This window comes from Dasypus novemcinctus, chromosome 2 (assembly GCF_030445035.2).
Source record: "Dasypus novemcinctus isolate mDasNov1 chromosome 2, mDasNov1.1.hap2, whole genome shotgun sequence".
NCBI lineage: Eukaryota > Metazoa > Chordata > Mammalia > Cingulata > Dasypodidae > Dasypus > Dasypus novemcinctus.
Window position 1 is genome coordinate 70,896,167 of NC_080674.1, and position 144,179 is coordinate 71,040,345.

The following is a 144,179-nucleotide window of genomic DNA, read 5'->3' on the forward strand; positions in this document are numbered from 1 at the left end:
ATGCGCACAAGGAGTGCCCTGCCACGCAGGGGTGTCCCCCACGTAGGGGAGCCCCACGCGCAAGGAGTGCGCCCCATAAGGAGAGCCGCCCAGCGTGAAAGAAAGTGCAGCCTGCCCAGGAATGGCGCCACACACCCGGAGAGCTGACACAACAAGATGATGCAACAAAAAGAAACACAAATTCCCGTGCTGCTGACAACAAAAGAAGCGGACAAAGAAGACACAGCAAATAGACACAGAGAACAGACAACTGGGGAGGGGGGGGAGAGGGGAAATAAATAAATAAATAAATCTCTTTTTTTTAATTCATGCATTTTAATACAGATGTGGTTTGCATCACACCAGGATGAGAGAGAAGTTTCTAAAACTGAAAGCCCCAGAGTTTCTAATTCAATATATCTTTTATAGGATCCAATGATTTGCACCTCTAACAAATTCTCAGGTGAAGCTGACACTTCTAGTCTGGGGACCATACTTTGAAAACCACTGCTATAGCCTATAGACCAAGGGTTCTTAACCATTTTTGTTCCACAAACCCCTTTGCCAGTCAAGCGAAAACAACAGATCCCTTCAAAGTATTGGTGAGAGTAAGCGATTTTTCAAGATATGCAACAATTGTAATGTGATATCAAATGACTATTACTGTTTATTTATTGCATACATTCTTAAGTGAAGGAAACGTTAGATTTCAGTTAGAGGTCAGAGAAAATAAAGACAATAAGTTGATTGTTTTTCAATTCAAGCTCACGGATCCCCTGAAACCTTTCCACAGACCCCTTGGAGGTCTGTGGACCCCTGGTTAAGAACCCTGCTATAGGTTGATGATCCTTGGATAAGATACAGATAAACTATAGGCAGGGGAATAAGTTGTTTGATTTACTTGGTTTAGAATAAAGGAATTCTAAGTGCCATCCCTCAGCAAGAGGCTCTGGACATAACACTTTTAATGTGGCCTGTGAACAGGCAAACAACACACTGACATTTGCCCTGTCCATGAGAATACTTTTACTGAATAAAATCTTATTTTAATGAGTTTCAATAAGCACTCATTGAGTGCCTACTAAGTGCCAAGGCTTCATTGTACTAAGCCCTAGAGATTACAAGGCTAAGTCATTTTAATTATATACTAATTGATGGCACGGCTAAATAATTTTTAATAATTTGTGAAAAGCTAATGTTTTGGTTTCCTTTTGAATATAAGGACATATCAAAAGAAAATTACAGAAATTTTCAAAAATCTCCACTCAGATCATATGGAAAGAGAAGTGTGAGTTTGTACAGGAGCAAGAAGGCACACTGAACCAGGGTTAGGACACAAATACACCTTTTGGGGAAGAGAGGGGACACAATTCAACCCATAACAGCTGTGAACTACTCAGAATTTGTAATATACCAAAGTATATTATGATGAAAACAAACAGGGCTCTATGCTCTTAAAATCCAGCTGCACACAAAGGAGTAAAGTAAAGAAAGCATATCCAAAAGAGAAAAGGTATTCAGCAGATCTGCCAGAAGCAGGAAATGAGCCAAGTATATATTACTGGTTTTAGAAAAGGACTCATATAACCAGCCTCTGAAATGATAGCTGTGAAGAATAGTAAGCGCTACTTTTCCTTGAAAGCAGGACTGCCAAAAAGAAGGCTAAAAACTTGCTTCCTTCCCCAGTCATTTCAGGTTAAAATGCCCTTCCTCCCCTTCTCTGAGTTTTTGCAGCATACATCACCTAAATTCATGGTGGATTGTGTGTTGCATTACATCGTCCTCTAGTGGTTTCAAAAATGTATTTCCCTTATTTCATGGCAGTGCTTATCACAGGGCTTTGCAAACACTTGGTGCTTAACAAATGTCTGTTAAATGTACTAAAATGAGTAGCCCAGATCCTACACAATGATGGAGACTAATATCATGGCCTACCTTAGCTTTCCTAGGAGAGTCAGCATCCCAGTGTTTTAGGCTCAGATTACTTTCACCATTAATTATTTACCTTTGAAGTAGATAATGCAGCTTAATTTGCCATACAGTTTCAAGGAATTTCAAATATAGGGGAGGAGAGCCAAGGAACATAAAAATCCCAAAAATAGCCACAAGTTCTCTATTAATAAGAACAAATGAAGAATTGAAGTGTTTTTAAAAACTGGTCACTACTCTAGAATATTGTGATTTTGAGGCATTTCAGAGTGGGTCTTCACATCTCAGTTGTGCTCAAATATAAACACTTCGTTTACTGGAAAGAGGAAACTATGTAACATTTTGGTTCATAATCTTTCTTTTGTCTTAGCCTGATGTATTGTGGATTTTTGTTTTGGTTTTGTTTTTTATTCTTTGCATATTATCTCAACAAGCATTTTTGCTTCTGCTATGTGCAAGTCACTTGAAGATCAGTTTGGGAGGAAAAGAGGGTACAAATAGAACATTCTTGCCCTCCAGACACCAAGAGCTTACAGCACAGTGGAGAAACCAGATGTGCACACAAATTCTACACAAGCGGTATTTCAAGTGCCCCCAAGAGAGGCATAGAAAGGGAGCTTTGGGAATTCAAAAAAAGAGGAGGTCACCTCTGAAATAGTTCTCTTTGAATGTATGGCATCTTTCTTTTATTCCTGAATGAAGACTATTTAACAGCAAACAAACCACAGCAAATCAACAGTGACTAAGAGCTGATATTGTCTGTTTATATTGAAACTCTGACCAAGATTAAAGCAACCTACTCCTGTTCTTCAGGTAACAAAATGCTACTGGATTTCAAGCCAAGGAAAAATATTCACTCAGTAATTTCTGTCTTTAAGATAAGTTACCATGCAGAAAGAAAAATAACTAAGATATGGACCCTGACCTGAAGGAATGTATAATACAAGAGGGAATAGTTATTTAGGATTAACAATCAAATGTATCAGAACTGAAATCTTAAGAATGAACCTCCAATTAAGCTCAGCTACTTTTTTAAGTTTTATTAAAATAAATTATAACATATCCATGTATTAGTATTGGGGTTGGGGGTGTTGTGCTGTTTTTTGCTGGAAGAAAATATTTGCAAAACATTTGTTGACAAAGGAATGCTAAACATGACATAAAGAACTCCTACAACAAAATAATAAAAAGACAAACCACCTAATCAAAAGTTGGGCAAAATACTAAGACATTTTATAAAAGGAGACATAGAAATGGCCCAAATGACATGAAAAAATGCCTAACTGGACTAGTCATCAGGAAAATGCACATTAAATGAGATACCCACCTATCAGAACTGCTAAAATTAAAAAGATGGATATAATCAAATGTTGGTGAGGATGTGGGGCATCCAGAGCTCTCAAACACTTTTGATAGACATGTAAAATGGCACAACTACTTTGGAAAATGGTCTGGCAGTTTCTTATAACTGCATGATTTACCTAACCTCTGTGGGTTACGTCTGGGAGAAAGTGGTCCCAGGCAATTAACTGATCCTGTGCAACACACCTAAGGGAGGGGGACAGTAGGAAGTGCTTGGTAGGCTTCCAAGAGCTTATTTAGGGTTCTCAGCAAGGTGTGGATGCTCTCTCTCAAAGAGACTGTGAGTCATTTTTTTCTTTGGTTCACCAGAGTCCATTTGAATTTCGGAGGGGAGCTCACACTGGGCTTCCTGCTGCCCTGGGAGAGAGAGAAGTGAGAAAGGGAGGAAGGAGGAGGGGCAGATTCCCAATCAGTTTATTCAATTGCAAAGAATCTATCCTGCCCCTGGTAGGGGACTTTTCTTGAGGAGCAGGTTGACCCTGAAGGAGGGTTTGTTTCAGTGGAGGAGTTTCAGCCTTGACTGTGCAAGATCTCTGGTTCAGTTCATAGCTCCTCTTAAAGTAGTGATCCACTGTGATATTTGCAGATGCTTTAAGACAGGGAAAACATAGATAATATCCTTGTATTAGCTTCCCTTGGGTGTCTTATTTTCCCTAAATAAGAACTTAAGATAGAAGTCTGGTTTTTTTATTGTTTGGTTGACTCCTTGATTGAGGGCTTGTGTTGTTTTGGTTTTTTGGGTTTTTTTTTCTTGTTGTCTTTCCTTCCTCTTTATCTCCCCACCCTTTTTTTTCTTTCTTTCTTTCTTTCTTTTTTTTTCTTTTTTTTTTTTTCTTCCTTTTATCAGTTAGGTGCTGCTGGCTTGTTTATTGTTTGCTGTACTTCCTCATCCTCAGCCTCCTCTTTTCTGTGTGTACTGATTTCGGCTACCAATGCTATATTGTTGCTGATCTTACATTAACTCCCTTTGTTTAGCCCCCAATTTTTCTGGCTCTTTATTTCTAACACTTCTATTCTGTTTTCTATCATTTATAAACTCTTTATCTTATTGCCTTTTATTTCTCTTTCCCTCTCTCCTGATTATGCTAGCCTTTTAATTCATACTATATTCTTCTTCATATTCAGTTTCCCATTTCATTGTAGGTACTCCAGTTTCTTATTCCTATAACTATAGACTGCTTACATGAGTTTAATATTTATTCTCCTAGATCTTATATGGTTCTTCCGCTAACATTTACTACCAATACTACTATTATACTTTTTCTTTCCTTACCTCTTTTGCTTTCCCTGGACCTAATCTTTTTCCTTCAAGGTAACTTAGACAACAACAAAGTAATAGAACAAGAGGAACAAAGTATCAAAGAGAAAAACTAACACACACACAAAAACAGCATTAAAAAAAAACAGAGACTAGAGAGAGAAGCTAATCAACTGAATGAACCCATGAAGATAAAATGATGACCAGACAGCAACAAAAAAGTACAAACCAAATCAATAACTAGGAAGACATAGCCCAGTCCAATGAACAAATTAAAAACCAGGAAGAGGAGCAGAACATCAGACAACTTAATCAAAGCTCTCCAATCAAATATCACAGACCAACTTAATGAAGTGAAGGAAGAGATTAAGGATATTAAGAAAACACTTGGAGAGCATACTGAAGAAATTGTAAGCATATGCAAAAAGGTAATGGATATGATGGTGATGAATGGCATCATTCAAGAAATCAAAAATACACTCTCAGCAAATAACAGCAGATTTGAAGAAGCAGAGGACAGAATTAGTGATGTGGAAGACAATACAACTGAAATCAAACAGACAGTAGAATTGATAGATAAAAAAGATAGAAAAAATCCAGCAGGAACTTAGGGATTTGAATGACAACATAAAACACACATACATATGCATTATAGGCATCCCAGAAGGAGAAGAGAAGGGAAAGGGGACAGAAGGGGTGTTGGAGGAAATAATGACTGAAAACTTCCCAAACCTATTGAAGGAGATAGATGTACATGTCCAGGAAGTGCAGGGCACCCCAAACAGTATAAATCCCAACAGGCCTACCCCAAGACATATACTTATCAAGTTATCCAAAGCTCAAGAAAAATAGAAAATACTGAAGGCAGCAAAAGAGAACCATCACATACAAGGGAAGTTCAATAAGATTAAGTGCTGATTTCTCATCTGAAATCATGGAGGCAAGAAGGAGTTGGCATGACATAGTCAAGGTGCTAAAAGAAAAAAATTTTCTAGCCAATAATACTCTAACCAGAACAGCTGGCATTCAAAAATGATGGCAAGTTCAAAATATTCACAGATAAACAGAAACTAAGAAAGGATGCCAATAAGAAACCTGCCCTTCAAGAAATAGTAAAGGGAGTTCTGCAGGAGGAAAGAAAAAACAGGAGAGATAGAGTTGGAAGAAGTATAAGAACAACCAAAAAGACAAAAAGAGAAATAAAAACAACATATGACATACTCAAATCCAAAGAAAATATGGCTAATGTAAGTAAGTCCTTGAGAGTAATAACACTGAATGTTACTGGATTAAACGCACCTGGCAAGAGACACAGATTGGCAGAATGGATAAGGAAATACGACCTATCTATATGCTGTCTACAAGAAACCCACCTTAGACCCAGAGATTCAAGGAGATTGAAAGTGAATTAGGGGGGTGGGGGGGTGGGGTTGAATGGGACCTCACATATATATTTTTAATGTAATATTATTACAAAGTCAATAAAAATAAAAAAATAAAAAAAATAAAATAAAATAACCAATAAAATATGGAAAAAAAAAAGAAAGTGAATGGCTTGAAAATAATCTTACAAACAATAACCAAAAAAGGGCATGAGTTGCTACACTAACATCAGACAAAACAGACTTTAAATGCAAAACTATTGTGAGAGACAAAGATGGACACTACAAATCAGTAAAAGGGGTAATCTTTCAAGAAGAAAGAACAATCATAAACATTTATGCACATAATCAGGGCATCTCAAAATACATGAGGCAAACACTGGAAAAACTAAGTGGAGGAATAGATGCCTCTACAATTATAGTGGAGGACTTTAATATACCATTATCACCATTAGACAGAACATCTCAAAAGAGAATCAATAAAGAAACAAAGACTTTGAATACTATAATTGAGGATCTGGACCTAATAGACATATACAGAACACTACAGCAGGATATACATTCTTCTCAAATGCACATGGATCATTCTCCAAGATAGACCACATGCTAAGCCTCAAAGAAAGCTTCAATGAATTCAGAAAGATTTAAATCATACAAATTAATTTCTCCGATTGGAATGAAGCTGGAAATCTGCAAGGGCCAGAGATCCAGATTAGGCACCAAGATATGGAAGTTAAGCAACACACTCTTAGACAAACAGTGGGTCAAAGAGGAAATCTCAAAAGAAATCAGTAACTGCCTTGAAACTAATGAAAATGACAATATATCAAAACGTATGGGATGCAGCAAAAGCGGTACTGAGAAGGAAATTCATAGCCATAAATTCATACATCAAAAAAGAAGAAAGAGTTAAAATCAAAGACCTAACTGCACATTTGGAGGAATTAGTAAAAAAAAAAAAAACAACAAACTAACCCTAAAGGAAGAAGAAAGAAATAACAAAGACCAGAGAGAAGTAAATGAAATAGAAAATAAGAAAGCACTAGAAAAAATAAACAAAACAAAGAGCTGGTTCTTTGAGAAGATCAATAAAATTTGCAAACCCTTAGCCAGACTGACAAAGAAAAAAGGAGAGAAGATACAAATACATAAAATAAGAAATTAGAAAGGGGATATCACCACTGACCCTACAGAAATAAAGACTATCATAAGAGAATACTTTGAAAAATGATATGCCAACAAGAACAATTTAAATGAAATGGACAAATTCCTTAAAAAAATAAGCAGCCTACATTGACCAAAGAAGAAATTGATGATATCAACAAACCAATCACAAGAAAAGCGATAGAAACAGTCATTAAAAACCTTCCAACTAAGAAGAACCCTGGGCCAGATGGATTCACAGGTGAATTCCACAAAACATTCCGGAAAGAACACCAATCTTTCTTAAATTCTTCAAAAAAATCAAAACAGAAGGAACATTGCCTAACTCATTCTATGATGCCAACATTACCCTAGTACCAAAGCCAAACAAAGACAACACAAGAAAGGAAAATTATAGACCAATCTCCCTAATGAATGTAGATGCAAAAATCCTCAACAAAATACTTGCTAATCATATTCAACAACACATCAAATGAATTATACACAATGACCAAGTGGATTTCATCCCAGGTATGCAAGGATGGTTCAACATAAGAAAATCAATCCATGCAAAACACCACATAAACATATCAAAAGAAAAAAAATCACATAATCATATCTATAGATGCAGATAAAGCATTTGACAAAATACAGCCCCCTTTCCTGATAAAAACACTGCAGAAGATAGGAACTGAAGGAAACTTTCTGAACATGATCAAGAGCATATATGAAAAACTCACAGCTAACATCATATACAATGGTGAAATTCTAAAATCCTTCCCTCTAAGATGAGGAACAAGACAAGGATGCCCACTCTCACCTCTTCTATTTAACATTGTGTTAGAAGTACTTGCTCAAGCACTGAGGCAAGAAACAGATATAAAAAGCATCCAAATTGGAAAGGAAGAAGTCAAAATTTCACTATTTTCAGATGACATGATCTTGTACATAGAAGGCCCTGAGAAATCTACAACAAGGCTTCTAAAACTTATGAGTTCAGTTAAGTCACAGGTTATAAAATAAATGTGCAAAAATCAGTAGCATTTCTGTACACTAATAATGAGCAATCCAAGGAGGAAATCAGGAAAAAAATACCATTTACAATAGTAAATTAAAAATTAAATACTTAGGGATAAATTTAACTAAAGATGTAAAAGACTTATACACAGAAAGCTACACAAACTGTTAAAGGAAGTTAAAGAAGACTTAAATAAATGGAAGAATAGTCCCTGTTCATGGATAGGAAGACTAAATATCATTAAGATGTCTATCCTATCAAAACTGATCTACAAATTCAATGCAATTCCAATAAAAATCAACACAGCATTTTTTACTGAACTGGAAAAACTAACTATGAAATTTATTTGGAAGGGAAAGAGGCCCTGAATAGCCAAAGACATATTGAAAAAGAAAAATAAAATTGGAGGAATCACACTACCTGACTTTAAAACATACTACAAAGCTATAGTGGTCAAAATGGCATGGTATTGGCACAAGGATAGACACACTGACCAATGGAACTGAAGTGAGAGTTTGGATATAGATCCTTGCACATACAGTCATCTGATATTTGACAAGGCCACAAAGTCCCCCTCAGCTGGGAGAGAATGGCCTCTTCAACAAATGGTGCTTGAAGAACTGGATATCCATGTGCAAAAGAATGAGAGAGGATTACCATCTCATACCTTATACAAAAATCAGCTCAAGATGGATCAAAGATCTAAATATAAGAGCCAAGACCATGAAGACCTTGGGAGGCAATATAGGAAAGCATCTACAGGACGTTGTAATAGGAAATGACTTCATGAACTTCACACCAAAAGCACCAGCAGTGAAAGAAAAAATAGATAAATGGGACCTCCTCAAAATTAAAGCCTTTTGCGCCTCAAAGGAGTTTATCAAGAAAGTGAAAAGAGAGCCTACACAATAGGAGAAAATATCTGGTAACCATATATCTGATAGGAGCCTAATATCCAACATATATAAAGAAATCCTATATCTCAAAAATAAAAAGACAAACAACCCATTCAAATAATGGGCAAGAGATTTGAAGAGATGTTTCTCCAAAGAAGAACTACAAATAGCTAAAAAGCACATGAAAAGATGCTCACCATCACTAGCTATTAGGGAAATGCAAATCAAAACTACAATGAGATACCATCTCACACCCATTAAACTGGTGGCTATTAAAAAAAAAAACAGAGGACTACAAGTGTTGGAGAGGATGTGGAGGAATGGGAACCCTCATCCACTGCTGATGGGAAACTGGAAGGATCCAGCCATTCTGGAGGACAGTTTGGCAGTTCCTCAAAAAACTAGCTATAGATTTGCCATATAACCCAGCAATTCCACTGCTGGGTATATATCCAGAGAACTGAAAACAAGGACACAAACTGATATATGCATATCAATGTTCATAGCAGCATTATTTACTATTGCCAAAAGATGGAATCAACCCAAATGCCCATCAACAGATGAATGGATAAACAAAATGTGGTATATACTGACAATGGAATACTATTCAGCTATAATACAGAATAAAGTAGTAACACACAGGATAACATGGATGAATCTTCAGAATCTTATGTTGAGTGAAGCAAGCCAGGCATTGAAGGACAAATACTACATGACTCTCTGATATGAATTAAGCAAGCCAAGCTGTCTCAGACAGCTAGAGACTGGATGATGGGCTTACAGGAAATAGCGAGGGAGGAAGGTTATGAACTGATGCCTACATGGGCGAAATCTATGATAAAGTAGAGACAATAAAAAAAAAAAAGATTTTTTTAAAAACTGCATATGTAAGGAAGCAGATGTGGTTCAAGCATTTGGGCATCTGCCTACCACATAGGAGGTCCTGGGTTTGGTTCCCAGAGCCACCCAGAGAAGACAAGCAAGAAAGCAAGCTGACCCGATGGGCTGACACGGCAAGCTGATGCAACAAGACAATGCAACAAGGAGGCACAAGGAGGAAACACAGTGAGAAACACAGCAAAGCAGGCAGCAGAGGCGCCTTAAGTGATTGAGTGCCTCTTTCCCACATGGGTGCTCTGGGGTTTGGTTCCTGGTGCATCCTAAAAGAGAAGATGAGCAGACACAGAGCACACACAACGAATGGACAGAGAGCAGACAGCGAACACAAACAAAGCGGGGGGGGCGGGGGAGAGAAATAAATCTTTAAAAAACTGAGAAAAAAACAAACAAACAACAAGCAAATAAGAGAAAAAAAAACAGCTCAGGGGAGCCTATGTGGCTCAGTGGTTGAGCACTGGCTTCCTACACACAAGGTCCCCGGTTCAATCCCAGGCCCCAGTACCTCAAAAAATAAAAAATAAAAATCTGTCATTATTTTACACTATTCAATATTTCTCTGCTGCCTTAATATTTATCCTTTTAAATAACTTCATAGTAATACACCAAAATCACTGTCAAAATCCACTTAACCAGTTCACTATGGTAGGCATTCACAATAGAAGAGGCAGTAAGGAAAGTCCTAGAAAGAAGGCCAGGCAACCTGAGTTCCAATCCTCCTGGTCCTGTCTCTGTCAGTTACTTCCTGTATGTGCCTAGTGGATAGGTTACTATCACTTGTCCTCAATCTTCTCATATGTTAACCGAGGTACTAGGACTAAAAGGACTCTGCATCTCCTGCCGGCTCTAAAATCAGTGCTTTTGGGGAGTGGATATAGTTCAGAGGTTTGAGTGCCTCCTTCCCATGTTCAATCCCCAGTACCTCCTAAAAAATTAAAAAATTAAAAAATCAGTGCTTTTGATAAAGATAGTTTTCTGTGTTTGCTCAATTATAAATAAAACCATTATGAACATAATTTTAGAGTATTATTTTAAAGCAGTTTTATTGAGATATATTCACATACTATACATTTCATCCAAAGTGTACAATCATTGGCTTTCAGTATAATCACAATATTGTGCATTCATTACACAAAAAAATTTTAGAATAATTTCATTACTCCAAAAAGAGAACCTCCACACCCCTTAGCAGTCACCTCTCAATCCTTCTATCCTCCACCAGTCCTACATAACCTTCTTTATAAGTTGATTTATATTTACATTTTCTATAAATGGAATCATACAATACGTAGTACTTTATGTCTCATTTCTTTCACTTAGGTAATGTGTTTTTTTTGCCTGATATTAACATCTTATAACATAGACATATATAACATCTGTTAAGTTTCAAAGAAAAACACTGTCTTATATATGTAATATTACCCATATTCATATTTCACATGAGGTCCTACTATGCTGTACATTTTAGTAATGATACATTTTAGTAATATACATGATTTAGCTTTCTTTTTAGTAATATACTTGACCTTAGACTTTTCCTTTCAACCACTGACATACCCATATAATAGCACTACTAGTTACAAACATGTTGTGCTTTCACCTTTTATATTCATTTCCAAAGACTAACACACAACTGTTTTACCAGTTCTGCACAAGTTAACCTCAACTTTCTATTCTTTAGCCTCATTCAATTTCCTGATGACCCATATCTAATTATTAACTCCAAGAGTTTACACAATATATTTAGTTCATAATAGCAGCATCATACAGTATTTTTTTTAAGATTTTTTTTCTCTTCTCTTTCCCTATCCTCCCATCCCCCATTGTCTGCTCTCTGTGTCCATTCCTTGTGTGTTCTTCTGTGTCTGCTTGTATTCTTGTCAGTGGCACCAGGAATCTGTGTCTCTTTTTTGTTGCATCATCTTGCTGCGTCTGCTTTCTATATGTGCGGCATCACTCCTGGGCAGGCTGGGCTTTTCGTGTGCAGGGGGGCTCTCCTTATGGGGCACACTCCTTGCACATGGGGCTCCCCTATGCAGGGGACACACAAGTGGTCCAGCACTCCTTGCACACATCAGCACTGCGCATGGCCCAGCTCACCACACGGGTCAGGAGGCCCTGGGTTTGATCCCTGGACCTCCCATGTGGTAGGCAGATGCTCTTATCAGTTGAGCCAGAATATTCAGCTGTAAGAAAAAATGAAGCATATGACAACATGGATTAACCTGGAGGACCTTAAGTTGAGTGAAGCAAGCTAGATACAAGATTGTTGTCATATGCTTCACAACTTCATTTCTTCTTACAGCTGAATATTCCATTGTGTATATACACCACAGTTTATTATCCAGTCATTGGCTGATGGACACCTTTTGGCAATCACAAATAACACTGCCGTGAACATCAGTGTGCAGATGTCTATTTGAGTGACTGCTATCAGTTCTTCTGGGTATATATACCTAGTCGTGGTATTGCCAGGTCACATGGCAAATCTATATTCAACTTCTTTAGGAACTGCCAAACAGTCCTCTACTAACAGTGAATAAGTGTTCCTATCTCTCCACATCCTCTCCAACATTTGTAGTTTTCTGCCTTTTTAATAGTGGCCATTCTAGTAGGTGTGAAATGATATCACATTGTAGTTTTGATTTGCATTTCCATAAATGCTAGTGATGCTGAAATTTTTTTGCCATTTGTATTTCCTCTTTGGACAAATGTCTATTCAAGTCTTTTGTCCATTTTTTAATTGGGTCATTTGTCTTTTTATTGTTGAGTTGTAGTTTATCTTCATATATCATTGATATTAAACCCATATCGGATATGTGATTTCCAAATGTTTTTTACCATTGAGTCAGCTGCATTTATACCCTTTTGACAAAGTCCTTTGGGTTGCAAAGTGTTTAATTTGAGGGAGTCCCCTTTATACAGTTTTTTTTCTTTCATTGCTCATGCTTTGGATGTAAGATCCAAGAAACCACCACCTACCACAAGATCTGGAAAATGTTGCCCTACATTTTCTTCTAGTAGTTTTATGGTCCTGGAATTTATATTTAGGTCTTTGATCCATTTTGAGTTGATTCTTGTATAGGGAGTGAGATAGGTAGGGGTTCTCGTTTTCATTGTTTTCTCCTATCACCGTATGATGAAGATACTGTTTTGTCCCATTAACATGGACTTGGTAGGTTTGTCAAAAGTCAGTTGGCCATAAAGGTGAGGGTTATTTCTGGACCCTAAATTCTATTCCACTGATCCATGTGTATACTTTTATGCCATACCATGCTGTTTTGAATAGTGTACCTTTGTAATATGTTTCAATGTCAGGCAGTGAAAGTCCTCCCATATTGCTCTTCTTTTTTAGGATGCTTTTGACTATTTAGGTGCACTTTCCCCTCCAAACAAATGGTAATTACTTCTTCTATTTCTGTAAAGTAGGCTGTTGTCATTTTGATTGGCATTATACTGAAATCTATAAGTCAGTCTGGGTAGGACTGACATCTTCACAATATTTAATCTTCCAATCCATAAACATGGAATGTCTTTCCATTTGTTTAGGTCTTCTTTGATTTCTTTAGCATTGTTTTGTAGGTTTTTTAATACAGGTCCTGTACATCTTTGGTTAAATTGATTTGTAAGTATTTAAGTCTTTTTGTTGCTATTGTAAATGGAATTTTTTTCTTGATTTCTTCCTCAGATTATTCGATACTATTTTACAGAAACATTACTAATTTTCGCCAGTTGCTCTTGTATCCTGCCACTTCGCTGAACTCATTATTAGCTCAAGCAGCTTTGTTGTAGACATTTCAGAATTTTCTAAATATCAGATCATGTCATCTACATATAGTGAAAGGTTTACTTCCTCTTTTCCTACTTGGATGCCTTTTACTTTTTTTCTGGCCTAATTACACTAGCTAGAACTTATAACACAATGTTGAGTAACAGTGGTGACAATGAACATCTTTATCTTGTTCCTGGTCTTCGAGTAAAAACTTTCAACCTTTCCCTATTTAATACAATGTTGGCTGTGGGTTTTCCATATATGCCCGTAATCATATTGAGGGACTTTCCCTCTATTCCTATCTTTTGAAGTATTTTTATCAGGAAAGGATGCTGAATTTGTGTGAATACCTTTTCAGCATCAATTGAGATGATCATGTGGGTTTTTTTCCCTACAATTTGTTAATGTGATGATTTACGTTAATTTATTTTCTTTTGAACCACCCTTTCATACCAGAAATAAATCCTTCTTGGTCATGGTGTATAATTCTTTTGATATACAGTTGGATTCTATTTGCAAGTATTTCATTGAGAATTTTTGCATTTATGCTAATTAGAGCCTCCTGTGTAATTTTTTTTTTCCTGTAGTTCTTATTGGGCTTTGGTATTAGAGTAAAGTTAGCTTCATAAAATATGTTGAGTAATTTTCTCTCCTCTTCAAGTTTTCGGAAGAGTTTAAACAAGATTGGTGTTAGTTCTTCTCAAAATGCTTGGTAGAATTCACCTGTAAAGCCATCTGGTCCTTGACTCTTCTTTGTTGGGAGATACTTGATGACTCTTTCAATCTCTTTAAATGTGATTCATTTGTTGAGTTCTTGTATTTCTTATTGCATCAGTGTAGGTTGTTTGTGCATTTCCAGAAATTTGTCCATTTCATCTAAGTTGTCTAGTTTGTTGGCATACAGTTTCTCATAATATCCTCTTACTATCCTTTTCATTTCTGTGGGATTAGTCGTAACATCCCCCCTTTCATTTCCAATTTCATTTGCATCTTCTCTCATTTTTTCTTTGTTATTCTAGCTAAAGGTTTGTTGATTTTATTGATTTCTCAAAGAACGAGCTTTTGGTTTTGTTGATATTCTCTCTTTTTTTGGTCTCAATTTCATTTATTTCTGCTGTATCTTTATTATTTCTTTCCTGCTTGCTTTGGGATTGGTTTCCTATTCTTTTTCTAGTTTCTACAGTTGTTCAGCTAGGTTTTTATTCTTAGCTCTTTCTTCTTTTATAATATAGGGGGAGTTTAGGGCTTTACATTTCCCTCTCATCACTGCTTTCACTGTATTCCATAAGTTTTTTAATTTTAAGCTTTTTATTTTGAAATACTTTCGAACTCACAGGACAGTTACAAAAATAAAGCATACTGCATACACAAAAAAGCAACATACCCCTTTCCCCCAGAAACCCAGAGCCATCAATTTTAACATTTTGCCACATTTGCCATATCACTCCATCTATCTATCCATCAACATATCAGTCCATCAATTTATCTATCCATTCTATTTATCAGTATATTTTCTGAAATCTTGAGTGTAGGTTGAATACATCATATTCCTTGTACACTTAATACTGCCATGTACATTTCCTAGGAACAAGGATATTCACTTATGTATACACCTTAAATGCAGCTATCAAGTTCAATAAATTTAACATTGATGTAAAGCTTACAGTCTATATTCTGTTTTCCATATGTCCTAATAATATCCCTTTCTCTCCTCCCTTGTTAGATCCCATCCAGGATCATGTATTGCATTTAATTGTCATTGACTCTTTAGTTCCTTCGTTTTTTTATTTGGGAACATACATATAACATAAACTTTCCCATCTTAACCACTCCCAAACATCATTCAGTAAGATCAATCATAGTTATTATGTTGCAGTATCTTCGCTGCCTTTACTAAACTTTCCCATCTTACCATCAAGAAACATTATACTCATTTTGTATTAGCATCCTATTCCCCTTGCCCCATGCCCCTGACAAACTATATTCTTATTTCTGTCTCTATGAACTTGCATAATATCTGATACTTTCTTTGTAGTTGGGCCTTAAATTGAACATTCTAAATCTATAAAAATCTCCTTTGCTTTAATACCAACTTAACTTCAATAGTTATACACAAACCATGTTCTTGCACCTCTCCTTCCTTCCACCTTTGGTAGTTCTTATCACAGCCCACTAATTTATCATTACATTTTATGTATTTGCCTTTTAGATCCTGTAGGAAAAACTGGAGTTACAAACCAAAAAAATACAGAGTATTGGCATTTATAATTACCCCTGTCATTACCCTTACCAGAGATCTTTATTTCTTCATGTGGCTTCAGTATATCATCTATTGTTCTTTTCTTTCAACTGGCAGAACTCACTTAAGCATCTCTTATAAGGCCAGTTTAGTAGTGACAAACTTCCTCAACTTTTGTTTATCTAGGAATGTCTTAAACTCACCCTCATTTTTGAAAGACAGTTTTGCCAGCTATAGAATTCTTGGTTGACAGTTTTTTCCTTTCACTACTTTTAATCTCATTGAGGCTTCCTTGTATGTAGCATGTTGTTTCTCTCTTGCAGCTTTCAGAATTCTCTCTTTATCTCTGGCATTTGACAGTTTGATTATAACATGCTGCAGCTTGGGTATTTTTTGGTGTATCCTGTCTGGAGTATGCTGAATGTCTTGGGTGTGTATATTCATGTCTTTCATTAAATTTGGGATTTTCAGCCATTTTTTTTAAAATATTCTCTCTGCCCCTTTTTCTTCTACTTCTGGGATTCTCACAATGTGTATAGGTATGTGTGATGGTCTCCCACAGGTTTTGCAGGCTCTGTTTACTTTCCTTCATTCTTTTCCTTCTCCCCAGACTAGATGATTTCAATTGTTTTATCTTCAAGTTCACTGATTCTTCCAGCTCCAATCTATTGAAGCCCTCTAGGGAATACATAATTTCTGTTACTGTGGTCTTTAGCTCTGTTTGTTTCCTTTTTGTAATCTCTATCTCTCTATTGATATTCACTTTGTTTTCATCTAGTGTTTTACTGATATCCTTTAGTTCTTTGTCCATGTTTTGCTTTTAGCTCTTTGAGCTTATTTAAGGCCATTTTTTAAAAGTCCTTGTCTGGTTGTTTCAAGTCTGGTCTTTCTCATTGCTGGTTCCTAATGCTTTAATTTTGTCTTTTGCCTGAGCCATCACTTCCTAATTGTGTGTTTTGTAGTTTTTTGTTTAAACCTGGATATTTTGATAATGGAATGATGTTTTGTTGCTGGAATTTAGACTAGGAGGCTTCTGTTCTTTAAGCTGGTATTCAGCTAGTGTTATGAAAAAGAACACACCTCTCCTTGTCTTTGTAAATTGACCTGGGTAAGTGTTCTTCAGAGCTTATTCATACAATGAGCTGAGAGCCTAGCTCACAGGAATCTCCCTGATCCATTCTGTGCCTGCATCGTGTCTTGGGCATGTTCATGTGGCCCTAAGAATTCCCTTGTTTACATAGTTCCGTATGTCTCCTCTTCTGTAGGAAAGTTTCCTCACAGTCCCAGGCATTGCACTCTGTTCTACAGTCAGCAATCCCTCATCCCCATTAGCATGACTTGACTGCTGTCTCAGTGTTCTGTAAGAGCATTCTGTGAACTGTCTTCTACATGCAGGGCAAGTTCCTCAAGCCACCAGCAGACAGACTGGATTACACATACATACATGCTCTGAATATGTGCACAAGGGTTACTTTGCTCTCTCCAAAACAGGACCATATCTCTGCACTAGGAGCATGAACTAGTTCCATGCTGAGCCAGTAAGTGGTGGGGAGGGCCATGCAGGGTACCACAACATCCTACCACTTTTTTTAAGAGGTACCAGGGATTGTCAACCCAGGACCTCATACATAGGAAGCACTGCTCAAACACTGAGCTACATCCATTCTTCTGCCACTTTTAAGTAGCCTTTTTCTTAATTTGAAATTCATCCTGTTACTGTAGTCCTTTAACGGTTTTTTCAAACTTTGAGAAAGATATTTCTGCCAGTTCTTGCTGGTTGTTCAAAGCTTCGAGGGGGGCGGGGGGAAGGCCCTAAAGCATCTCATTCCACCATCTTCATCAGGACAGGGCTGCATGGCTACAATTTGATGGTTGTTGTAGGTGGTGAGTGGATACATGGGTTCATTATACTATTTTCTCTATATTTATAAATGTTCAAAAACTTCCATAATAGTAAGTGAAAAAATTTTAAGTTCTCACAGAAAAAAATGCAGCAAAGAGGTTCATACCATTATGATTTTAGGATGGTTCATATATTTTACAAGTAGTTCATGTTACCTTATAATAATACTGCAATGTATTAAAGAGAAAATACAAATAGATGAATTCTAAAACTTTACACTCATCCACTGGTAGGTTGAATTTTTCAAGTTCAATACACTATTCCCAAGATAGGTTAAAAGGCAAATAGTTTAAACTCATGGTCTTAGAGATATAAATACATTACACTAGGGATCACCTGCAAGTTTAAGAATTAAATGGAAGTAAAACTAACCTTTTATAGCAAGTTTTCTGCTTCCTCAAAGTTCATAATTCTTTGAATCAATACCTTTCCCAGATACCTTTCTATGAGGTCATTATTCATACATATAAATTCCACAAATATTGAGTACCTATATTAAATGCTAGGCCCTGTGTATATAATGATAAAAAGACACAAACCTTGCCCTCAGGAAGCTTATGCTTGTAAGCAGGACATTACAACATAATGTCCTAAGATTCTCTCTAAGTGTATGGGTAAAAACTTCTATTTTCAAGAAAATTTTAAGAGTTGGAGGTCACCATGAGATAGCAGATTACATTTGATTTGAAGCAATTTCTTACATGCTTTCCTCTCAGTTCTGAATGCCTGAATTGTTATATCTCAAAGAATCTGGTTCAAATGTTAAATTTCATGCTAAGAGGATAAAGAAATACTGGAATTGATATGAGGTGCTATGATTACATTTTAAAGCTGTTTTATGAAATGTAAACCTGAAAGCTTCTTCCCATCCCAACCTAAAGTCTCCTGTTTTACCATTAATAAACCACTTCTGAAACAGCAATGAAGTTCATTACCCTGTATGGTGGAAAACATCCTCTGGAAAGTATCTTCATGCCCCTAAATGATTCCCTAAGTCTGGCCATTCCAAAATGTATTTCTTTTGGTTGACTTCCTAAAAACCTTCCTGCCAACTACAGTACCTTCAGCACAGCACACGCCTTCAGCACAGGTTCATTCTATATTCAAAATGTTCAATTATAGTGCTCATGCTGTCATTTTTGTTAGGATAATAATAACAGGTATGAATGGTTCTCTTTCTGTAGTCTAAAACCAAGTAAAGAAAAAGTAGACACAGATGTACCAAAATATTTCATGCTTAAAGCCAAATGTATTCAGTTCCTTTCCATGCAACCTATAACAAGGTATCTATGTGCTTGTTATTTCTTTTTCCAAATCAACAGTTTGGAAAAAAACTTTGAGGATTCATTCATCCTCCATGGTGAGCCATCTTGTAATACGTTCTGGTAAGTATCATATGTAGGGAGGAAAGAAGCATTCTTGCTGACTGACAGATTAGCCTACTTGGCTAATCTGTCTATTATCTTCTCCAACAACATCAAGCTCAAATTAGGGTCATAATAGTTAACCTGTGCCAAAAGACACCTACAGAAAACTATTCAGCTTTTCCACTGGGGGGAAGAAGGTATGAGAGAAGAGGAGGAGGAGAAACTCAGTGTTCTATGATGGAGTGCAGAGGCTGCTGGCTGGAAAAACACAACTGACACTTGATGAATGATAGAAGAAAAAGAAACAGACAGAAATAATGTAAATGAAGTTGTCCTCCTTAGGATGCCATGCCAAGCAGAAAGCCTCTCAAAAAATCTCCTTGTCACAAGAACATTCTTCTTTACAAATGATACCATCTCCTCAGCTTTGCTTTTGACTTCCGTAGGTATTTGGCTGCTCTTACAGATATCCTTCTGTAAGGATACATATCCTTCTCTACTCACTGCCAGTCAGCTTTAATGTACCCAGATGGTCTGCAAGCTGGAGGAGAAAAAAACCCACCTCCCACAGCTGTTGCAGTCAAATTTCCAACCTTCTGGAATATGAAACTCGTGCACTATCCTGTGACACTGCAATTAACAGCTGGGTCGCCAAGTTATACTTTTCAGCAGAGGGTCCAGATTCCTGCTTGAACAGCTTGAACCACAATGGCTGCTTTTTAGCCAATTCTGCAAGGTCCAGTGACTTAAAATTTCCTTCAGAGTTTCCTTTACTGGACACAGCCATTTTGGTGAGCTCGTGTCATGAGGACACCCTCAGAGGCTCTGTGTGGAGATATGGAGCAGATGTTTCTATTCCCACTGCCAAGGAGGAAAAGTCCTGTAAGTTTTGATAAGTTGGTTCTTGTTTTCATTCATCTCAATATATTTACTAATTTCATTTACAATTTCTTCTTTGACCCACTGATTGTATAGGAGTGTGTTGTTCAGCCTCCACACATCTGCAAATTTTCCTCTTTCCCATCTATTACTGATTTCCAGTTTCATTCCATTATGATCTGAGAAGGGCACTTTGGGTAATTTCAATCTTTTTAATTTATTTACACCTGTCTTGTGACCCAACATGTGGTCCATCCTGGAGAAGGATCCATAAGCACTTGAGAAGAATGTATAACCCACTGATGTGAGATGCAATGTCCTGTATATGTCTGTTAGGTCTAGCTCCTTTATCATATTGTTTAAGTTCTCTGTTTCCTTAACGATCTTCTGTCTAGTTGTTGTATCTAATGATGTGAGGATGTGAGTGGTGTGTTGAAGTATCCAACTATTATTGTAGAGATGTCTGTTTCTCCCTTCAGTTTTGCCAGTTTGCCTCATGTATTTTGAGGCACCCTGGTTAAGATGCATAGGTATTTATGATTGTTATTTCTTCCTGGTGGATTGTCCCTTATATTATCATATAATGGCCTTCTGTATCTCTTATAACTTTTGTCCATTTTAAGTATAACTACCCCTGCTCTTTTTTGGTTACTCTTTGCATGGAGTATCCTTTTCCAACCTTTCACTTTCAGCCAATTTGTTTCCCTGGGTCTAAGGTGAGTCTCTTGTAGGCAGCATATGGATGGCTCATGTTTTACTTTTATCTATTCTGTCAGCCCATATCTTTTGTTTGGGGGGTTGAATCCATTCACATTCAATGATCACTGCAAATGTATTATTTACTCCCACCATTTTATACTTTGGTTTTCATATGTCATATCTTATTTTCACCTTCTTTATACTCTTGTTTATCCTTTCTGCTATTCCAGCCTTCTACACTCTCCTCCAAGTCTCTCTCTCCTGTCTTCTTCTTTGGGGCTGTAAGGCTCCCTTTAATACTTCCTGCAATGGTAGATTGTTTTTTGTGAACTCTCTTAGTTTCTGTTTATTCATGAAAATTTAAACTCACCTTCATACTTGAAGGACAATTTTGCCAGATAAAGAATTCACAGCTCACAATTTTTCTTTTTCAGTATCCTAATTGTATCATACCACTATCTTCTCAACTCCATGGTTTCTGCATGAGAAATCTGCATTAAGTATGTGATGGTTTGCTTCTCCCTTTGCTGCTCACATTTTCTCTTTATCTTTTACATTTGACATTTTGAGTAGTGTGTCTTGGAGTAGGCCTACTAGGATTTATTCTGAGTGCAATACACTGTACTTCTTAGACATGTAAATTCATTTCTTTCACCAGGGTTGGGAAATTTTCATCCATTACTTCCTCAAATACTGTTTCTGCCCCTTTACCCTTCTCTTCTCTTTCTGGAACCCCCATGATAATGTATGTTGTTGCACTTGGTGTTATCATTCAACTCCCTGAGCCCCTGTTCAATGTTTTCCATTCTTTTCTCTCTTCAATTTCACTTCTTCTGTCTTCTGTATCACAACTCTTTCCTCTATCATTTCAAGTCTTCTGTTGTATGCCTCTAATGTGTTGGTTTTTCTCCCCCCTGAGATGGCTCCCTTGTCTGTTCATTATTGTTTTTGCTCATTGTCTGCTAGTTGTCTGCTCATTGTCTGTTTGTTTTTTCTTTAGGAGGCACTGGAAACCAAACCCAGGTCTTCCCATGTGGGAGGCAGGCATTCAACTGCTTGAGCTACATTTGCTCCCAGTTTGCCTTGTTTTTTTTCCATTGTCTTGATCATTGTTTTACCTATTGTTTTTGTTCAATGTCCACTCATTGTTTTTTCTCATTGTCTGCTCATCGTTTTGGCTCAATGTCTGCTTGTTGTCTCCTCATTGTCTTCTTTAGGAGGAATGGGGAACCAAACCCAGGACCTCCCATGTAGGAGGTGGACACTCTACTGCTTGAGCCACATCTGCTCCCTCTAATGTGTTTTTTATCTCACCTACTGTCTTTCATTCCCATAAGCTCTGTTATATTTTTTTCAGGTTTTCAAATTCTTCCTGGTGCTTGCCCAGTGTCCAGTGTCTTCTTGATGTCCTTTATCTCTTTAGCCATATTGTCTTTCAACTCATTGATTTAATTTTTGAGATTTGGATGAACCTCATTGATTAGTTGTCACAAATCCTGTGTCTCTTATGGGAATTTGATATATTCCTTTACTTGGGCCATATCTTCCATTTTCTTAGACTGGCTTGTAATGTTATGCTGATGTTTAGGCATCAGTTTACTCTGATGCTCAATTTCTCTCTCTCTCAGCCTCTGCCTTCTCCTCCTGGCCTCGTTGCTTTCAACTTTGGCCTGAGATCTCTCTCTCTTTCATCTCGCTGATTTCAACTTCTGGAGGCTTCTCTCTGTCTCTGCAGCTTTATTCTGTGTCTGTGGCTTTTTAGTCCTCTGTTTAAAAAGGACTCCAGTAAGAGGATTAAGACCCACCCTGGGCTATGCCCTACTGGAGCAATCTAATCAAAAGGCCCTTAACTGATCTAATCTCATTAAAGTTTCACAATAGGTTCAATTTAAGAAAATAATTTTCTGGGATCCACAAAAGACTCAAACACAGTGTCTAAATACCATTCTCCACAAAGGGAACCAGAGGTCCTTGGATAAATGGCTAATTCTAGGGCTAAGGTAGTGAAAGTATAAGATGAACCTGGAATATCTTGTACCAGAAAGTATGGAAATTCTCAAAGAATGATGAGAACATGTCAAAAGGACACAGAATCCAGTGAGGGGTTCCCAGTGGCTAAATCTGGGACAATCTGAGCATCAAAATAAGGATAGCAATTAATTATAATGCACTGAGTAAAATACAGAACCATGAGCCCATATCAGTATAAATAAAAAAAGAACTGGTGGGGAAAAAAGGCTCTTCCTTTCAGTAGAATGTCATCTAATAATGTAGAAGGAATGAAGGAAAGGATGGTTATCATTAGGCTACTTTTATAATAATTATTTCAATCAAGAAGAAAAACTGGATTCTATTACAAATGGGTAAATGTTTGATCAGGAACAGAATCTTTACATAGTCTCAAAGTATCTCTAGATAAAACACTTATTCAGTAACTTTACATTGGAAAAGCTAGCAGACATCATCTTACCAAATGATAAAATTTAACTTCACCAGTAATGGGACAAAGGGACATCATGTGCGTTCTGATATGATGCAATGAGAACACTCTGGTATTTCTTCCGAAAATGCATCCAATCATGAAAAACATCAGACAAACCAGCTGATAGACATTCTGCAAAGTAATTTGCCTATCCTTTTCAAATGTGTCAAAGTCATGAAAGCAAAGAAAGACTAGGAACTGTTCCAGATAGAAGTAAACTAAGCAGACAAGACAATTAAATGCAACACATGATCCTGGCCTGGATCCTGGACCTATAAAGGACTTTGACACAATATTTGAATAATTCATGGATTAAAAGGTGCTGTGGTGTCCATGTTAATTTCTTGTTTTGATAGGTATATTATGATTATGTGGAAGAGCATCCTTGTTTTTAGGTAATAGACACTAAAGTTTTAGGGGCAATGTAGCATCCTTACTTACTCTCAGATGGTTCAGAAAAAAATAACATGCATCAATTTATAGAGAAAGAGAATGATAAGGCAAACATGGTAAAATGTTTAAAAATTGGTGAATCAGATTAAGGAATACAGGAAACCTTTGTACTGTTCTTGCAACTGTTTTGAAGTTTAAAAGGATTTACATTTTATTAATAGTTGTGAAATATTCTACTAACTCTATTTTGTTTTTTGTTTTTTGTTTTTTAATTGATTTTGTAAAAATATTACATTAAAAAAATATGAGGTCCCATTCAACCCTACCACCCCCACCCCACCACTCTCCCCCCAGCAACCCTCACTCCCATCATCATGACACATCCATTGCACCTGGTAAGTACATCTCTGGGTATCTCTGCACCCCATGGTCAATGGTCCACATCATGGCCCACACTCTCCCCCATTCCATCCAGTGGGCCCTGGGAGGATTTACAATGTCCGGTGATTGCCCCTGAAGCACCATCCAGGGCAACTCTAAGTCCCAAAAGCGCCTCCACCTCTCATCTCTTCCTGCCATTCCCCATACCCATCAGCCACCATGTCCACTTTTCCCACTCCAATGCCACCTTTTCTCTGTGGACCTTGGATTGGTTGTGTCCGTTGCACCTCTATTTCAAGAGGAGGCTCAGATTCCACATGGATACTGGATGCAATCCTCTTGCTTTCAGTTGTAGGCCCTCTAGACTCCATGGTGTGGTGGTTGTCCTTCTTCAACTCGAAATTAGCTGAGTGAGGTGAGTCCAATAAATCAGATTGTAGGAGCTGAAGTCTGTTGGGGCTCAGGGCCTGGCTATCATATTGTCAGTCCAGAGATTCAAATCCCCTAAATATATCTTAAACCCCAACACCAACTACAATTCCAGTAAAGTAGCAAGAAAATCTTGTGCAAAGAGATCCCATCTGAGTCCAGCTCCATCACGCAGAAACACCAGCTCCAAAGAAGGGCCATCTGATATGGCAGTAAACCCCATCTGCCATGACCATAGAACCCATGGATCTCTTTAGCCCTCAAAGGAACCAATACCTGGGGGTTGTATCTACTTTATCTGTCTCTTAGACTCTGCTCAGTTGTGCATAAGGGCAATCCTTCTGACAGCCTCCAGACTCTTTTTTTTTTAGAGACTCGTAGCCATATAAACTCATTTCTCCTTTCCATTTCCCCCTTACATTAGGTCAAACAGCATTTTAAAGTCATGTTATTTTATGTAGACAGGGATATTCTGCTGATCCACATTGAACCTTCCTTTCCAGGTCATTTTCCAGTTGTATCATCAGTTGGTAGTTGATAGTGATCCCTCGGTGCCAGGGAGGCTCATCCCCGGGTGTCATGTCCCACGCTGGGGGGAAGGCATTGCATTTACATGCTGAGTTTGGCTTCGAGACTGGCCACATTTGAGTAACATGAAGGCTGTCAGGAGGAAATTCCCAGGTACAGTGCTGCTCTAGGCCTTGTTCTTATTTCAGGCATATAGGCTCACAAGCATAGTCATTAGTATCATGCTCTCACTGTTGGACCCTCATTCCTTCCTGGTCCTTACCGTTGCACCTGGGGGACTGCTGCTGCTCCCCTAGGGGCCACGACAGAGCACCCCCAGCCAGGAACCCAGTACCCCCCCAGCTTTAGTTTTTAATTGTTGCCACTATGAGTATATCCAAACATTACCATGCACCCTGGACATATGCCCTGTATAGCTCCCTGTCAGCCCTATATCACCTGTCAATAGTGTCCTATACCAGTATTCCTCCGCCGCCACTGCCGAACCACTCTGTGATCCAAAACCTCCTGAAAATTGAAGCCCAATATAATGTCAGGATCCCTTACTAGCAAAATGGGATAAGGCGATGTGTTTAAAGGTCAGATACAGAATACGTGTTGACTTGGAAAAACTAACTCTATTTTGTAACATTCCCTGTGGTGATCTAATTCCAAGGCAGTATAAAATGAAAGTTTAAAGCTAATAAGAAATAAATCATGCAAGAACAGAGTAAAAGAATCTATAAAGATAAATAAAAGTTACTCATTAAATATATGAGACCTATGAACCTTGGACCCAATTTGCTACATACTAAAGTTTAGTATTAGAGATCCAGGGGGCTGAAAAAGCATAGCTTTTCAATTATTTTTATATTGGGATAAAACAAAAAGGTACAAAAGGATCATCAAAAAGGATTATTTGTCAGAGAGAATTTTTGGAGTTAATTCATATAAGCTTTCTGTTTTATTATAAAACAAGTCAAGAAAACAGTGTAGACAATATACTATGTAATATAATGAACACCCACCCAGCCTAAAAATAAAACATTTCCAAACACAACAGATTCTGTTTTTCTCCACACCACATTCCTAACACAATATTCTATGTCGTTTTGTGTTTCTGTTTTTTGGTTTTTTTGTGGGGTTTTTCTTTGCTTGTTTTGTTTTGCAGTTACTGGACCTGAAATTTGCAGCTTTTCAAAAGCATGTATTGTACATCTTTCTCTTTGTTTTCAAGAAAACGCAAGTGCCTGTAACTCAACATTTTCTTTTTTTCACTTTATTGTGGCAAAATATACATAGATAACATAAAATTTGTTAATTTAACCAACTTTAAGTGTACAATTCAGTGACATTAAAATTACATTCACAATGTTGTCTAACCCTATCTAGTTCCAAGTCCTTCTTCATCCCAAACAGAAACTTTACCCATTAAGCAGTCTCCCTAGCTCCCCTCCCATGTCTGAGTAACCTTTAATCTACTTTTTTCTTCATGAATTTGACTATTCTAGATATTTCATAAAAGTGGAATCATGCAATAACTGTTCTGTTATGTCTGGCTTCTTTCATTTGGCATGGTATTTTTAGGCTTCATCTATGTTTTAGCATGTATCAGAACTTCATTCCTTATTGTGGATGAATAATATTCCAGTGTGTTTATACTGCATTTTGCTTATCCACTCAGTTGTTGATGACACTTGGGTTGTTTCCACCCTTTGGGTATTGTAAATAATGCTGCTATGAACACTGGAGTACAAGGATCTGTTGGAGTCCCTGTTTTCAATTTTGGGGAGTATACCTAGCAGTGAAATTGCTCGGTCATATGGTAATTCTATATTTAACTTCTGAAATAACATTCTTACTTTAGTATTTATCATTCTTTTTTATGTATTTATATTTTTATTACATATATGTTTATTCCTAAACAAAATACTATTTGGCATGATAGTTATTTTATAGAAATTGTATCATACTGTATATATCCTTCTGAACTTGCTTTTCTCACTCAAGTTTTTTAGATTTATTTAGTTTGATACCCATAACTCTAATTCATTCATTTTAACTATGTAGTGTTCAATAGCATGAATATATATATATAATTTTTTATTCTGCATCATATTAATGGGTCCTTAGATTGTTACTCTCCCCAATCATAAATGATGCTACAATGAACACTAAATCTGACTCCTTGTATGGATATGCAAGTATTTCTCTATGCCAGTGGTTTCCAAACTTTAGAATGCAGCAGAAGCACCTGAGAACTTTTTTAAAATACTAATTTCAGAATCCTAGCCCCCAGAGTTTCTGATTAAGTAGGACTGGGTTAGAGGCCAAGAATTTGCATTTTCTAATAAGTTCTCAAGTGATATTGATGATGCTAGTTTAAAGACCACAATTTTTGAAACACTGTTCTAAGACATGCATTTAGGAATAAACTCGCTGGGTCAAATAACTGTGCATCTTCAACTTTATTAAATAGTGCCAAATTCCTCTTCAAAGGGATTTTACCAATGTGCTCTCCCACCAGCAGTGATTCTCTTTCTCTACATCCTCAGCATACTTGATGTCATGAGACTTTCAAAGAACCAAAGAATATGTAATTCTATTTCATTCTTTTAATTTGCATATAATTTACATTTTCCAAATTGCTAATGAGAGTATCTTTTTACATGTTTGTGGCCATTCAAGATGGGTTTTCTCTTATATGCCTTACTCATTTTAGTTTCCTTGGTTGCTCAAACAAATACACGCAGAAGAATGGCTGAAACAATGGGAATTTAATAGTTCTCAGTTTCGAGGCTGAGAAAATGTCCAAATCAAGGCATCAGCAAAGCAATGCTTTCTCCCCAAAAACTGTGCTCTTCTTGGGCTGGCTGCTATCACATGCAGTGCATCTACAAGCTTCTTCTTTCCTCTCCATTCTTTTCTGGGTTCAGTTGAATTTCAGCTCCTTGCTTCCTATGACTTTCACTCTTCATGTCTGAATTTGATTCCACTCATAAAAGACTCCAGTAATAGGATTAAGACCCATCCTACCTGAGGTGGGCCACACCTCAACTGACGTACCTTCATCAAAAGGTCCTACTTACAATGGGTTCACGCCTACAGGAATAGATTAAGAACATGTTTTTCTGGGGTACATACAGCTTCAAACCACATAATTCCTATCATTTGCCTGTTTTACTATTAGGCTGACTGATTTTAGAGTAATATTTGTCGACCAAGAAATTTTAGACTGAGCTGCAAGGAAACAAAAGAGTTTATTTGGGGTCTTAGAACTGCAATACAGGGAGCACAGATTCAGGTAGCCACCCAAACTGAGTCCCCTCTTGGGGTTTCCAAGCAAGGGTTTTTAAAGAAAAAGAAGATTATATAAACTGTTTGTAAAGAATTATGATTGGTGGATATTTGGGGCTTTCTAAATGTCCTTCAGGTTTGACAGTTTAGTGATTTCCTTATCTTGTTGGTTAGTGGAGCCTAGATGACCTCAGAAACATTGTTACTTTTGGTTAGATATACCTTAGCAGTTTATATCTGGCTGAGACATGTATAATAGTAATTTCCAGAATGGCCTTTCCACTCCATTTTAAGTCTCTTAGTGATAGTAACTCCATTTTGTTTTATTTCTTTTCTTATTTCCCTCTTTTGACCAAGATCATTCTCCAAACGCATCACTGGTCAACATTTGGTATTAATCCCTTGGCCAGGGAGGCACATCCCTGGTAGTCATGCCCCACGAAGGGAATAAGGTTGAAGGTTTACTTGAAGAGTTCAGCTTAGAGAAGGGACACATTTGAGAAACAAGGAGGTTCTTAGGATGTGACTCTTAGATATTAGTTATAGTTAAGCTTAGCTTTGTTATAAGTTTCATAAATACAAGCTATAAGATTAACAGTCTGGCATATTAGCATAAAAAGATACTGCACCTGTGGAGGCCTGCTGGGAACTGGACTTCTAAAAGGGCAAATATATCAAGAAGGCTGTGGTCCAAAGCCATTTTTGCTGACTCTAAGCAGGGTCTCCAGAACCAGAGGGAGCACACAACCTTCCTTAAAAATGAAGGCATTTATGCCTGAGAGGAAACAATTTGTGCTTATGTATACAAAGTAAAAAACAAAACAACCTAACAAACCAGTGTAATCTGGGGAAATGTAACTCATACCCATAGAAACAGTGTCACGGTCTGTGTCCAATTCTGAAGCAATCTTCCTGCTAAGGCCATTGGACACTAAATCTATGTAATGCTGTACCCCTCAAAGATTTAAACTTATTGAAAAGTAAATTAATAAAATAGTGGATTTGAAAAAAAAGAGAGACACCGTCATAATTATAATAAGAAAAAAGATTTGTAAGGTTTGGAATATGCTACGAATCTAGTTACCCTACGATTCAAGACTCAGCCAGCATTATTATCAATTATAACATTCTAGTTAAAACTTTGATTCTATAATCAGCATCTCCAGATATGCCCTGTTAACAAGGAGGGCACTTTCTACTGAACTTATGCAAATAATTATATTTTCATGAAAACAGGAATATTTATAAGAGTTTCTGAATTCTCGGTGATCAGACAAGAAGAAAAAGATAAACATTTTATGAGTTATAGATAGTTAAAGGGAAAAACAAAAGGGGATTCCTTGTATTTAAATATATATATTAAAGCATCATCAATATTTTAAGCAAAACCCATAATCATTTTTTATCAATTCATTCAGTACTAAGTAATTAATTTTTGTTCCACTCTATCTCATGTTAGCAATTTCATGAACCCATTAGCTTGCCATTAGATTTTTGGAAACCTTGAGTCAGTCCCATGGTATGGTTTTAAAGTTCTTTAAGCAATGTTATTAAAAGCTGGTGCCCCTGAGTACCTGGCATAGTTCTTTTCACAGGTCTCTGAGCCTGTACTTTTTTTTTTTCCCCAAATATTTATTTATTTAATTCCCCCCACCCCCCACCCCCGGTTGTCTGTTCTCTGTGTCTATTTGCTGTGTCTTGTTTCTTTGTCCGCTTCTGTTGTCGTCAGTGGCTCAGGACGTGTGGGAGGCATCATTCCTGGGCAGACTGCACTTTCTTTCGCGCTGGGCGGCTCTCCTTACGGGGTGGACTCCTTGCGCGTGGGTCTCCCCTATGCGGGGGACACCCCTGCGGGTGCAGCACTCCTTGCGCGCATCAGCACTGCACATGGGCCAGCTCCACACAGGTCAAGGAGGCCCAGGGTTTGAACTGTGGACCTCCTATGTGGTAGACGGACGCCCTAACCACTGGGCCATGTACTTTTTTTTATTGAAGACAAAGCACTTTGGACATGTGATTGCAAGTGTTTAGGAAAACATTAGAATAAAATAAAAAATTACCTGTGGATTACAAATACTTAAAATACAAAAGACAAAGAATGTCTATGGTTAACATTACTGTTTTATAGAAGTGAAGGATGTAATATTATGCATGTTTGTTTCCTAAGTTCACAGCTGTTACTATACACTTATTGTTTATATATGTTCATATATGAATAATAAACAAAGCTAAAAAAAACAAATGAAAGGAAGTGGCTGTGGCTCAACCGGTTGGGCTCCCATCTACCATATGGGAGGCCCTGGGTTCATGTTCCAGGGCCTCTTCATGAAGGCAGGCTTGCCCGCACACCACAGAGAGCCACCAGCCAGCAAGTGCCGTGAAAAGACGACTCAGCAAGGTGACGCAACAAAAAAGGGACACAAGTAAAAAAAGAAAAAAAACACAGAAGAGCGCTCAGCGAACGGACACAGAGAGAAGACAACAAGCAAGCCACAAGGAGGGGGGGGGAATAAAATAAAAATAAGTACAGACACACAGAAGAATGCACAACGAATGGACACAGAGGAACGGACAGCAAGCAAGCCATGGGGGGTCTTAAGAGTTTATTATAAAATAATGTACTTTTTGTGGCATGTAACATATCTTTAAGAATAACTTAAATTATGTCTGATGACATTACAGTACTGTTTAATATGAAGCAGATTAGTACCGGGATATCTTATAGACAGTGAGGACATTGACAAATCTTAGGAACTTTATATAATTTCTGGAATATATATATATACACACACACAAATATTTTATTTATATAATTTCAACTAATAGAAAATTAGGAAATCCCTTTAATTTGACAACACCTCCTACACATTTTATAATACATTAAATAAACCTATTTCTAGCACCTCTCTTTCTACAAGGTGGAGAAGTAGATTCTTTGTGATTTTCCAGGGGTCCTCTAGAAAATCATCAAGATAGTTTGAAATTTTTAAAAAGAGATATCATTTAGCATTTGATTTGAGAGGGCAAAATATTAAAAGTTGTCAGGTGCTGGGGAGTGGATAAGGCTCAAATGGTTGAGTACCTACTTCCCAAATGGGAGGTCCCAGGTTTGGTCCCAGTGCCTCCTAAAAAAAACAAAAAAAAACAAGCAAACAAAGGGAAAACCAACTCAGGGGAGCCAATGTGGCTAGGTGGTTGAGCGTCAGCTCCCAACATACAAGGTCTGGGGTTGAACATTTAGTTAAATAGGATCACAGGTCACTGTGAATGTGAAACAATATTTGGCTCTTTAATTAAAGTGGCAATAAAAGATTTTAAAAGTAAACATAGGTGATAACATGGTTATGTTTTTGGTTTTTTCTACTCTATTTTTTTTTAAATGTTACATTCAAAAAATATAAGAGGTCCCCATATACCCCCCACCCCCATCATTCCACTCCTCCCACATCAACAACCTCTTTCATCATCATGGCACAATCATTGCATTCGTGAATACATTTTGGAGTACTGCTGCACCACATGGATAATGGTTTAATTGTAGTCTACACTCTTCCCCAGTCCACCCAGTAGGCCATGGCAGTACATACAATGTCCAGCATCTGTCCCTGCAGTACCATCCAGGATAACTCCAAGTCCTAAAAATGACCCCACATCATATCTCTTCTTCCCTCTCCCTACCCTCAGCAGCTACCATGGCCACTTTCTCCACATCAATGCTACAATTTCTTCCATTACTAATCACAATAGTTCCATAGTAGAATATCAGTAAGTCCACTCTAATCCATATTCTATTCCTTCATCCTGTGGACCCTGGGATAGTGATGTCCACTTCACCTCAATATCGATAGGGGGCTTAGATTCCACATGGATGATGGATGCAATTCTGCTTGCAGTTGTAGGCACTCTTGGCTTCCTGGTGTGGTGGTTGATCTTCTTCACCTCCCTGTTAGCTGGCCAGGGTAAGTCCAATAAACCAGAGTGTAGGAGCTACAAGTCTGCTGAGGCTCAGGGCCTCCTGTCACATGGAAAGTCCAGAGACTCACGTCTCCTGAGTATACACTAACCCCAGCGCCAACTGCAGGTCCAGTAAAAGTGACAGAAGAGGCATGTGTAGAAAGGTCACATCTGAGTCCAACTCCATCACACTCAGGAACACAAACTCCAAAGTAGGGCCAGCTGACATGGCACTGAACTGCAGAGCCATCTGCCATGACCATAGAACCTGTGGGTCTCTGTAGCCCTCAGGAGAACCAGTACCTGAGGTTTTATCTACTTTGGCTGTCTTTGGGACCCTGCTGAGGCGTGCGTAAGCACGACCCCTATGATGACCTCCCAACTCCTTATTGGAGATTCAGAGCCATATAAACTCATTTGTCCTTTCCATTTCTCCCTTTTATTCAAGGTTATATCAAACAGATAGTAGAATTAATTGATAAAAAGATAGAAAAAATCCAGCAGGGACTTAGGGACCTGAATGACAATGCAGAACACACAAACATACGCATTATAGGCATCCCAGAAGGAGAAGAGAAGGGAACGGGGACAGAAGGGGTGTTGGAGGAAATAATGGCTGAACACTTCCCAAACCTACTGAGGGAGATGCATGTACATGTCCAGGAAGCAAAATGCACCCCAAATAGCATAAATCCCAATAGGCCTACCCCAAGACATACACTTGTCAAATTATCCAATGCACAAGACAAAGAGAAAATACTAAAAGCAGCAAGAGAAAAGAGAACTATAACATACAAGGGAGGCTCCATACGATTAAGTGCTGATCTCTCATCTGAAACCATGGAGGCAAGAAGGCAGTGGTATGACATAGTCAAGGTACTAAAAGAAAAGAATTTCCAACCAAGAATACTCCATCCAGCAAAGCTAGCATTCAAAAATGATGGAGAGTTCAAAATACTCACAGATAAACAGAAACTAAGAGAGTATGCCAATAAGAAACCTTCAAGAAATACTAAAGGGAGTTCTGCAGGAGGAAAGAAAAAAACAGGAGAGACAGAGTTGGAGGAGAGTGTAAGACTAACAAACTACAAAAAGAGAAAAAAAAATCAAACAACATAAGACAAACACAAATCCAAAGAAAATATAGCTAATATAAGTAATTCCTTGAAAATAATAACACTAAATGTCAATGGATTAAACTCACCTGTTAAGAGATGCAGATTGGAAGATTGGATAAGAAATATGACCCATCTATATGTTGTCTACAAGAAACTCATCTTGACCCAGGGATTCAAGGAGGTTGAAAGTGAATGGCTGGAAAACAATCTTACAAGCAAACAATAACCAAAAAAGGGCAGGAATAGCTATATTAATATCAGACAAAATAGACTTTAATGCAAAACAATCATGAGAGACAAAGATGGACATTCTGTATTAGTGAAAGGGATAATCTTTCAAGAAGAATGTACAATCATAAACAATTATGCTCCTAACAAGGGTGCCTCCAAATACGTGAGGCAAACACTGGAAAAACTAAGAGAAAGAATAGATGCCTCTACAATTATAGTGGGGGACTTTAATACACCACTATCAACTTTGGACAGAACATCTCAAAAGAGAATCAATAAAGAAACAAAAACTTTGAACAGTATATTAGAGGAGCTGGACCTAATAGACATACACAGAACATTACACCTGAATACAGCAGGATATACATTTTTCTCAAGTGCACATGGGTCATTCTCCAAGATAGACCATATGCTAGGCCACAAAGAAAGTCTCAATGAATTCAGAAAGATCAAAATCATACAAAATAATTTCTCTGACAACAGTGGAGTGAATCCGGAAATCTGCAAGGGCCAGAGGCCCAGATTTTGCAACAAGATATGGAAATCAAACAGCACACTCTTAGAAAAAACAGTGGTCAAGAAGGGAATCTCAAAATAAATTAATTACTACTTTGAAACTAATGAAAATGATAATGCAACATATCAAAACTTATGGGATGCAGCAAAAGCTGTACTGAGAGGGAAATTCATAGCCATAAAATTCATACATAAAAAAAGAAGAAAGGGCTAAAATTGAAGAACTAACTGCACACTTGGAGGAATTAGTAAAAAAAAACAACAAAGTAACCCCAAAGGAAAAAGAAAGAAATAATAAAGATAAGAGCAGAACTAAATGAAACAGAAAATAAGAAAGCACTTGAAAAGATAAAACCAAGAGCTGCTTCTTTGAGAAGATCTATAAAATTGACAAACTCTTAGCTAGACTAACAAAGAGAAAAAGAGAGAAGATGCAAACACACATGTTGGCCTCCGCTGCGGCACTGCAGGCGGGTCACTGCAGGCGAGTCACTGCCAGGGATCGGGCCTACGCCACGGCCTGACCGGGGCGGCAGCGGGCGGCTCAAGGCTTGGGGGACGCGCGGTTCGATGGAGGAAAAACCACAGAGACGAGGTCTATGCGCAGGTCTGATTTTATTCGGGAAGTACATGGGGTTTTATAGTGTCATGGAGGCGGGGAGGTTGTGGGAGGGGCATGTCCGCGGGGCAGCTGAGGATTGGCTGCAGAGGCAAGGGCGGACCTGCGGTTTATGACGTAAGCCATTGATGGCAGAGGGGGTTGTTTCCGAGGTTGTGCCGGGGCGGATACGGGATGAGGGCGGTTGAAATGAGGCGGGGAGAACAGCGATCGGCTGGGAGGGGGAAGATAACAGTGGCTGGGAGGAGGGGCGGAGGGAGGCAGCAGCACAAACTGCTGCTGAGAAGGACCATAATACAGGGAGGTTACGAGGAACAGGCGGGCAAAGTATAAGGAAGCGAAAGGCAGGGTGGGAGCAGGGGACAATTGCTCCCTCTTTCAAAAATAAGAACCATTGGCGGCTTTGAAGAAAGCGCAGATTTTGCAGGATTGACATTTTGTAGGGAGGAAAGATGAGGGGGGTGAGAGGAGGGGAAATAGGAGAGAAATGAACGAGGAGGGGCTACCAGCAGGGGGCGTGGGGGCACGAGGGGGGCGTGAGCAGAGGGGAGGGCGGCTGAAATGCCCGATTCCCCATGCGGAGGGCAGAGAACCCGTACCCGCAGCTCGAGGTGGCCACGATGGGCCCTATCGATGGCCGCCTCCTGCCACCTCCGTGAGCCACACCTGGGCGTGCCGGGCCTCCTCGGGAAGGGGATGGCTTTGGGAGAGGACTAGGACAGCTGTGGCCAAGAGCCTTTGCCGCTCTCGGTGCTGGCGAACGGACTTGCGGATACAGCAGGCGAGGCCTAGGAGGAGGAGGAGAAGGAGGAAAAGGAAGGCGTAGAGGAGGAGGCTGGAGGGTTGGAAAAGGGAGAGGAATTTTTGGAGCACGTCTCTAAGGAGGGAAGCTGAGAGGGTTGGGGGCTTGATGGATTCGAGGGTGAGGATGTGTTGCTGGAGGGAGTGGGTGTAGTTGAGGAAGGAGGTGTTGTAAGAGGAAAACATCCATTGGCGTAGTGCAAGGCGGGCGGTCACCGACGAGTTGACGGGGTGGGGGGTTAAGCAGAAGCTAGAGAGGGGCCAACGGGCATCACAGGTGGTGGTGGCTATGTCGTAGAGGGCAGCAACGTCAGCGGCGAGCAGGTCGATTTGCTGCTGTAGGTTGAATAAGGCTTGGTGGTGAAGGTAGTTGATGTTGCTTTGGTCGCCGAGGGCAAGGGCTGCTGCTGTGGATGCGTTGATGACGGCGGAGGCGGCGCCAGAAGAGACGGCAAGGGCCGCCGCCGCGGTGGTGGCGGCTGCGAGGGATGCGAGGACGGCAGCAGTAATGGCGGCTGTGATGCCAAAATCTCAGGGGTGGCGAGAAAGGGGGAGATCTACCAGCTGGGGGGCAACCCAGTCGGGGGAGTCAACGGGGAGCCACACAACGCAGGGCTGCATCACCAGAAAGGCGGAAGGGAAGGAAGAGTTCCAGTGGTTTGCGAGGCTGCAGTTGGTGAGGGTGGATTCGGAAGGAGGGGGGCATAAAAGGAAATAGTAAGGGTGTCGAACGAACGGGGTGGAGGTGAAGGTGACGTTGGGGGGAGGGGTTGTAGGCGAGGAGACAGTATGGGTGATAACCGAGACGTTGGCGTGGGAGACAAGGCAATTGGGGTGGCAGGTAAGGGCGCGGAGATCGAAGCAGGTGTGGGGGTTGCACAGGGACATGACGCTAAACGTGCGGGGGACCAGGGGGGAAACTTGGAAGGGGTTTGCATAGCAGGGGGTAAGGTTGTGGGGGTCGGAGATGTTGCAGGGGGCTCCGTGGAAGAGGCCACCAATGCGAGGCGTGGGGTAGAGGCAGGGGGTCCAAGGGAAAGTGGGAAGGCGGGCCGGCAGGGTGTCGGCGTGGCAGGGCTGGACGAGGGGCCGCATGAAGGGGTGGGAACTGGGCATGGGGGCGGAGTTGGTGGGGAAAAGCCAGGGACCTGTGACATTGAGAGCGGAGGCGTTGAAGGAGGAGTTGACGTTGAGGGGGGAGGTGGGGGAGAGGTCAAGAAGAGTGGCGTTGGTGAGAAAAAGGCAGGAGTTATTGCGGGGGTTTACGCACAGGGAAAGGTTGGTGACGAACTGCAAGGCGTCGAGGGAAATAGGGATGGAGACATTTGGCAACGACGAGGAGACAGGAAGGGCGAGGGGGTCGCAGCTTTCTGGGAGGAAGTCGCAGTTGGGGGAGTACATGGTGGGGAAGGTGGGGGAGTGAGGGGAGAGAAAGAGGAAACCAGGCGGTTGAAGAAGGGCGGCCCAAAGGGGCGTGGCCTGGGCTGAGGAGGCTAAGGAGAGCATAATGATGAGAAGGTGTAGGGGGGGGTGGTAGGAGGGCGCGGGGCAGAGGAGGCGCGAGCACGACGGAGAAGCTGGAGAATTTGCTGCTCGATGGAGGCATCTTCGAGGGAGAGACGGCTCAAGCGGCGGACAAGAAGACGACGTCGACGTCGCTCGCGGCGGGAGAGAGCTGGCGTGGTCCCTGCGGGTGATGGCGCAGGAGGGGCAGACTCAGGCGGGCTCGACTGGGCGACTGGAGGCGTCATCTGCAATGACAAGAGGAGAAGAACCTCATGGGGGGGGGTGAGGTGCGGAGAGGGGCCATCATTATGGCAGGGGGGAATCATCAGGGGGAAGGGGGTCGGGAGGTGGAAGGTCGGCAGGGCCGTGTGGAGTGAAGGGCTTAACAAGACGAGCAGGGATCCAGAAAGGCTGGGGTGCAGATTCCGGGAAGACTCAGGCAAATCCTCGCCCTTGGGTGAGAAGGGGCGCTGGTCCGGTCCACTTGCTAGTGAGCGGGTCGCGCCAGAGGACAAGAGGGGCCGGAGTGGGCCGGTAAGAGGGCCCCCAGTGCTTGTGGACGGGCGAAAGCCCCTCAGAGCCAAAGGTCATCAGGTTGTGCTGGATGAGCACCTGCGTGACTGTTTCACGTGGGGTGAGGCGGAGTTGAGTCTCTCTAGTCTTCTGGACGAGGATCTTGAGGGTTTGGTGAATTCTTTCAACAAGTCCTTGGCCTTGCGGGTTGTATGCGATGCCGAAGTGGTGGGTGATTTTGTAGAGCTTCACAAACTCGGCAAAGGCGGCGCTGCGGTAGGCGGGGCCATTATCTGTCTTTATGTCCCAAGGGACTCCCATGAAGAGGATGGCTTCCTGGAGCGCTTGAGCGGCATACTTGGCAGACTCTCCCGGGAGGGCGACGGCGTAGCAGAGGTGCGAAAACGTATCGATGGCAACATGAAGGAACTTCCATCGGCCAAAGGAAGCGACATGTGTGACATCTAATTGCCATCTAGAGTTGGGCCGCAATCCGCGCGGGTTGACACCCTGGGGCTGGAGTGGCCCCAGGGGCAGCAAAGGTGCGCAGGAGCAGCACGCACGCACCAGATGTTTGCATGTCTCAATGGGAAGTTCTGGGAGGAGTCGATGGAGGGCGGGCGCACCAAGATGGAAGCGCGCATGCAAGGTCTTTGCCTGGTTGATAATGTCTCCTATGGCAGCTGCGGGGCTGAGGGCATTGATGGAAGCACCTTGGGCGGCCTGGTCAGCGAGATGGTTGCCGTGAGCCAAGGGGCCTGGGAGGCCTGAGTGGCTCCTAACATGGGCAATGAACCAGGGTTGTCGCCGCCTCTCTAAGAGGAGTTGAAGGTCAGCTAAGGCCAGGTTGATGTCCCGGTTGCCGATGCTAGCAGGCGGCAGGAAGGCCGCAAAGGCAAGGATACGAGAGACCTGCAGGCAGTAGAGACTGTCCGTGAAGATATTTACTGGCTGGTCCTGGAGGTATTGGAGAGCCAGAGTGACGGCTTTCAATTCGGCCACTTGGACAGAGCTGCTATGTTGGCGGGCGTGGCAGAAGGGTTGTGTGGAGTTTGGCTTGTAGAGGACTATAGCAAGGCAGTGCTTGGAGGCGTCAGTGAAGGCGATGGCGGCGTTGGGGAGTGGCTTGGAGGACGGGAACGGGAAATGGTCAGGAGCTGCGACGGGGAGCGTGCTGAGGCCTTGTATGAGGCGGTGCTGGGGGAAGTGATTATCGAATGGGCCGGAGAATAGGAGGAACAGTGCCTGCATATCTATGGAGTCCTTTAGCAAGTGAGTGACCTGCTGAGTTGTAAGGGGCCAAATGATGACATCTGGATGACACCCGTAATGGTGGGTGGAGCGCTCAACAAGGGCGATGGCGAGCTGCGCGAACAGGACGGATTGGGGGGTGATTTTGCGAAGCTTGCTTTTGGCTAAATGGACCCACAGGAGTGGACCGTCCTGCCAGATGAGGCCAGTGGGGGTCCCACGGGTGGGAAGGACAAGTCCTGCAAATGGCTTGTCTGGGTCTATTCGCTGGAGCAAGCAGTCCATTAGGGCAGAGTTGACACAGCTCAGGGCGCACTCTGCTTCATACGACAGGGTGACCCTCTTTGTGGGTGCCTGTGATGGTGGGCCAGTGGTCTGAAGGAGCTGGAACAGAGGCTGCAGCTGATGTGTGGTGACTGGCAGCGACGGGCGCAGCCAGTTGAGCTGGCCACAAAGCTGTTGGAGATCATGGAGCATCATGGTTTTGGGGACGTTTATAAGCGGCGCCATGGGCGTGACCGTTTCCGAGATTTCAAAGCCCAAGAATTGAAACGGTGGGTGGAAAACGGCTTTCTCTATGTTGATCTGAAGACCGATATCTTTCAGATTGGAGAGAAGACTGGCAACTATAGCTTGTAGTTTTGGCTCGCTCGGATGGGCTACAAGGATGTCATCCATGTAATGCACGATAGTGGCCTCGGAGGTTAAGGGCTCAATAGCAGTAGCCACAACAGCTGGCAGATGGCAGGGCTGTTCTTCATGCCCTGGGGGAGGACTTTCCACTGATACCGTTTGGCAGGCCGGTGGTGGTTGGGCTGGGGAACAGTAAAGGCGAACCGTGGGCGGTCATCCGGATGCAGGGGGATAGAGAAGAAGCAGTCCTTGATGTCGAGGACTGCCACATACCAATCTCGCGGAAAGGCTGACGGGTGAGGCATGCCGGGCTGAGGAGAGCCCATGGGTTTGATGTGCTTGTTAACCTCTCGCAGGTTGTGGAGGAGGCGTGGCTTGCCAGATTTTTTGATGATGAAAAAAATGGGAGTATTGTATGGACTGGTGGAGGGCTCAACATGGCCAGCACGGAGCTGCTCTTCCACGAGGTCCTGAAGAATAGCTAGTTTCGGGGCAGTCATAGGCCATTGCTCCACCCAAATGGGTTCCTCTGTGTCCCATTGCAGAGGAACGGGTGCTGGAGGTCGAACGCGAGCAACGGCCAAAACTATTGGGGGGGCAGCGATGGCTGCGAAGTAAAAAGAACGGCGCCTGACTGGTGAAGAATGTCGCGCCCCCAAAGGACTTGCTTGATATCCCTGAGAACCAGGGGACGGAAGAACCCTGACCGTCCATCGGTGTCATGCCAGGCAAGATCTTCAGCCGCCTGTTGCGAGGAGGACTGGCCTGTGGCGCCTACGATGACGGGTCCGGCTGTGAGTGGGAAGTCACGAGCTTGGGAGAGTGGGATGCAGGAGATTTCGGCGCCGGTGTCAAGAAGGCCGTCCATCCACTTTCCATTGACCTTGATGGTGAGGCGCGGCTGCGAAGCGGGCGACATGGGAACGGACCAGTGGATGCCTACGGGTGGGGCTGGCGCGGGGCGATTGGAGCCTCTTGGTGGCGGGGCTGAGGCTTGCCCCGCTGCCCGTTTAAAGGCTGTCTCAGAACACGGCAATCGCGAGCCCAATGATACCCTTTTCCACAGCGCGGGCAGGGGGTGGAGGGCGGCCGGGCGGCAGGAACAGGGCGCGGTGGTGGCACCATAGGCTGGACTACGGGTTGCGGCGGAGCCGGAAGGTTGGGGCACTCCCGAGCGAAGTGGCCCAATTCGCCGCAGCGGAAGCAGGTGTTGGTTGTTTGGACTGCCGCGACAATAGCCGCTGCAAGCGCAGATGCTTGCCCAGAAACTCCGGAGCATGCGAGGACCCAGTCTTGGAGCGGCTTGTCACGAAGGGGACGAATGATGGCTTTGCAAGCTGGGTTAGCCCCCTCCTGCAGGATGTCCTTAACGAAGGACTCGCGGGCTGCATTGCCGACGACTCGCCTCTCTGCAGCGGCCTGCACACGAGCTACGAACTCATTAAACGGCTCCTCGGGTTTTTGGAAAAGCTTCACGAGGGGCTCTGGGGCGGCCGCGGTGCACGAACGGAAGGCTCGAAAAACACAGTCACGGAGCTGGATGAAAAACCCAGGCGGGGTGGCAGTGTAGGCGCTGGGATCGCCGTAAGGGCCGAACCCGAGAAATGCGTTTGCAGGGTAATGCACACCCTGACGAGCATTGTCGGCAATCTGATTGTCGATCAGGACACCGAGATGGGCTCGCCAGTCAATGAATTGCCCAGGGGAGAGAACCGCTCGGGCTAGAGAGATCCAATCGTAAGGGATGCAGCGAGGGATGGTCATACGCTCGAGAAGGTCTTGGGCATGAGGGCTGGCAAGGCCATCCTCTTTTATCGCGTTGCGGAGCATTTGGATGTCTTTGGGAGAGAAGGGGACCCACGCTTGTGGGCTCTGCGGAGTGCGAGCGGGATTGAGGGGGAACATCTGAGCCAGAGGCGGAGTGGGGGAGGTGAGAAAGGCGGTGTCGTAGGCTGGTGGAGGAGGATTCCCGATGCTCCCGCTATTGCTGGGGCAGGCGGGAGGTGAAGCGGGCCATGGAGGTGAGGCATGGGCGGTGCCACCGGGCGCCGGCCAGGAGGGCGCGGCGGCAACTGCGTTTCTGATTGGCCAAGATGGCAGCACGGTGACGTCACGCCTGACATCACTTCTGGCCTCGGGCCAAGATGGAGGAGTGGCCACGTCATTTCCAGGTACAGGCCAAGATGGCACCGGAGGCTCTGCCTGTTTAGCCGAAAATGGCGATCGGCAGGCATCCGGGACGGGACCGGATGGCGACGAGACAGGAAGAGGTGGGTAAAGGCGGGAAGAGGGCGCCGAGGAAGAAGAAGGAGGAGGTGCGCCATGTTGGCATTGTTTGCAGGACGCGGTGGGGGGGGAGAAGGCGGGGGGTCGCCATGTTGGTTGGGGTCCGGATCGGAGGCTGTGGGGGGATCCAGTTCGAGCGCGGCCTCTAGCTGGGCGGACAGAGAACGAGCATCGTCGTCTCCATCAGGATCGCAGGTGAGAGGGTGGCTAGGCTCACAGGCGAGAGCGGAGGCAGGGGAGGGCACACCTTGGAGACAGGCGCGGATAGCGACGAGGGTCGGGATAAGGCCGGGGGGAAACTGCTTGCGATCGTGCTCCATAGCGGACGTTACCCGCTGAATTAAACGTTCGTAGGTCTCTGGGCTCCAGAGAGCACAGGTGACGAGCCAAGGGTTAAAGGGTAGGAGAAGGTCCCAATACCGCTGTAGCTGACGGAGAGAGACCTTCACGTGGTGAGTCTCTAAGAGGGCAGCGAGCAGGCGGACTTGAGGAACCTGACGGGATGAGAGGGAGGCCCCCATCGCGGCAGAGGGCTCAGGAGGGGGGTGAAGGGAGCAACGCCGGAGAGTCCCTACCTTGAGCGGCGGCACGGGAGGACGGCAATGGGTCCCGTGCGAGGGGTCAGCAGCGGGCTGGCCAGACAAGGGGCCGTAGCTGGGGTCCCTGTTCGGGCGCCACCTGTTGGCCTCCGCTGCGGCACTGCAGGCGGGTCACTGCAGGCGAGTCGCTGCCGGGGATTGGGCCTACGCCACGGCCTGACCGGGGCGGCAGCGGGCGGCTCAAGGCTTGGGGGACGCGCGGTTCGATGGAGGAAAAACCACGGAGACGAGGTCTATGCGCAGGTCTGATTTTATTCGGGAAGTACATGGGGTTTTATAGTGTCATGGAGGCGGGGAGGTTGTGGGAGGGGCATGTCCGCGGGGCAGCTGAGGATTGGCTGCAGAGGCAAGGGCGGACCTGCGGTTTATGACGTAAGCCATTGATGGCAGAGGGGGTTGTTTCCGAGGTTGTGCCGGGGCGGATACGGGATGAGGGCAGTTGAAATGAGGCGGGGAGAACAGCGATCGGCTGGGAGGGGGAAGATAACAGTGGCTGGGAGGAGGGGCAGAGGGAGGCAGCAGCACAAACTGCTGCTGAGAAGGGCCATAATACAGGGAGGTTACGAGGAACAGGCGGGCAAAGTATAAGGAAGCGAAAGGCAGGGTGGGAGCAGGGGACACACACAAAATAAGAAATGAGAAAGGAGATATCACCACTAACCCCACAGAAATAAAGACTATCATAAGAGGATACTTTGAAAAACTGTATTCCAACAAGAAGGACAATTTAGAGGAAATGGACAAATTCCTAGAAACACATAAGCAGCCTCTATTGATGAAAGAAGAAATTGACGAAATCAACAAACCAATCACAAGAAAAGAGATAGACTCAGTCATTAAAAATCTTCCAACTAAGAAGAGCCCTGGGCCAGATGGCTGCACAGGTGAATTCTACAAAACATTCCAGAAAGAACTAACGCCAATCTTGCTGAAACTCTTTCAAAAAATTGAAACAGAAGGAACATTGCCTGACTCATTCTATGATGCCAATATTACCCTAGTACCAAAGCCAAACAAAGACAACACAAGAAAGGAAAATTACAGACCAATTTCCCTAATGAACCTACATGCAAAAATCCTCAACAAAATACTTGCTAATCATATTCAACAACACATTAAATGAATTATACACCATGACCAAGTGGGATTCATTCCAGGTATGCAAGGATGGTTCAACATAAGAAAACTGATCAATGTATTACACCATATAAACAGATTGAAGGGGAAAAAATCACATGATCATATTTATAGGTGCAGAAAAAGCATTTGACAAAATACAGCACCCTTTCTTGATAAGAACACTGCAAAAGATCGGAATACAAGGAAATTTTCTGAACATGATAAAGAGAATATATGAAAAACCCACACCCAACATCATTTACAATGGTGAAATCCTAAAATCTTTCCCTCTAAGATCAGGAACAAGACAAGGATGCCCGCTATCACCCCTTCTATTTAACATTGTCTTAGAAGTACTTGCTCGAGCACTGAGGCAAGAACCAGATATAAAAGGCATCCAAACTGGAAAGGATGAAGTCAAAATTTCATTATTTACAGATGACATAATCCTATACATAGAAAACCCTGAGAAGTCTACAAGAAAGATTCTAGAACTCAGAAATGAGTTCAATACAGTCACAGGTTATAAGATCAATGCACAAAAATCAGTAGCATTTCTGTACAGCAATAATGAGCAATCTCAGGAGGAAATCAAGAAACAAACACCATTTACAATAGCAAATAAAAAAATCAAATACCTAGGAATAAATTTAACTAAAGATGTAAAAAACTTATACACATAGAACTACACAACACTGTTTAAGGAAATCAAAAAAGACTTAAATAAATGGAAGAATATTCCCTGTTCATGGCTAGGAAGACAAAATATTATTAAGATGTCTATCTTACCAAAACCGATCTACACATTCAATGCACTCCCAATAAAAATCAGCACAACATTCTTTAATGAACCAGAAAAACTAGCTATGAAATTTATCTGGAAAGGAAAGAGGCCCCGAATAGCCAAAGACATACTGAAAAAGAAAAATGAAATTGAAGGAATCACACTACCTGACTTCAAAACATACTACAAAGCTACAGTAGTGAAAACAGCATGGTATTGGCACAAGGAGAGGCACACTGACCAATGGAACCTAATTGAGAGTTCTGATATAGATCCTCATGTATACAGTCATATAATATTTGATAAGGCCACCAAACCCTCTCAAATGGGAGAGAATGGCCTCTTCAACAAATGGTACCTGGTGAACTGGATATCCATACGTAAAAGAATGAAAGAGGATTACCAACTCACACCTTATATAAAAAATAACTCAAGATGGATCAAATACCTGAATATAAGCACTAAGACCATAAAGACTTTGGAAAGCAATGTTGGGAACCATCTACAGGACCTTGTAATAGGAAATGGCTTCATGAAATTCACACCCAAAGCATGAGCAGCAAAAGAACAAATAGATAAATGGGGCTTCCTCAAAATTAAAGCCTTCTGCACCTCAAAGGAGTTGGTCAGGAAAGTGAAAAGAGAGCCTACACAACGGGAGTAAATATTTGGTAACCATATATCTGATAGAAGACTTAAAACCTGCATATATAAAGAACTCCTATATCTTGAAAATAAAAAGACAAACAACCCATTTAAAAACTGGGAAAAAGATTTTAAACAGACACTTCTCCAAAGAAGAAATGAAATGGCTAAAAACCACATGAAAAAATGCTCCAAATCTCTAGCTATTAGGGAAATGCAAATCAAAACTACAATGAGATGCCATCTTACTCCCATAACATAGGCAGTTATGAAAAAAACAGAAGACTACAAATGCTGGAGAGGATGTGGAGGAATGGGAACACTCATCCACTGCTGGTGGGAATGCAGAAGGATCCAGCCATTCTGGAAGACAGTTTGGCTGTCAAAAAACTAGCTATAGATTTGCCATATGACCCAGCAATTCCACTGCTGGTTATATACCCAGTAGAACTGAAAACACGGACACAAACAAATATATGCACACCAGTGTTCATAGCAGCATTGTTCACTATTGCCAAAAGTTGGAATCAACCCAAATGCCCATCAAAAGATGAATGGATAAATAAAATGTGGTATATACATACAATGGAATACTACTCAGCTTTAAGAATGAATACACTACAAACACATGTGATAACATGGATGAATCTTGACAACCTCATGTTGAGTGAAGCAACCCAGGCATTGAAGGACAAATACTACATGACCTCAATGATATGAAATAAGTAAACCAAGCTGCCTCAGAGACCTAGAGACCAGATGATAGGTTTAAAGGAATTTGGGGTGTAGAGAAAGGTTGCGAACTGACACCTACCTGGGTGAAATCTATGATAAGCTGGAGGTAAGTATCTGTACAGGGAAGGGATAAAATGGAGGCACAGGGATACCTTTGGGTGGGGCTTTGTGGGCTCTAGGGGGGCTAGGGATGGGAGAATGGGTAATATTGCCCAAGAAATTCGGGGTAGGGAGGGGGAACATATGAACATAAGAGATTGTCAGGTATATGGTTGAGAGTATATTGTTGAGAAAACTTTTTCAAAAATATAATAAGGGAGGTTATTTGTTTAAGATGCTCAAAGGGGAGAATCTGACACAGGACAGGCTTCTAGGGAGTGTGTGAGTGCTCATTTTGTCATAGTGTGTTATATCATTAGATGGAGACCCATACAATGAGAGTGAAGGTATCCCCACATTCTGGGGAGGACTGATGTTCTCAAATAGAGGGAATTCTATCTCTCGAGAGAAATGGTGGCTCCCAATGCATTAGGGCAGTCAAGCATGTCAAGCCCTCAACATTGTTGCAAGTATCTCTGAACATGGCCCTTCAAGCAATGAAGAGTGATCATCAATGTGGGCCCTGAGGGGAGGGGGAAAAAGGTATTGAATAGGTGGAATCAGTGTAATTGTGGGGCAATGGAAGCATCCACAAGATTATGCAAGGATGGATATAGGACATGTTAAATTACACCAAAAATGTATAGGGGCCTATAGGCTAAAATGTAAATCATGATGTAAAACATAAGATAACTAAAAATTTAGAAAATTGTATAGTCTAAAATATAAACCACAATGTAAACCCAAGTGTAACCTTGTTTGAAAGCTACTGTCTCAATATCTGTACATAAGTTGCAGTAAATGTAGTATGAACATGTAAAAAGATTATTGCTGGGGAAGGGACAAAGTGTCTGATGTTGAATATGTGGGAGTACTGTATATTGTATACATGAATTACTGTGATCTAAAACTTTTGTGAAGATAAGCTTAATAATTAGAAAAGAAAAAAGAAAAAAAAAGGACATAGACACTGAGGAAGAGATAGAAGAAGTTGCCTTGCCAATGTGCATACAGGGCAACACTTATTGCAGTGATGGAAGTCAAAATGCCAAAAACAAAGCTTTCTCGTTTTTTAATTTTTTGATACCCTGACTTATTTTTAATTTTTCTAAATTAGTATGTATCCTATATCTAACCTCTAAACCCATCGCTACATTTCATTTTACTATTAATGGAACCTGGCAATATATTGGGCTTCATTTTCGGGGAGGTTTTGGACCACAGAGGGGTTTGATGGTGGTGGGGGAGGAATATTGGTGTGGGGTGTTATGGTGGGGGGCGCATCGTTGGGAGGGAGTTCTCCAGGGCATATGTGTGGGCTGCATAAAAGTGTTTGGATATTTTCATAGTGGTTACAGATGGGAACGACGGCTGGGGGAGTGGTGAGTTCCTGGCCGGGGAAGCTCTGTTCCATTCCCTAATGGAACAGCAACAATCCCCAGAGTGCAATGGCTAAGATGAGTAAGGAAGGATGGTCCAACAATGAGCCCTTGATGCTAATGACTATGCTTGTGAGCCTGTGTGCCTGAAATAAGAACTAGGCCCAGAGCTGCAGGGTGCCTAAGATTTACCTCTTGGGAGCCTCCATATTGCTCAAATGTGGCCAGTCTTGAAGCCAAACTCAGCATGTAAATGCATGCCCCCCAGCATGGGACATGACTCCTGGGAATGAGCCTCCCTGGCACCGAGGGATTACTACCAGTACCAGCTGATGATGTGGCTGGAGAATGACCTTGAATAAAAGGGTCAACTCAGACCAGCAGAATATCACAGCCTACATGTAATATCAGGAGTTTAAAATGCTTTTTGACCTTGAATAAAAGGGGGAAATGGAAAGGACAAATGGGTTTATATGGCTATGAGTCTCCAAAAAAGAGCCGGAAGTCATCTGAGGGGTTGCCCTTACACACACCTCAGCAGAGTCCCAGAGACAGCTAAAGGAGATACAACCCAAGGTATTGGTTCTTCTGAGGGTTACAGAGACCCACAGGTTCTATGGTCATGGCAGATGGAGTTCAGTTGGTCCTACTTTGGAGTTTGTATTCCTGAGTGTGATGGAGTTGGACTCAGGTGTGATCTTTGTTCACAAGCCTCTCCTGTCACTTTTACCAGACCTGCAGTTGGTGCTGGGGTTTAGTGTATACTCAGGGGACCTGAATCTCTGGACCGCCCATGTGATAGCCAGGCCCTGAGCCTCAACAGACTTGCAACTCCTACCTTCTGGTTTATTGGACTTACCCCAGCCAGCTAACAGGGAGATGAAGAAGGTCAACCACCCCACCAGGGAGCCAAGAGTGCCTACAACTGCAAACAGGAGAATAACATCCATGATCCAAGTGGAATCTTAGCACCCTCTCAATACAGAGGTGGAGCGGACATAACCATCCCAGGGTCCACAGAGTGGAGGAATAGAATATGGATTAGAGTGGATTTACTGATATTCTATTCTGGAACTAATGTGATTAGTAATGGAAGTAAATGTAGCATTGAGATGGAGAAAGTGGCCATTGTAGCTGCTGATGGTGAGAAGTGGGAAGAAGAGGTGATGTGGGGGCATTTTCAGGACTTGGAGTTGTCCTGGGTGGTACTGCAGGGACAGTTATTGGGCATTGTATGTCTTCCCATGGCCCGCTGGGTGGACTGGAGGAGAGTGTAAACTATAATGTGGACCATTGACCATATGGTGCAGCAGTGTTCAGAGATGTATTCACCAAGTGCAATGAATGCCCCATGATGTTGGAGGAGGTTGTTGTTATGGGAGGAGTGGGGTGAGGGGGGAGGGGGGTATACGGGAACCACATATTTTTTTAATGTAACATTAAAAAAGAATTAAATAAAGACAAAGAAATTTTTAAAAAAAAGATGTTTGGTAGCCTCAACTTGGTGGTGATGGAAATGGAAAATATTTAAATGACTCAAGAAATCATTAGAAAGTAAAAGTGACAAGACTCGATGACAGTTTGGGGGAGAGGTTAGATGCCACCTACCTTTTATAGTTTGTAAAACTGGATAAATGATGTCTCCAATAAGATGAGGAAATATCAGAGAAGGATCAAGTTTGGGGTAAAGCTAATGAGTTTACTTTTGGACATTAAGAATTGAGCTTCCTTTGAGACAATCAAATGTGAGGTCATAGAAGACAACAGAAGAGAATGTTTCCAGATAGAGTGAGAGATCAACTACTTTAAAGTTGAAGACTAAAAAATATACATGGGAGAGCAGCTTCAGGGGAGTGATCAATATAGTGATGAATATAGAAGCCAGTTTGGAATGGGTTGAGAAATGAACAGGAAGAAAAAAGAGGCAATTTTCCTTCCACTTTAAAAAAAAATAATAGTAGGAAATGTACTTAAGTCAACCTCAAAGAAAAGTGTTGTATTCTAATCAATTCAATTGAGCAAAGCAAATATCCACTGAGAGGCCCACACTGGAACCATGTTTCACAACCAATATGACAATGATGCACTATGATAGGACAGACCTCGTCTTGTGTCTCATCTTGTACCTCTAATTGGAAACAAGACCGAGTTACCACCACAGTGATATGGCTGGGATTACATGGTATGGGGCTTCTCATTACTGGTTATGATGATATGGGCCCTCACATTTTCCAAACCTGTACAATACTAACTATTTAGACTGCAGAGTTACGTCCATTAGAGCCCTTTCTCAGTCAGCTCAACCTACTTGAACAGACATGTCTGAATTTATGGATTACAACTTAAACGAACTGGTTAAACATGGTCTATGTATCATAAAAGAGACACTCTCTGCAGAGCAGGACCTAATAACAAAAAAAGTTTCCACCGAATCATTGATAGAACTGGAGTTTATGATCTATAATGATGATGTGTCTCCATTCCTGGAAGGTCTTAAAGCAACACCAGAGAAAGGCACAGCATCCTGATGAAACTGCAGAAAAGCTGATAAACAATGGAACTTTAAGTGTTAAATCAGCTGTAGCAGTTTGGTATGGATCGGGAATTCCAGAAATAGATATTGGATTATGTTTGTAAACTGGTCTATAACTGGGAATGATTAAATTATGATTAGGGCTCTGATTGGGCTACGTCATTTGGGTGTTGAGTCCCCTCCCCTTGTTGGGTGGGGACTCACAGATAGAAGACATGGCAAAGGACAGAGCTGGAGTTTTGATGTTGGAGTTTTGATGCTGGAGTTTTGAGCTGGAGCCCAGGAAGTGAACACACAGGAGAAGAACACAGAGGAATAGAGAGGGCTTCTTAGACACAGCAGAAGCCCCAGGGAGAGAGAGAGAGCCATTTGGCTGATAGTCTACAGGTGGCCTTGTGGAAAGAGCACAGCAGCTGAGCCCAGAGAGAAACCCCAGGAAGAGAGGAACCCAAGAAGCCTGAACTCTTGGCAGATGTCAGCAGCCATCTTGCTCCAACATGTGGCAGTAGCCTGGTGAGGGAAGTAACTTATGTTTTATGGCCAGGTAACTTTAAGCTTCTACCCCAAATAAATACCCTTTATAAAAGCCAACAGGCTTCTGGTATTTTGCATCAGCACCCCTTTGACTGACTAATATATCAGTCTACATAAATATTATCAAATATGTAACAATGCAGAAGCATGTATCTGAATGACAATAATCTACACTTTGAACAAAAAGATGCAGAATTGTGGAATGGTATGTTTTAGGAATCAGTCCAGATGTGGTTTCTTCCAAAGCAACCTAACTGAAACCATGTAACAGGGTGCATTTTTCTTTGGGAGGGTCTTCATAATCATTTTCTAGAAAGTATAGCATATCTGCACCACCATTTTTATATGAAAAATATAATATCTTTGTGGTTTTAAAGACAACTGTGAAATCAAATGTTTTCACTTGCAAAAAGAACCTATATATGTATCAACTGAATGCAAGCTCCAATTGAAATGAAAGTTAATATAAGTTTATGAATGTCAATTTACCAAATTGTCTAAGCTCCAAAAGAATGGAAATAGCTGTAGAAAAACACAAGTTAGCTGTTATTACTGACATTCTGACTAGAAAATCACAATTTTACAAATTACTACCAAAAAAAAATATGCTGCAAAAAATTAAAGTGAAGCATGAATGTCACTTTTTGATGGGCCTTACATGGCCCACCACATTCTAAACCAATGATTATCATCAGATGTGGGCAAAAAAAATGGGTATTTTTGCACAAATTCTATAAATAAACATGTTATGAAACATCTTTGGTTTAAAACCCTAGTATAGTTGATGGAGTATGGTGTCTTTGCTCCCTTATTAAGAGAACCTGCATCTTTAGCTTTTAACGAGCATACCCTCTTCTGTGTTCAGCACATAGAATGTTCCTTCCTACAATGCCCTTCTCTTTACATCCCAAACTTTAACCAAGTTCAAGGTCCAGATTCTATCTACCAGTAAGTTTTTTTCTGGTTGTACCCATATCGCACCTTATTTGGGAAATCTTAGCATTTGTGCCTTTCATGTGTAATGTTTCCAACCAGGCCTTGCTCTCAAATTGTTAAACATTTCCCACAACAGATTATAAAACCAACCAGGCCTTGCTCTCAAATTGTTAAATATGTCCCACAACAGATTATAAAGTCTCAGCAGGAATTTACTATGATTCTTCATTCTTTTATATGTTACAAAGGCTTTTATGTATATTCAAATTAAGTAGAGTTCTGTAAACTAATTATAATTTATATCATTTTCAACTCCAAATCTCCTAACCCCAAATTTCCCTATGAATAATAATAATAGGTTACATTTACTGAGTGCTTACTATACGCAATTCACTGTTTTAGACACTATTAAAATAAGTAATCTTCCCAACAACGCTATGAAGTAAATATCATTATTCCTATTTTATCGGTAAGAAACTGATACACAAAAAGTCCAAGTAATTGGCCCAAAGTGACAAATTAATAAGTGATGGAGTTGGGCTTCAAACCAAGTAGATGCCAGAGTCCACATCTTTGTAACAACAGAAAAATAATGCTTTATTAGACCTGGTCCTATCTGGTCTGGTTTTAGAGATGTGCAGATCTTAGATAGCACTGTTTCACAGAAGTAATTTAAAAGGAATTATATTCTTTACTTCTCAAAAAGGGGATGAAAATACATAGCTCATAGCAACACCCAAATCCCCTTTCTTCTCCAACGTACTGCCCTCCCTTCAGCAATTCCCAGACCTCTAACAAATACCCCTGTACCCCAGCCCCCAAACAAATTCTTTAAATCCAAAAGCAGTTGCCCCTGTGCATTCTTTTATTAAGTAAATCACCCTCAGCCTCCATACTGCAAAGAATACTTCCTTTAGTGCAGGGGTTCTTAACTTTTTTTGTCCCACAGATCCTTCTGCCAGTCAGGTGAAAACCATGGACCCCTTCTCAAAATGTAGCAGTAGATAGTCTTGACACTCAACTAGCGTCAGTTCTAACAACTACAGTAATTTTGAAGTATGGATGAGCGTAAGCAATTTTTCGAGATAGGCAACAACTGTAACATGATATGAAGTGAATGTTTCATACATTCAAAGTGAAGGAAATGCTAGATTTCAGCTAGAGGTCAGAGAAAATTAAGATAATAAATTGATTTTTTTCAAATCAAGCTCCGTGAATTGAACCCTGGGTAAGAACACTGTAGAGGGCTCCATAAATTTCCTTTGGCTAGGATGGGAAAGAAGTCTCCTATAAAATTGCACTGAGATGGGCTGAAACACGCTGGTTTGCAGTGACAGGAAATTTTGCCAAAATACCAGCTTCTCCTTTCCAAAGTCCATCAAAGGAGGTGTTCAAAAGGATAGGCTTATACAGTCTTCACATGACTCAAAAATTATATAGGTAACTATTTGGGGGAACACTTTTAAGACTTTGGTGAAAACTCTTGGCCGTATCACCAGAAAAATGTTCATACACACACAAATTTCGACGTAGGGAGTGTGTCCCAGACGCCAGATTAAGAATCCCTACCGCAGAGGTACTAGTTAGTTACCTCAGTTCAGTCACACTTTGATTTTCTCTTTCCCCTCCTTCTCCGTTACAGGAACTCGCTGTACTCCTGTCAGCCCATAGGTGGCGCTGCATGACCGTGTAAGTGCGCAGCCGCAACCGTGGGAGAGACAGACGCGGGGGTGGCAAAACGATCTGTCACCCCTCAGTAGGAGGGGCCAAAGAGGGAGCAAAGGAAGGCGAGTATTGTGTGGTGCGCAAGCGCAGAGCTGAGCACTACCCGGGCAGTGAGGCCTGCTGGGCCGGATGACGTGGCTTGGCAGCGTCCGAGCGTGTGCGGCCTCCTGGGAACCTGGCGCTGCCGGAACTGCTCGCGGCCTATCCCCGACGCGCGTGTTACTGTGAGCAGAAGTCCTGGGACAGCGACGGCAGCTACCCGGACCTGTAGAGACTCGGCTGGGCCGCTGCCATGGGGGAGTGACGCTCCTGCGCCTGCTGTTCGTGGCTGAGGCTTAGACATGCCGAGACCCCGCAGCGGAGATAGCGGCGGCGGCTCCTGACCCGGGGCATGGAGGAGAAATACTGCGGGGACGTGCTAGCCGGCCCCGGCGGCGGCGGTGGCGGCGGCCTCGGGCCGGTGGACGTGCCCAGCGCTCGGTAAGGGACCGACCCGGCTCCCGCCTTCGGGGCTACCCTCTCCCAGCGCTGGCGCTCGCTGGCTCGCGGACGGCAGCTGCCAGCCCGGCCGTTCCCCGGGATTCTACCCTGGCGCGCGCGAGACCAGCCTCTCCCCTCCCCACTGACCTAGGTTCAGCACTGCCCCCGATAGCTTTCCGTCCTCTTTCGCTCTGCCCTGTGGCCGCCTCTCGATCTCATTGGCTCCTCTGTTGCCCGCTGCTGAATAAACGCTCTAGAATGCAGGAAGCTTCTGGTTTTCAGGGTAGACCGTTAACAGATCTGCTTTCTAGTACGAGTGAAAGGTTTCTCTGATCTATGGGAAACATTTCTGTTGACAGTTTTTCCGTGAAATAGTAATTTAATGACTCCTTAACCTGACGTCTCCCTGCGTGAGTTGGGGGAAGGGGGCGGGGAGGGTCGGTTGCAGAGATCTCTTCAGATGAAGAAACCAAAATACAAACACATCAACTTGACGGTTTAGTTTAACCGAGCACATCGGGAATCCAGTCCCGTAGTCTAGTTTTTCTAGTTTTGTTTTTTTTTTTATTTCGTTACTAAAGTATGTGCTCGTTGTTTAAAAATTCAAAGAGTACAAAAATACATAGACTAAAAAGTGGAAATCCCCTTCTGTGCTCCCTCCCAATCCTCTCACCATCCCCCGAGAGGTAAGTACTGTGACCACTTTCAAGTGTGTCCTTCCTGACCTGTCCTAAGCTTTGTGGTGGTGTCAGAGATGCATGAAGTATGGCCCAACAGTTTGCCTAGAACTTGAATTCTTTGCCTTTATTTTTTAAAATTTTGTAAGTATTTTTTTTTAAGATTTATTTTTATTTTATTTAATTCCTCCCCTCCCCCGGTTGTCTGTTCTCTGTGTCTATTTGCTGCGTCTCGTTTCTTTTGTCCACTTCTGTAAGTATTTTTAATTGCAGTAAAGTATGCGAAACATGAAAATCATTTTAACCATTTTAAGTGGACAATTCTTTGAAATTAAGTACCTTGACAATACTGTGTAACTTTCACCATTATCTAGTTCCAGGCTATTTTCATCTTCCCAAATCAAAACTCATACTCATTTAGCAATAGCTCCCCCATTTTCTCCTCTCCCCACCCTTGATAATCATTTTTCTAGTTTCTGTCTCTAAGAATTTTCTTATTTTGAGCATTTCCTATAAGAGAAATTATAGAATATTTGTCCTTTTGTGTCTGGCTTATTTCACTCAATATGATGTCTTCAAGGTTCATCCATGTTCTATTATGTATCAACACATCACTTCTTTTTGTGGCTGAATAATACTCCACTGTATGAATATATCACATTTTGTTAGTCCATTCATTTGGTGGGGGTCATTTGAGTTGTTCCACCTTTTGGCAGTCACCACTATTTTGAATAATGATGCAATGCTTAGAATTCTTTTGTCTATATACCTAGGATCATAGAGTAATTCTATGTTTAACTTTCTGAGGAACCGCCAAATTGTTTTCTGCAGGTGGGGGTCATTTGAGTTGTTCCACCTTTTGGCAGTCACCACTATTTTGAATAATGATGCAATGCTTAGAATTCTTTTGTCTGTATACCTAGGATCATAGAGTAATTCTATGTTTAACTTTCTGAGGAACCGCCAAATTGTTTTCTGCACTGGCTGTACTATTTTACATTCTCACCAACAATATATGGTGGTTACTATTTCTCTGCATCCCCACCAACACATTATTTTCAATTTTTTTATCAGTAACCATCCTAGTGGGTATGAAGTAGTATCTCATTGTGGTATTAATTTGCATTTCTTTAAAGGCCACTGATGTTGAGCATCTTTTCATCTACTCATTAAACATTTGAATATGTTCTTTCAAGAAGTGTCTATTCAAATCCTTGTCCCATTTTTCAGTTGGGTTGTTTGTCTTTGTTGTTGAGTTGTAGGAGTTCTTTATATAATCTGGATACTGAGCCCTTATCAGATATATGGTTTGAAACTGTTTGCTCCCATTCTTTCGTTTGTCTTCTCAATTTGAAAGGATTTACTTCTGCCATTTAGCTATTTGTTTTGTGTGTCTAGTATGTTTTTTATTATTTAATTACTCTATTACTACCTTTTTTGTATGTGTTTAGTTGCCTTCTTAGCGTACCTTTCCAATTCCCTTCTTTCCTTTTCTGTATTTTTTAAGTTATTTTCTTAGTGATTACCTTTGTAATTACAATTAATATCTTAAACTAATAACTCTAGGTTGACTAGTACCAACCTAGTTATCAGTATTATATAAATTCTTAATTCCTAGGTATTTCTGTCCTTCCACTTTTATATTGATTATTGCTTCAGATTACATCTATATGCATTGCACACCTCTTAACATGGAATTTAAATGTTATTTTATACATTTGCCTGGGGGTGGGAGCAGTTACAAACCAAAATTACAATAATAAGTGATTTTATATTTATGTAGTTACCTTTACTAGTGTTCTTCATTTCTTAGGGCTTCGAGTTACTCTCTAGTATCCTTTTATTTCAGCCTGAAGTATTCCCTTTATCGTTTCTTCTAAGTCAAGTCTCTGGTAATGAGACTCTTATCAGTTTTTGTCTGTAAAGGTCTGAATATCTCCTTCATTTTGAATGACAGTTTGGCTGGATGTAGAATTCTTGGTGGAGACTTCTAGAAATACAGATGATTAGAGTGGCAGAGGACTCACTCCTCTCCCAGAAAAATAGCTAGAGAAGCAGCAGAAACAGGAAAATGCTTGTTCTAGGACATAGAACAGCAGTGGAAAGCTAGACATCACACAGAAGAGAGAGAGGTAAAGAAAAGGAGTCTAGGCTGAAAAAATTCCATAAGTAAAGCTCCAGCAGGAGGTCTTGGTCCCCATTCCCCCCCCACTACCCAGCCTTCAGAGCAAACAGCCCTGGGTTCTCCAGACCCAGTAGGCGGCTGCAGGGGCCCTCTTCCCCAAGAAAGGAGAGAGGAAGGAAAATTTTAGATTTTTGCCAGCAAACTTGATTTGTTGTGTTGGAGGAGTCACACATTTCCAGGCTAGGTGGTATTGCAACATTGTGTTTGCCCTGATAGCCAGAAGGGAGCTAAACATAATTTGCCTTCTCAAACATCCTTCTACTGTCCTGGGCTGTTTGCTGAGGACTCAGGGAGGGCAAGTGTGACCAGCCAAGGCAAGAGTACGCAGTTTGATATTATTTATGAATCCCAAAAAAGGGAAAGATTATGTTTCTCTGTTCCTTTGGGTATGTACACTGTATTAAATTCAAAGGTTTTAAGTTTACTTGATAAAATCAATTTAGAGCTTTTGATTCAACCACATCAGTAAGGCATGACTCAGGGTGAGTCCCTATCCCCTTGGTGGGCTGATATAAACAGACTGTCACTCAAGAAGGCACGTGGAAGAGGAGAGAACTTAGTCATTTCAGTCCTGCCATGTGACAGAAAGGAGAAGGCTAAAACAGCTAAAGCCCCAGGACAAGAGACAAGACATTTCCCTGGTAGTTTTCAGCCAAAGAGAACTAGAGAAACTGAGCAGCTAAGAAGGGCTGAGAGACCAGGAAGAGATCACCTACCATCTTGCTTCAACACATGGCAACTGACTTTGGTGAGAAACAGCCTTGAATTGGATTCTTTAGGGCCTGTTAACTGTAAGCTTTTACCCCAAATAAATACCCTTTATAAAAGCCAACAGATTTCTGGTACTTTGCGTCAGTACCCCTTTGGCAGACTAATACAGAATTTGGTACCAGGAGTGGGATCCAGTCTGATGCAATTACTAAAAATGCTGGAATGTTTCATAAATGGGTAAGGGGTATTTTTTGGAAGAATTGTGAGATGCTTGCTAGGAAAGGCCTAGATTGCTTTGAGGAGACTCTTAGCAGAAATATGGATGCCAAAAAGACTTTTGATAAGACCTCAGAAGGAAGTGATGAGACTCTTTTTGGAAACGGGTGGGAAGGCAATCTGTGTTTTAAGGTTGCAGAGAACTTAGAAAGATTGACTCCTGATGTTATATGGGAAGGCAGAATTTGAAAATTACGAGTGTGGACATTTATTTCCAAACTAAATGTGGAAAATGCAACTTGGCTCTTCCTTGCAACTTATAGCAAAATGTTAGAGGAAAGAGGTAAGTTGATAACTGAATTGTTAGGCACAAAGTAACCAGAAATGGATTCCAGAAATTCCACACCTCTGGAAATCAAGCCCCCAGATGATAGTGCCCCGTTTGAGGAATTAACTAAACTTGGAACTTGTAAGTCAGAATTGAAAATTAAGTTATCGAGAAAGACTTATGGAAAACCTTACTGTCTGATGGCTTGGACCATTCCTCTCTGCAAGCTAAACCAAAAAGCTTTTTGTGAGATCTTTATGAACAAAACCACTGACAGCCTGTACTAAAAGGGACATGGAGGGGAGAGATGGAAGGGAAAGCGGTTTTAAGAGGAAAACCACAGAAGCTGAGATCTGGAATTAAGACATCTCCTTGGGCCAAGAGAAGGACCCAACCCATGTATATGAAGAAGTTAAGTTTGTCCCTGCATTTGAAGAAGTTGGATGTTCCAGCCCACTGTTCAGGGAGAATTTTTGCCACTCCAGTCTACAGAGAGGGTGGAGCACATTTCCCAAGGGTTGGGAGGAGTGATCACCACCCTAGTGTTTTGAGAGGGGTGGGCTTGTTTCCCATAGGTTGGGGAGAGTGAAATTGACACCCCATTACTCTTGAGAGGTATAGGCCTGTTCCACATAGATTAGGGAAGGCTGAGTACCTCCTCACTGTTCTGAGAAAGTTGGGCCTATATGCCAGAGATTAGGAAGAATGTTGCTGCTACCTCACTGTACTAAGGGGGTTGAGACTGTACCCCAGAGATTGGGGAAAGAGTGGCCATAACCCCAGTGTTCTTGGAGGGTGAGGTCTGGGACTTGGTCAACACACAGAAGCTTGGTGAGGGTGGAACCAAGAAAATGGCCTTTGGGCAAGTCAATGGAAAGGATGGACCCCCATGAGGCCCCAAGGAGAAGAAACCATCATCAAAGAATGACTTGCAGACTTTGAAATCTAATAGAGTATGCCCTGCAGGTTTTCAGAACTGTTGGGGACCAGTGGCTCATGTTTCCCTGCCAAATTCTCCTTACAGTAATGCAAATGTTCATCCTATGTTTGTTCCTTTGTATATTGGAAGCAGATAAATTGTTTGTAAATTTCACAGGTCTACAGCCAGTGGAGACTTTGTCCAAAGACAAACTGCATTTTTATAAACTGATGGTCATGTGATGTACTAGCATTGCTACTGAAATAAGATTTTTTGGATTATCGTAATGTCTTTTTGGGATTCAGAGAGTGGAGTGTGACAGTTTGATATTATTTATGAATCCCAAAAAAGAGAAGATTATGTTTATAAACTGGTCTGTTCCTCTGGGTGTGATACCCTTTGATTGTATTAAATTCAGAGATTTTAAGTTTACTTGATAAAATGAATTTATGGCTTTTGATTTGACCATGTCAGTAAGGCATGACTTGGGTTGAGTCCCCACCCCTTTGGTGGGCTGATATAAACGGACTCTCACTCAAGAAAATATATGGAACATAAAAAGAAAAGAAAGTGAAAAAAAGACGCATGGAGGAGGAGAGAACTTGGTTGTTTCAGTCCTGCCATGTGACAAAACAACTAAAGCCCTGGAAAGAGATGAGTCATTTTCCTGCTAGTTTGCAGCCAAAGAGAACAGAGCATCTGAGAAGCAGATCACCTGCCATCTTGCTTCAACACATGGCAGCTGAAAAAAAGAAAAACACATGGCAGCTGACTTTGGTGAGAAAGCAGCCTTGAGTTGGATTCTTTAGGGCCTTTTAACTGTAAGCTTTTACCCCAAATAGATACCCTTTATATAAGCCAACAGATTTTGATACTTTGCATCAGTACCCCTTTGGCAGACTAATACAAGCACCTTCAAAGGAAGTTTGTTTGAAGGCTTAGCCCACCCTGAGGACTGTACTTCTCTACCATCCACCTGGACCAGTTTACAGTGAATGTATTCCCCGCAGTGTCTGGGCCCTGAGCTGAAAGATCTATTGAAGATCACCATCTGCTGGCAGACCAGAAAAGTGCATTCAAAGAAGGGGAAAGTAGTAAGAGATAAATAAAAGAGGCAACGTGATGCCTTTACTACCTGCTTCTCCAAGGCCCTTGGAGACTAGCCTGCACCCCTTTACTGAATATTTAGCCCTGGTTTGAGCAGTTAAACACAAGCAACCTTAACTATCTAGAACGAGTTGCACCAGGAATCAAAGAATAGTTGTAGCATACAGCTACTTAACAGTAAATCCCTAGACAAGAGAGAGAAACTGAACATAAGAGTAAACTGAACATCAGACTCAGATTCCTAGACATCAGCAAAAAGTTATAAGGTATACTAAGAAAAAGGAAGTTATGACTCAGGCAAAGGAACAAATCAAAGCTCCAGGGAAGACACAAGACTTGAAACAACTAATAAATGATTAGTATCTCTCCTAATGTCAAATCAAGGAGTTGAAGGACAACATGGCTAAATAAATCAAAGACATTAAGAAGACATGGGGCAAGCACACAGAAAAATTTGAAATCTTGGCTAGAAAAATAACAGAGCTTATGGGAATGAAAGATGAATCAAGATTAAAAATATAATAGAGGGGAGCAGGTATGGCTCAGGCAGTAGGGCAGCCACCTCCCACATGGGAAGTCCTGGGTTTGGTTCCCAGTGCCTCCTAAAGAAGACAGACAATGAGCAGATGTCAAGCAAAAAAACGAGCAGTTAATGAGAAAAAACAATGAGCAAAAACAACCAGCAAAGAGCAAAAAGAGGAGGGGGCCATCACAGCAGGGGCGGGGGGGGGAGATACTTCAAAAACATATATATATAATAGAGGCACTCAACTGCAGTTTTGTTTTTTTTTAAGGAGGTCCTGGGTTCAATCCCCAGTACCTACATGGGAAGCAGGCACTCAACTACTGAGCTACATCTGACCCCCAATGAGAGTGGATTTCTTTTAGTTTGTTCTTAGGAGGTACTGGGGATCAAACCTGGGACCTCATACATGGAAAGCAGGTGCTCAACCACTTGAGCTGCATCTGCTCACCAGTAACAGCATATTTGAAATCATGGAAGAAAGAACCAGCAACATAGAAGTCAGAACAGCTGAAATGAAAGGAGAAAGGAGTGGGGAGAAAATGAGCAGGGGTGCCAGGAGTCAAATGAAACATGGACATATATATTATGAGAGTTCAGAAGAAGACAAGGGAAAGGGGCAGAAGGACTATTTGAGCAAATAATAGTTGGAAATTTCCCAGCTCTCATGAAAGATATAAAATACATGTCCAGGAAGCACAGTGTATTCCAATTAGAATAAATGTAAATATCCTACCCCATGACACATAATACGCAAAATGCCACATGCCAAAGATAAAGAGAAAATACTGAAGGTAGCAAGGGAGAAGCAGAGCATCATACACAAGCAACACCCACTGAGACTTAGTGCAGATTTCTCTTCAGAAACCGTGGAGGTGAGAAAGCAGTGGTATGATATAATTAAGGTACTGAAAGAGAAGAACTGCAGCCAAGAATTCTTTGCCAACAAAACTGTCCTTCAAATATGAAGGGGAGTTTGAAATATTCACAAATAGAAACTAAGAGAGTTCATAATTGAGAATCCAGCTCTGCAAGAAACACTGAAGGGATTTCTGCAACCAGAAAAGAAAAAAAGAGAGAGCAGTTTGGAGGAGAGTGTAGAAGTGAAAACTATGAGAAAAAGTTGCCAAAAGGATAAGACAGAAATAAAAAAGACATGTGAAAGCTGAAGGATAATGTAGTCAAAGTAATGTCTTTACAGTAATAACATTGAATGTTAATGGATTAAATTCCCAAATCAAAAGACATAGGCTGACAGAAAGAATAACAAAACATGAACCAGCTATATGTTGCACCAGAAACTCTCTTTAGACCCAAGGGTGCAAACAGAGTAAAAGTGAAATATTGGAGAAAGATATTTCGTGCAAACAGTAACAAAAAGAGAACAGGGTTAGCTATACTGTTGTCAAACGAAACAGACTAGATGCAGAAGAGTGATGAGATGCAGTAGGCTTTTGCACCTAACCAACATGCCACGAAGTACCTGAGGTAAATTCTGGCAAAACTAAAGGAAGGGAGCAGATGTGGCTCAAGCAATTAGAGTGCCCACCTCCCACATGGGAGGTCCTGGGTTCAGTTCCTGGTACCTTCTGAAACAACAAAACAAACAACAAACAAAAACCCAACTCGGAAACCAATGTGCATCAGTGGTTGAATGATGGCTTCCCGCATACGAGGTCTTGGGTTCAACTCTAGCCCCCATGTAGCAGTTTGATACGGTTATGAAACCACTCCGGTGTCCATCCAATAACGAATGATTAAATAAATTGTGGTATATACACATAAAGGAAAAGTATGCTGAGTGAAGCATGCCAGGCACAAAGACAAATATTTTATGTATTAATTAAGTTAATAGCTAAAATTAAAAGTCACCAGAGAATGGAATATAGTTAGAGAATGGAAAGCTGAGGTTCTATCTGTGCAGAATTGTAAAAAGTTGTTTGTAAATGTTTGTAAATGACTAGAAATGGTGAAATCACATCATAGGATGTGTAATTAGTAACTCTAATACGGGTATGATAATGGTTTTGTTGTGGTTTTTTTTGGAGTAATGAAAATGCTCTAATGTCAGTTGAAGTGATCAATGAAAAAATCTGTGATTATACCAAATGCCATTGATTGTATACTTTAGATAAATGGTTTGTGAACAAAAGTAATAATAATAGCGTGGTTGGGGGGGAATACATCAAATGTAAAATTGACTATAAGTAGTAATAATACTTTGTTGATGCTCTTTCATAATTTGTAACAAATGTTCCACAACAATGCAAAGTATTGGTGTGTGGTGGTATATGGGAGCCATGTGTGATTTTATGCATATTTGTTTTGTAAGTTCACAACTTTTACTATACACTTATTGTTATGTATATTCATGTATGAATGATACACTTCAGTAAAATATTAAATGAAAAAAAGAATTCTTGCTTGACAGTTTTTTTCCTTAAACTTTAAATATGTCATCCCACTTAGTCTTCTGGCCTTTGTGGTTTGTGATGAGAAATTCAGTGTTAATCATTGTGGATCACTTCTGTGTGACAAGTTGCTTCTTTTTTACTCCCTCTTTGTCTTTGGATTTCGACAACTTCACTATAGTGTGTCTTGGTGTAGATCTCTTAGAATTTATCCTGCCTGGAGTTTGTTGAACTTCTAAGATGTGTATTGTTGGAGAAAATAACGGTGCTTACTGGGACGTGGAGACTGATTGACCATAAGCAAAGAATTTATTGAGAAACTCTCCCAATGGAGAGGGTCTGAAGAACAGACTTCAGCCCCTCCTTGGAAGGGGAGCTTGAATTTATACAGAACTTTCCTAGGCGGGGAAATGATAGTTGGTGAAAGGGGGTTGAGGGTCTGAGTAAAGTACAGGGGCCAATAGGAAGTCCTAGAGGTGAAAAGTTTTCCTGATAATGACTAGAAGATAGCAGGTTAGGGAGTTACGGTTTCTTGGAATGCTGCAGGAGCAGATGTTTCTTTATTCTGTAGGAATTTTATCTCCCTCTGATATGTAGGTAGGGATGGTTTCCATTTCCCTTTATTCCCTCTCTGTGGTTTCTTTATTTAACCTGTGGGGAAGTGCCATGCCCTTAGACACATAGGCTAATCGGGGATGGGGTTAGCCTTTCCCAATGCATATCAGGGAAAACTGAGCTACAGCTTGTTAATTATCGCAAACCTCTAACATGTATATTCATGTCTTTCATCAGATTTGAGAAGTTTGGGCCAATGTTTTTTCAAATACTTTTTCTATTTTCTATGCTTTCTCTCTCTTGTATTTTTAGGACTCCAATGATATGTATGTTGGTACATTTGGTAGTGTCCCATGGACCCTTCAGGCTCTGTTCACTTCATAATTTCTCTTCTCTTCACACTGGATAATTTCAAGTATCTTCTCTTCAAGTTCCCTGGTCTTGTCTTCTGCATGTTCAAATCTGCTGTTGAATCCATGTAATGAGTTTTGTTTGTTTGTTTGTTTTTTTCATTTCAGTTACTATGGTTTGTAACTCCAAAATTTTTGTTTGGTTGCTTTTTATAATTTCTATTTTTTTTGGACATTTTCCTCATTTCATTTAGTTCTTTGTATATGGATTTCTTTAGCTCATTGAACATACTTAAGACAGTTGACATAAAGTGTTGACTAATAGTTCTAGTGTTTGAACTTCCTCAGAGATAGTTTCTGGCAAATTCTTTTTTTCTTGTGAATGAGCAATACTTTCCTGTTTTTGTTTTTTTTTTGTATGTTTTGTTGTTTTTTTTTTTCAAAGTAGACATTCTGTGTATCATGTTGTTAAAACTCTGAAAATCTACTTTTCCCATTCCTCAGGAATTGCTAGGTTTTTATTGCTGTTATTGAGGTGGAACTGTCAATTTGTGATTCTTCCAAACTAATTTTGTTCCCAAATAGGGAATGGAAAAAAATAAGGGGGGAAAAAGCTACTGCTTCTTTAAGACTTCTCTGCTGCTTATTCCTGAGGGCAGCTGGAACAGTAACAACTCTCAGAGTCAGCCCCTCAGCAATCTGAAGTAGCTGATCAAAAGCAGTGGTCATCAACAGACTATACATCGCCAAATTTTGGAGGACTGGGTGCTAAAACCTCTTCTGACAATAGCAAGCTGCACCAGATGCCTGGATTGCAGTTCCCATTGCTGCCTGCCATGCATTAGGGAGCTGAGGGATGGTAACTGCCGCACAAAGGTTGAAATTCATTGATATTTACCACAATTTACTAGCCTCTTCCTCCAGCTCTTTCCTGGATGCTTCACATGTTCCACTAGTCTCCAGAGTTTCAAAATAGTTAAGACAGGTCCTGCTAGTTCAGTAGTTCTTTTGGTGGAGGGAGCTCCCTACTCTATCATCTTCCCATGGTCCTCCCTTGCATCCATTTTTAGTGAGCTTAAGTTTTTCTTGTTCTTCATTGCTTCCTTTAAAATTTAAAGATTGGATAAATTCTTTGGAAACTATAGAAATGACATTAGTGTTCATAACTTTTATGTGTGTCTGTGAAAGAACACCACATATAGTACTGGAACAGAACTTGAACCAACTTCATTTTTGTAGCATAAATTTACTTTTCTAGTCTATTTTGAGCAACTCATTTGTAAATAGGATCATATCAAATGTCATTTACTGACACATGACTACTAAATGCATTAGGGGGAAGCGGATTTGGATCAATGGATAGAGCGTCCACCTACCATATGGGAGGTCCAAGGTTCAAACCCAGGGCCTCCTGACCCTGTGATAAACTGGCCCACACGCAGTGCTGACGCGTGCAAGGAGTGCCATGCCATGCAGGGGTGTTCCCCGCATAGAGGAGCCGCAAGAGCAAGGAGTGCGCCCCATAAGGAGAGCCACCCAGCACAAAAAAAGTGCCGCCTGCCCAGGAGTGGTGCCGCACACATGGAAAGCTGACGTAAGATGACTCAATAAAAAGAAACAGATTGCCAGTGCCGCTGTCAAGAAACAAGCAGGCGGCGGACTTGGCCCAGTGGTTAGGGCATCTGTCTACCACATGGAAGGTCTGCGGTTCAAACCCCGGGCCTCCTTGACCTGCGCGGAACAGGCCCACGCACAGCACTGATGCACGCAAGGAGTGCCATGCCACGCAGGGGTGTCCCCATGTAGGGCAGCCCCACGCGCAAGGAGTGTGCCCCGTAAGGAGAGCCGCCCAGCGCGAAAGAAAGTGCAGCCTGTCCAGAAATAGTGCTGCACACACGGAGAGCTGACACAAGAAGATGATGCAACAAAAAGAAACAGATTCCCGTTCCGCTGACAACAGAAGCGGACAAAGAAGAAGATGCAGCAAATAGACACAGAGAACAGACAACTGGGGGGGAGGTAAATAAATAAATCTTTAAAAAAAAAAATACAAGCAGACACAGAAGAACACACGGCGAATGGACACAGAGAGCAGACAACTGGGGGCAGGGGAAGGGGAGAGAAATAAATAAAAAATAAATATAAATGCATTAGGCTATTCTGGTCTAGATTTAGTAGTAGAGGAGAAAAATGTTATAAAGGACATTATTGTGTCAAGTAACAAAATTGGACTTTGACTAATAGATTAGATAAAAAGTATCATATCAGTGTTAAATTTCCTGAAGTTGATAACTGTACTGGTTATATAAAAGAATGTCCTTGTTCTTAGGAAATACAAGTATTTAGGAGTAAATGTGCACGATGTGTGTAACCTACTCTCAAGTAGCTCAGGGAAAAAAAAGAAATTGTATATCTAGGTACACAGAAGGAAAGGGAATAATAAAGCAAATGGGACAAAGCGTTAGTGAATCTAAATAAAGGAAATATGGGAGTTCTTTGTACTATTGAAACTTCTGTAAACTTGAAATTATTTTTAAATAGTTTATATGTTTACTCAGGAGCTTATTGTCTTAGGTAAATATAATAAGCATTCCTTTACAGTCTCATTTGCATTATTTGCTTAGCATAGCATAGCTGCCCTTCTACTGTAGTTTAAACCCAGGATCTTTTACATGGGAAGCGTGGCAGTTTGATAGTATTTATGAATTCCAAAAAGAGATTTTGATTATGTTTGTAAACTGGTTGGTTCCTCTGGTGTGGTACTCTGATTGTATTCAATTCAAAGGTAGGGAACAGAGGTGGCTCAAGCAGTTAGGTGCCTTCCTCCCACATCAGAGGTCCCAGGTTCAGTTCCTGGTGCCTCCTAAAAAGACCAGCACACAACAAACAGACATAACAAATACAAACAATGTGGGGGTGGGGAGAAATAAATAAATATTTTTTTAAAAGGCAATAAATTCAAAGGTTACATTTACTTGGTTAAATTTAGATTAGGGCTTTGATTTGGCCACTTCAGTAGGGCATTAGGGCATTGAGTCCCCACCCCTCTTGGTGGGCAGACAGAAAAAGACAGCTCATGAGACATGGCAGAGGCCCCAGGAAGAGAAATGAGCCTGGTATTCTACACCTGACCTTGTGAAAAGACCAGAGCAGCTGAGCCCAGAAAGAAACGAGTCCCAGGGAGAGAGACAAGCCTTATGCGAACCTACAGCTGAGATCAGAAGAAGCTGGGACTATGGAGTCTCGAGAGGAAGAAAGAAGACAACCTTCTCAGACATCACCCGCCATCATGCTTCAACACGTGTCAAATGACTTTGGGTGAGAAAGTACCTCTTATGGTACTTTGAGCTTAGACTCTTTAGGGCCTTGTGACTGTAAGCTTCTACCCCAAATAAGTACTCTTTATAAAAGCAACAGAGTTCTGGTACTTTGCACCAGCTCCCTTTTGACTGACAAATACAGGAAACAAGCACTCAACCACTGAGATACAGCCGCTTCCCAATAGAATTGTTGTTGTTTGTTTTCATTTGTTTATTCATTTTGTTTTTAGGAGGTCCCAGGGATCAAACCCAGAACCTCATACATGGGAAGCAGGCACTCAATCCCTGAGCTTCATCTGCTCCCCTCGTAAGCACCTTTCATGATTCAAGTGCTTTTAGTATATCATCTCATTTAATCCTTACTACAGTCCTGCAAACTAAGTAATGGTATTCTTGTTTCACAGATAAGGAAACTGAGACTTAGAAAAATTAAATAATTTGTCCAAGATCATATAGCTAGTAAAAATGGGAGGAGCTAGGAGTCTGAATTATTCTAAACTCCATGCATAGTGCCTTCTACATAATAGAAATTTAAATATTTATTAAGTGAATTGAAGTGGAATTATACACATTCACTTTTTTTTTTTAAGCATGGGAAATGTGACCTGCTACTGTGGGCAAAACCCAATAAGCAACTTTGGACCCAGTCCCACTGAAATTTATGAATTTCACTGATTCTGGGTTTAGAGGACTAGAGAATTTTCTAACCCTTCACAGAAAAGACCAATGATACACACAAACTAGTTTGTGGCAAATAATGATTTATAATTTGGGAAGTGGATTGGATCCCCTGTGTTGCCCAAAGGGTCAGTGGCTCAGACTTAGAGACAAGGCTACTGCCCTTAAGAACCTTCCTCTCCACCTCACCCCATTTTCATCCCTTGGTAAATGAACCTGTTAATTATTTCCCTCCCTAACATGAATTAGGAATGTCTGCTTATTAGCTTATGATTACTTGGATTTAGCTAGTGTTTCATCTTTAGCCCATTTTATATAGGAAGACTTCATTAATTGGGACTTTAAAAATCTCAGAATCCAGCTTTGATATTATTGATGAATTCCAAAAAGAAATATTGAGTTATGTTTGTAAACTGATCTTTTCTTCTGGGCATATTAGATTATATTGGATTCATCAGTTTACTTGGTTAAGTAATTATGTAATTATGTAAACCTCTTGTGCCAGTAGGGCATTGAGTCCCCACCCTTTTGCAAGATGAGTCCCCACAGATAAAAGGCATAGCAAAGGACAGAGTTAAGGGGTTTTGATGTTGGAGTTTGATGTTGAAGTTTGATGCTGAAGCCTTAAGCTGGAGCCCTGGGAAGAGAGGAACCCTAAGCCTGGAAAGAAGCAAGCCCTGGGAAGAGAGGAACCCAGGAAGCCTGAACCCTTGCAGACGTCAGCAACATCTTCCTCCAACATGTGAAAATAGACTTTGGTGAGGGAAGTAACTTATGCTTTATGGCCTGGTATGCTCCTACCCCAAATAATAACCTTTATAAAAACCAACCAATTTCTGGTATTTTGCATGAGCACTTTTGGCTGACTAATATACTAGCTTTTAACTAAAGTATAAAAATAGTTCTAATTTAATAATAGTAACAAAAGATATTCAATATATATTACATGAAGTTACATAACATGATCAAAATGTGTATTCAACCTTAAATATGTGAATGTATATAAAGTAGTATGGGAAAGCAGATTTGGCTCAATGTATAAAGCATCTGGCTACCACATGGGAGGTCCAGGGTTCAAACCCAGAGCCTCCTGACCCATGTGGTGAGCTGGCCCATGCGTAGTGCTGATGCACACAAGAAGTACTGTGCCACACAGGGGTATCCCCCGTGTAGGGGAGCCCCACACACAAGGAGTACGCCCCATAAGGAGAGCTGCCCCATGCAAAAAAATGTTCAGCCTGCCCAGAAGTGGCACCACACACACAAAGAGCTGATGCAGCAAGATGGTACAACAAAAAGAGACACAGACTCCTGGGGCCACTGACAAGAATACAAGTGGACACAGAAGAACACACAGCAAATGGACGCAGAGAGCAGACAACTGGAGGGCGGGGTAAGGGGAGAGAAATAAATAATCTTTTTTAAAAATAAAATAAATAAAATAGTATGTGTGTGTACATACCTGGAGATGTAAAGGAAAAGGTTTAGAAGGATGTCCCCAATTGGTTACCTATGAAGAGAGAATTGGAAGTGGATTTATTTTAAATTTTTACATGGAAGTACTTTTGTTATCTGTTTTTAAAAATTAAAAAGAGAGGAGACAACAAGCAAGATGGCAGCCGAGTAAGGAACTCCTAGAGTCAGCTCCTGCTACTGTAAACACACAAGGCTATCTGGAGCTAGCTGAAGCACCTGTTTGGGGGCTGCAGGACACCAGAAGAGCATCCCGCAACACCCTTGAAGGAATGAAAGGAGACTGCCCATCTGCAGAGAAGATTCGTAAGTACAGTGCTCCACGCCATGGAGGCCAGTGCCCATCCTCCACCGAAGGCACAAGCCACCTTGGAAGCTCCACCTTCCAAAAACGGGAGGAAGAGATGGTTGGGCACCAACATCAGCTACTGATGAGTAAATTCAGCAAGCTAAAGTATAATCCTGAGAACAGCTAAAGTTTGAGCCTGTCCAAGTCAGAAAGAAGCCAGTACCCTTCATCTTAACTCTGCGCCTGACACATCAGGAAGTAGCACAGACTGAAAATCACAGTGCTGGTAGGGACCAGCTTCTTTCCATCCAGATCAGGTTGCAGCTCCATCTCTGGGAAGAAGCTGACATGTGCCAGCCTCTCCGGGAAATTACCAGCCAAGCCACGGAGGCCTATGTTGTCCTACTTTGGCAGCGCGAGCCACTCCAGGAGCTATTCTGTGGTTGGAATTGGAAGCTCCATTTCCCAAAAGTAGGAGAAGGAGATAGTTGGCCACTGGTTTTGGCTACTAATCAGTAGACTTGGCTGGCTAAGGTATTGACCTAAGGATAGCTAGGGTGTGAATCTGTCCAAGTCGGAAAGAGGCCAGTGGCCACCATTTTGACTTTGCCCCCAGCATGAGGGGATGCCTGGCTACCAAAAAATCACAGTGATGGTATGAACTGGTTTCTTTCACCCAGATCGGCCTGTAGCCCTAGCCTAGACTCCAGCCCCACCTCTGGCAGGGAGGAGGCTGGTAGGCCCTGAACCAGCCTATCCAGGTGACTGCAGGTACCTGTGGCTGGCACAGACTGAATAACTGGAAGTCTACCAGGGCAAATGCAGTCATCTTGGACCCACACTGCATAGATTGCTGCCCACACCTGCAGCTCCCTCCCTGTCCAAGGCAAGGGAGAAACGGGCATGAAGCGTCATCACTTTCTCTGGACAGCTACAGTCTAGACCTGCACAACTTGGATTGTTCCACACAGCTGTGACTCTGCCTACCCCTGGCAAAGGAGAAAGTTGGGAGAAGCTTCATCAGTCCCTGGGGCAATTAGGGCAGCTTGAGCCTCCACAGCTTATAGCACCAACTACATCCTTGGTTCCTCCTGCACAACCAACAAGGGAGAAAGGCAGGAAGCCCTAAACTAAAGAGAAAAAGTGCACCTAGAATAAATAGTAAGCCAGATGCCAAGACACCAACAAAAAATTAAAATCCACACCAAGAAACAGGAGGATATGGCCCAGCTAAAGAAACAACTTAAGACTCCAGATGACATAAAGGAATTGAGACAACTAATTAGAGATGTTCAAACAAATCTCCTTAAATTCAATGAGATGGCTAAAGAGATTAAGGATATTAAGAAGACATTGGATGAACACAAAGAAGAATTTGAAAACATACATAGAAAAATAGCAGATCTTATGGGAATGAAAGGCGCAATAAATTTTTAAAATATTGGAATCATGTAATAGCAGATTTGAGGAGGCAGAAGAAAGGTGTGGTGAGCTTGAAGAAATGGCCTCTGAAAGGGAACATACAAAAGAACAGATGAAGAAAAAATGGAAAAAATTAAGCAAGGTCTCAAGGAACTAAATGACAGCAAGAGAACTGCAAACATATGTGTCATGGGCATCCCAGAAGGAGAAGAGAAGGGAAAAAGGGCAGAAGGAATATTTGAAAAAATAATGGTAGAAAATTTCCCAAACCTATTGAAAGACATAGATATCCATGTCCAAGAAGCACAATGTACTCCCATCCTAAAAAATCCAAATAAAACAACTCCAAGACATATACTAATCGGAATGTCAAGTTCCAAGAACGAAGAGAGAATTCTGAGAACAGCAAGAGAAAAGCAATGCATAACATATAAAGGATATCCAATAAGGTTAAGTGCCGATTTCTCACCAGAAACCATGGAGGCAAGAAGACAGTGGTATGATATATTTAAGATACTACAGGAGAAAAACTTCCAGCCAAGAATCTTATATCTGGCTAGATTGTCTTTCAAAAACAAAGGTGAGATTAGAATATTCACATATAAACAGAAACTGAGAGAATTTCTAATCAAAAGACCAGATTTTCAGGAAATGCTAAAAGGTATGCTAGAGCCTAAAAAGAAGACAGGAGAGAAAGGCCTGGAAGAGAGTCAAGAAATGAAGATTATATCAATAAAAGTAACCGAAAGTGTCAAAAGAGTGGAGAAAACAAAACATGACAGGTAAAACTCAAATAGGAATAACTTAACCAATGATGTAAAGCACTTGTATTCAGAAAACTGCAACTCAGTGTTAAATCAAAACAAGCCTAAATAATTGCAAAAACATTACATGGTCATGGATTGGAAGACTATCATAAAGACACCAATTCTACTCAAACGATATACAGATTTAATGCAATCTCGATAAAAATTCCACCAGAATTTTTTTTTAACTTGAAAACATGATTATCAAATTTATTTGAAAGGGTAAGAAGTCCATCTTAAAAAGGAAAAATGAACTCTCCTCTCCAGACTCTAAATTATATTACCTAGCTGTAGTGGTAAAAACAGCATGGTACTGGCATAAAGACAGACACATAAGAGCAATGGAACCAAACTGATGGTTCAGAAACAGACCCTCACATGTATGGTCAAGTGATTTTTGACTAGCCTGTCAAATCCCACAGCTTTGGCAGAACAGTCCATTCAACAAATGGTGCTGAAAGAACTGGATATTCATAGCCAAAAGAAGGAAAGAGGACCTATATCTCTCACCTTATCCAAAAATTAACTCAAAATGGATTAAAAAACCTAAGTATAAAAGCAAGAACCATAAAGCTTCTAGAAAAAATTGTAGGAAAATATTTTCAAGCCCGGTGGTAGGTAGTGGATTCTTAAAGGAGGTAAAAGGAAGACTGCGATGGACTACTGAAGTTTAATGTAAATGTGTGGAAATGTATAGAGTAGATGATAACAAATAGTAACAGCTAGTTTATAAATGGGGATTTGGCTGAAAATGGTAGTCTAGGGATATAAATGCCAGTTGACAGAGTACTGGAGAATAAACTAGGATCTGAAACAGTACACCAAGAAGTAGATGAGAATTGTGGTTCATGATACAGATGCAAGAGTATCCTTTGTGAGCTAGAGTAAATGTATATCACTATTGCAGGGTGGTGGGAATGTGAAGAAGCATGGGAAAAATATAACTGGACTGACCTATGGACTGTGGTTAGCAGTAATAATGTAACATGCTTGCATCTATGCCAAAGATGTACTGTGTTGATAATGGGACAGTATGGAGAATCTGTGCCAAATATACACTAGGGATGTGGTAACAATCAGATGGTGATCTTTTTTTATCCCTATCCCCCCGTCCTTGTGGCTTTTTACATGCTGTCTGCTCTCTGTGTCCATTCACTGTGTGTTCTTCTGTGTCTGTACTTATTTTTTTATTTCCCTTCCCCTCTTGTGACTTGCTTGCTGTCTGCTCTCTCTGTCCATTCCCTGTATGCTCTTCTGTGTTTTTGCTTGTCTCCCTTTTTTGTTGCATCACCTTGCTGTGTCGGCTCTCTGCAGTGCTTTGCGGGCTGAGTGGCACTCCACTGCACCTGCAGGCCAGGCGGCACTCCACAGCATGTGGGCAAGCCTGCCTTCACAAGGAGGCCCTGGGACGCAAACCCAGGACCTCCCATATGGTAGACAGGAGCCCAACTGATTGAGCCACAGTCACTTCCCTGGATGATGATGTTTTATCTGTAACAAATGTTGCACCACAGTGTGGTGTGTTGATAGATGGATGTTGTTTGGGAATTCTACACATGTGCGTGATTCTTTTATAAGTCTACAACTTCTGTCATAAAAAGTATATTTTAAATAATAGGGTGGGTTGGAGGGAAAATGCACCAAATGGAAATAAGGACTATAATTAGTCATAAGATTTTGACAATATTCTTTTATAATCTGTAACAAACGTGTCACGACAACGCAGAGGAGTGTTGGTGGAGGGTTGATATATGGGACCCCTGTATGATGTTATGCATGTTTGCTTCGTAAGTCCACAACTTCAGTGTACACTTATAGTTTCTGTATGTTCATGTATAAATGATATAAAGATAATAATAGGGTGGGTTGGGGGAAAATACTTTGGTTAGTAGTAATATATTGACAATGTTCTTTAATCAGTAGTTTAAAATGTTTAACAATAATGCAAGGTATTGGTGGTAGGGTGAGTTATGAGAGTCCTGTGTGATGCTCTGTATGTTTGTTTTATAAGTTCACAACCACTCCTATACACTTATTGTTTATGTATGTTTATGTGTGAGTGATATACTTCAATAAATTTTTTTGAAAATTAAAAAGAGAGTAAAGAGGAGCAGGTCTAACTCAGTAGTTAGAGCTCCTGCTTCCCATGTACAAGATCCTGTGTTCGGGAAGCAGTTGTGGCTCAACTGATAGAGCATCTGCCTACCATATGGAGGATCCAGGGTTTGATACCCACGGCCTGCTGACCCATGTGGTGAGCTGGCCCACGCACAGTGCTGCCGCGCACAAGAAGTGCCGTGCCACACAGAGGCATCCACCGCGTAGGGGTGCCCCACGCACAAGGAGTGCACCCCACAAGGAGAGCTGCCCCACACGAAAAAAGCGTAGGCCGCCCAGGATGGTGCCACACACATGGAGAGCTGATGCAGCAAGATGACACAACCGAAAAAGCAACACAGTTTCCCAGTGCCGCATGACAAGAATGAAAGAGGACACGGAAGAGCACACGGCAAATGGACACAGAGAGCAGACAATGGGGGGGGAAGGGGAGAGAAATAAGTAAAAATAAATCTTTTTTTAAAAAATTCTGGGTTCAATCCCCGTTACCTCCTAAAAAAATAATATAATCAAATAAACTAAAAAAATAAAAAGAGTAAAGAAAATTAGTGTCAGAAAGATGATAATAATACATATCAGAAAAAAACTATGATAATGTAACATGTAAGAAAGTACATTACATAAATTAAATGTTCTGTATGACTAAATCTTGCCATTATAGTGCCAAATTTTAAAAGTTTTGTTTAGAAACAAAATACTTTAAATTTCCATCTAAAATACTTAAGATGAAAATTGTATAGAAAAAGTTCTATATACCTTTTTATAAAGTATTTTAAATATAATTTACCTTTTCCTTGATGTTTTCTGATCATGAGTATCATCTGTACTTTATTCATAAACTGTAAGATGAGCTGAGTTTAAATGCATGAATTTCTCTAAAGACTCCTTCTTAATATTATTAATAGTGCTTTGCATATTCTCTCTGTGCTTGAAATACACTTTTTCCTTTCCTTGCTTGGTAATTCCTACTTAGTCTTCAGTACATGATTTATACATCTCAAATGCTATGACAAAGACATCCTTTCCTTCCCTAGGTAAAATTTGTTACTTCCACATCTGTTCTTTTAGGACTGTTACTTACCTGGATCACTTAAATATTTGTTTACTTGCCCATCTTTCCTATTAGTCCCTGAGCTCCTTGAAGGGAGGGTCTCTATTACTCACTTCGATGTCTCTTATCACCTAGGATTGTGTTTAGTTAGAAGTAGATCAGTTGACAGCGGTTTAAACAAATAGGGATTTATTCTTCTCACATGAAAGAAACTAGAGTTTGCTGGTATTTATTCAACCACTCTGTTTCTGTCTGAGATCTGGATTCTTTGTCAACCCTCTGCCATCCTTAGTATCCTTAGTATGTTGGTGTTCATATTCAGACTTGTTATAGAATGAATGGACCAGTGTTAGATAAAATTCTCCCCTTTAAGGCAGAAAGAAGGGATAAGTAGTTCCTGCTATATCTTGGCCTTTTATTAGGAAGAGGGAGGGAAAGCTGTAACTGAAGTCACCCTAGCCAACTTCCTTTACACATCATTGGCCACATAGGGCATCTGGCACAAAGTAAGTGAGCAAGGAATATTTAAAGAATGGCTGCATAGCCCTATGAGGTATGTGCAAGGCTATTTGCTGATGCCAAGAATTCCCAGACTGTTAAGAGTTTTGTACTTATTTTGTTCTTGGTCTTTGTTTCTTCCCTCCCTATCATGTTAACAGTGTTGTTCTTCCTTGTGTCTTTTTTCTCTCCTACTGTCTTATTTTTTCACCTAACTGGGAGTAAAGCCCTTGAGGTTTTAAGCTTCCCTCTCTGCTTGATTTCATTCATTTCTTTTATTCTGTATTCATGACAGGATTGCTGATCATTTCAGTTGCCAGAAGCGTGACTCCTAGCCTATATAATATATTGCTACACTATGTATGTTACTGTACTGGATATTACTATGTTATACAAGTGTAATGTAGGGTTAGCATTTTTTCACTTGGTTAACATTTGCTGAGTGCATGATATTTAAGTCCCTCAGTTAGCAACTAGATAAAGGATTGCTAACTCACTTTTTTTTGTCTTAATTATGAATTGCTGTCTTCAACCAGAATATTTGATTAATATAGTTTAACATAATTAATAATTAATATAGTTCATGTGTTTAAGTTGTTATGACTTTTTTCCTCTATCTTAAATGAGCCAAAATCTTAAATGGGCCAAATTCATTTCAGACTTTAATATACATTTTTGTCTTTCATATTTAAAGTTGCTTTTACTATTCATGTGGGCCAAGATGCTTATATAAATATTTGAGAACAATTTGGAGGAAGTGAACCCTCAAAGCCTTTTAGATAAACTTAAATTTTCTGTATGATACATTAAAGGACATACTTAGGAAACATGGACTTGACCCATGTCTCTCTGGCCTTCAACCTCCTAATCTATGATGTGAGAAGAATTGGGCTACAGAATCTCTAAGATATTTTACCACTCTTTAAATGTTAGAGGTCTGTTTTTTCAAGCATGTAAACATTACCTTTCATACCTGGCCAATTGCTAGAGGATGGTATATTTTCCATGTATACTCTGTGTTTTAGCCAGTCTACAGGCAATAGTTCAGAAACAAAATATGAGTTTTTTGTTGTTATAACCATAATTTCAATTTCACATTTTTTCCAATACTTTTTTTATTGCGGTATAATTTGCATACAGTAAAATACATAGATTTTAAAGGTACTAGTTTGCAGTTTTCACACATGTGTACCCATGTAATTTCAATGGCAGTGAAGATACAGAACGGGGAAACAGACTTGGCCCAGTGGTTAGGGCGTCCGTCTACCACATGGGAGGTCCGCGGTTCAAACCCCTGGCCTCCTTGCTCCGTGTGGAGCTGGCCCATGCTCAGTGCTGATGCGCGCAAGGAGTGCCGCGCCACGCAGGGGTGTCCCCCACGTAGGGGAGCTCCACGCGCGAGGAGTGCGCCCATGAGGAGAGCCGTCCAGCACGAAAGAAAGTGCAGCCTGCCCAGGAATGGCGCCGCCCACACTTCCTGTGCCGCTGACGACAACAGAAGCGGACAAAGACACAAGACGCAGCAAATAGACACAGAGAACAGACAACCAGTGGGGGGGGGGATTAAATAAAATAAATAAATCTTTAAAAAAAAAAAAGATACAGAACATTTTCATCACCCCAGAAAATCTGCTTTATCTTTTAAGCATAAATTGTAATGCTGTCTATTCCACAGATAGGTTGAGTAGGAACTTCTGTGCTTTAGAATGTGATCAAAGTAACACTTTTATTAGCTTCTTGATTAATTATCACCTTGCTAAAAATGCCCAAATTGCACTATTAAAGGCCCCATTTTATGATTGTGATTAAAAAAATAAAACACCATACCACTTTGCTCTAAATCTGTTTTTATTTAATTTAATATAATAGTGTCTGGGCTAAAACAGAAATGAGCCATCTTGGATGTTTAAGATGTTGGAATTACTGAGATTCTTTCAAGTATCAAAATTTATTTTAACAAATTATTTATTTTGAATAATTATTTTAAATTTATTTTAACAAATTTAACAAAAGATTTAACAAAATCTTTCTAAGATACACTAAACATTCCATGCCTTCTTAAACAGATTACTGTTTGTTTAATATATTTTAACTCTTGTCAATTCGGAGCCATTATACTTGACTCACAGTCATCAAATTTTATATCATCCTATATGCATTGGTATCCTAATTGCTTATCAAACCATTTTAACTACTATTTGAATGATCCAGATTTCCTTTAAACTTTTGTATTTGCTTATTATATTTTTCTCCATTAGTAGAGATTTCTCATTCCTATTGGTATGCCTTACTTTGACATCCTTTACACTTCCTTTTTAATGTATTAACACCTATGTGATGTAAGCTTACAGAGTAATCTTCCTGAGCGGTATGTGTAAGATGATCTATAAGAATGGAGAAAGAAAATAATAAAATTTCTTATACTTTTTATCATATTTCTTAATGATTTATTTTACTTTATTTAAACCCCCTCTCCTCCATTGCCACCTGCACTTGCTGTCTACTCTATGTGTCCATTCACTGTGCCTTCTTCTGTGTCTGCTTGTCTTCTCTTTTAGGAGGTACTGGGAACCAATCCTGGGACCTTCAACATTGGAGAGAGTCATTCAGTTGCTTGAGTCACCTCAACTCTCTGGTGGTTGTGTCTCTCACTGTCTTTCCTCTACCTCTTTTTTTGGTCATCTTGTTGCATAAGCTTGTGGTGCGGGCCAGCTCACCTTCACCAGTAGGGCTGGGAACCGAACCCGGGACCCCCCGTATGGTAGACAGGAGCCCAATCACTTGAGCCATATCTGCTTCCCTATCTTATTATTTTTATCTTTTTAATTTCTAGCTTGCATCTAACAATTGTGCAGTACTATATGTTTATAAAATATAGATAAGTATTGGTTAATGCACTAAATTTTTTTTACTGCTAGAGCAGTATGGTCAAAGAATACTACTAGGCTAGAAAACTAGTAACTAAACTTGTAGATTTGTATGTAAAATAATAAATAGTATGGTATATGAATATATCTCAATAAAATTGCTTAATTTAAAAAAAGAATAGGTTCTAGATTCTCATTGAAAGTCTTATTCTTCCTAAATAAAACGTAGTTACTATAGCATTTCTGGAAGTTGTAGCATTTCATTGGTTGTTCGGGAGACTTGTTTCCTCCATTCTTCCTGGTGCTCAGAATGTACTGTCTGTGTAGATGACAGACTAAACCTGGGCCTTTTCTTTAACCCCTATAGACATCTGTTAAATTTCAAAACAAAATTTTAAGCTTTCAGAAAGTATATGTTTGTAAGTAGTTTCATAGTACCCAAGACAATTGTTATATTTTTTGAGGCCAAATTAATTTGCCATTAATTGTAACATTAGAGTGCTATTAACTTAGTCCCAATGTAAAATTCTGATTCTGCCTTGCTTTTTTTTCCCATTGATTTTTTTTCAAAATAGTACATGCACATGTTTTGTTTTTTGTTTGTTTGTTTGTTTAGGAGGCTACTCGGGATTGAACCCAGGACCTCATATATGGGCAACAGGTGCTCAACCACTGAGCTATAGCCACTCCCCACGCACATGTTTTTTAAGTAGTTTAAAAGTCAAATAGTGCTAAAAATACTTCAGCTTTGAGTAATTGCCCTCCAGATCAAGCTGTATTTCTGGACCTTCTACTTGTTGACAACCTGGGAATTCCCATAACATCTATCCTTTGTGGCATCTCTTGGGTCTTTAATTGCATGTTTTCCTTTCTCTGGTTAATTTCTCTGTTCATCCTTCAATATTTCTTTTAAAAAAGATATATATGAGAGATAAATGATAAATGGGAAACTGATGGATGGATGGATGGATAGATGGAGATTTTGCATGTCTGAAAATGCCTTTATTCTACCCTTATATTTGATTGACAATTTGGATACAGAATACTAGGTTGAAAACATTTTCCCTCAGAATGTTTAAGGCATTGCTCCTTTGTCTTCTAGTATCCAGGTTTTGAGAAGATGTTATTTTCCAATATTTTGTATGCTATTTGTTTTTTCTCTTTCTTAGAATCTTCCTTTTTATTCTTCGTGTTCTGAAATTACACAATGATGTGCCCTTTTCATTTATTATACAGAAAGTTTAGTAGGACACTCATTTTGGACCTGGAAATTTTTCTTGTATCTTAGATAATTCCTCTTTATTTTCTAATTTCTCTTTCTGGACCTCCTTTTTCCTTCTTTTTCTTTCTTTCTTTTTATAGGAGCCTATTTTTTTTTTCATAGATCTCTTAGAGAATATTATAGTTTCTTTGTAGTCTTCTGCTATTTGCTATAATCTCTGTGTATTTTAAGTTTGTGTATTTATTTTGTTTGTTTCACATTGTAAGCTTTCCTTAAAGGTCTGATAATCTACTTTTTGCCCATTCATATTTGAATGAGGCCTAAAAAGATACTTAGAAGACCTGTGTGGGCTTCTCCAAAGAATTCCCTAGTGGAATTCTCCAAAGAATTCTCTTGATAGGAGGTTTAAGCCTGATTATTAGTACATTAGAATTAAGTGAGAGAAGGGAAGATGAAGTTAACAAGGTAAACTTCCTTTACTCTCCATATTTTTAGTCCAGTGCCCTAACCCTCCTTCCCTCTTGGCCTCATGTCTTGATCTCTCCAGAGGTCAAATAATAAACCTCATGACTCCTGTAGAGATTGAGGAAGGTTGGTTACTGGCTGTGTTGGGTTGGGAACCTGGGGATCTAAGTGTTTTGAAGATTTTCTAATGATCCTCCTCATTTCAGCCACATCCACCCCTACTTTCTTGTTCCAGGTACCTCCAATTTGTAAGCTGTTTTCAGGATTCTTCACTCCAGTCACTTAACTTTTCAACTACAACCCTCACTGCAGTTAACAAAGCTGAGGAGGTGCAAACCTAAGTCATTTGCCATTGATCTATTTCTGTGTTCCTATATTGTAGTCTTCCAGTTTCATAGCAGATAGAGTTTGGTTTTTATTTTTGTTCTTATTTGTTTGGAGTAATTGTTAAGAGAAGAAGGGAGTAGAATCACTTTTATTCAATTTTCTTTAAATCTAATCTAATTAGAATCTATAACTGTATCTATATTTATAATACATGAAGTTTAAAAAGAAGGTTTCATAGTCCAGGCAACATTTTGTTTTTAATTTGGCTTATTTTTAAATATATTATGTATATATCTATAAATATATGTTCATATGCATTGAGAAGAATCTGTAAGTTTATATACCAAAATAGTAATAGTTGTTATCATGTGGAAGAGTGAGATGTGTGAAGGTTTTTTTATTTTTTATTTTTTTGATTTTATTTCATTTTGTTTATGTGTATTTGTGATTTCTATAATTACCTTTATTATTTGTATATTTAAAAACAAAGGTTACAGAGTTTCCTGTCATTTCAATACTAAAACTTGTTTCTGTATTTATTTTCAGATTAATGAAATATATCGTGTTACTGTGTTTCACTAAATTTTTAAAGGCTGTGGGACTTTTTGAATCATATGATCTCCTAAAAGCAGTTCACATTGTTCAGTTCATTTTTATATTAAAACTTGGGTAAGTGCATAAAGCTTTTTTCCCTGAATGTTTTTTTATTTCTTTGAAAATCTTATTTTAACTGAGTATGTTTAGGAAATTTTATGTGGACTATTTTGTGCAAATTAGTCCTCGTGACAAGTATTTGATTAAAAAAGGAGAAGAAAACCTCAGGTTAAGGGTACAAAGAGACTGATAGAAAGGGGCTTATTGTACATTAATAGCTTCCAAATAATAGACTTTTACTTTAATTTGTGTTAATGAGATTTTTACAAATTTCTTTTAATGTCTGACTTAAGAGAAATCTGTTGGATTCTTCTATCTGGGACAGCCTAAATCTACAGTATCTCATATCAGATAGCCTCTGAAAAACTCCACTCTACAATCATGAGAGAATGAGAATGAGAAAAGAGCAAATATTGTCTTAGTATTTTTATGAAAATAATTTTGATGTCACAGACATCCTGAAACAAGTCTCAAGGACCTCAGGGATTCCACGACCATACCACTGGGTAACCCAATCTTCCAGCAGGCACAGAAGGAGGCACAAATGATCCTTATTTTATTATAAGTTAAACCATGTTGGACCATATTTATTATGCATTCCCTTCACAGTACAGGGTCGTCATATAGTGTGAACTTCAGATTTTTCTGCATATAGTAAGAAATTCTTTCTAAATAAAAATTCTCTGGCTCCCAGGATTGACAGCTACACCCTGTGTGTTAATAAAAATCTGTTAAAGACTTTTGGAAGTATAATTTTGATAGTTAATGAAAAATGATCTTGACTTGGAAATTTTAAGCACCAGTTGTACGCATTTTTATGTAATTGTTTTGGGAATGTAAAAGGTAGGGACATATTTTATAATTAGTACTTTCTTCATTGAATTTTGGAAAAGATATAAATTACTTTCTTTGATATTAAAAGTATAAAGAAATACTGAAACTCCTTTTGTGGCTTATAAATTGGTTCTAAAGGCAATTCCAAAAGAATTCCCAAATGTTCCAATGGAAGCCTTATTAAAATAAACATAATTCTCCAGTGTGAGTTCTTTCGAGAATAATATGCCTTTAAAGTCCTAGTATCTTTAAAATAAGTATCTATTTAAAATGACACTGTTTAATAGTGACAAATATTAATACACTAATGTTTCAATATTCATATTAACAGGACTGCATTTTTTATGGTTTTGTTTCAAAAGCCATTTTCTTCTGGGAAAACTATTACCAAACATCAGGTGAGTTTTTTGCAAATCCTTTATCCCTAGCAACTTCCCATTCTTTGGGTCAGGATACAATACTCAAACAGGGAAATTTTTTTTCCAGTTTTTTTTTTTAATTGTCTTTTTTTTTTAAAGATACATAGATCACAAAAAAAAACATTGCATTGGAAAATGTAAGAGGTTCCCATGTACCCCACCCCCCACCCCACTCCCACAAACAGGGAAATTAATGAATGATATTATTTATGCAGCAAAACATTTCCACAGTTAACTTGCTCTTGATTTGAATACTGTCTTTTCAGAATTAAAACTTCAAGAGTAAATGGTAAAGTGCAAAATTATTAAACTGTTTACAAATGCAGAATAAGGTAGAAAAATTTTAAAGGATGCATATAATTATTTTCTTTAATACAGGCTCTTTATTCTGAAAGATTCACAAATTATACAGGGAGACATGGCCATGAGCCTAGAACAGATATCACTAGGAGGCAGGTATAGCATAAGGATTAAGATTATGGCCTTCAGAGTAAGACAAATTCATGTTTTGTCTGTTTTACTTACTGGTTCTTACTTCGGGCAAGTTACTTACTTTCTCTCTGCCTTAGTTTTCTCATCTGTAAAATGGAGGTATTAATGGCTTCTTAATGGAGCTGTGAGGAATAAATGAATCAATAAATGTAAAGTTCTTAGAATATTAGCTGGCACATACTGAATATGCAAAACATATTACTTGCCACCCTCATTGTTGTCAGGATTCCCTTTAGTCACCTAATATTTAAGATTCACACCAGAAATACCCTGCATTCTGCATAATTGGCTTACATTATCACCTCTTTAAATCTAAGAGTTGTACCCCACTACGTGTTTGTTTTAAACCACAGCTAAAAACTTTTGCCATGGTTTTTTTAATCAGGCTAATAAATTTAAGTATCTTTGTTTTAGAGACCAAGAACCTCACCAGGAAAAAATTGTGCTCTGTAGAAAAAGATTTCAGGATCTAGCATACCAGAATATAGATAACAGAAAATAAAATACTGCCTTGCAAATCTAGATTTAGCCATGGGATCTTCATATTTTCTATTTAATTTCAAAATATGTAATCATTAACCTTTAAAATATTTACGTGTTACCATTATTACTTTTCCATCTGTGTTTCACTTAAGATTTTGAAATATTTAGCAAAACATACATAAAAACAGACGTAACTGAGATTTTTAATTTTTGTTTTCATTCATAGTGGATCAAAATATTTAAACATGCAGTTGCTGGGTGTATCATTTCACTCTTGTGGTTTTTTGGCCTAACGCTTTGTGGACCACTAAGGTAAATAAAAATAAGTGTTTTGACTGTTTTTTCTATTTCTTCATTTTGAATATAATTTTGTTCCATTATATTTTGAGTCAAATATTTGTGCAAATGCTTCTGTCACTCTTGTAGCATTGGATACAATTCAACAAATATATAATATAATTCAACAAACAAATACTAAGTACCTGTTTTGTCTGTGGACTACTTCTTTGGTAAAAATCACATCAATATATTGTTCATGGTCTGTCATAGATATTTTACTGGTTAGAATCCAAAGAATTTCAAAACTTTTTAGCATAAGTTGCATTTTTAATCATTTATTGGTAATCCCTGTAGTAGCTGATTTAGAAGCTGAAAGGTCTAAAGTGGTAAGTAAAATCAACCAATAAGTAGGAGAGCAAAATCTTTAAAAGCATTTATCTTTTTTGTAAAACTCTGCAAGTGCCCTGGTACTCACAGAAAATGCTTGAAAGGTTTGGTTTTAAATAGATGTCTTGGGCATAGTTATCAAATTAAAGGTGGGTTAAGATATTACTCTTCTTTCATATTCTCCTAGATGAGAGATTCATAACCAGGAGTCCATGGACCTAAGGGGACCATGGAAAGATTTCAAGGGGTCTGTGAGCTTGAATTGAAAAAAATCAACTTATTATCTTTATTTTCTCTGACCTCTAACTGAAATCTAGCATTTCCTTCACTTAGGAATATATGCAATCAATTACAGTAGTAGTCATTTCATATCACATTACATGTCACGTATCTCAAAAATCCTTTCACTCATACATCGAAATTACAGTAGTTTTTAGGCCCCACGTTGGTTGAGTATCATAAAACTATCTGCCACTACATTCTGAGAAGGGGTCCGTGGTTTTCATCTGACTGGAAAGGGGTCCATGAAACAAAAAAGATTAAATACCCCTGTCCTATAACTATATAGAATAATCTTTTTTGTGCAAATCTGCCAGCTCAGTGCAGTGGGGGAGGGATGGGCATAATGCCTAAGGTTTACTCAGTTTAACAGAAATTGTAACAAGCAGCTGTGTGTAAGGACTCTCTTTCCCTCTAAAGGAATTTAGTTACTGGGTAAAAAGTATAAGGAATGGTATGTTGGTGTGGGTGAGGAGGGAATATAAGGATAAGGAGTAAGGTGAAGAATGCTCTGAAGAGTTCTCACTTGGGTTGCTGAGGTGCCAGAGTGGAGAGTGATGGGTGGGAAACACTTTGTGAAAATTCCTTTCCCCTTTCCCAGCCAATAGAATAGCTTCTGGGTTTGGGTCCTTTTGGTTTATTTGCTGTGTGCCTTGTCAAAGGCAGACTATGCATTTTTTGACTTTGAGGAGAGCTTTTTTGATTTATATTTGAGTATGATTGGGTGATAGTGTTGCTTGCCATTCTAATATTCTAATTTCTTAATCATGAAATTATGTTTTGATCCATATATTTTTAAACCATTGCCCCTATGTTTTAGGATAGGGAGGGAATCAGGGGAAATACTTAAAGTCTTACTTGGCTCCTTATATAGTCATCAACTTCCTTCCCTTAGAACCCTTCACCACCACCAGTACCTCTACTACGACTGCCCCTCTTTTTCTTTTACTAAAACCACCATGTAATTTTTTTATTTGAAAGACTTCTTTGCTGTTTCATAGTCTGTCTTATTTTAGATTAGTTTCATCCTGTTAATATATTTCTTTCCTCAGATTATGATCTTCTAAATATTAATAGAAGTAAAGTTATCACTGGTATGTTCCCATTACAGAGTTCTGGGTAAAAAGGGAAAAAAAGAAAATTTATATAACCAGTAGTTGAACATGCATTTACTATATTTAGATCCTTTTGCCTGGTGATAATGGTTGTTTTGTTTTTTTTAAGAAATATTTCATACATATAAGATAGTAAATAATAAATATAAACATGTTTAAAGATTAATAAAATGAATCCAACACTGAGCACCAAAAATAGAATGTTACCAGTACCTTTGAAGCCCTGTGTGCCCCTCCTATCTTTGGATGTAAACAGCATCTTAAGTTTTGTTTTTCATTCTCTTGTTTTTCTCTATCGTTTTACCACATATGAACATACTTCTTTAAGAAAAAAAAGTTAAATTTTGCAAGTTTTTTACTTTATAAAAAAGAAGCTATGTTGCATGTATTTTTCTGCAGCAAGTTTTTTTTAATTCAATGTTGTATTTGAGATTCTCCATTTTAATGCATTTATCTATAGTTCATGTTTTCATCTCTTTTTTTTGGACTATAATTCACATTAAGTATACTGACATTTCGTTTTCACAGCTGTGTAGTATTCCATTGAAAGAATATACTCTAGTTTATTTATCCATTCTCCTATCAGTGGACATTTAAGTTGTTTCTGGTTTTAGTTACTACAAGCAGTGTTTCCTGGTGTGCATATACAAGAATTCTGTATGTCAAGATCCTAAAAGTGGTATTGTTGGATATTTGTAGCGTCAGTCTTGCTAAGTTATTTAAGAGATAATGCCAAAATAATTTCCAAATTTTTTTATATTTTCATATTGTTTTGTGAAATAAAGGGGAAATGTTTATTTTCTGTTAATCAAGTTGAATTCTTGCTTTGTGATAAAGATCAGCTATAGCTCATGAATGATGTTTCATTTTTGTAGGACTTTGCTGCTATTTGAACACAGCGATATTGTTGTCATCTCACTACTCAGTGTTTTGTTCACTAGTTCTGGAGGAGGACCAGCAAAGGTATAATTTTCCATTTCTCAGTTACTTAAAAATTTAAAATATACATGTAAAATATATTAAAGCAATAAGATAGAATCTTTTACCATTTAAAAGATTGCAGTGGGTAACAATGTAGCTCAAGAGGTTGAGCTCCTGCCTCCCATACGGGAGGTCCCAAGTTCAGTTCCCAGTGCTTCCTAAAAAAAAAAAAAAAACAAGTAATAAGCAAAACAAACAAAAAAAACAAATCGGAAGCAATGTGATTCAGTGGTCAAGTGCCAACGTCCACATATGAGGTCCCAAGTTCAATTCCCATCCACCAATACCTAAAAAAAAAAAGAATGCAGAGTGTGGTTTTTGTACCAATTTTAAGTTTTTTTCACTTTCTATTTTGAAATTATTATAGATACTTAGGAAGTTGCAAAAATAATAATATACCTGCACATTTTTAAAATACAGAATATATAGTGATGTTAATTAAATTGATTTTACACCTATCATTCTGAAATATTTCCCTAAACTAGACTAGTATGTCCTTTCTCTAATTTTCTTTTGCTAAAATATTTTTCCTGAAATGAGAACAGCTTGAAAAGTTTATCATCTTTTCAATGCTTTACACCTTTACTTTGTGTTAGAAATAACTTTGATAATTTTCTTGACATGTCCTCTTGGTTCTTTTTCCCTAGAGAAGTGTTAACTGGAATATTCATATTATTATAAATTAACTGTCTCTTCTATTCCTGCGTGTTGTAGAGTAAAATAAATCCCTACTAATTATTCTTTAGCTACTTGGGCTTCTTAACCAGAAGTAAAATAACATTTAGGAAGGTTAATTCTGTAAATAGCAACAGTTTGTGCATAGAAACATGCCTAGCCAGATATCAGTAAGAAGACAATTGAAGTCATCAATATTATGTGTCTTAAATGTCCTTAAATTATCCTGCAGAATTTGCTGGAGCTGTTCACTTTGATATTTTACTGTTAAAACTGTATAAATTTTTATTATATAATATAAGGTGTTTAATTTCAGATCCTACTGTTTTTCTTTTTTTTTCTTCCCTCTCCCCCCGCCCTGCTGTTTTTGCTGTCTGTGTCCATTCATTGTGTGATCTTCCTTATCCATTTCTCTTTTTGTCTTCTCTTCTCGATTCACCACGATACATCCTGGGGACCTCTGATGTGGAGAGAGGTTCCCTGTCAATTGCTCCACCTCAGTTCCTGGTCTCTGCTGCACTTCACCTTGACTTTCCCCTTCTTCTCTCTTTTGTTGCATCATCATCTTGCTGAGTGACTCACTTGCACAGGCAGTTGGCTCACTGTGTGGGCACTGGCTCGCTACAAAGGCACTGGCTCAACGTGCAGAACACACACGGGCACTCACTATGGGCACTTGGCTAACCGTGCGGGCATTGGCTTGCCACATGGGCAATGGCTTACCACGCAGGCACTCACGTGGGCACTCAGCTCTCCATGCGGGCACTCATGGGGGCACTTGGCTCACTGCACAGGTACTCGGCTCTCCACACAGGCACTTGGCTTGCCACACGGGCACTTGCATGGGCATTTGACTCACCATGTGGGCACTCCAGCTCCCTGCATGGGTACCCACATGGGCACTCGACTCACCGTGTGAGCACTTAGCTCACCCTATGGGCACTTGGCTCACCACTCGGGCACTCCGCTAACCATGCAGGCACTGACTCGCCACACAGGCACGCTTTCTCTTCTTTTTCACCAGGAGGCCCCAGGGATCAAACCCCAGTATTCCCATATGGTAGGCAGAGACCTTATCACTTGGGCCACATCTGCTTCCCTACTACGATTTTTCTTAAATGTATATTTGAAAAAAATGCTTTTTTTTGGCATTTGTATAGTCATGGCCTTAATCACCTCCTGAAAAAGCCTTCTTCATATTATTTTCTTTATTTTCAGACAAGGGGAGCTGCATTTTTCATTATTGCTGTCATCTGTTTATTGCTTTTCGACAATGATGATCTCATGGCTAAAATGGCTGAACACCGTATCCTTTTGCAATAGACAAGAGTTAAAGTTTTGCAGAAAAACAGAAGACTAGTGGAAGGGGGAACAGGGACAAATGAATTAAACTGCTTAATAGGAATGAAACTTTCATAATAGATAATCTAAATCATTATTCAAATAATGAATAAATTCTAAATTAAAATTTTTAGCATCTCAACAATTCATAAATTTAAGAACATTGAAAGAATATTTTAGAATATCTTGATGCTAAGAAACAATGATGATTTGCCACACAATATAACAATCTCTTTACACCCTTGTGTGTTAACAGTTCAAATCATTTTAAAATCTATGGCAGTTATTAAATATAAACTTTTTTTAATTAAATGAAAAACCTTTACTATTGTCTTGCCTGAAAGAGAAATTCAAATTCTTTAACTGGTTTTACTCTCTTGCTCTAAATTATTGTTATAGCTTAGCTACTTCTATAAATCCAACTTCCCAGGCAAATATATCTACTCATTTTTTCCCATCCATATACCTTTGTCCTGTCTATTCCACAGAATTGAGAATACCAGTTTAATTCTGGTTACTGAAACTCACTTCCCTATAACTTATTAGTAATAGCTAATAATAATTTACTTTGTTACAATGCATGTGATCACCTACTCCTTTTGCCACTACCATCTTTTGCCTGTTTCTTCCTGTACTGAGGCTTATGTCATCAGTATCTTAGAAAACAGATTTAGGACTGCTTTTACATGTCATTCTAAAAGGGAGCTTTAATTACACTTGGCAGTAGTGATCACAGAGATTCCTTACTCTTTTTCCTTTGTCGTATGTACAATATGCCTGCATGTGTTTTATTTAAATTAAGTACTAAAATTTAGCAATTGTATCTTAAGTGTTGTGATAATTGTCTTGGAGCAAACAAAAGAAATACAGGCCATTCCAATTTATAAGTCATGTCCCAAAATTACATTTTAAATTACAGGGTGTTTTGTTTTGATTTCAAGGTGAACATGTTACTGAGGATAGTCAGGTTTTCGGTCCCCAGACTAGTCTATATTCAATCCAAAACAATGTAGCTAAAATTTCAGGAAGACTTCAGGATCCAAAGAGTTAATATTTGGAATATTTTCCTTTACTCCAACTCACTTAGCTGAAGGGCATCATGACAGTGCTTTAACTCACATGCTTTACACAGCCATTGCCTTCCTAGGTGTGGCAGATCACAAGGTATGTTCTTTTCTTTGTGGCTCTTAACAAAAGAGTCGGAAAATTTACAGCAACTATAACTTTATAAATGTGTTTAAAGTATTTTCTGTAATTTGCAATATTCCCTCCCATATAAGTAGTTACATTAAGCAATTTGGTATATGGAAAGAAATATATTAGTTCCATTTCTTCAAATGTCATATATTTAAGGATTGAGTATTGAACTGTGCATGTTTCTGAAACTTATCTAATTTTACTTGTAGGGTGGAGTATTGTTGCTAGTACTGGCTCTTTGTTGTAAAGTTGGTTTTCATACAGCTTCCAGAAAGCTCTCTATAGATGTAGGTGGGGCCAAACGTCTTCAAGCTCTATCCCATCTTGTTTCCGTACTTCTCTTGTGCCCATGGGTGGGTGTTCTTTCTGTCACAACTGAGGTAAGAACAAGAATTTGTTGATAATAAATAAAATGAATTGTTAAGGCTTATAACTTTTAGTTCAGTACAAAGTATTTTATTTTAATTTGAAGTTGAGAGTGGTTTAAATTATCTGGGTTTTTTAATTGTTTTGAAAATTGGGGAAGTTAATTTTATTGTTTATAGAAAATACAAATGGAATACTATTACTTTTACATATCCCTCATATTCCTTAAGCCCAAAGGAGTCAGTTGAACAAAGAATTAAATACCTACCATGTGTTAGGCATAAGAGTTGTGGTTCACCAAGTATTTATATAACTATTAAATAGTGTTTTTGTGTTTTAATACTTTGGGGAATACTGGGGGAAATTTGCAGATATCTTATGGCTCTTATATGTTGGCATTTATAAATCATGTTGAAACCTGACTATGTTGGTTTATACATAAAGGCAGTAACTAAAACATCTTATAAAATGTGAGCCTTATACCCATATAGTATTGACAGTTTTTTGTGTTGTTGTTATTTCTAGAGTAAAGTCGAATCTTGGTTTTCTCTCATTATGCCTTTCACAACGGTTATCTTTTTTGTCATGATCCTGGATTTCTATGTGGATTCCATTTGTTCAGTCAAAATGGAAGTTTCCAAATGTGCCCGCTATGGATCCTTTCCTATTTTTATCAGTGCTCTCCTTTTTGGAAATTTTTGGACACATCCAATAACAGACCAGCTTCGAGCTATGAACAAAGCAGCACACCAGGAGAGCACGGAACATGTCCTTTCTGGAGGAGTAGTAGTGAGTGCTATATTCTTCATTTTGTGTAAGCATTTTTTTCCTTGTTTTGACTTGAACTTATTTATTCCTGTGGATTGTGATGTTCAGATAATTTCACTGATTTGGGAAATTGTTCATTGTTTTCATTTAGTGCTCACAGTTACTGTGTTGGTTTTGGTAACTTAAACTTTTAAAATTTTTGTAATACTCCTCTTTTTTCACATTGTAGCTGCCAACATCTTATCAGCTCCCTCTAAGAGAGGACAGAAAGGTACTCTTATTGGATATTCTCCTGAAGGAACACCTCTTTATAACTTCATGGGTGATGCTTTTCAGCATAGCTCTCAGTCAATCCCTAGGTTTATTAAAGAATCACTAAAACAAATTCTTGAGGAGAGTGACTCTAGGCAGATCTTTTACTTCTTGTGCTTGAATCTGGTAAGATTTTTAAATATTAGTGACATATCTTAAAAGCTTAATATTTTGATTTTGATAGTTTTGGTAATTTTAGTAATGCCCAAATTTATGATAGTGATGGGCTAAAATTTATATTTTCTGTAAGTAGTAGCAAGACTAATTTTCAAACTACCTAAGCAAACAATTTTTGAGACATTGTTAAAGTATTCAAATCAGTAAATATAGTAATTTTTAAAGATTTTTATCTACTCTTTATAGGATCTCACTACCAATCACTAATTGCTAACATTTCAAAACCTAGTGTATTGATTATTACAGATATATAAACAAAGTTATCTCCTTTTAAATTGTTTATAAACATATCTGACAGTGAAATCTTATATATGATTTATGTGAAATAAGATTTCCAGTATAAGTTGCAGTAACAAAAAACAGTTATATGATTTCAAGTAAAGGTTGGGTAATTAAGGGTTGAAATCCTCATAATTAAATTCTGATAAATCTCTTTTGAAACAATATGTCCCAACATACTCCTCCCCTATTTTTTTTTTCTTTTTTTAACATTTTTAGCTGTTTACCTTTGTGGAATTATTCTATGGCGTTTTGACCAATAGTCTGGGTCTGATCTCAGATGGATTTCATATGCTCTTTGACTGCTCTGCTTTGGTCATGGGACTTTTTGCTGCTCTGATGAGTAGATGGAAAGCCACTCGGATTTTCTCCTATGGGTAGGTACTGACTATCAAGGTGATGTAACACAATGAAAAAATCTTGAGTACAAAATTCATCTTAGGGAATAAAATGTTATTACTTTTAATATAAATAATTTTTCAGAGCTTCATTTTTCTCTCATTTGAAGTAGATAGAGAAATGAACAAAGCATTTGATAAATACTGGATGTCAGTAATCTCACAATTACACTTCTTGATAAATCCCTGTTATAGGCAGGGAACAGAGTCAGTTAAAATCTCGAGACCTCACCCAACCAAGGGTCTTTGAGGCAGTGGAATGTACATGATCATTCACAGCTTTGCTGTTAAAATGAATATCCAAAATTCAAAGTGGCTATTCATGAAAATATCCTTTCATTAAGTGAATAATTCATTTCAACAAATAATAGAGTCCTCATTTTGTGCAATTATTTTGGTAAAGCCTACTGTAAATAGATTAATAAAACATCTTTTATTCTCAACTGTTCATATTTTGAAAGATGGATGAGCCAGAAATACAAATAATTTTGATGCAAAGCAGAATTCATGTGCCATGATAGAGATACATAGCGCACAGCAGGGGTTTAGGAAGGAGAAATAACTTCTTACTAAGAAATTAGGAAAGGCTTTAAGAGGGTCATTGAAGAGGACTTCAATGAATATATAAAATTTCAGTAAATAGACATACATAAAGAGGCATTATTAAGATTTTTTAAATCTTGCTAACCTTACTATTTACAGAATTTGAAAATATAGGCTTTTTTCAATATTCATAACTCAAAATCTATTATTTTCCTTTACTGAAAATATACTGTACTTTTTTAGGTATGGCCGAATAGAAATTCTCTCTGGATTTATTAATGGACTCTTTCTAATGGTAATAGCTTTTTTTGTGTTTATGGAGTCAGTGGCTAGATTGATTGATCCTCCAGAATTAGACACACACATGTTAACCGTAAGTCTTTTTACTTTCCTATTTGAATTTCTATTCTTATATTCATGTAGTTCCATGCTAAAATTTAACTACTTGTAGTTACTGATCTAAGAAGGTTTAAGTTTTTATTTAAATCAAAAAACTTCTTCCCTTGCTATTTACAGTTGTATTATTGACTTAGAAATTAATACTTTTATATTTAAGTTGTCAAATATTAGATAATGCAAAACATACAGGGTTTTTCTGACGTATTTAAATGTTTTTATTTGAAGACATATTTTTCAATTCCTGAGGAAATTTATGAAATGGTGGAGATTAAGATCAAGAAAAAAATAGAATTTTTAAGGCTTAAACAATTTTTAAATAATTTAAATGGCAGGCTAGTTTAAAAGACTTGTCCCTTCACCCTCTCCTTACCTTGCCACTTACTTACATAAGATATGGAACCACAAGCCAAAAGTAAGAAGCTTTAATTTAGAACTTTATTAGAACAATTTAAAACTTCAGCAAGGGACCAACAGTGATGAAGGCAGAATGACACTACTCCCTTGCTTATCCCAAGAGTTGCAGATAACTAAAAAGAGTCCCTTTCAAACAGCTCTCTCCACAACTGAAGTAGCCCTGTGGACTAATAGGATTTTAAAGATAAAAAAGACCTTAAAGTTCATCTAGTCCATGCCTGTTATTTTATAGATGAGGAAAAAGTCTAAAGGTGAAGCTACTTGATAACATATCACAGCTAGTCTGTTGTAGGAGAAAGACTAAAACCTAGATTTTTACTCATCTTTCTCTTGTGCCATGTTTTCTGTAAATCCTGTCTCTTTTCCCATTTATTTTTTCATCCAGTATACTCTTAGATAGGTGATCATATTAAAACACTGATTTATATTGTGTTGGTCCTATCTCAGAAGCTTGACAGTCAAGTCTTCTTAATGCTTCCCACATCAGTTACACATTTATACATCTGGCTTTCAAGGCCCTCTGTAGACTGATTCCACTATACTGATCCAAAATTCTATCCCCCATTTTACAATATGCTCTCTATCCTCTAAACAGATTGTCTCCTTGTAGTTCTGCCATACCACATATTTATGCTTGCTTCTTCATTTTGTGGTTCCCCCTGCCCCCCTGGAGTGGCATGCTTCCCTCTGCCTATCTGAATCCTAATCTTTCAAGGCTCCCTCAAGTTTCCTCTTCTCCATGGAGCCTTTCCTGATAATACCTGCCCTCATCTCTTATCTCTTGCAGATTTAGTCTGTACCATACAATTTAGCACTTAGTATCTTTTATTTGCTCACTGTTTCACATTATTCTCTTCTTCCTTTGCCTTGATAGCAGAATTCCTGTACAGGAGAGGGAAGGAGGAGCAAACAGTAATCTGTTATTCTTGCAATTTATGTACATGTTCTTGCCACAACTACGTCAGTGTTCAGGGTGTGAAAATGAATTTTAAAAATATGACCAATATCCTCCCCAAATTGGGAAATGCAGCATGTTAATAATAGGAATTTTACCTATTTTTCTTGAGCTAAAACTATATGCTTAGTAATATGCAGATCTAATGGTGTATATATATATAAAATCATTACAACAGCCATACAGGGTAAACACTCTTATCCCCATTTTCAGTTGAACAAACTGCCTCTTGTAGAGGTATTGTGAATAAAATATTATTCTTGCTGTAGCAATTCGGTTGAGGTCACATTATTCTGCCTCATGACTTTCTGAATGAAACTGAGATACATTTTGGTGTTTCGTTTTGATCTCTTTGCCAGATTATTTTTTTTGAAAAAAGAAAGTTGAATATATTTCAAAATGATATTATGCATTTCACATTTGCTGTCAAGTATAAAATGTGAAGGTTGTGACAGTTCAGGAAAAAAAATAAATGCCAGGCATTACAAAAGGGGAAGAAATGAAGATGGCTTTCTCTTTCTAAAGTATTTGGTATAATTACTAAGAAATAATAAGATTCTTTTCTGAAATGAGAAATGCCCTCTCAGGGCAGAGAGGTTTTTGGATTTTTTTTGTTTTTATTTTGTATTGTTTTTCAATGTAAACATGCTTAAATTATGGAAAGCCTATGATAAAGTAAGTTGATTTATTAATTTACAACACAGCTCTTCAAAATTACTCTCTAAGCTTCAAGCAATTATATACACCTATGTCTTTGCAGCTTTAATAGATCTCAGTTAAAATTATATTTATATTATTCTATATATATATATATATATATATATATATTTTTTTAAGATTCATTTTTTATTTATTTCTCTTCCTCTCCCGGCTGGTTGTCTGCTCTCTTCTGTCCATTCGCTTGTGTTCTTCTTGTACGCTTGCATTTTCAGCGGCCCCAGGAATCTGTGTCTCTTTTTGTTGCATCATCTTGCTGCGTCAGCTCTTCATGTGTGCGGTGCCATTCCTGGGTGGGCTGTGCTTTTTTCACGTGGGGTGGTTCTCCTTGCGGAGCACACTCCTTGCACATGTGGCTCCCCAATGCAGAGGACACACCTGTGTGGCATGGCACTCCTTTCGCATGGCAGTGCTGCGCATAGGCCTGCTCACCACACAGGCCAGGAGGTGCTGGGTTTGAACCCTGGACCTCCTATATGGTAGGCGGACATTCTTATCAGTTGAGCCAAATCCACTTCCTATACTATATATTTTAAACTGTTTATTACATAGAATATCACCCTCAGGAAATTTCTTTTATTTGTTAAGGAACTAACATTCCTTATTTCTTGCAACAAAAGATACTTTTTTCCTAGTATTTTGTACTTATTCACTTTGTACATTTAATGACTGATTTTCCATAGACTTTTTTTAAGAGTACTGGGGACCAAACCTGAGACATTGTACATGGGAAGCAGGTGCTCAACCACTGAGCTACATATACTTCCCTCAAAGACTCTTAAAGTACACCAAGTGATTCTTAATTTTATGAAGCCCAACACCTTCTTTTTATAAGAAATATTATATAAAGCCCTCTTTACTACCCTGAAATGAACTTCAAAGACAATATAACTTGCCTATATACATATTTTAAAAATAATAGCAGTAATGCCCTGGTTGCAACATAGAGATGACATAAAAGGAAAGTCATTTAAAATAAATAATATATATTTCAATATGTAAAATTTCAGGTACAACAATGCTAGCAGACATAATGAACTGGTTATATGTTTACACCTTTATGAAAAAAATCACCATGAATTCCAACATTTACTAATGCAGACTGATTAAGAAGTATTGTTTTAACTCAGATATCATGAGTGGCCATTGGTAGTGTGATTTTTGTCTTTGTTAGACAGAGCTACTATCAAAATACCACAAACTAGTTTGGCTTAAACAATAAGCATTTATTTATTGGTTAACAGTTTCAGAGACCAGAAGTCCAAATAATGGGGTTGGCAAGACCATGCTTTTTCCCTGAGTTAGTAATGTTCTGGAACTAACTGCTGGCAATCCTTGGGAGTTCCTTGGTTTTCCTGTCACATGAGGTTATCCTCTCCTTTCTCTTCTTCTGGGTTCCCAATAACTTTAATCTTTTTCCTGTGGTCTTCTCCTTTTAAGGCCAATAGTAATCCTGATTAAGACCCACCATCATTCATTTGGATGATACCTTAACTAAAAATAACACCTTTGAGAGAGCCTATTTATATACAATTTGGTTCACAGCCACAGGATTGAGGATTAAAATTAAGAACATGTCTTTGTTAGGGTACATAATGCAATCTACCACAGTTTTCCATAATGATAAACCACTCTTGATAAAGTTTCAAAGAAAAAAGCATAATCTTCTCTAGTTTGACAAAGTAGTTGAAAATTTTAGCATATACTGAAATAGTACCTAAACTATTTTGATTAAGTGTAAATTGTGCTAGAGTCTAGGCTCACATAATTATAAGCAAGGTATTTTTTAAATCTATATGAATGTCTATTAAGGCATTAGGGAGTTACATGGGATAGAACAATTTTTTGGACAACCCTGTGTACTGTGTGTGTCCTAGTATTATCCCTGTCTTCTACCCACCAAATTCCTATAACACTCACTAGTCATCGTAGCGACCAAAAGAAACCTCAAATTTCCAGACAATTTCTGGGAAGTGATAATGCCCCCTTTGAGAACCATTGATCTAGAATCTTGTATCAGAATAATTCAAGACTGACTAAATTTTCGTAGGTAAATGCCTTGATGGCAGCTGTACATTCTAGGTAATTAAACTTCTGGAAGGTAAATCATTCTAAGTTGCTGTTTTGTGATAATCGAAAAACTAATTCAGTTGTAGCCTTACAAAAATGCAGTAAGATTCTTCTCTGCCTTTGTAAATATAGCTCTTAGTATAGTGCCTGGTACATAATGGAGTTTAACATATACTTTATTCTCCTCTCCAAATTTAAACACCTAGAAGACAGAATTCTTAATTTAGAAGTCTGTTTAATTAGGTTAGATTATTTGAAGTTTTACCTACTTTCTGAAAATATTATATATAATTATATATTAGATAATCATATACTACTAAATATTTTTTAATTATGTTATATACATAGGTAGGATCAATAATCAATACATAATCTCTACAAGAACACAGAGAAGTCAGTTATCAGGAGGTATTAGTGGTTGTCTCCAGCGAAGGCTGTTGAGTATTGGGGAACAGATTAGGAGGGAGACCTGCTTTTTTTTTTTTTTTAAGATTATTTATTTATTTCTCTCCCCTCCCCCCCAGTTGTCTACTCTCTATGTCTATTTGCTGTGTTCTTCTGTGACCTCTTCTGTCCTTATCAGCGGCACCGGGAATCTGTGTTTCTTTTTGTTGCATCATCTTGCTGTGTCAGTTCTCCGTGTGTGCAGTGCCGTTCTTGGGCACGCTGCACTTTCTTTCACGCTTGGTGACTCTCTTTACGGGGTGCACTCCTTGCACATGGGACTCCCCTACGCGGGGGACACCCCTGCATGGCAGGGCACTCTTTGTGCGCATCAGCACTGCGCATGGGCCAGCTCCACACAGAGACCTGCTTTTTATTTTTCATCATTTTGTACCTTGTATAAGTATCATTTACTCAAAAACATTGAATTTTTAAAAATACATACCTAGGGAAACAGACTTGGCCCAGTGGTTAGGGCGTCTGTCTACCACATGGGAGGTCCGCGGTTCAAACCCCGGGCCTCCTTGACCCGTGTGGAGCTGGCCCATGCGCAGTGCTGATGCGCGCAGGGAGTGCCCTGCCACACAGGGGTGTCCCCCGCGTAGGGGAGCCCCACACGCAAGGAGTGCGCCCATAAGGAGAGCCTCCCAGCGTGAAAGAAAATGCAGCCTGCCCAGGAATGGCGCCGCCCACACTTCCCCGTGCCGCTGACGACAACAGAAGCGGACAAAGAAACAAGACACAGCAAATAGACAAAGAGAACAGACAACCGGGGGGGGGGGGGGGGGGGGATTAAATAAATAAATAAATAAACAAAATAAATCTTTAAAAAAAAAAAAAAAGGAATACATCCATCATATTTTTCAGGATGGATAGTTATTGCGGTGTGAATAGGTAAAAATTATTCTGTTAGGTAATTGCATTTAGGTTCTAAAGAATCTGCAGATTAATCTGTGCAATATGTAATTTATCCAGATTAATATTCATTTGGATAAGGAAGTTCTGAAATATCCCCAAAGCAGTTTACCTACCATTTGAAGGAAATAATTAAAAATACTTAAATGACTAAGTTCTTTTACTTGGTGCAGTTAAGAATTAAATTTATCAATTTTGGAAAGCAGATGTGGCTCAAGCAATTGGGCTCCTATCAATCGTATAGGAGGTCCAGGGCTTGATACCCATAGTCTCCTGGTGAAGGCAAGCTGGCCCATGCAGAGTGCTGGCCTGCATGGAGTGCTGCCCTGCGCAGTAGTGCTGCCCAGCACAGAAATGCTGGCCCACGTGGAATGCTGGCGCAGCAAGATGCCGCAACAAAAAGAGACACAGCAAACCAGGGAGATGAGGTGACAGCACAAGAGAATGATCACCTCTATCCCACTCTGAAAGGTCCCAGGATCAGTTCCCAGAGCCACCTAATGAGTATACAAGCAGGCACAGAAGAACACATAGCTAATGAACACAGAGAGCAGATAGTGGTGGGAGGGAGGAGAAATAAATCTTTTTTTTTTTTAATTTATCAATTTTTACATTGCTGTTACATCTGAAATAAACTTATGTGATGTTCTGATTTTTTTAAAAAAGTGTAAGTAACTTTGTTTATCCCATGGAATGGTCATTGCGGCACCATTAAATCAAGACAGTTTCATTCATTTTGTTAAAAAATGAGAGATTACTACTGTGTAATCTCTCTTATTGTACTTTTTTTTTTTTTACTTCTGAAAATTTTACTGTATTTAAGACAATAAAATTTTATTTGCAGTCCAATAGTAAATTACTATCCTTGCTTTACTAACTATTGTACTGTAAACAAGATTTCAGGTACAGTGTATACTTGCTTGCTTTAAGTAAACAATACTTGTAAACTCTTGATTTAATGAAAACAAATTCAAATCCCTCTATTGTCAACATTTTGTTTGATATTTGAATGTTAAAATGTTTGTTTTAGGAGAGCAGATGTGACCCAAGCAGATGAGCTCCTGCTTCCTACATGGGAGGTCCCAGGTTCTGTTCCTCATGCCTCCTAAAACACACACACACACACACACACCAAAAAAAAAAAAAAAACCTCAGGAGCCAGTGTGGCTCAGTGGTTGAGTGTTGGTTTCCCACATACAAGGTCCTGGGTTCAATCCCCGGGCGTACCACCAAAAAAAAGTTCTAAAATATTCTAAAATTCACATATTTAAAATTTTGTATACTTATGGAAATTAGTGAGGTTTTACTGTTAATATTTTCAAAACTGTAAACAATCATTTAATATATAGTAACTTTTAAATCACAAGTTTATTAAGAAGTTACAAATTTAAAGGTGTTTTTTTTCCTTCTCCTTTTTACTAGCCAGTCTCAGTTGGAGGGCTTATAGTAAACCTAATTGGTATCTGTGCCTTTAGCCATGCCCATAACCATACCCATGGAGTTTCTCAAGGAGGCTGTCACTCATCTGATCACAGCCATTCACACCATGTGCACAGCCACAGTGATCACGGGCATGGTCACAGCCACGGATCTGCAGGTGGAGGCATGAATGCTAACATGAGGGGTGAGTCCTTGCCAAATATTGGCCTCCTTTTCTGTTGTATTCTGAGGAATTTGATACAATTCTATTTAATTTGATACAATTTTATTTTTATCTGGTTGCATCATCTTTTTCGTGCATCACTTCGCTGCATGGGGGCTTTCCATGCCGCTCAGGGTCCTACGCCTCACTGCACAGGTCTGGGACACCTTTTTTCTTTTTTTTACCAGGAGGTCCCTGGGAGCAAACCCAGGTCCTCCATATGGTAAACAGGAGCTCAAGTGCTTGAGCCACAGTCACTTCCCACAATTTTATTTTTAAAAAGCAAATATTGGACCCCAAAAAAATAAAAGTGAAGTCATCTGCTAGAGAAAATAACTCACATTTGTTAATATATATCAATTTTTAATCAAATCATTGAAATTATAGAGTCCTTCTCATAGTCACAGTTAAATATTTACAAGGAAAACAATGAATATAGTATTATGAACTTTTATTACAGAAGAACTCCAGGTCCTTACAATGAGGATTGGGGTTAATAATATAAATAAGGAATGCTCTTCTACTGCAGAGTGTTAAGAATGTGGTGATTGGGAAGCAGATGTGGCTCAAGCAATTAGGTGCCCTCCTACCACATGGGAGGTCCCTGGTTTGGTTCCTGGTGCCTCCTAAAGGAGTCAAGCAAGACAGCAGCATCTGACACGACGGGCTGGCATAGCAAGCTCATGTAGCAAGATGATGCCACAAATGAACGCAATGAGGAGACAAAACAAGGAAGCACAATGAGACACAACAAGCAGGGCAGAGGTGGCTCAAGAAATTGGGTACCACTTTCCCACATGGGAGGTCCCATTTGGTTTCAGGTGCCTCTTAAAAAGAAGACAGACACAGAGAGCACACAGTGAACAGACACAGAGAATAGACAGTAAGCGCAAAATAGGAGGGGCGAAATAAATAAATAAATCTTTAAAAAATAATAAGAATGTGATAGGCAGGGGATGTCGCTCAGTTAAGCACCTGCTTTCCATATGCGAGGTCACAGGGTTCAATGCCTGGTACCTCTGAAAAAAAAAAAAAGGTGATAAATGGGGAAAATATAACTAATGTAATTTATAGTCTATAGTTAACTCTTTTGTAATGTTTTTGTAGCAAAAACAAAGTGGATACTATTATTAATGCTAAAGGTCAAAAAAATAATATGAGGTTTTGTTCATGAGATATGAATATGATTTATCATTTTTTTCTCCTTCATTTTTTTGTATTAATAGGAGACCTTGTCAATGTCCTTTAATCTGTGTCATCTGAATACTAGAACACTAGAGGAACAGTTGAATTAGTGTTGGAATTAAATGAGATAAAAATGCCTGGACAGAACTTTTTAAGAATAATGCTTCCATAACTTATTGAGCTTTTTCTATTTTATTTTTTTGAATTTGAAATAAGGTTATTTTTTTAAAAAGCAATATAAAGTTTTGTTTTTAAATAAAGCATTTTTTTTCTGTTTAAAAAAAGAGAATGCCAGGAAATTTTTATTGTATTCTAATAAAAAAAAAATACAGGGGCAGTATTAATCACTTATTATATTGAATCATTTATTCTGATTGTTCAGTATAAATGACTTAGGTAATGTCAAGATTTGACTCAAATGTAATATCTAGGATGACTTCCCAGGCATACTACACCATCATAAAACTCACCCCGCTGTGTTTCATAGTTGCCCATATACTTGCCTTTTTACCACTCTACTGTAAATTCCTGAAGGCGGTGACTATGTTTTAGTCATTTTAAAGTGCCAGCCGCTAGCATAGTGCCTAGTACATAGTAGGTACTAAGTAATATTTGTAGAATGGATAAAAGAACTAAATTGGATGTGCCTTAATTTTTTATGTTTTTATACCTATTTTCCTTATAGGTGTATTTCTACATGTTTTGGCAGACACTCTTGGCAGTATTGGTGTGATCGTATCTACAGTTCTCATAGAGCAGTTTGGATGGTTCATTGCTGATCCTCTCTGTTCTCTTTTTATTGCTATATTAATTTTTCTCAGCGTTATCCCATTGATTAAAGATGCCTGTCAGGTTCTGCTTCTGAGACTGCCACCAGAATATGAAAAGGAGCTACATATTGCTTTAGAAAAGGTACTACATATAATTTCTTCATAATTTTTTTCCTTTTAAAATAGTATTTTAAATTGAATAAGTTGGCTAAAAAGAAATTTACAAGATGTGAATGAAGAAAATACAGTTTTACTGAAAGGACATAAAAGAAGGACTGAACGAATGACTAGAGACATTTTCTTGGATTGGAAAACTGTATTGTGAAGGTGTTGATTTCTTTTATCTTAATTCATCTTAATGTCAATCCAGTTGCCTCTCATTAGGATATTATTTTTTTTGTTGTTTTTGTTTGGAGGGTGTGATAGCTAATCCAATAATAAAGTTTATTTAGAAAAATTAATGCCTGAGAATTAAGCTAGAAAATACACTTGCATTTACAAAATTAAGTAATTAACAAGATTGTATTTAAAATTTTTAAATTACAGAATTAACTGACAAAACTAATAATTTGAGCCTTGCACAGAAGTAAACAAATAGATCAGGGGAAAAAATTAAAAGTAGGTTGTCCATATGCCATATGAACTAAAGTAGAGAAATTACTGTTTTAATGGAAGAACTTGTAACATTGATATAAAAGCAATGGGCACCAGAGGTTCTGAGGAGAGGAAGAAGGAAGAATAGGTGTAACATGGGGTATTTTTGGGGACATTGGAATTGTTCTGCATGACATTGTAATAATGGATAGAGAGCATTATACGTTTTGTCAAAGCCTGTAAAATTATGTGGTACATAGTGTAAGCCACAATGTAAACTATAGATCATGTTTAGCAGTATAGTAATACTTCAATTAGTGTTTATCAATTGTTAACAATTGTACCACAAAAATGAAAGATGTTGTTAATGGGGAAAGTGGGGCGGGGGGGGGAGGAGGCGTGGAGGTGAGGCATATAGGAATTCCCGATATTTTCAGATGTAAACATTTATGTAATCTAAAGCTTCTTTAAAAATAAAAAGGTTGTCCAGAAAGAGACCCAGGAACTTATAGGAATCCCATATATAGTAAGATGGCATTTCAGATCAGTGGGGAGAAAGGGTTGACCTAATTAATCAGCTTTGGGTCAGTTACATTTCCATTTGGCAGGAAAAAAAAAGCTATATACCATAGGAAAAATATATTTCCACTGAATTAAATATCTAAATAAAATAAATATATATAAATTGCTACAATACAATAGGTGAATATTTTACAGTCATGGAAGTAGAGAAGGCCTTTTTAAATAAACTTGAATTGAAATCGGAACCAAAAAGTTGGGGTGGGAGTAGGGGACAGTGGATACACAGATTTGACCAATTGAAATTGAAAATTGCCAGTTGGCAAGATTCCTTTAACTATGAAATACAAAGGGCAGACCAAAAGAAAATACTTGCAGCATGTATAAACCTGTTTACTATCCATAATCCTTAAAATCAAGAAAAAGATAAATTTATAGAAAAAACAGAATATAAGCAGGCAATTAGTAGGAAAAACAAGCACAGAATAGAATGCTTTTCACCTAGTTTGCCATATCATGTAAAGGAATTGTGATCTGCTGATGAAAAGTTGACACCTTGAATATTTAAACTATAGCATCTTTACCCACTGTTTTCATGAATAAAATTAGTAGTGTTTTCTCAACCCCTCATAATTAGTGAACAATAATATCCTACTTTTTAAAAAATATGTGGTTTGTGTATTTTTTCATTTAAAAAATATGTGGTTTGTGTATTTTTTCCATTTTAAAAGTAATAATATATTTCCATTACAGAAAACTTCAAAATACAAGAAGGACAAAACATTTTAAAAGCACATAATTCTGCTACCTGGAAAGAAACACTTTTACAAGTTGTTCTATATTTTTCTTTAAATAAAAATGGCAAAAAGCTGCATTTTTCCCCCACTTAAATATCATGTTGATAAGTGTCCTAATACTGGGTTTTTCATGGCAGTGTGCTATTGCATTGTATGCGTAGTCAGTGATTTGTTTAACCAATCCTCAATAGTTGAACTTTGAAGATATCTTTTGAATATACTCTCTACATAACAAATCATGTGTATATGTGTGTAAAGGAGACCATATAGTTCACTGAATGTATCCAGGTAATCTTTGGGAAGCCCAACATCTCTGTTTAGAATAGGCAAAGTACAAGTTATATAGGTGAAAATGCATGTGCAATTGTTGGTGATAGCCAAATTTCAGTGGAAAGACAGATGTAACCCCTATTTACCTTCCTACTCAGCACTGCCTTCGCTGACATCACTCCTAAGTCAGAATGCCTTACATTTCAGACAGCTTTACTTCTAGCTTGTTGTCCCTCTCCTATTCCTTACCACTTCTAGCCTCTTCTTATCATCTTTTTTTTTTTAATCAGCTTAATAGTGAATCCTAGATCAATGAATTGATTGTGTTAAGCAAATAACCTTTAAGGCCATTTATATCACCTCTCCTTTTATTTGACAGATACAGAAAATTGAAGGCTTAATATCATACCGAGACCCTCATTTCTGGCGTCATTCTGCCAGTGTTGTAGCAGGAACAATTCATATCCAGGTGACATCTGATGTGCTGGAGCAAAGAATAGTACAGCAGGTAATAATCTTTTAGTGTGTTTTGTTTTATTGTTTTTTGGGGTTTTTTGTTGTTTTTGTTGCTGTTTTTTAGGAGGTACCAGGAATTAAACCCAAGACTTCATACTGCAAAGCATGCTCTCAACCACTGAGCTACATTTGCTCTGCTCTTTTTGTTTTAAAGTTATTTTGATTGACATAATTCATACGTAAGATTATGCACATCATGTGTTATACAGCTCATTTAGTCTGTATAACATTTAGCTGTTCAAAAATATCCATATTTCAGCTGTCCAAAAGTAACATCACTTATCTTTTACATCTAGATGTTTTATATCCCAAAATGGTTAAATGAAAATGAAGCTTTAGAATTGAGAAGACAAGCTTAAGTTAATGTTAAAAAGAAAAATTCTCTTATGATTCACCTTAGAAAGAAGTTATTATAAATAAAGGCCTAAATTAATAATAATGATAAAGTTGATAAATTTTTATGCTGCAGTTGGAAATTGTAATCAAAAAAGTTCATGTATCCCTATTAGTATATCCTAGTGGAAGCAATATTGTTTTCCTTTTCTACTTTGAATGACAATGCTACTTTGAATGACAGGCCAGTAATTTACTGACTTTCTAAAAGATCTTTTGTACCATTTTGACTAACTAAATAATAAACATTACTTTGAGGATTTAAATTTGACTATCTGTAGCTCTAATAATATCATATCAATTATTTAAGACCTATTAAGTGCTTTTTAAAATGTCTGGATTTTTATAATCAGGTTACAGGAATACTTAAAGATGCTGGAGTAAACAATTTAACAATTCAAGTGGAAAAAGAAGCATACTTTCAACATATGTCTGGCTTAAGTACTGGATTTCATGATGTTCTGGCTATGACAAAACAAATGGAGTCCATGAAATATTACAAAGATGGTACTTACATCATGTGAGACAACTCAAGAATTAACCCTGGTGTGTGAATAATGAAGATTACATGGACCAGTATTTATAATATTGCCAGAAGGAAAAAAATTGCACATAATTGCATAGAAACATTTTACCTTATTTAAAAAAAGGTTTTAAAACTCTCTGCTACTGGATTAAGGAATCTTTCTTAAAGGAGATTTGAATACAGATTGAAGCATTAATTATGCAAATAAAAAATTATTTGAATTATGTATATAAACAGAATCTTCAAGTTTGAGTGAACATAATGTATCATATCATCTTGGAAAATGAACAAATGACAGATTCTAGTGAAGACCAAAATTACTTCTATGTGCTTACTTTCTGTCAGAAAACATCTCCGTTGTAAACATATATTTACATGTTTATTACAAAGACCCAAATGAAAAATTGAATTTTTAATCAATTTTTTGCATAGCCTAAAGATAAAATAGGAATAAGAGTTCTATATTTATGGATTTTCTGTATATAAAACTGGTTTCTAATTATAACTTAAATCCATTAAGTAAAATCTGTATTGCCATTTTAAATGTTTACTCAGTTATTTTGGAGAAACTTCAACCAGTGATAGGAGACAAGCAGTAAGATTGGTGAAATAAAACTTTACAGTTTTTGATGTATTACAAAACCAACCACTCTTTAAAATAAATTTTTTACTTTTGGTAACATTTGCAAATGAATAATTAATTTATTAGGGTAAAGGACTTATATAAGGTTGTGTCTTCTTCCTCCAAAGAAAAGTATTTCATTTATCTAGTATCCCAGTCAAGCTGGTATCTAAGCAATGTTAGGCTTTCTATCTTTTCATTTAAAATTCCATATATTATGGAACAGACAGTTGAGAGAATCATAATTAATTGTCATCTCAGAGTTGACCATTGGATGTATAACTATGGATGTAACTTTTTTAAAAATTCTGAAACATATGGATTTGTTAGAAACACCAAGTAATAGGTAGTCATTTTAAGGTTTAGTAAGTAAAACTTGTCCATAAACATTTGGATACCATGGAATCAAAATATTTACCCTATCACTGCATTCTGTACTATGTAATTTATACTTTTTCACTCCCAATTTAAACTGAATGTGTAGTCTTTAAAGACTTTACAATAAATACATATACAATAACATGCAGTTTTATGAACACCAAAGAATGTTATACAAAAGAAAGTTTTGAATAGCTCTGTATTTATAAGCATCTGAATATTTTCCTTCTTATACTAGAAATTTTGATAAGTAGGATGAATCAGTTTTAGCATGAGGACTGTTTTCTTAACTATACCATACTGGAGGTATGTATTGTAAATCATATTTTTTTGTCTTACTACTTTTAATATATGAGGGGTTTTAGAAATTTATTATAAATTACTTTGATACTCCTTTGGACAGTTTTTGGACTAGAATTTTCAATACATATTGAAATTTTTGAGTGGTGGGAAAATAACTACATATTGACATTTTAATACAATTTTTTTAAAGTAGCACCATGCAGTAAATAGTGCACCATTATTTAAATTGTCGTTTTCTTAGGAAGAAAATTAAATTAATGTGATTGAAATATATCAGGGTAAGAGAAGAGGGCAGAGGATTAGAGATTAAAGGGGTGCAGGTGAAAAGCAGGGATATTCCAGTATTGAAAGGACCAGCATAATAGTACCGGCTCTCACAAACCTTGTGACTTTAGACAAATCAACCTCTTTAGGTATCTTTTTTTTCCCTTCATATATAAAATCAGGATAAAATCTGTTCATATAACTGCTTTGCAGAGTTATGAGGAGCAAAAGGAATAATTTATGTGAAAATAACTTGAAAGTTGAATACAGTTAAACAGAGGTGAGTATATTAGGGTTCTCCAGAGAAAGATAATTATTATAGGAATTGGCTCACACATCCATGAGGACTGGCGAGTCCACATTCCATCAGGGCTGTTTTGTTGATTGTGGATGCAATGACCTGACTAACAATTTAAATCCACAAAATAACCTCACAGTAACAAGCCAGTGCTTGCTTGACCAGACAACTGGACTCCATAACCTAGCCAAGTTGACACATGAAATAAACATCACAGTGAGGAATCATTATTTCAAGCCTAACTTCAAAGGTAGCTTTCATTAATTGTTTCTATTTAAATCATCATCCCAAGAAATTAGATATAGGTGCACAAATAAGTTTAAAATAATACCTAAATCAGAAGACTGTTAAACAGCTATTTTGCTCCAAGAAAGGTGATAGTGGTTGTGGTATACCACGCCTGTTAATATATCTCTTCCCTTTCTCCCCAAACATTGTTTTCTCTTATAACCAATTTGAGAGCTCATGATTGCCACTTAGAATAAACTTTACATCTTTTATAATATAAATTCCCTATACATAGTAACTGGTCAAATTTTAACTTACCTAATTTAAGCAAAAATAATGAAGCTATTATAATTAGATATCACTTAACAAAGGATTCTGGTTTCACTTTTTTTTTCTCTCTCTCCTCCCCCCCCCCCCATTGTCTGTGTCTATTTGCTTCATCGTCTTCTTTGTCCTCTTCTGTTGTTGTCAGCGGCACGGGAATCTGTGTTTCATTTTGTTGCATCATCTTGTGTCAGCTCTCCGTGTGGGCAGCGCCATTCTTGGGCAGGCTGCACTTTGTTTCATGCTGGGCGGCTCTCCTTTTGGGGTGCACTCCTTGCACGTGGGGCTCCCCTACGCGGGGGACACCACGCATCAGCACTGCGCATGGGCCAGCTCCACACAGGTCAAGGAGGCCCGGGGTTTGAACCGTGGACCTCCCATGTGATAGACAGACGCCCTAACTACTGGGCCAAGTCTCCTTCCCTGGTTTCACTTTAGATTATGATTCTCCCCTAAACCAGTCTCTACTATATTAATGCAGAGTTCTGCAGGTTTTTACTAGTTAACAGCCACATGGTTCAACACTCAAAAGAGTAAACTACAAAAAGCCCCCACCTCTGTCACCCAGACCATAGCTCCCCTCTCTAGAAACTATCAGTCTTCTCAGTTTCTAGAATATCCTTCCAGATTTATTACACATATATGAGTATATAAATATATGTGTGCATTCTTTTTCACTTAGAGATTATTCCATAATTATGACATTTAAAAGCACCCTCATTCTTTTTCTTAGCTGCATAATAACCCTATTGATGGATCATTTTGCATATGTATGAATAAATATGTAGGATAAATTCCTATAGATGGGATTTCACAGTAAAAGAGTATGGAATTTATAAATTTGAAACACTTTACCCTTCCACCAGCAATGTTAGATGTCTTAAAAATGGAAATAGACTAACATTTCTTATGGCCTTAATTAGTATGGAAGTTAAATATGCAGGTACATTATGTACAGATGATGAACTGAAATCAATTATAAAACCCACTAATGTTCATTTCACTCTCAGAATGGTTTTTTTGAAGGGAATTTTTTTTAATAATGTGTAATTCAATGAAAATGGTAAATTTGGGATTTATTTTTTATTAGTTTTTTTTCTGTGTCTCATTCCTTGTATCCATAGCCATTTCCAGCAAGATGTTCAAAGATAATTTTTATATTCTGTGCATATACAAACATGTTGTTATGTTAACATTTCTTTTGGTTTGTGGCCCTTTTCCTCCATCTTCAACACCAGCAACAGCAGGTCATGTCTCTCTCCTGCTTCAAATCCCTTCTGCCATTTCTTCTGTTTCTGCATCTTTCTCTGACTTACTCTTCTGCTTTACCTTTCAGTTTTAAGAACTAATGCAGTTACATTGGCCCACCTGGATAATCTCCCCATCTCAAGGTCTTCAAAGTTCTTTTTGCCATGTGAAGTAACATTCAGTTTGCAGGGATAGGACATGGATATCTTTGTGGAGCTGGTATTCTGCCTTATGACATGGTTGCCTTAGGAAAGTATGGGATTTGTTGGAAAGGGATTGGGGAACTGTTGAAGATGATGGAAATGTTCTATATCTTGTGCAGAGTAGTGATTATCATAGGTGTACACAATGGATGAAATCTTTTTTATTTTAATTATAATTTAACTTTTATATTGTGTTTTTTAGAAGCTATGTACTAGGCACTGTATTAAGCACTTTACATGATCATCTCATGTATTTTTTTCTCCTAGTATTTTGATGCTCTCACATGTTAAATTTGCTTTAATGATCTTGTCCAATAATGCAGTGCATTCTACTAGGTTTTTCAAATTTAGTTCCACTTTATACTTATTTTCCATTTTTTCCCCCTACAACAAAGTACAGTATATAGATATCAGTATTAATAGTCACACAGTTATGGAAAACCTGTTTAAGAAAATAAAGCAATTTAATCACTCATTTATGGCTTTCAAAACATTCAATAAATTAATTCATGGTCAAATATTTACTGAGATCCTTTATACACAGACATTGCTCTTAAGAACTAGGATAGAATCATTAATAAAACAAAGTCTTCCCCTAATAGAGCATTTTTTCTAGTGGAGGAAAAGACTAGTATATAACATAATTACAGTTTTGAGGATAAAAGAAAGTCCAAATCAAGGCATTACCAAGATGATGCTTTCTCCCTGAAGACTATTCTGAAACTCACTGCTGACCATCCTTGGCTCCTCTGTCACATGGCAAGGCATATAGCAGAGCCTCCTGGTCTCTCCCTTCTCTTCTCTTCTCAATTCTGTTTATGTCCATGTCTGGCTCCTGTGGTTTCTGTCTGAATTTCATTCTGCTTATAAACAACTCTGGTAATAAGATTAAGATCCATCCTGTTTGAGGTGGATCACACCTTAACTGAAGTAGCCTCATCAAAAGGCCCTATATACAATGGCTTCACACCCACAGGAATGAATTAAATTTAAGAACATGTTTTTCTGTGTACGTAGAGCTTCTAACCACCACACTTAATTTGTTTCTTAGGCCAGTAAAAGAATTTATTGGGAAATGGGGGAAAGTAGCAGAGCTTGCTGAGAAATGGGAGAGAAAGATGGAAACACACAACGAGAGTTGGTGCAGCCTCTTCCAGGCAGAGAGTAAGCTCTGCCTTGTGTGGTTACCTTTTAAACTATTAATTATCCCTTCCCCTTACTAATACTAAGGTGAGGGGCCCCAGCTGTTATTGGTTACCCCACCAATGGTGGGGGCCAATGATAAGGCATATTTGGAATATCTAGGGCAAGGGGAGGTCCAGAAAGAGAAACTGGGACCTCAAGGTTAAACTCAAGGTCTCAGCAGGGTCTTGCAGCCATGTTGACTGTCAGCCAGGTTGTGGCTCATCCTCTCATTATCCTGACTAACCTGCCTCAACTCCCGCCTTAGAGAGTTCACACCTTTATTCTTAAGGGGGCTCTGAGGAGTGATGGTCATTCTGTAGTTGCTTCCTGCTGGTTAGGGCAGCCTGCTGCCTGACAGGGTATAAACCTCTCTGGCTCTTCTACTGAGGTCAAGGAAAGATGGGTCTGACACTGTGGTTGGAACTGGCTGAAATCCCCATGTGACTAATATCTTGTTCTGAAAGGTTTGGTTCAGTCTCTGGTGGGAGTTGGGGAGCACCACTCACTTAGCTTCCTCCTGGCTGGCTCGCCAAATGAAGACAGGGAAGTGTTGGATTCTTCTAGGTTCTTGGCTACGTTGCATAAAAGAATTTAAGAACCTGCCATTTTAGTTAGGCCAGTAAAAAGAATGTATTGGGAAATGGGGGAAAAGGACAGAGCTTGCTGAGAAATGGGAGAGAAAGATGGAAATGCACACTGAGACTTGGTGTAGGCTCCTCCAGGCAGAGAGAGCCTGTTTATTTTTATTTGCTTAGTTTTTTCTGTACCTATCATTAATTTATCCCCAACTGTACCAGAAGTGTAAATCATCTCAGTGTGTTCAAATACATCAGAAATACATCAGATAATCTTACCTGTGTTCTGTGTTGTTTTGTTTGCTAGAGACATCCCTCTTAGAGCCCATCATTCTTGTCATTCTACTCCATTCTGCACTGATTGTTCTCTAGACCTCCCATAAAGTGTCAATCTAGGATCTTCTAAGTCTTGAGAAATACCTTTACCTTTCTTCTGAGTTAGAGCTACTATTTTTGGATCCCATATCTTTCTCTTTTTTATTCTCTTCCTTGTTTTGGTAGAATGCTTCAGTAACTTCCTTTAAAAAGATTGCATGGGCAATAATTTTTTTTAGACATTGTACATGTTCTACTTCATGGTGGTTTAATGGTTTGGCTGGGTATAGAATTAAAGGTTGAAAGTCATTCTCCCTCAGAATCTTCTAGTTTTCAGCATTGCTGTTGAAAGTACATTTCTATTCTGATTCTGGACCCTTTGTATATGATTTGGGTTTTTTTCCCCCTGTTAGGGCTTTCCCATTATACTTTGTTATATCAGCACAGTGTACCATAGAATGGGTCTTTTTTTTTTTTCATTTATTGTGCTAAGCACTCAGACATGGACTCATGGAAACTCAAGTCCTTCAGTTCTAGGAAGTGTTCTTGTTTCCTTCAATAATTTCCTCCCTGCATTTTTTCTGATCACTCTTTCTGGAATTCTTTTTTTTTTTTTTTTTAAGATTTATTTATTTATTTCTCTCCCCTTCCTCCCCCCCACCCCAGTTGTCTGTTCTCTGTGTCAATTTGCTGCATATTCTTTTGTCCGCTTCTGTTGTCAGTGGCACAGGAATCGTGTTTCTTTTTGTTGCATCATCTTGTTGTGTCAGCTCTCCGTGTGTGTGGCACCATTCCTGGGCAGGCTGCACTTTTTTTTCGTGCCGGGCAGCTCTCCTTACAGGGTGCACTCCTTGCGCGTGGGGCTCCCGTACGCGGGGGACACCCCTGCGTGGCAGGGCACTCCTTGCACGCATCAGCACTGGGCATGGGCCAGCTCCACACGGGTCAAGGAGGCCCGGGGTTTGAACCCCAGACCTCCCATGTGGTAGATGGACGCCCTAACCACTGGGCCAAGTCCACCGCCTCTGGAATTCTGACTAGTTGTATGTTGGACTTTGTGGAATGATCCTCAAATTTTGTTATCTTTTCTGCAGTCTCTTTATCTTTTTGTCTTTCTTTCTGTGAGATTTCCTTGACTTCATCTTCCAAACCTGCTACTGCATTTTTCATTTTTGCTGTCATATTTTTAATTACACTGGGCTGTTTGTTGTTTTATTTTGTTTTGGTTTTTTAGCTTGTTTGTGGATGCATTATTATCTTTGCTTTCTCTGTGGATACAAATGATAACTTTTACTTTTTAATTTTCTTCTCTTTCAGTTGCCTGCTTTCTTGGAGTTTCTTTTTGTTTATTTGATTTGGTTGGTCTCTTTCAAGTTGCAGGATTTCCATAAATGTCTGGTGCTTCTTGGCTTAATGTTGACAGTTCAAAGTAAGACATTTTTAAAATTAGAAAATCTTTGTGCACATGAAAGCATGTCAAGTGGTGAGCTTCACTAAAAATTTGACCAGGTGGTGACCCAACCACTTACTTGGGGGCCATTCATACAGCAGTATAGCAGTATTTTTAAGACTTTTTCTCTCAGGCTGGTCCATTTCCCAGAGAGATTATCTTCTTATTTCCTTTAGGAGAGTGTTAAGTGCAGCTGTCAGTATTTGGGGAACTAGGTGGGAAGGGGAGACTGGAGATTTCATTTGTTACATAGCTTGCCTGGTGCCCTGAAACCCACAGTCCCTTTAGTTCATTCTCTCCACAGTGTAAATCTCTGGTTATCTACCAGGACCAGGATGAGATTGTAATCTCACTGCATTCAGCTGTGCAGGAGGAAATCGTCCAATTCTTTTTTCAGCTCTACTCATACCACTGATTTCACAGGTTCCTGGTGTCTCTAATTCCTATATTTCCTGGTGTTTATAACATGAATCAGCTTGCTTCTTTTCCTTCCCCACTGCCAGCTCATGTTTTCTTTGCTACTTCCATATCATTCATCAGAGTACTTTCCTGCTTCCAAAATATTGTCACTATTATCCACTCACCCATCCTTGAGGGATTATGTATTTTTAAAAATTTCTTTATGGTCATTTTGGTAGCCTTCAAAAGTAATAGATAAATGTGCACAGTCAGTTCACCATCTTAAACCACTAGTCCCTCCGTGAAATACTGGCTTCTCTTTCCTGGTCTTCTACCTGTCTGATGTTCTTGCCCTATTTCCTTGGCTGGCTTCTCCTCCTCTGTTCAATCTTTAAATGCTGGAAGGCCCCAGGGCTTGCTCTTCTCCACATTCTTTCCCTAGATGACCTCATCTGGTACCAGGCTTTAAACACTACATAAAAATCCTTTCTGAAATTGCAAATTTTTTCAGCCAGATGTCTAATGGACCTGTCTTCTTGTGTATCTCCAAGCATCCCAGACATAGCAGATTATTTATTCTTACCCAAAACCTGCTACCCCCTAAAATCTGCTGTTTCCTCAGTCTTCACCATTGTAGTTATTCAAACCCAAACCTGGGAGTCATCCTTGATTCCTATTTCTCTCACTGCAGGCATGCAAATCATCAAAACCAAGCATCCTTACTTGCAAAATTATCCTGAATCTATCCATTTCTGTCCAGCACTGCTTAGTACCAACTAAGCCATCATCTTTTAAACTTTTTAGTGTAGTAACTTCTATACAATTCAACATTTCTCATTTTAACACATCAAGTGTTAAATTCAGTGGTATTAATTTATTCATAATATTTTTCATCCATCACCAACATCCCTTACCCCAGCTCCTTCGTTACCTCAAACAGAAACTTCATTAAGCAATAACTCCCTCTTTTCATACACTCATTCCCACCCCTGGTAAACTGTAATCTTCTATATGTGTTTCTATGAAATTGCCTTACTCTGGATAATTCATATAAGTGAGATCATATGATATTTGTCTTTCTGTATCTGGTTTATTTTAAGGTTCAATCATTTTGTAGCATGTTTCAGAACTTCATTCTTTTTTACCTCTGAATAATATTCCGATGGGTGCATATACCACATTTTGTTTATCCATTCAACTATTGACAAGCCATGATATTTTGCCTGACCTCTTACAAAACCCTCTGTTTTTAAAGAGAGAAGTTGTAGAGTTACAGAAACTTCATGCAGAATATAGAGTTCCCATCACACACACATACTGCTATTAACATCTTGCATCAGTGTGGTGCATTTGTTACAATTGACCAAAGAATATCTTTCTAGTTGTACGTTAGGGTTCACTATTTGGGTTGTCCTATGGGTCCCATGGGTGTTTATTTCTTCACATTTTTTAATTCTAGTAACATATCAACCTAAAATTTCCACTTTTAGCCACATTCAAATATATATAATTCAATGCTGTTAATTATGTCCAAAGCGTTGTGCTACCAACCCCAAAATCCATTACAAGTACTTTTCCATCATCCCAAATAGGAACTCTGTATAATCTAAGCGGTAACTCCTCATTCCACACACCCATCTCTCCCCTGGTAACCTGTATTCTAGTTTCTGAGTCTATGAATTTGCTTATCCTATCAGTGAGATCCTAAAATATTTGTCATTTTGTGCCTGGCTTATTTCACTCAACATGATGTCTTCTTGGTTCATCCATGGTGTTAAATGTATCAGAATGTCATTTCTTTTACAAATGAATTATATTCCATTATATGAATAGATCACATTTTGCTTATCCATTCATTCATCAGTTGATGAACACTTGGGTTGCTTTCATCTTGTAGCAAAGATGAATAATGCTGCTATGAACATCAGCGTGTAAATATCTCTTCAAGTCTCTGTTTTCAGTTCTCCCGTATATATACCTATATATGAGCTTGCTGGGTCATATGGTAATTCTATACTTAATTTTCTGAGGAACCACCAAACTGTCTTTCACAGTGACTGCACCATTTGAAATTCCCACCAAAAAAATGAACAAGGGTTATATTTCATCACATCCTCTCCAACACCTATTATTTTCCTTTTTTTTAAATAGTAACCATTCTAGTGGCTGTGAAATAGTACTTCATTATGGTTTTGATTTCCGTTTCCCTAATGATTAATGATGTTGAGCGTCCTTGCATGTGCTTTTTTGTCCATTTGTGTATCTTCTTTGGAAAAACATCTATTCAAATCTTTAGCCCACCATTTTCTTTTAGGTACTGGGGGCTGGGGATTGAACCTGGAACCTTGTATGTGGGAAGCCATCGCTCAACCACTGAGTCATATCAGCTCCCCTGGGCTGGTTTTATTTTTCATTTGTTTTGGTTGTTTGATTTTGTTTTTTCAGGAGGCACTAGGAACCAAACCTGGGACCTCCCGTGTAGGAGGCAGGCACTCAACTGCTTGAGCCACATTCACTCCCATTGCCCACTTTTTAGTTTGGTTGGTTGTCTTTTTGTTCTTGACTGATGGGATTTCTTTATTTATTCCAAATATTAAACTCTTATCAGATATATAGTTCCAAATATTTCCTCCCATTCTGTAGGTTGTCTTTTTTACTTCATGATGATGTCCTTAGATGCACAAAAGTTTTTAATTTTGATAAAATCCTATTTATCTATTTTTTCTTGTGTTGCTCATGCTTTGAGTGTAAAGTCTAAGAAACCATAATGTATCACAGGGTCCTAAAAATGCTTCCCCATGCCTAAGTTGTTTCCATCTTTTGGCAATTGTGAATAATGTCACTATGACCATTAGTGTGCAGAATGTCTATTCGTGTCACAATTTTCAGTTATGGGTAGATACCTAGTAGCAGTATTGCTGGGTCCATTCTGTAAGATCTGTATCTAACTTCCTCAGGAACCAACAGATTTCCATAGTATCTATACTATTCTACATTCCCACCAACAGTGAACAAGCATTCCTATTTCTCCACATCTTCTTCAACACTTGAGTTTTCTGTGGCCATTCTATTGGTGTGAAATGATATCTCATTGGAGCTTTGATTTGCATTTCCCTAATAGCCAGTGATGTTGAACATTTTTCATGGGTTTTTTTTCTCCATTTGTATTTCTTCTTTGGAAAAATTACTCTTTAGTTCTTTTGCCCATTTTTTAATTGGGTCATTTGTCTATTGTTGAGTTGTAGGATCTCTTTATATATCATGGATATTATACCCTTGTTGTGTGATTTCTGAATACTGTCTTCCATTGAGTAGGCTGCCTTTTTACCCTCTTCACAAAGTCCTTTGAAGTGCAGACGTATTTAATTTTGAGGACATCCCATTTAAACATTTTTGTTGTTGTTGCTTGAGGTTTAAGACGTAAGGTTTAAGAGACCCCCCCCAGTACAAGATCTTGTAGATGTTTCCCCACATTATCTTCTAGAAGTTTTATGGTCCTTGTTTTTATGTTTAAGTCTCTGATCCACTTTGAGTTGATTCTTGTATAGGGAGTGAGATAGATGTCCAGTTCTCCCAGCACCATTTGTTGCACAGACTGTCCCAGAAAAATAGACTTCCTACACTTATAAAAAATCAGTTGGCCATCGAGGTGCAGGTCTATTTCTGAACTCTCATTTCAATTCCATTGGTCTATCTTTATGCCAATATCATGCTGTTTTGACCACTGTAACTTTTATAATACACTTCAAGGTCAGGAAGCATGAGTCCTCCAACTTCGCTCCTCTTTTTTATGGTGTTGTTTTGGGCTTTTTTGGCTATTCAGGGATCATTTTCCTTCCAAATAAATTTGGTAATTGATTTTTCTGTTTTGATAAATTAGGCTGTTGGAATTTTTATTGGTATTTCTTTTAGGTACCAGGGTATTGAACCTGGGACCCCATATGTGGGAAGCTGGCGCTCAGCCAGCTTAGTCAGGGTGCTGATGCAAAGTACCAGATCTGTTGGCTTTTATAAAGGGTATTTATTTGGGGAGAAGCTTATAGTTACAAAGCCCTAAAGAGTCCAACTCAAGGTACCATAAGATGTACTTCCTCATCAAAATATGTTGTCATGTGTTGAAGCAAGATGACAAGTGATGTCTGCGAGGGTTCAGCCTTCCTCTTTCCTCTTAAGGCTCTGTGGGCCCAACTTCTTCTGTGTCTCTGCTCTAGGCTGACATAGGGCTCAGCTGCTCTGTTCTCTTCAGCTGCAAATTGTCAGGTGAATGGCTCATCTCTCTTCTGGGGCCTCAAAATCAAAGCTGACAAAGTTCTCTGGCATCTACGGAACTCTCTCTCTTCCCATGTCTATGGAGCTCTCTCTTCCTCTGTGTTTCTATTTCTGTGTGTCTCCTTGATTGTCTGTTTAGAAGGGGGCACTCTACTGTTGTGGTCAAATCAAAGCCCTAATCTTAATGTAATTTAATCAAAGACATCTCAGCTAAATCTAGTACAATCAAAGGGTATCACACCCAGAGGAACAGAACAGTTTACAAACATAATCAATACCTCTTTTTGGAATTCATAAAAAATATCAAACCGTCACAACCACTGAACCACATTGGCTTCCCTGAGTTGTTCTGTTTTGTTTTCATTTGTTTTGTTTGTTGTTCATTTTTATTTTTTCAGGAGGCACCAAGAACCAAACCTGGGACCTCCCATATGGGAGGCAGGAGCTCAACTACTTGAGCCACATCCACTTCCGTAGCCTATGTCTTTTGATTTAGGAGTTTAATCCATTAACACTCAGTGTTATTACTATACAGGCATTACTTACTTCTGCCATTTTATCCTTTGGCTTTTATATGTCATATCTTATTTTTTATCTTTTTACCCTTTTGGCTACCTTTTCTGATAGTCTTCACTTCTACACTCTCCTCCAAGCCTCACTTTTCTTTTCTGATTGCAGAATTCCCTTCAGTGTTTCCTGCAGAGCTAGATTCTCCTTTAAGAACTCTCTTAGTTTCGGTTTATCTGTGAATATTTTAAACTCACCATCATATTTGTAGGATAGTTTTGCCAGGTAAAAAATTCTTGGCTGAAAGTTCTTCTCTTTCAGTAACTTAATTATATCGCTGCCTTCTCACCTCCAGGGTTTCTAAAGAGAAATCCACACTAAGCCTTAGTGAGCATGCCTTGTATGTAATGTTCACTTTGCCCTTGCTGCTTTCAGAATTTTATCTTTATATTTGACATTTGGCATTCTGTATATTATGTGTCTTGGGGTAGGTTTCTTTGAATTTATTCTAATTGGAATACGCTTTGCTTCCTGGACACATATATTCATGTCTTTCATGAGAGGTGGGAAATTTTCGGCCATTTTTTCCTCAGATACTCTTCCTGCCCCTTTTCCCTTCTCTTCTCATTTGGGAACTTCCATAACACATATGTTGGTGTGTTTCATGTTATCATTCAACTTCTTGAGGACCTGCCCAATTTTTTCCAGTCTTTTCTCTCTATATTCTTCTCTTTTCAATTTCAGTTGTTCTTTTTTTCCATGATTTCAAATCTGCTGTCATATTTTTAATCTCACTTCTTGTATATTTCATTCCCATAAGCTGTTATATTTCTATTCGAGGTTTCAAATTTTTCTTTTACTCACCCAGTGTCTTCTTTTTTCTAAAAGATTTATTTTATTTATCCCCTTCCCCCATTGCTCGTGCTCACTCTCTGCTTTCTGTGTCTGCTCATCTTTTTAGGGGCCACTGGAAACTGAACCTAGGACCTCCCATGTGGGAGGGAGGCACCCAATCACTTGAGCCACCTCCATTCCCTGCTTGTTGCATCTCTCATTGTGTTTCCTTGTTGTGTCTCCTCATTGCATCATCTCATTGCATCATCTTGTTATGTCAGCTCACCACACCAGCCCATCACATCAGCTTACTGTCTTTCTCACCTTCTTTGGGAGTCATCAGGAACTGAACCCAGGGCCTCCCATGTGGTAGTCAGGTGCCCAACTGCTCGAGCCACATCCACTTCCCCCAATGTCTTCTTTTTTCATATTTTGTTTTTCTTTTATCTTGTTTCTTTTCTTTCTTTCTTTCTTATTTGTTTGTCCAATGTATTTTTAATGTCTTATATTTCTTTAGCCATGTTGTCCTTCAACTCAATGATTTGATTTAGGAGATTTGTATGAACCTTGTTGATTAATTGGTTTTAGTGTCTCATCTGGAGTTTTGATTTATTCCTTTGCCTGAGCCATATCTTCCTTTTTCTTTGTATATTACTTGTAATTTTTTGGTGATTACAAATGCTGATTCTTGAAATGCTGATTCTGATGCTGAGTTTACTCTGATACTCAGTTTCTCTCTCTTGCCCAGGGATTTACTGTTAAGTAGCTGTGTGCTATCACTGATCTTTGACTTTTGGTTCAACTTGTTCTAGATATTTAGGATTGCCCCTGTTTAACTGCTCAAATGAGGGCTAATTACCCAGTAGTAGGGTGCAGGCCAGTTTCCAAGGGTTTTGGCGAGGGTTGCAGTAAAGGCACCTGTTTGCCTCTTATTTATTATTTTTACTTTTCAAGCACTTTTCTAGTCTGTCCTGAAGATGGCACTCTTTGGGTTGGACCTTAGGTGCTAGGAGGGGAAGGCATTCAGAGTAACTCCTCAGGTGGGTGGGTGGTACAGAAGCAATGTCCTCAGGGCTGGCCAAGCCTCACAAACTTTCTCAGAAGCTGTTCTCCACCCTTGGCCAGCCACACCCTCCCTGCCTCTATCTCCTCAGTAACCAGCCCAGGGCAGTAGGGAGGATTTTTGAGAAGGCAAATTATCTTTAACTCCCTGCCTGCTCTCATTGTGTGACCCCTCCAGTGCAGCAGACCAAGTTCACTGGCCAAAATCTGAGTTTGCTGTAAGCTATGTCCCTCCCTCTCCCCTTTCTTGGGGAAGAGGATTTCTGGAACCTCACTGGCTCACAGCCACTGCAGTCTACAGCCACTGCAGTCTATAGACTGCTATTTTCTCTGTAGATAGGGGGATGGGTACCCGCTACTGCTTTAGCAGTTCTACTCATGGGAATTTTCAGCCAGCTGAGACTCCTTTTCTTCAAACCTCTCTCTTCTGGATGGTGTCTCACCTTCTCCTGATGTCCTAAGGCCCAGAGCAGCCCTCCAGTAGGTCTCTTCCTGTCCTCTAGCTATTTTTTCTAGGAAAGAAATGATTCCTCCACCTCTCTAATCTGCCATCTTCCTGGAAGTCTCTGGCCACATATAAATTTGACAACTGGCTTTCCCATTTCTGCAAAGGGCTGTTGAAATGTTTATTGGAATTGAATTCAGAAATTATGTAGAGTTGACATCTTAACAATGTTTACCTTCCAATCCATGGACACGGAATATACTCCCTTTATTTAAGTCTTCTTTGATTTCTTTTTCTCCTGACAAGCTTCCTTCCTTCCTTCCATCCATCCTTCCATTCTTCCTTCTTTCCAGCCTTTCTTCCTTCCTTCCGTCCTTTCTTTCTTCCTTTCTTCCTTCCATCCATCATAGAAAATGTTAAACAATATATTTGGTTCATAGTAGTGCAATCTTATAGTATTTGTCCTTTTGTGTCTGGCTTTCTGCACTCTTGCCAACTTTGGCAACTGTGAATAATGTCACTATGAACATCGGTGTGCAGATGTCTGTTCATGTCTCTACTCTCAGTTCTTCTGGGTATATACCAAGTAGTGGTATTGCAGGATCACGTGGCAACTCTATATTCAACTTCTTCAGGACCTGTCTAACAGTCCTCCACAGTGACTGTACCATTCTTCATTCCCACCAACAATGAATAAGAGTTCCTATCTCTTCACATACTCTCCAACACTTGTAGTTCTCTGTCTTTGTAATAGTACCCATTCTGATAGTGTGAAATGACATCTCATTTTAGTTTTGATTCACATGTCACTAATCATTAGTGATGTTGAACATTTCTTCATGGTTTTTTTTTTGTTGTTTTTTTTTTTGCCATTTGTATTCCTTCTTTGGACAAACATCTATTCAATTCTTTTGCTCATTTTTTAATTGGGTCATTTGTCTTTTTATTGTTGATTTGTAACATCTTTTTATATATTATGGATATTAAACCCTTATCGGATATGTAATTTCCAAATACTTTCTCCCATTGAGTTGACTGCCTTTTCAACCTTTTGACAAAGTCCTTTGGGGTGCAAAAGTGCCCTTGCTTGGGTGTAAGGTCCAAGAAACCACCACCTACTGCAGAGTCTTGAAGATGTTTCCCTACATTTTCTTCTAGTGGTTTTACAGTCCTGGCTTTTATATTTAGGTCTTTGATCCATTTTGAGTTGATTCTTATATAGAGAGTGAGATAGGGGTCCTCTCTCATTCTTTTGGTTATAAATATGCAGTTGTCCCAGCACCATTTTTTGAAGAGACTGTTTTGTCCCATTAACATTAACTTGGTAGGCTTGTCAAAAACCATTTGATGGTATAGGTGAGGGTTTTTTTTTTTCTGAACTCTTCAATTCTATTCCACTAATGAAAGAAATGATCTTTATGCCACTATCATGCTGTTTTGACCACTGTAGCTTTGTAAAATATTTCAAGATCAGGTAGTGAAATTCCTCCAACTTCGCTCTTCTTTTTTAGAATGCTTTTGGCTATTTGGGGACACTTTCCCTTCCAAATGAATTTGGTAATTGCCTTTTCTAATTCTGTAAGTAAGCTTTTGGAGTTTTGATTGGTATTGCATTGAATCTATAAATCAGTCTGGGTAAGATTGACATCTTCAGAATATTTATTCTTCCAATCCATGAACACAGAATGTCTTTCCATTTGTTTAGGTCTTCATTGATTTCTTTTAGCACTGTTTTGTAGTTTTCTGCATATTGGTACTGTACTTCTTTAGTTAAATTAATTCCTAGGTATTTGAGTCTTTTCGTTGCTTTCGAAAATGGAATTGTTCCCCTGATTTCCTCCTCAACTTGTTCAGTACTAGTGTATAAAAACATTACTGATTTTTTGCATGTTGATCTTGTATCCTACCACTTTGCTGAACTCATTTATTAGCTCAGGTAGCTTTGTTGTGGATACTTCAGAATTTTCTAAGTCAGGATCATGTCATCTGCAAACAGAGAGAATTTTACTTCCTCTTTTCCTACTTGGACGCCTTTAATTTTTTTTCTTGTCTGATTGCCCCAGCTAGAACTTCTAGAACAATATTGAATAACAGTGGTGACTGTGGGCTTCCTTGTCTTGTTCCCGATCTTAGAGGGGAAGCTTTCGACCTTTCCCCACTGAGTATGATGTTGTCTGTGGGTTTTTCATATATGCCTTTTATCATATTCAGGAATTGTCCTCCTATTCCTATCTTTTAAAGTGTTTTTATCAAAAAAGGATGCTGGATTTTGTCAAATGCCTTTTCTGCATTGATTGAGATTATCATGTGTTTTTTTCCCTTCAATTTGTTAATGTGGTGTATTACATTGCTTGATTTTCTTATGTTGAACCAGCCTTGCATATGAGGAAAAATACCACTTAGTCATGACATGTAAGTCTTTTGATATGCTGTTGGATTTGATTTGCAAGTATTTTGTTGAGAATTTTTGCATCTATGTTCACTAGAGACATTGGTCTGTAATTTTCTTGTAGTATCTTTATCTGGCTTTGGTATTAGGGTGATGTTGGCTTCATAAAATGTGTTGGGTAATTTTCCCTACTCTTCAATTTTTGGGAAGAGTTTAAACAGGATTGATGTTAATTCTTTTTGAAATGCTTGGTAGAATTCACCTGTGAAGCCATCTTGCTCTGGGCTTTTCTTTGCTGGTAGATTTTTGATAACAGATTCAATTCTCCTTAAATGCAATTGGTTTGTTAAGTTCTTGTATTTCTTATAGCGTCAGTGTAGATTGGGTGTGCATTTCTAGGAATGTGTGCGTTTAATCTAGGTTGCCTAGTTTGTTGGCATACAGTTTCTCATAATATCCTCTTATGATTCTTTTAATTTTGTGGGGTGAGTTGTAACTTCCCCCATTTCATTTCTGATTGTATTTATTTGCATCTTCTCTCTTTTTTTCTTTGTTAGTATAGCTAGGGTTGTCAATTGTATTGATCTTCTCAAAGAATCAGCTTTTGGTTTTTTATTTTCTTTATTTTTGTGTGTGTGTGTTCTCAATTTCATTTATTTCTGCTCTAATCTTTATTATTTTCTTCTACTTGTTTTGAGATTGGTTTGCTGTTCTATTTGTAGTTTCTGTACTTGTTGAGTTAAATCTTTCAGTTTAGCTCTTTCATCTTTTTTAATATACACACTTAGGGCCATAAATTTCCCTCTGAGGACTGCCTTTGCTGTATCCCATAAGTTTTGATATGTTGTATTCTCATTTTCTTTTGTCTCAATATATTTACTGATTTCACTTGCAGTTTCTTCTTTGACCCACTGATTATTTAGGAGTGTCTTGCTCAACTGCCACACATTTGCGAATTTACTTTTTTCCTGACTATTACTGATTTCCAGTTTCATTCGATTATGATCTGAAAAGGTGCTTTGTATAATTTCAATCTTTTTATATTTACTGGGAGCTGCATTGTACCCAATATGTGGTCTAACCTGGAGAATGGCCATGAGCAGTTGAGAAGAATGTTTAACCTGAGTTTAGTTGCAGCATTCTGTACATGTCCGTTAGGTCTAATTTGTTCATCATATTGTTCAAGTTCTCTGTTTCCTTGTTGATCTTCTGTCTAGTTGTTCTGTCTAATGATGTGAGTGGGGTGTTGAAGTCTCCAAAGAGACTCGTATTGTAGTGATGTCTGTTTCTCCCTTCAGTTTTGCCAGAGTTTGTCTCATGCATTTTGGAGCACCCTGGTTAGGTGCATAGATATTTATGACTATTATATCTTCCTGGTGGATCATCCCTTTTACTAATATATAATGGCCTTCTGTATCTCTTATCATTTTTTTGCATTTAAAGTCTGTTTTGTCTGATACTGGTATAGCTACCCCTGTTCTTTTCTGGCTATGATTCATGTGGAGTATCTTTTTCCAGCCTCTCACTTTCAGCCTGTTGTATCCCTGGGTCTAAGGTGAGTTTTCTGTAAGCAGCATATGGTTGGCTTATGTTTGTTTATTTTCCATTCTGTCAGCCTGTATCTTGTGATTGGGGAGTTTAGAGTCCATTCACATTCAATGATATTACTGTGAATGTACTATTAACTTACTCCATTTTATTATTTGATTTTCATATGTGATATCTTACTTTTGTCTGTCTTTTTACTCTTTTAGTTATCCTTTCTGCTAGTCTTTCTTCTATACTCTCCTCCAAACCTGTCTCTCCTGTTTTTTTTCTTTCAGGTTCTAAGGCTTCCTTTAATATTTCCTGCAACGGTGGATTCTTTTTTGTAAACTCTCTTAGTTTCTGTTTGTGAATATTTTATACTCACCTTCATATTTGAAGGACAATTTTGCTGGATAAAGTATTCTGAGCTGGCAGTTTTCTCTTTTGGTATTCTAATTGTATCATACCACTGTCTTCTCACCTCTGTGGTTTCTAAAGAGAAATCTGCACTGTCTTACTGGATGCCCATTGTAGGTGATGGTTTGCTTCTCCCTTGCTGCTCTGAGAACGTTCTTTCTCTTTGACATTTGATATTTTAAATAGTATGTGTCTTGGAGTAGATCTCTTCTGATTTATTCTGATTGGAGTTTGGTGTGCTTCTTGGACCTGTAAGTTTATTTCCTTCATGAGAGTTGGGTACTTTTCAGCTATGATATCCTCAAATACTCTTTGCCCCTTTACCCTTCTCTTCTCCTTCTGGAACTCCCATGACATGTATGTTGTTGTGTTTCATATTTTCATTGAATTCTCTGAGCCCCTGCTCAATTTTTTCCATTCTTTTTCTCTCTGTTTTTTCTCCCTTCAATTTTAGCTGTTCTGTCTTTGATATCACTTATTCTTTCTTCTGTCATTTCAAGTGTACTGTTGTATACTTCAAATGTGTTTGTGATCTCACTTATTGTGTCTTTCATTCCTATGAGCTCTGTTACTTTTCTGTTCAGGATTTCAAATTCTTCTCACTCACTCAATGTCTTCTTGATGTCATTTATCTCTTTGACCACATTGTCTTTCAACTCATTAATTTGATTTTGGAAATTTGTGTGCATCTTGCTGGCTAGTTCTCTCAAATTCTGCCTCTCTTCTGGGGCTTTGGTGTGTATTCCTTTTCTTGGTCCATGTCTTCTATTTTCTTAGTGTGGCTCATAATTTTTTTGCTCATATCTAGGCATCTGATTAGTATATAGTTTATTCAGATGCTCAATTTCTTCCTCTTTTGTAGGGATTTTTGTTTCCACTGCTTTTTGTTACCACTGCTCTTTGATTTTTGGCTTGACCTGGATTGTTAGGATTGTCCTGCTGGTTGTTCAAAGCTGGGCACTGGACCCAGTAATTGGTTGTAGAGTCATTTCCTAGGGCCTTGGGGAGGGAGGCTATAGAGACCTGAAAAAGCCTCTCCTCATTTTTAATTTTCTTGCATGCACTTCTTTGGTCTGGCAACTGATGGCACTCTTGGGCAGCCCAATTCGGTGCCGTTGGGGTGTATTTATTGCAACACAGAAGGGATCAATGTGATAGAGCTTCCTGTTCAGAGGCCAGGAGCCTTGTAACTCAAACTTTCTCTGAAACAGTTCTCCTGCCTTCTCTGGTAGCCCCCTCCCTTTTATGAGGTGGGAAATATTCCATTCCCCTCTAAGTTCTCAACAATCAGTCCCTGTTAGTAGAAGAGGAGGTTGGGAGGGTTGTATATCTTTATTCCTTTGCAGGCTCCAAGGCAAACAATGGTGCTGCCCCACCGGGCCTAGAAGGGCTCATGAGACACAGCAGACCAAATTTGTGAGTCAAAACCTGAGTCAGCCTTCGGCTGTGTCCCTCTCTCCCCTTTCCTGGGGCATCCTCAACAATTAGTCCCAGTTAGAAGAGAGGGAGTTTGGGAGGCTCAGATTTCTCCAGTCCTTCCCTGGCTCCCAGGGCAAACCAGTGTGTGGTCCCACCTGGCCTGGAAGGGCTCATAGGACACAGCAGACCAAATTTGTGGGTCAGAAGCTGAGTCAGCCTTAGGCTGTGTCCTCATTCTCCCCTTTCCTGGGGTGACAGATCCCTGGAGCCCCCTTTGTCTGTAGTCACAGGCCTAGAGGCCCAAGAATTCTAAAGTGTCTTTAGTGTGAGGTATGGTGCTGGCAGCAGCAGCTTCTGGTTTCAACTCACAGTTCTGTCGTCCCGATTACCCTCCTTTGTCCCTTTCTCCTCTGGGTGATGTCTAGTCTTCACCTGCTGTCCTGAACCCTAGAAAATCTTTTTTTCTTCTTTGATTTCCTTTGGCAATATTTTGTATTTTTCTGTGTACAAGTCCTTCATTACTTTTACTACTAAATAGTTTTGCTTTTTTTTAGTTCCTATTGTAAATGGAATATTTTTTCTTGATTTTTCTCTTCAACTTGTTCATTACTAATATATAAAAATACTGTGATTTTTTTTGTGCATTGATCTCATACCCTGCCACTTTGCTGAATTCATTTATTAGCTTTAATAGCTTTTTGTAGTTTTTTTTTGTTTTTTTTTTGTTTTTTTTTTTTTTAGGGTTTTCTGTATATAGGGATCAAGTCATCTTCAAGTAGGGAAGGTTTTACTTCTTTCCAATTTGGATGCCTTTTATTTCTTTTTCTTCCCTAATTGCTCTGGCTAAAACTTCCAGTACAATGTTGAATAACATTGGTGACAGGGGGCATCCTTGTCTTATACCTAATCATAGTCAGAAAGCTTTCAGTCTTTCACCATTGAGTATGATGTTAGCAGTGGGTTTTTCATGTACACCCTTTAATATGTTGAGGAAGTTTTCTTCTATTCCTAGTTTTCTTAGTGCTTTTATCAAGAAGCAGTGCCTTCTGTGCATCAATTGAAATGATCCTGTGTTTTTTTACCTTCCTTCTGTTAATGTGGTATATCATATTGATTGATTTTCTTAAGTTGAACCACTCTTGCTTACCTAGGATAAATCCCACTTGATTGTGGTGTATAATTTTTTTAAAGAGCTGTTGGATTTGACTTTTATTGAGGATTTTTGCAACAAAATTCTGTAATTTTCTTTTCTATGGTATCTTTATCTATTTTTGACTGTAGGGTGATGTTGATCTCATAGAATGAGTTAGGGAGTGGTCCTCCTTTTCAGATATTTGGAAGAGTTTGAACAGGATTGGCCTTAATCTTAGAATGTTTGGTAAAATTCACGTGTGAAACCATCTGATCCTGGGCTTTTCTTTGTTTAGTTTGTTTTTTGTTGTTCCTTTCTTTTATTACTGACTCATTCTCTTTACTACTTTTTGGTCTGTAAAGATCAATTTTTCTTGATTCAGAGTAGGTAGTTTGTGTGTTTCTAGGAATTTGTCTGTTTCATCTAGGTTATTTAATTTGTTGGTGTACAATTGACCATAGTATCCTCTCATAACCCTTTTGATTTTTGTGTGGTCAGCATTAATGTCCCCCCTTTATTTCTGATTTTTTTTAAGTTTAAACTTTATTTAAACTTAAAAAAAAAACAAACAGATGAAAGAAAGTTTAGCAAATTATGGAAGCATTACTTTTTTTAAAATCCTGTCCAGGCACATTTATCTTGTTTAACCCTAAAAACAAACTCAGTTGTTTCTCCAATATTCTGAAAAATGAATAAATCAGTACAGATTGGTTAAATGACATTGCCAGAATCTCCTTCGTAATGAAGAAAATTTTTTAAATGTTTGATCATATTCACATCTCATAAGTAAATACCCTATTCCTTTTTTTTAACCTTTAGCATTGATATAGTATCTTCTCTGCCTTTGCTACCAAAATATTACAATATCATTTTTAACTATAGTCTGTAAGTTACATCAGTTATATTTTTCCCATGAATCACCATGATTTTGCACCTTGTAATAGGGGATCATTCTTGTATTTGTACTATTAACCACAATCCTCATTTACCACTGAAATCATTATATTATATAGTCACTAGATTATCCTCTAGCTATCTTTCAATTAACATTAACCTCCCTAGACTACCCCCTTTCAGTCACAATCACATTTATAAAAAGCAGAGTTAGTTATAATGTGTTATCATCAACACTATCCATTTCTATATATTTACACTCAACCTTATTAAACATTCTACATATATTCAACATCAGCTTCCCCTTCTCAACGCACATTCTGTCTTCTACTAACCTATTCTCCGTAGTTTAACTCCATCAGTTTTCTCATTGTATTTAGTTCTGATCATATGTGAGACCACACAATATTCATGCTTCTGTGTCTAGCTTATTTCACTCAACATAATATTGTCAAGGTTCATCCACGCTGTCATATGCATTCCAAGTTCATTTCTTCTTACAGCTGAGTAGTATTCCATTGTGTGTGTATATATATATATATATGTACACCACACTTTGTTTATCCATTCATCAGTTGACAGGCACTTAGGTTGTTTTCATATTTTAGCAATTGTGATTAATGCCACTATGAACATTGGTGCAAATATCTGTTCACATCCTTGCTTTCAGCTCTTCTGAATGTATTCTTGGTAGAAGGATTGCCAGAGCATATAGCAGTTCTATATTTAGCTTCCAAAGGAACCACCAAACTATCTTCCACAGAAGCTGCACCATTTTACACTCCCACCCACAGTGAAGGAATGTTCCTATTTCTCCACATCTTGTAATTTTCTGTTTTTTTAATAATAGCCATTCTTTAAGGTATGGAATTATATCTCATTATGGTTTTGATCTGCTTTTTCGTAATAGCTAGTAATGTTGAACAGCTTCTTTTTTTTAAAAGATGTATTTATTTATCCCCACCCTACCCACCCCCCTCCCAGTTATCTGCTCTCTGTGTCCATTTGCTGGGCATTCTTCTGTGTCTGCTTGTCTTCTCTTTAGGCAGCACTGGGAACAGATGCTAGGACCTTCCAGAGTGGGAGAGATGTGCTCAATCTCTTGCACCACCTCAGCTCCCTGATCTGCTGCATCTCTTATTGTCTCTCCATTTCCCCCAAAGATTTATTTATTTATGTATTTCTCTCCTCTTCCCCGCCCCCCCCCCCACCTGGTTGTCTGTTCTCTGTGTCTATTTGCTGCATCTTCTTCTTTGTCCGCTTCTGTTGTTGTCAGGGGCATGGGAATCTGTGTTTCTTTTTGTTGCATCATCTTGTTATGTCAGCTCTCCGTGTGGGTGGTGCCATTCTTGGGCAGGCTGCACTTTCTTTCGCTCTGGGCAGCTCTCCTTACAGGGCGCACTCCTTGTGCGTGGGGCTCCCCTACACGGGGGACACCCCTGCGTAGCATGGCACTCCTTGTGCACATCAGCACTGCACATGGGCCAGCTCCACACAGGTCAAGGAGGCCCGGGGTTTGAACCGCGGACCTCCCATGTGGTAGACAGATGCCCTAACCACTGGGTCAAGTCCGCTTCCTGTGTCTCTTTTTGTTGTGTCATCTTGCTGCACCAGCTCTCTGCTCAGGCCAGCTTGCTGAGTAGGCCAGCACTCTGCTCAGGCCAGCTCTCTGCTTGGGCCTGCTCACCACACAGCCCATCTTGCCTTGACCAGGAGACCCTGGAAATCAAACCCTGGACCTCCCATATGGTAGGCAGGAGCCCAATCACTTGAGCCACATCCACTTCCCAACACACAGTGTCTTCTTTTTTTTTTTAATTTCTCTCTCCTTTCCACCCCCACCCCACCCCCGCCCCACCGTTGTCTGCTCTTTGTGTCCATTCACTGTGTGTTCTTCTGTGTCTGCTTGCTTTTTTGTCATGCAGGACCCAGAAACTGTGTCACTTTTTTTTGTTGTTCCATCATCTTGCTGCATCAGCTCTCCGCATGTGTGGCACCTCTCCTGGGCAGGCTGCACATTTTTCACGTGGGGCAGCTCTCCTTGTGGGCGCACTCCTTGCATGTGGGGCTCCCCTATATAGGGGACATCCCTGCATGGCATGGCACTCCTTGTGCGCGACAGCACTGAGCATGAGCCAGCTCACCACACAGGTCAGGAGGCCCTGGGTATAGAACCCTGGACCCTCCATATGGTAGGCAGACACTCTATCAGTTTAGCCACAGCTGCTTCCCATACAGTAGCTTCTTAATATTCTTCATCTCTTTAGTCTTATTTTCCTTCAACTCCCTGAATTGATTTAGGAGATTTGTGTAAACATCACGATTAGTTGTCTTACATTCTGTGTCTCATCAGAATTCTTGGTTTATTCCTTTGGCTGGTCCATATCTTCATGTTTCTTAGTAACATGTGACTTGTAATTTTTTGCTAATATCTACACGTCAATTATGTTGGTGATTTTACTCCATTGATCAATTTATCTCTCTTGCCTAATGGTTTTGTTTCACAGCTCTTCTTTCGTTTTTGGTTCAATATTTTCTCCAGCTTTAATATTGCCCTGTTTAAATTATCAAAACAGGGCCAGGGACCCAGTAATGGAACACATACCAGGACAAGTGGGACCTGGGAAGGGAATGAGAGACAAGCCTTGTCTTCCTTCACTTTCCTGACCAGCCAGCAGATGGCACTTTTCAGCAAACCTTTTCCCAGAGATGGATCTTCCAATTTCCCTTGACTGGCTTTTCTTAACCAGTGATTCAAAGCCAGACTATGCTGTTTAAACTCTGAAGGGAAACCACACTTAGCCATCCATCGCCCTCTCCCTCATTCTAGTGAGGGATATGTCCTTTCCCTTCTCTGTTGGCCACTTAGCCACAGGTTGTTTACCTCAAGGGAGATGAACAGCATTCCCAGCCATGGGGGCAAGTAACTCATGATTTTCCTTTTGGCCTCTCATCTCTCTGTCCCCAATCCCTCCTGGGCGATGCATGTGGCACTCTGCTGGTCTGCAGATCCCCAAAGCAGCTTTCTCAGACAACAGCTGTCATTTCATCCCTCTTTTGTAGAAGAGCTGCACCCTGATTTACCTACTTCAATGCCATCTTCCTGGAACTCTTTTATTTCTATTTTAGTTATTGGTGCCCTCTCTCTTTTAATCTTTGTCAGTCCAGCTAAAGTTAGTCAATTTTATTGATGTTTTCAAAGAACCAGCTATTGGTTTTGTTGATTCTCTCTACTGTTTTTTTATTCTCTATTTCATTTATCTTCACTCTAATCTTTGCTATTTCCTTCCTTCTACTTGCTTTGGGTTTAATTTGCTCTTCTTTTTCTAGATCTTCCAGTTGTGAGGTTAGGTGTTTGATTTGATTTTTCTTCTTTTTAGGCATGTAGGGCTATAAATTTTCTTCTCAGCACTACCTTTAACTGCATCTCGTATATTTTGATATGTTGTATTTTTATTTTCGTTTACTTCAAGATATTTCCTAATTTCCCTTTGATTTCTTCTTTCACCCATTGATTGTTTTAAAAGTGTTAATTTCCACATATTTGTGAATTTTCCAGTTCTCCCCCTGTTATTGATTTCTAGCTTCATTCCATTGTGGTCAGAGTGGGTACGTTATAGGATTTCAATAATTTTGAATTTATTGACACTTGTTTTATGACCTAATATATATGGCCTATCCTGGAGAATGATCCCTATGCACTAGAGAAAAATGTTTATTCTATACATGTCTATAAGATATATTCAGTTTATAGTATGTTCAAGTCTCCTATTTCCTTCTGGATCATCTGTTTAATGTTCTATCCATTACTGAAAGTGGTGTATTGAAATTTCTTAATATTAAAGTAGAACTATTTCTCCCTTCAGATATGTCATTTGCTTCATATATTTTGGGGCTCTGCCATTAGGTGCATATATATTTATAATTGTTATGTCTTCTTGTTGAATTGACCCTTTTCTCAGTATATAGTGACCTTCTTTGTCCCTCATAGAAGTTTTTTACTTAAAGTCTATCTGATATTAGTATAACTACCCCAGCTCTCTTTTGTTACTATTTTGCATAGTATATATATTTCCATCCTTTTACTTTCACCCTACTTATGTCTTTGAATTTAGGTGAGTTTCTTGTAAACAACATATAAATGTTTCATGCTTTTTTATGCATTCTGCAAATCTCTACCTTTTGAATGGAGAGTTTAATCCATTTACATTTAAAGTAACTAATGATAATGCATGACTTTCTTCTGCCATTTTGCTATATCTTTTTATGTCTTATACCTTTTCTGACCCACAAGTCTTCTGTTAATGCCTACTTTCATACTTATTTGATTTCCTGAATTGTACCATTTTGAGTCCCTTCTTCTTTCTTTCTGTAGATATTTTTCATATATTTCTTTGTGGTTACCATGGAGCTAAAATTTAACATCCTAAATCTAGAACAATCACATTTGAGTTGATACAACTTAAATTCAATAACATACACATATACGTCTCTTCTACCCCTCCATCCTGATCTTTTTATTGTACTTGTTACAAATTATGTCTTTGTACATTATATGTCCAAAACCCTAGATCTAAAATTACTTTTTATGCATCTGCAATTTAGAATCTGTAAAAATTTAAAAGTGGAGTTACATGCCGAAAAATGCAATCCAGTAATATTGGATCTTAAAATTGCTCATATGGCTACCTTTCCCAGAGGTTTTTATTTCTTTATGCCACTTCAATCTACTATGTAATGTCCTTTCCTTTCATTGTGAAGAACTGATTTTAGCATTCTTATATATCAGGTCTAGTGGTGAAGAACTCCTCATTTTTTTTTGTTTATTAGCTTGTTTTGTTTTTTAATATGTGAATGGCTTAATCTCACCCTCTTTTTTAAAAAAAGAACATCTGCTGGATATATAATTCTTGGTTGACAATTGTTTTCTTTCAGCACTTTAAATATTTTATTCCATTGACTTCTTTACTCCATGGTTTCCGATTAGAAATCAGCTCATAATCTTACTGGTATCCCCTCGTATTTATCACATTGCTTTTCTCTTGCAGGTTTCAGAACTCTTCCTTGCCCTTAGCATTGGTCAGTTTGATTACTATGTGTCTGGGTGTGGTTCTCTTGGAGTTTATCTTCTTTGGGCTTCATTGGGCTTCTTGAATGTACATGTTCATGTCTTGTTATATTTGGCAAGTTTTTTGCCATTATTCCTTTGAACATACCTTCTTCCCCTTTCTCTCTTCTCCTTCTGGAACCTTCATTATATGAATATTGGTACACTTGATGGTGTCCTACCAGTTTCATAGACTCTGTTCATTTTATTATTATTATTACTACTACTACTATTATTTCTCTCTTTTCGTGAGCCTGAATCATTTCAATTGTCTTGTCTTTGAGATCACTGATTTTTTTTCTGCTAGCTTCAATATGCTGTTAAACCTTCTAGGAAATGTTTTCATTTCAATTATTGCAGTCTTCAACTCCAGTAATTCTTTTTGGTTCCTTTTTAAAATTTCTGTCTCTTTATTGAGATTCTCAGACTGTTCCTTCATTCTTTTCCTCATGTCCTTTAGTTCTTTCTCTGTGTTTGCCTTTATCTCCTCTTCAGTGTATTAAGGCTCATTTAAAAGTCTTTGTCCAGTGTGTCCAAAGTCTGGTCCTCTTCATTAATGGTTTGGGTTTTTTGCTTGTTTTTTATTTTATTTTATTTTGTTTTGGATTTTTATCTTGTTCCTTTGGATGGGCCATCATTTGCTGTTGGTTGTCTTATAATCTTTTGTTGCACACTGTACATTTTAATATTTTAATGTGTTAACTCTGCAATTTATTACCTGAGTTATCCATTACTTAAGTTTGTATCCAGCTAGTAATATGACAGAAATTTCTCCCTGGTGCCAAGAACTAACAAAAAAACAAAGTAAAAAGCATCTTTCACATTCTTTGCAAATTGACACTGCTTTGGCTTCTGGATTACTTCATATCTTACTCCTCCTATCAAGATTAGCCTGCTGGGCTTTGGCTACCAGTGTGCTGAGGGCCAGGCAGTGTGGACAGTGGTCCCAGCACCCTGTGCCCTGAGCTTGCCACACCTCATACCCATCACTCCTCACCTCAGTGCCCAGTTGCCACTGCCACCGCAGCCCAAGTGGCCCAGATGCAGGCCATCCAGCGTGTGGTGGTGGGAGATGGAGCACAGGTAAAACATGCCTAGTGACCAGTTATACAACAAATGCATTTCCTGGAGAATATATTCCCACTGTCTTTGACAACTATTCTACCAGTTATATGATAAATGGAAAACCGGTGAATGTGAGCTTAATGGGATACAGCTGGACAAGAATATTATGACTGATTATGCCCCCTATCCTATCTACAAACAGACGTATTCTTCGTTTGTTTTTCCCTCATGAGTCCTATATCATTTGGAAATATCCATGCAAAGTGGTATCCTGAGGCATGACACCATTGTCCCAACACCCCCATCATCCTAGTGGGAACTAAACTTGATCCTTAGGGATGATAAAGACATGATTGAGAACTGAAGGAGAAGAAGCTGACCCCCATCACCAATTCCCAGGGTTGAGTCATGGCAAAGTAGATCTGGTAAAATGGTAAATACCTGTTATTTAGATCTGGTAAAATGGTAAATACCTGATAAATATCTGGTAAAGTGGTAAAATATCTAGAGTACTCAACACTCACACAGTGGGGCCGAACAGTGTTCAGGGGGGATGATGTGGCTCAGGCCACTGGGCACTCACCTCCCATGTGGAAGGTCCTGGGTTCAGTTCCTGGTGCCTCCTGGAGAAGGTGAGCAAACAATGAGCAGACAAGAGAACCATCTGGGGGTGGGGGGAATAAATAAAAAATAATAATAAATCTTTAAAGAAGGCAATGTTCAATGAAGCTACCAGAGCAGTCCTCTGCTCATCCGCTGCCAAGAAGAGGAAGAGAAAATGCCTGCTGGTGTATATGTCAGAGCCCCTCATTCCTTACTTTATTAGCCAAAGGGCTGCCGATGCAAAATACCAGAAATCGCTTGGTTTTCATAAAGGGTATTTATTTGGGGTAGAGACTTACAGATACCAGGCCATAAGCACAAGTTACCTCCCTTACCACGTGTTTGGGCAAGATGGCTGCCAACACCTGCAAGGGTTCAGGCTTCCTGGGTTCCTCTCTTGCCAGTGCTTGCCGCTCTCTGGGCTCAGAGCCTTTGATATTTCTACAAGGCCACCTGTAGACTATCAAGTGATTGGCTCCATCTCTTTCCCTGGGGCTTGATTCTCTCTGGGTTCAGCTGCTCTGCATTCTTCCATATACTTAACTTCCCAAGCACCAGCTCAAAAGTCTCAACTCTTGTCCTTTGCCATGTCTTTTCTCTGTGAGTCCCTGGGTGGGCAGGAATGCAACATCCTTCTGTGGCCCAATCAAAGCCTTAATCATTATTCAAAAAGTGAAACCTCTAATTCCAATATAATTCAATATGCCGGGAGAGGCAAACCAGTTTACAAACTTAATCCAATATCTATTTTTGGAATTCATAAACAATATCAAACTGTCCCCCTTCCTCTGTCCCACTTGGAACCTTTGTATACTTTGTTCAGAAACAGTGGAGACTTCACATTCTATGCCAATTGTTTTGTTACAGATTAGTTTTTCCATAAGACGCTTTTGAACCAATCAGTAATTTCAAGGTCTTGTTAAAGTGTAAGAGTTCAAATTTTCACATTCTATTAAAGTTTAGCCGTAAATGACAAGCCTTCTTAAAGCCTTATTTTTCTTTTCTTTTGTTAAAGATCTATTTTTTATTTATTTTTCTCTCCTCCCCTCTGTTGTCTGCTCTTTGTGTCCATTCGCTGTGTGTTCTTCTGTGACCAGTTCTATCCTTATCAGCAGCACCGGGAATCTGTGTTTCTTTCTGTTGCGTCATCTTGTTATGTCAGCTCTCCATGTGTGCAGCACCATTCTTGGACAGGCTGCACTTTTTTTTGCTCTGGACCGCTCTCCTTACAGGGCACACTCCTTGCGCATGGGGCTCCCCTACGTGGGGGACACCCCTGCGTGGCACGGCACTATTTGCACGCATCAGCACTGCACATGGGCCAGCTCCACACGGGTCAAGGAGGCCCAGGGTTTGAACCGCGGACCTCCCATGTGGTAGGCGGATGCCCTACCCATTGGGCCAAGTCCAATTCCCAAAGCCTTATTTTTCAAAGGCCCCTGTTCTTGCTAAGATTAAGAGTTGCCAAAATACCCTTTGAACTTGGCTGCATTGTTGTGCTGCAAACACTAAGCAGCAAACTATTTTAAAGACCTTTGTCTTCAAGAAGACTGTAGTTTCTGATGTTAGGAAATGCAGAACTTCCTAACTAGTTTCCAGGTATGTAAAGCCTGAAAGCACAGCTCCTTAATGAAATGTTGTCATTTAATGCATTCAAAAATTTATCAGTCCGTGTTCATTCCATAATGTTGTACTATATTTCATAATGGAATGAATATAACAACTCAAGTCTTTGGATTACTCCTGATTTTGTAGTGAATTCTATTTTTTTATTAGTTTGATTAACAGAAATCTGATTCCTGTGTTTCCTCTAATGAAGTATTCTGCTCTTTGTAGTGAATATACCAGGCTGGAGTGTGTCAGCACTTGATGTGATCAAAGAATAATAGTATTTTGACAAAATATGAAGTGGAAATTAATTTAATGTACCCTATGTTGTACACAGAATAATTAAACTATAAAAGTGTCATGGGTACAATTTTTAAAAGCTTAGTTTCTGTCAAATGCAGTAGATGATGAAGAAAGGTATTATCAGCAAGCGTTTTTCTTAAGCTTTTCCTTTTTCTTGCATCTGCCATCCCTCCCAAAAGTGCATATTAATTCCCACAGTTGCTAACTTGAATTTAGTAAATGCTTTTCTTATACAACCCTTTCTTAATAAGGAATATGTCTCCTTGTATCATAAATCTTTCTGATAATCTGTTAGAATTGTATTGTTTTGTATATTAATGAAAGTCCATACTTGTTTTTATGTTACTTTATTCAAAGCTAATATATACTTCCTGTTGTAACTAGGTGTAAAAATCATGTGTTGCAGCTTTACAGTTTTTAAAATATTTTAGATATTCTTAAACTCTGACTCTTCTTAACATCACTGTACTCCAACCCAGCTCCTAGAGGGCATGGGTTGGGGCAGCACAAGACCAAAGACTCAGCACAGTGTCAGGCATAAGCTTTATTTTTTTTTTTTTTAAGGTTTTTTTTTTTTTTATTTCTCTCCCCTTCCCCCCCACCCCAGTTGTCTGCTCTCTGTGTCCATTCGCTGTGTGTTTTTCTGTGACCGCTTCTATCCTTATCAGCGGCACGGGAATCTGTTTCTTTTTGTTGCGTCATCTTGTTGCATCAGCTCTCCGTGTGTGCGGTGCCATTCCTGGGCAGGCTGCACTTTCTTTCCCGCTGGGCGGCTCTCCTTACAGGGCGCACTCCTTGTGCGTGGGGCTCCCCTATGCGGGGGACACCCCTGCGTGGCACAGCACTCCTTGCACGCATCAGCTCTGCACATGGGCCAGGTCCACACGGGTCAAGGAGGCCCCGGGTTTGAACCTCGGACCTCCCATGTGGTAGACGGACGCCCTAACCACTGGGCCAAGTCCGCTTCCCCATAAGCTTTATTTATTGGGACTTATAGACAGGAGAGATTCTCTGGTGGCAGCTGGTCAGATAATGAAAGTAGCACCTCCGCAAACAAGCAGGAAAATAAGAGGCAATATAAAGGGTCTCAGAACAGACATTTTATAACAGAGCTTCTGCTAGGGTCACATACAGCACATAAATGGGGTCTGGTGATGTTATTGTAGGAAGAAAGTGTGTAGCCTGGAGAAAATTACAGTCTACAATACCATCTGTACATTGTCTCTCTGTGAGAAGGTCTGTTGCATTTTAACTTGCGTCCTGGGGCATATGGGCAGCTACTCTGTGGGCTGAGTTTTCCTTAGGGAGGGGGAGCCAGGGTCCAGGACCCACTGGACCCCCACAACTGTCTTGCTAACTGACCAACACTGTAACTTGACTAATACTGACCTTACCCTTTACTTCACCTCACAGACACATGCGTCCCCTGTCACTTTTCTTAAAAATGTTCCTCGGGATCTGTGAGGTTCTGTAAACTCAGCGCTGGTGTTAACAATATTCTGTACATCTTGCACACTGATAGGAATACAGTGTTGGATCTTTGAACCACTAGAACAAGTTTTGTTGCAGAATTGTGGAATGTTTTTTATATTGATTTTTTTGCTAATGCATTTATCAGTATGTTTTGCATGTGTCATTTAATAAATCCTTGAATCGTAAAAAAAGATTAGCCTGGGAAACGGACTTTGGCCCAGTGGTTAGGGCGTCCGTCTACCATATGGGAGGTCCGCGGTTCAAACGCCGGGCCTCCTTGACCCGTGTGGAGCTGACCATGCGCAGCGCTGATGCGCGCAAGGAGTGCCGTGCCACGCAGGGGTGTCCCCCGCGTGGGGGAGCCCCACGCGCAAGGAGTGCGCCCGTGAGGAAAGCCGCCCAGCGTGAAAAGAAAGAGCAGCCTGCCCAGGAATGGCGCCGCCCACACTTCCCGTGCCGCTGACTACAACAGAAGCGGACAAGGAAACAAGACGCAGCGAATAGACACCAAGAACAGACAACCAGGGGAGGGGGGGAAATTAAAATAAATAAATAAATCTTTTAAAAAAAAAAAAAAAAAGATTAGCCTGAGGTGAATGTGAAGCAAAAGGTGCTCTCTTTCTTATCTGAACCTGTGTGGAGGATGCCTCTTGTCCTGGGTTTGTGCTTATCAGGTGGCCTTAGGAATTTCCCCTGTTACAGGAATTGGAATGCCCCCTCTACTTCCTTTGAAATTGACTTTCACCCACTCCTGGGTTCTCTATTGTATAACAATGCAAATTGTTCTTTGCCCCAGGCCAATTGGACTTAATTCTTTCTAGCTTTGCTGTAGCTGTCTGCAGCAACTTCTTTGCCTTCAGGACCAATGCTAGGAGGGCTAGCCTGAGACAGGTTTCCTGCTTCAGTCTTTCAGGCTTCCACCTGATAGCCTGGCACTGATATACAGGCACCCCACTGTGGACATAGGGGTTACTATTTCCTCCAGGGCAGGCCAGGGACCCACAGTGGAAGTGTAGGCTGGCTCCACACTGTGCCAGGGAGGGCATGGGGGAGGGGCTGTCAAGGTACCATGAGCTTCACCCACCATTTTTCAGGCTGTTTTTTCTTGATTTGGCGTTTGCCCATTTGCTGAAAACTTTTAACTGTTTTCCAGAGTTTTAAGGAAAATAGCTATACTAGTTTTTGCTAGTTGTTGGAAGAGTCTTTAGGGGATGGCAACCTGGAGCATTTTATGCCACCATTTTGGTCAGCTGGAAGTCTCTCCTATGAAAGTCCCTTTATGGCTCCCCTTGCTTCTCTTCTCTTCACCACATAAGGGATTGGCACATTATCATGTTTTCAGATATTTACTGCCACGTTGGCTTCTTTCAGGTGCCAATCTCACAGGATTCCATATTGTTTATCTGAGTAACTTCCGTTTCCTTTTGATGTAGAATCATCTGATGAATAGACAACAGGATGGTGGCTACACAACAAGCATTTAAGACTCTGTTAACAGTAACTTGACAATAGCAACAGTTAGGAACAAGGTTGGTGTATTAGTCAGCCAAAGGTGTACTGATGCAAAAATACCAGAAATCAGTTGGATTTTACAAAAGGTATTTATTTGGGGTAGAAGCTTACAGTTACCAGGCCATAAAGCATAAGTTACTTCCTTCACCAAAGTTAATTGCCACATGTTGCAAGATGGCTGCCGATGTCTGCCAAGAGTTTAGGCTTCTTGGATTCCTCTCTTTCTAGGGTTGTGTTTCTCTCTGGGCTCAGCTGCTGTGCTCACTCTGCAAGGCCAGCTGTAGTCTATCAGGGAAATGGCTCTGTCTCTCTTCCCAGGGCTTCTGCCATGTATAAGGAGCTGTCTTTATTCCTCTGTGTTCTTCTCCTATGTGTTCACTTCCTGAGCTCCAGCTCAAAACTCCAAAATAAAAAACTCCAACTTTGTCCTTTGCTATGCCTTTTATCTATGAGTCCCCACCCACCAAGGGGAGGGACTCAATGCCCTACTGAGCAAAACCCTAATCATAATTTAATCATGCCCAGGTACAGACCAGTTTACAAACATAATCCAATTCTATTTTTGGAATTCATAACTATATCAAATTGCAACAGTTAGAAAAAGATACTCCATGCAAACAATAACCAAAAAAGAGCAGGGGTAGCTATACTAATATCAGATTTAAAAAGACTTCAAAAGTAAAAAAGTTCTAAGAGATACAGATGGCCATTGCATATTAATAAAAGGGACAAGCCACAGGAAGAAATAACAGTCATAAGTATCCACACACCTAACCAGGGTGCCCCAAAATACATGAGATAAACTCTGGCAAAATTGAAGAGAGAAATGGACATCTCTACAATAATCATTGGAGATTCAACACAACAGTCACATCATTAGATAGAACAACTAGACAGGAGATCAACAAGGAAACAGAAAACTTGAACAATATGATAAACAAGCTAAACCTAACAGATATATACAGAATGTTGCATCCCAAATCAGCAGTATATACATTCTTCTCAAGGACTCATGGATCTTTCTCTAGGAGATACCAGATGTTAGGTCACAAGGCAGGTCTCAATAAATATAAAAAGATTGAAATTATAACAAAGCACCTTTTCTGATCATAATAGAATGAAACTGGAAATCAATAATAGAAGAGAAAGGGAAAATTTCAAAATGTGTGCAGGCTAAACAACACACTCCTAAACAATTTGGACCAAAGAAGAAATTGTAAGAGAAATTAGTAATTGAGACTACTTGAGACAAATGAAAACAAGAATATAACTTATCAAAACTTTTGAGATACAGCAAAGGCAGTGCTGAGAAGGAAATGTAATACCCTAAATGCATATATTAAATGAGAAGAAAGAGCTAAATCAAAAATATAATTGAAAAACTGGAGAAACTAGAAAAAGAACTACAAACCATTCCCAAAGCAAGCAGAAGGAAAGAAATAATAATGACTTAAGCAGAAATAAATGAATTTGAGAGAAAAAAAAAATTAGAGGGAGCAGTTGTGTCTCGAGCAATTGAGCACCTGCCTCCCACACGGGAGGTCCTGGGTTCAGATTCCAGAGTCTCCTGAAAAAACAAACAACATTAAAAAAAAAAAAAACTAACTCAGGGAAGGCAATGTAGCTCAATGGTTGAGCACTGGCTTCCCACATACAAGGTCCTGGATTCAATCACCTGCCCCCAGTACCTAAAAAAAGAAAGAGAAAAATCAACAAAACCCAAATCTGATTCTTTGAGAAGATCAATAAAATTGACACACCCTTAGCTAGATTAAAAAGAAAAAGAGAGAGAGGATACAAATAAATTAAATCAGAAATCAAAGGGGGAAATTGTGACTGGCTCCACAAAAATAAAAAGGCTTAGAAGAAGATATTATGAGAAACTGTATGCCAACAAACCAGACAACCTAGATGAAATGGACAAATTCCTAGAAACACACAAACCACCTACATGCACTCTACAAAAAAGACAAGAACTTAACAAACCAATCACATTTAAGGAGACTGAATCAGTCAACAAAGATCTCCAAACAAAGAAATGTCCAGGACAAGATGGCTTCACAGGTGAATTCTACCAAGCATTTCTAGAAGAATTAACACCAATTCTGTTTAAACTCTTGCAAAAAAATTGAAGAAACACATTTTATGAAGTCAACATCACCCTAATAACAAAACCAGGTAAAGATACTACAAAAAAAGAAAATTACAGACCAATCTCCCCAATGAAGATAAATGCAAAAATTCTCAACAAAATGCTTGCAAATAAAATCCAACAGCGTATCAAAAGAATTACATACCGTGACCAAGTGGAATTTATTCCTGGTATGCAAGGCTGGTTCAAGATAAGAAAATCAATTAACATAATACACCACATTAACAAATTGAAGGGAAAAAAAAACATGATCATCACAACTGATTCAGAAAAGGCATTTGACAAAATCCAGCATCCTTTTTAAATAAAAACACTTCAAAAGATAGGAATAGAAGGAAAATCCCTCAATACGATGATAAAAGGCATATATGAAAAACCTACAGCCAACATTGTAGTCAATGGGGAAAGGTTGAAAGCGTTCCTGCTAATATGGGGAACAAGACACAGGTCCCCACTGTCACCACTGTTATTCAACATCTTACTAGAAGTTCTAACTAGAGCAATTAGACAAGAAAAAAGAAATAAAAGGCATCCAAATAGGAAAAGAGAGAGTAAAACTCTCACTATTTGCAGATGTCAGGATCCTATATTTAGAAAATTCTGAAATGTCTATGACCAAACTACTTGAAGCTAATAAATGAGTTCAGCAAAGTGGCAGGATACAAGATCAACACACAAAAATCAGTAATGTTTCAGTACACTAACATTGAACAATCTGAGGAAAAAATCAAGAAAAAAATTTCATTTGAATTAGCAACAAAAAGACTCAAATACCTAGGAAATCAATTTAACCAAAGAAGTACAGGGCTTATATCTAGAAAACTATAAAACAATGCTGAAAGAAATCAAAGAAGACCTAAACAAATGGACACACATTCTGTGTTCATGGATTGGAAGTCTAAATACCATGGAGATGTTGATCCTACCCAAATGGATTTATAGAGTCAATGAAATACCAATCAAAATTCCAACAGCCTATTTTAAAGAAATAGAAAGGCAAATATCAAATTTATTTGGAAGTGAAAGTGCACCTGAATAACAAGAAGCATTATAAAAAAGAAGAGCAATCTGGGGAGACTTTCACTACCTGACCCTGAAACATACTACAAAGCTACAATGGCCAAAACAGCAAGGTATTGACCTAAAGATAGACACACTGATCAGTGGAATAGAATTTAGAATTTAGATATAAACCCTCGCCTCAACGGCTATAGGTTTTGTTTTTTTTATAAACCTGCCAAGTCCTTGTTAATGCAACAAAATAATCTCTTCAACAAATTCTGCTGAGAGAACAAGATATCCATAACCAAAATAATGGAAGAGGACCCCTGTCTCACTCCGTATACAAAAAAATAATTCAAAATGGATCAAAGACCTACATATAAAAGGTAGGACCTTAAAACTACTAGAAGAAAATGTAGGGAAACATCTTAAAGATCTTATGGTAGGTGGCGATTTCTTGGATCTTACATCCAAAGCATGAGCAACAAAATGAAAAATAGATAAAGGGAACTCCTCAAAATTAAACACTTTTGCCCCTCACAGGACTTTGTCAAAAGGTAAAAAGGCAGTGACTCAATGGGAGAAAATATTTGGAAATCACATACCCGATAAAGGTTTCTACCATGTGACCTGGCAATACCGCTACAAGGTATATATCCAGAAGAACTGAGAGCAGTGACACAAACAGATATCTGCATACTGATGTTCATAGTGGCAAAACTCATGATTGCCAAAAGATAGAAACAACCCAAATGTCCATCACTGATGAATGGTTAAATAAACTGTGGTGTATAGCTTATGCAGCTGTAAGAAGAAATGAAGTCGTGAAGCATATAAAAACATGAATGAACCTGAGGACATTATTTTGAGTGAAGCAAACCAGACACAAAAGTACAAATACTGTATGATTGCGCTATTATGAATTAAATACACTGTGTAAACTCATGGAATTAATAACTAGGATATGGGTCGCCAAAAATAGAATGAGGCTAGAGAATGGCAAGCTGAGGGTTATCTTGTGCTGGATTGGTAGAAAGGTGTGTGTAATCTTTGGAATTGAATAGAAAAGGTGAAAGCACAACATAATGTTTGTAGCTAGCAGTGCTATTATATGGGTAGACAGTGAAAGGGAAAGTCTAAGATCATGTATATTATTGAAAGGAAGGCTAAACAATGTCACATAGCAATGTAAAACCTCATGTGAAATATCAGTATGGGTAATATTGTGTATACAAGACTGTCTTTGATACTGAACAAATGTTATGTATGTCAATGTTACAAGATGTTAATATCAGGGGGAAAAACATTATGCTAAGTGAAAGAAACCAGACACAAAGTACTACATATTGTATGATTCCATTTATATAAAATGTAAATATAAATCACTGTAGAAAGATGAAATTAGTGGTTATGTAGGGCTAGGGATGGATACAGGGATTGAGAGGTGACTGCTAAGGGGTGTGGAGTTTTTCTTTTTGGAGTAATGAAATTGTTCTAAAATTTTTTGTGGTGATGAATACACAAAATTGTGATTATACTAAAAGCCCCTGTTTGTACACTTTGGATAGACTGTATGGTATGTAAATATATCTTAATAAAATTGCTTTAAAAATTCTTTTAGTATATTCTCTCAGCAAGAGAAAAATATTGATAAACATAAGTTATTTTAACGTGCAGCAATGGTTTCTTTTTTTTTTAAGTTTTTTTCTCTCCCCTCCCCCCGCATCTCAGTTGTCTGCTCTCTGTGTCCAATTGTTGTGTATTTTTCCGTGTCCACTTCTTGTCTTGTCAGTGGCCCAGGAATCTGTGTCTCTTTTTTTCTTGCATCATCTTGTT

General features: G+C 39.1%; 1 protein-coding gene across 2 annotated transcripts; it reads left to right on the plus strand.

Annotated features, from left to right (window-relative positions):
* Positions 1–52,748: 52,748 nt before the first annotated feature.
* Positions 52,749–105,511, plus strand: SLC30A5 (solute carrier family 30 member 5). 2 transcript variants are annotated; one of them, XM_058309614.1, is made up of 16 exons: positions 52,749–53,208; positions 80,273–80,395; positions 81,546–81,612; positions 82,835–82,920; positions 85,544–85,631; positions 87,543–87,630; positions 88,753–88,829; positions 89,072–89,242; positions 89,754–90,042; positions 90,226–90,434; positions 90,984–91,141; positions 91,949–92,078; positions 99,042–99,243; positions 101,132–101,358; positions 103,776–103,904; positions 104,659–105,511. In XM_058309614.1, exons 1-16 carry the CDS (start codon positions 53,120–53,122, stop codon positions 104,827–104,829), a joined length of 2,304 nt encoding a protein of 767 aa, XP_058165597.1. In that variant the 5' UTR covers positions 52,749–53,119; the 3' UTR covers positions 104,830–105,511. The 2 variants fall into 2 exon arrangements, with proteins under 2 accessions (XP_058165597.1, XP_071064490.1); XM_071208389.1 differs by lacking the exon at positions 52,749–53,208 and adding an exon at positions 53,455–53,894.
* The last annotated feature ends 38,668 nt before the right edge of the window (positions 105,512–144,179 follow it).

Bases quoted from the DNA above. Each gene is read 5' to 3' on its own strand.
- SLC30A5 (XM_071208389.1), top strand. From the start codon at position 53,791: ATGTGCTCGTTGTTTAAAAATTCAAAGAGTACAAAAATACATAGACTA. The intron at 92,079-99,041 runs GTAAGTCTTTTT...CCTTTTTACTAG, and splicing joins TAGACACACACATGTTAACC to CCAGTCTCAGTTGGAGGGCT. The intron at 103,905-104,658 runs GTAATAATCTTT...TTTTATAATCAG, and splicing joins AGCAAAGAATAGTACAGCAG to GTTACAGGAATACTTAAAGA.